The sequence below is a fragment of the Notolepis coatsorum genome (assembly GCF_963971535.1).
Source record: "Notolepis coatsorum genome assembly, chromosome: 19".
NCBI classification, from domain to species: domain Eukaryota; kingdom Metazoa; phylum Chordata; class Actinopteri; order Aulopiformes; family Paralepididae; genus Notolepis; species Notolepis coatsorum.
The window spans coordinates 92,070,027-92,191,839 of record NC_140183.1 but is presented as its reverse complement, the minus strand read 5'-3'; the positions used below and the strand labels follow the sequence as shown (position 1 = coordinate 92,191,839).

At 44.9% G+C, this 121,813-nt stretch overlaps 1 protein-coding gene across 2 annotated transcripts; it reads left to right on the top strand.

Moving 5' to 3' along the window:
- Nucleotides 1–19,839: 19,839 nt before the first annotated feature.
- On the top strand, nucleotides 19,840–77,695 carry usp5 (ubiquitin specific peptidase 5 (isopeptidase T)). 2 transcript variants are annotated; one of them, XM_084336033.1, is made up of 20 exons: nucleotides 19,840–20,079; nucleotides 20,708–20,836; nucleotides 21,015–21,072; nucleotides 21,705–21,832; nucleotides 22,211–22,356; nucleotides 27,033–27,217; nucleotides 27,714–27,808; nucleotides 35,463–35,656; nucleotides 37,612–37,683; nucleotides 38,389–38,479; nucleotides 38,703–38,828; nucleotides 39,625–39,778; nucleotides 54,484–54,655; nucleotides 54,758–54,846; nucleotides 57,029–57,157; nucleotides 67,408–67,551; nucleotides 67,884–68,026; nucleotides 68,604–68,754; nucleotides 74,550–74,634; nucleotides 76,610–77,695. In XM_084336033.1, exons 1-20 carry the CDS (start codon nucleotides 19,972–19,974, stop codon nucleotides 76,701–76,703), a joined length of 2,493 nt encoding a protein of 830 aa, XP_084192159.1. In that variant the 5' UTR covers nucleotides 19,840–19,971; the 3' UTR covers nucleotides 76,704–77,695. The 2 variants fall into 2 exon arrangements, with proteins under 2 accessions (XP_084192159.1, XP_084192158.1); XM_084336032.1 differs by having other exon boundaries at nucleotides 57,029–57,214.
- Nucleotides 77,696–121,813: the final 44,118 nt, after the last annotated feature.

Sequence of the window (121,813 nt, the reverse complement as noted above, 5' to 3'; positions counted from 1 at the left end):
AGGCCTACAGCTTACTTTGTAGTAGGTGACTTGCAGGAAGTTGTAAGGGTTTCGGGAGCTAAACTCATATTCTATGTCGGTAGAGACGGGGAGCTGTCCTGCAGGTGAGAACACCCGTCCCACACAGAACCTCAGACACTCAGCCCGCTTCTGCACCCAGTCCATCGTCCACAGGTCCCATAAACTCCCCTCTTCAGAGTCTGACAATGCACAGAGAGAAGAGAAAGTGAGAGAAATATTATAGTACATAATAAGTTCATACAATGGGTCATCAAGACTTAAGTCTACTCTCTGCCGTAGGCTGCGGTGGAAGACTTACACAGAAATAGAAGTAGAAATACCCAGATAAAATAGTAGAAGTTCTCCATTCAAAATTCTACATAAGTAAAAGTGCATAAGTACTTAAGTATCTCAAGTAAAAGTATGCATTATTCTATGTGATGTTTGTGTATTCCATTCAACCCTCAAACCATCACCCTGTAAAGGTTATGTTAAAGTGGTACGTGGTCCAGTTATGCTTATCTGATTATGTCCTCTTGAAGTTGGCAGGCTTCAACGGCTTCAAGTACATGTATGTCATATATGTTACGATGAATTGAAAATGGGGGACCCTGATGTAAACAAGACGAAAGTCTTTCTCAGGTCTGCATCCTCTTAACAATTGTATGTATTGAGCTGTACTGTATTGTACCCATTCTGCAATCTGTTAATAAAGTTTTCAATCAATCAATCACATCATCTTCATGGGTGGGTGGGTGGGTCTCACACACACACACACACACACACACACACACACACACACACACACACACACACACACACACACACACACACACACACACACACACACACACACACACACACACACACACACCACACACACACACACACACACACACACACACACACACACACACACACACACACACACACACACACACACACACACACACACACACACACACACACACACACACACACACACACACACACACACACACACACACACACACACACACACACACACACACACACACACACACACACACACACACACACACACACACACACACACACACACACACACACACACACACACACATTCTCTCCACTTGCATACCAATTTTAGAAAGCTTGTCTCTCCCTGCTGATAAGCAGTCGTCATGACACTGCCTTCGGGTCCGAAACAGTGCATCCTTGGTTGCGATAGACTTCTCGAGCAACTCCGCTGCCTTCTCCCATTCCTCGCTGAAGTATGCACGGACTCCCGTGTAATATAACACATCATAAGCCGGTAACAGTCCCGAAACAGATGATATGCCAGTGCCCGCTGCAGGCGAGGTCAAGTTAAATAATAATAGAATAAATAAATGCAACGCCACGTATACGGTGAAATTATTTGAGTGCAGCGCCATGGTCCCAACAACAGCTACTACCCAGAGAAGGGAAGGGGGTGGAAGAGGAGGGGCGCAGGACGCGTGAATATTAAAGGCAACCAACTTGTGTTCAGCTTTTCTCTGATTGGCCACGACCCCACGCCGCTAGCCCGCCCCCTTTTGCCGCGAGCGCCAATACTATCCACCTGCAGAACCACGTCTCCAGCAGGCTGAGGACCCGCAGGCTGAGGACGCTCGCTTCCATTGGCTGATTTGGGTCACGTGATTTGGAGCGGTGGAAAGGAACCAAAAAATAATAATAATAAACACTGAACAGACGTAGACAAAATGGGGGCATCTTTGGACACCCCTGCGGCTTGTCCTTTGTGTAGTTATGCATATCGGGACCCGATCACGTTGAAGTGCAAGCATCGTTTCTGCAAGTTTCTGGAGTGACTTCGCGACCGGTCCGTTTTATTGTCCCGAGTGGCGGTGCAACACCTCGTACAAGATTGATTGATTGATTGATTGATTGATTGATTGATTGATTGATTGATTGATTGAAAAGTTTATTAACAGATTGCAGAATGGGTACAGTACAGTACAGCTCAATACATACAATTGTTAAGGGGATGCAGACCAGAGAAAGACTGATGAATGAATTGAAAATGGGGGACCCTGTAAACAAGACGAAAGTATTTCTCTGGGCTGCATCCCCTTAACAATTGTGTATTGAGCTGTACTGTACTGTACCCATTGATTGATTGATTGAAAAGTTTATTAACAGATTGCAGAATGGGTACAGTACAGTACAGCTCAACAATACACAGACCAGAGAAAGACTTTCGTCTTGTTTACATCAGGGTCCCCCATTTTCAATTCATCATAACATATATGACATACACGACATACAGATAGACAGTACTGCTACATCTATACATTTATGACATACCAGATTTGCAAATACAGTACTGTTTGTGCTACAAAAAGTGTCCAGAAAAAGAGTGTATATACATACATACTTCCTTAACTGTCTCAGGTGGTAGAGGCGCTGCTTCACCTTCTTTACGACTGAGTCTAATAATAATAATAATAATTTAGGACCTGCTCAGAGGTCATCAATCGGCACACATGCAATGCATGCATGCAATTCGTATCTGCGATTAACCCATCCCATCGTCCTTCCCCCCCAAGGGCAGCCGGGAGCAGACGGGCGTCAACGTGAGCCGCGCCAGGGGACCAATCCAAGTGCTCCTGTCCGTCTTCGTCAAGGACGCCACAGCGTTAGCGATCTGTTGTTGTGCATGTTTTTCCATTGGGTTTATCTTATCGGGGGGGAAACCCTTGCGAGCACATGCAAACATGCAAACTCCACACAGAAAGGCCTGGGAGATACCCCACCTGGGTAACTGGCATCATGGAAACCTGGTCCCCAAGCGGGAATCGAACCCTGGACCTTCTTGCTGTGAGGCGACAGTGTTAACCACTACACCACCATGCCGCTATCGTCTATGTGTGTTGTCCATGTCAGGTCCTCTGAGATGTGGACCCCCAGGTACTTGAAGCTGCTCACCCTGTCCACGGTAGCCCCGTTTATAACATTACATCTCTAATATATTGTATAACATTACATCTCTAACATACTGTAGTATTATAACATTACATGTCTAATATATTATATAACATTACATCTCTACCTACTGTAGTAGTTTAAGTAACAGGACATGTCTAACTCATCTCTGATCGCCTGTCTTCCTCTTGTATAGCTGGGCATATCTCCACTGTTGTTCCATGAGGTCTACCTGCCAAAGAAGGACGACGGGGTAAAGACCGTGTCCCGCCGCCTGGACGACCAGAAGGGACACGGAGGCAGAGAGGACGGGGTAAAGACTGTGTCCCGCTGCCTGGACGACCAGAAGGGACACGGAGGCAGAGAGGACGGGGTAAAGACCGTGTCCCACCGCCTGGACGACCAGAAGGGACACGGAGGCAGAGAGGACGGGGTAAAGACCGTGTCCCGCCGCCTGGACGACCAGAAGGGACACGGAGGCAGAGAGGACGGGGTAAAGACCGTGTCCCGCCGCCTGGACGACCAGAAGGGACACGGAGGCAGAGAGGACGGGGTAAAGACAGTGTCCCGCCGCCTGGACGACCAGAAGGGACACGGAGGCAGAGAGGACGGGGTAAAGACCGTGTCCCGCCGCCTGGACGACCAGAAGGGACACGGAGGCAGAGAGGACGGGGTGAAGACCGTGTCCCGCCGCCTGGACGACCAGAAGGGACACGGAGGCAGAGAGGACGGGGTAAAGACCGTGTCCCGCCGCCTGGACGACCAGAAGGGACACGGAGGCAGAGAGGACGGGGTAAAGACCGTGTCCCGCCGCCTGGACGACCAGAAGGGACACGGAGGCAGAGAGGACGGGGTAAAGACCGTGTCCCACCGCCTGGACGACCAGAAGGGACACGGAGGCAGAGAGGACGGGGTAAAGACCGTGTCCCGCCGCCTGGACGACCAGAAGGGACACAGAGGCAGAGAGGACGGGGTAAAGACCGTGTCCCACCGCCTGGACGACCAGAAGGGACACGGAGGCAGAGAGGACGGGGTAAAGACCGTGTCCCACCGCCTGGACGACCAGAAGGGACACAGAGGCAGAGAGGACGGGGTGAAGACCGTGTCCCGCCGCCTGGGCGACCAGAACGGACACAGAGGCAGAGAGGACGTCTCCCTCCCCTGTCCCCGACTCTGTGTCCTGGACCGAGAGGAGACCGGGTTCGGGTTCCACCTGGGCTGTGTTCAGGATGAGCCCGGGACATTCATTAGCCAGGTACTCCATACTATAGGGATGCACCGATCCGACTCTTTCAGTCCCGATACTGATACCGATATACCTGGGCTTTGGGTATCGGCCGATACCGAGTACCGATCCGATACCCATTGTTCAATTAATAAACTGTATGCCTCACTGTGTGGAAGAGACTGGGATCATTCTTTTGTGCAAGGCAACATCAGGCTTGACATAGATATAAATGTACTGAATTGTTATTTATTATTAAATTAAATATAAACATATAAAAAACAATAAAAATATATATATTTAAAGTGTCTCCGATACCCGATCTAGCTATTTTCGGGGCCGATATCCGATATCAATATCGGATCGGTGCATCCCTACTCCATACTGTTATACTGGATCTATAATGGATGCCTTTTATATAGTGATGCACCGATGTGAAAATTGTGGCCGATACCGATAACCGATATTAATATTGCTGTTCTGGCCGATACCGATATTTACCGATGTCGATATCTCTGTATAGAAAACACTTTTTTATGATAATCAAATAAAGAGCTATTTTCCAAAACGCATAATTTTTTTACTTTTGTAACTTATTTTCAGAAATGACTGATATTTTGAAACTATTTAAGGCCAAAACATGTAAGAAGTGTGTCGACGATATATCGGCCGATATATCGTGCATCACTACTTTTATACCAAGAATGATCTAACGTCATAATGAATATATACATTAAATCGTAAATGGTGCATTTATATAGCAGCTTTTATCCAAAGCGCTTTACAATTTTTGTTCCTCCACATTCACACACCGACGGCAGAGGCGACCACGCAAGGTGCCAACCTGCTCATCGGGAGCAGTTAGGGGTTAAGCGTCTTGCTCTTGTTTTTTTATTTTAAACAATATTTGTATTGGGTTTTACAGTACACAAGTCAGGTTTTCATTGCCATCAATTATTTGACTTGACAAAGGCCACAGGCCGAAACGTTGTGTTATAGTATATTAAACTTGGGAACACGGCAGACGGTGTGCTGACTTTTTTTTCCACAACTTTACATATCTATTTGAGTCGAGCACCCGTGAATATACTTGGGATGTGTGTGAGTCTTTTCTATTACGTTTACTACTATGCACTCAACACTGCAGCACCCAAGTTTCAGCACTGTTTGATGAACATTGTTACTCAGCTGTAAGAGTTGTACCCTTCCTTCCTGCTGACTTGGATAAAAACGTTCAGCTAAATGACTAAATGTCAATGAGCGGTGTATATATTTTCTGTTAGGATCTCTGTTTAAAGTACTGTATATTTGCATATCTTGTGTGTCAAATGTAACAGTACTATATACCTGTATGTCATGTATGTCATGATATATATCTCCTGTATATCTGTATGTCGTTTATGTCATAAATGTCACTATGAATTGAAAATGGGGGACCCTGATGTAAACAAGGCGAAAGTCTTTCTCTGGTCTGCATCCCCTTAACAATTGTGTGTATTGAGCCGTACTGTATTGTACCCATTCTGCAACCTGTTAATAACATTTTCAATCAATCAATCAATCAATCAATCAATCAATCAATCAATCAATCAATCAGCTCTGAGTGCAGCTCTGTGTTCCGTCCACCAGGTGGTGCCAGCGGGCTCGGGCCAGACGTGGTGGAGGTGAACGGACGCAACGTGGAGAGGGAGTTCTTCGAGGAGGTGGTGGCGATGATGAAGAGGAGCGTGTCGCCCCTCAGACTCCTGGTGGTGGAGGGGGGCGGCTACGACGCGCTGACGAAGAGCGGGCTTCCGGTCACCGCACGTCTCGTCCTCTACAGGGGGGGAGGGGGGTGGATACTGGGGGGGAGGGGGGTGTACGCATTAAACCCATGTCGATTCGCCATATGATTGGTTTATTAAACTGTTCTTAGGCTTTTATGTAGCCTATTAGTAAGATTAAGAATACATCATGTGTTGTGTTTATTTTGACCTTTCCGTTTATAAAATAAAAGTTTTGCCATACGCCCCGTTTTTGTATTCATCAATGTATCAATATCTGGAATTACTCCTATTTCCTATTAGTTGGCTATTTATATATTATATGGTTATTGTAAGGAAGTTATTGTATCTTATTTCTCAGGCTACACACATTGATATGAGCTATAACCAAACCTTTATGCAAGCCTAGCTTAATACAGGAAGTATCAGTAGGCCTACCGACCATAAAGCAATAGTCTCAATGGGTTTCAGAATAACCAGGGAGTGATACGGGAGTCCCTAAACAGTTGGTTGTTGATATAATAGTCTATCCACCGACACGTTTGTTTAGGCTTCGATGTTCTTTCATGATAGGATATAATAGCTTACGTCTTCCATTGATCTCGGGAGGAAATTGGTCGTTCATGCCAAAGGTGGTGTTCTTTAACTCCCTGCCCCTACTCTTGACAAGCTCCTTCTGCTGGTGATGCTCAAAACGAGCCACTATTGCCCGTGGTCTGTCCCCTGAGGGTTTTCCCATTCTGTGTACTCTAGAGAATGTGATGTTCTGAACAGTGTCCCTAGGCAGTCTTAGCTGGTCTGACATAAACTCCCTTATGACTGTTTCACAGTCTTTGCTCTCCTTATCTGCTATCCCTGTAAAAACCAGATTGTCTTGCATAGACCTACACTGTACATCCAGAAGAGATTCCTTCAACTTCCTGTTGTCTATCTCAATTATGTCTACTTTGTTTCCCATGTATTCCACCTTTCCTTTCAGCTCAGCATTATCCTTGACCAGCTCATCAATTTGTCTCTGACTGAACTCCAAGCTTTCTTTGAGGCTCTTAATTTCCTGCATCATCAAGTCCAACATATCCAGTTTATCAAGTCTCTTATTGATGGCCTGTAATGTTAGATTCATGTCAACCTCTCTTATTGTCAGCGCTTCCTCCAATGAAGCTTCCTCTGCATCTTCAATGTCAGAACGTGATCTTTTACTCAGTTTGGGCTTAATACAGTCTGTAATATTCTGTGACTTTATATATAATACAATATATACATACATGAACAACACATTTAACACTGTACATAACAGAATATTTTAAATAAAGTGCATGATGAGTGTTACAAAGGATCAGATTAAACCGAATATATATATTTATTGATTGATATATATTGCATAATATTTGTATATCGTTTGATATCCCTTGTATATTCCTTGTACATATACACGGAATATCCCTTTAGCCTAGTACAGACCATAATATTTCATTCTCCTATTGGACAGCGGTCCACAGGCGCCAAGGCCATGCCTCCAGAGTCAGGTTCAAAGCCACCGTCAAGACATGTCTGTACATGCCCGGCCTTGCCCAAGAATACGAGACAGAAATGAGGTTGGCACTAGATTGTTCGCTGTGCATATAAATATGGCGCAGGTGAATACAGAAGCACTTAGAGAAACTTAGTGTTGTTACCCAATAAGTTGAAGCCTCACCCACGATACGACGTGCGGTGAAGTATGGCCTGTTTGGCCCCAAATAGAGCATTGAGACCGCGTGCGAATTAATAACTGAATTGTCAGAGTTTGGCGCTATACCGTCGAGTGCGACATATTTCTATTAAGTCAGTAATAGTCTATTTGTGTATAGTGTATCGTGCGGCTAAAGTTCTACAGTGACCAGCATCACCAACGCTTCCTCGTATCAGCTAGAGAGCTTATCCAGGCTGGGCTGCTTTCATGGCGCTTTCACCCGAGGAGCCCTAGACGAGAACCGTGTGGACATGTACACTGGATTAATCTACCCGACGACTACATAGCCCTTTGCGGCTGGATTATATTTGCTTTTGGTCCTGTGATTAATGGAGCGGAGAATCGCCGACGCCTACACGTGTGTGGGATTTACCCTGTGAGGAGCCACGTCGAGTCTGCGCCTCAGAGAGCCTGAGGCAGGCTAGCTTTCTTCCCTGTGGATCTACAGGCTACGGAGAACAGCTGTATTCGTCTGTGGATCAAGATCTTATTGCACCGTCTCCCGTACTCGGAGTCTCCTTATCATCGTTGACCCAGGCTCTACTACCGACAGATCCTCTACCCCTGCTGGCTTACAACCGGGGGGACCCTTCCAGTATCTCCCGCTATATATTACTAGTGTACCATAGATATAATTCCCTAAGATTCAGGTTGTATAATTACCTCCTGCGTAACCAGAGAATGGACATTCATTATTGATTTGCCTACGCACATTCCTTTGCCTTATAAGCGCATCCAAAGTAAAATAGAGAAGTATATTATGTACCTTTTGCTGCAATAAATACTTAATTACAACTTTGTGTGGAACCGATTCATTGTGGGAAGTGTTCATCATATATATATATATATATATCATGTACTGTATGGCCAGTAATTAAAGTACATAAGACGGTAGTGGTTTAATGATACCATACTTATCAATACAGTCAGGGAATTGTACCCCTCAGTTACAATTGGTCCTTCGAGCCGGAGGGTAACTAGTGTAATATTAATATAGTGGTATTAATATTGACATGGCCAATGATGAACACTCCACAAAACGGTTCTCCTAAAGTAGATTGCCCGCAGCGTAGACGGCAGACACCTCAGTACTTAGAGGATTACGTTGCCAATATACTACCTAGCTTTCTACAGACGGTAAACGCGGAAAAAGTAGATAGTAAAATTATGTCCGACCCTATCGACCAGGCTACCCCGCCAATAGAGGCCCTAGTGGGTTCTAACGTAACTGACCAAGCTCACGCTAGGGACCAGGAGGGACCCGACATGACTTTACCCCCCGCCAAGACCGAAGAAGTAGTCCCCGGAGAGCTCCAGGATAAAGACAGCCCTCCAGGGATGGAACTCGACCCGCTACAAGAAGAGGCGAGCACCCCGGAGATGGATCTCCAGGACTCGCCACAGGAGAACAGATCTCCAACGAGTACTGCCAGGAGCGGATCACCTCAACCATGCAGCGTCTTCCCCCAGCGAGGCGGACAAGATGCTGGCACAGGCATTCCTCGCCAGCCTGGCAGCCTCAACAGAGCGCGATCGACTCCAAGCACAGCCGCTTAGTGAGCGCGAACATTCTTCCATGGAAAGAGAACGCCTTCAAGCGCAGCAACGGAGCGACGAAGATCGTATACGTCTAGAGATTAGACGCCTTCAGACGGAAGAGAATATAGTAAGGGACCGGGCCGAAGCCCAGCGCGCCGCCGCCGAAGCCCAGCGCGCCGCTGCCGGTGCCCAAAGAGAAGCAGAGCGCGACCTCGCTCTCACCAAGCGCGAAGCCGAGCGCGACCGATTACAAGCGCAGATAATGGAGCAGCTGATCACCAGGGCAACACCCCCTCCCTCCGCACGGGGTTCCAGGGCCTCGTCAAGACAAGGGTCAAGGGCACCCTCCCCTACCCGATCAAGCGACCCTGAGCCCGACCACCAGAGAGAGCCTATACCCCCCTCCGAACCCCTTCCCCGACCGGTCCAAGTGAGACCCAGCTACAAGGAAGAAACGGTCTACACCGCGGAGAGGCTAAATAGACGACTACAGGATCTAGAGGACCTGCCAGAGGAAGAAGAAGAGGGAGAGGAGGAGAGTCAAGCCCGACAGCAGCACAGTACTCCACAGGACCAGGAGGTCCAGTACAGCCCAGGCTCTACCCCCGCGGCTCTGCGCTACAGACCCCCGACTCAATTCACGGGTGAGCTTGACGCACGACCAGCCCCAAGGAACAGCACCTGGATACGCGGGCCATGGTACCCAGCAGGTACCAGCCCACCAAGAGGCGTAAGAGGAGACTCGCCTAGGAGGCCTCTCTTCCAACGCTCACCGATGTGCCAGCCATCCATGGCATCATACATTGGCACACCGATGTTTCCGGACTTCACCCACGAGAACAGAGCACAGTACACGGAGCTACGAATGTGCTTAGAGACAATGATGTCCGATGTAGCTGATGAACCGTACAAGTATGCTATCCTACTGAAGCACCTCAAGGTGCCCCGAGCGCACAATATAGCGCTGGCCTATGCCACCTCTACTACCCCATACACAGTAGGGATGTGCATCTCCTGACTGAGGCCGATGCGATGCGCATCTCGATACGGTGCCAACGATACGATACATTAACGATACATTTGAAGGACCGGGCGATGCGATACGATTCACCCCCTGTTGAGATACGATACGATACGATTCGATACGATTTGATTCAACATAATGCGATTCGGGGCGATACGATGCGATTCAACACGATGCAAAATAATGATACAATTTTATGGTATGACAGAGGATTTGGTTGTATTCCTTATATGCAGCTTATATTATTATTAAAAATAAAATAATCTACTGTAAGACAATTTATATAAAAACTCTTGGGTGCCTAAGAAGACTTTTGCATAAACTGTCTTTTCTATCCACTTTAGCTAAAAACACACACACAATGTACTACTGTGAGACAATAATAATCATACACAAAGGGATAATGGCTTATAGCAGACTTAAATGATTTTATAATATTTCAGATAATGAAATTAAATGTTTATCATCAACTATCCAATTAGTATTTATATTGTAACGTTTGGCCACGTTAAATCATTGAACAGAGAGAGAGAGAGAGGGAGAGGGAGAGAGGGAGAGGGAGAGAGAGAGAGGGAGAGAGAGAGAGAGAGAGAGAGAGAGAGAGAGAGAGAGCCCGTCTGAGTCGCGTAGTTGATGATGTCACACACTAGGCTAGGATCGGATGTCAACAGAACACACGGAGCCTGGATAGCCTGCTGCATGAAGCGATATAAAGAAACCAATAGCCAATAAATGTGAAGTTATCTTTGAACCTGTTGTCAAGCGTCTTCAATATACCCCCCCCCCCCCCCCCTCCTCACTAATGGAACTGGTGTTGCGTTAGTTAGTTAGTTAGACACTGTAGTTTAGTTTAGCGTTAGCTGAACGGCTAACTGGCGTTAGCCAGAGGAAGCCCAATTCTATTCATGTCCTCGACTTCCACTGTTTGTTGTTGTTAACTGTGACGCGGCTCTCGCCTTCTGTATTAGTAGTATAGTATCAGCTGTGTGCAGTCACAGTGCACTGCTGACAGAAGTGGATGAGAGGAAATTATATTAATGCATCGGTTTTGACAGACGCAAAGACGCTACAACAAGATGCATCGCGAGTTCAACCTGAGTTCTAGCCGGTGCGCACGTATTCCACCGGTGCACGCGCATCGTGAACGTGTATGCCGGCGCACCGATGCAAATCGATGAATCGTCACATCACTAATACACAGCGGCTCTAGCAGCACTCGACCAAAGATATGGACGCATATGGGACTACGTAATACAAGAGATAAGGCATATTGACCGCCTACCCCCAGCCACAGACAATCACTCACTAGATGACCTGTCTATCAAGGTACAATCCCTGGTAGGGATGCTGGGGGCGCAAAGAGAAAAGGGTATGCACGAACTGTACGCAAACTCTAATGTCGAGAGGATTTTAGAGAAGCTTCCGCCCGCCCGACAAGAGCGCTTCAGGCGGCAAAGAGACCACCGTGATCCTAACGGTCCCGAGCCATCCCTCCTAGACCTAGCCGACTTCCTGGCGAGAGAAGTCAACAGCCTACGGTTGGATACGTTCATGCGGAGCACACCAAGCTCCAGAGAGGGACCTAGGAGAGCAAACGATGGCCGCAGATTGGTGACCGTCATGCACCAATCAGAATCAGTACCGAGCAGCAAGAACCACAGTACCCCCTCGATGAAAGAGAAGTGGAAGATGGTGTGCATGTACTGCGAAAAGGAACACTGGTTGTCACAATGTGACACGTTCAAGAAGATGACCGCCGACGAGGTGAGTCAATGGATAAAGTCCAACCGACGCTGTTACCGATGTGCACGCAGTCACATGGCAGCCGATTGCCGCTTAAAGAAGAGGTGTAGTCGGTGTGACGGAGCCCACCTAGATGTCCTACACGACAGTAACAGAAGAAAGCCTGCACCCTCAAGCAGCACAAAGGCAAGTGTTATGTACATTGACCCCGCCCGCAGCGGGGGCGCCCGGGTGCTCTTAAAGGTGGTCCGCGTAACACTGAGTTACCAAGATAAGGTCATGGACACTTATGCCGTCCTTGACGACGGGTCAGAGAAGACCCTTCTCCTCGCGTCCGCTGCGGCCCAGCTGGGGCTGCGGGGGAGCGAAAACCAGATGACGATTCGGACAATAAGAAGAGATCTAAAGACGATAAAGGGCGAGAATGTCTCCTTCACTATCGCAGCAAGCGGGCAGCCAGAGAGACGGTATAGGATTACTAACGCTTTCACCAGCCAAGAAATAGGCCTGTCGCAGTACACCTACCCCATCGCCAAGCTGATGGATAAATATGTGCACCTGCGTCAACTACCTATACCGCTCATAGACGGTGCCACCCCGACCCTGCTGATAGGCTCCGACCATGCAGACCTCATCGTCCCGATAGACCGGGTCCACACAGGGCCCAGAGGCTGTCCTGCAGCAGTCGAGACCCGCCTAGGATGGAAATTACAAGGCCCCCTCGCTAAGTCTCTTAACCGAACAGCAGCCACTAACTGCCTCCACTCCAGAGTCACAGAAGAAGACACCACCCTCCTACAGCATGTCGAGAGGCTATGGACACTAGAGACAATGCCCTTTAAGAACGAAAAGAAAGACATTTGTTCCAAGGAAGACATTTACGCTATAGCCCTCCTCGAGCAGGGGACAAAGAGAGTCAAAGTCAACGGAGTGATGAGATACGCAACTCCACTCCTGAGGCGAGAGGGTATGCCTACCTTCCACGCCCCAAAAGAAGCGACGGAGCGGTATCTATTGAACACAGAGCGGCGCCTAGCCAGAGACCCCGCTCAAGAGACGGTGTACCGCGCTGAGATTAACAAGCTAATCACAGCGGGACACATAAAGAAAATTGACATTAAAGAGGCCGATCAGACGACCGAATCATGGTACGTGCCGCACCACAAAGTCCACCACAACGGCAAGGATCGTATTGTGTTCAACTGCAGCTACCATATCGGATCACAAAATCTGAATAAAGAGCTCTTGCCCGGCCCAACACTCGGCCCCTCTCTACTAGGCGTGTTACTACGTTTCCGCCAAGACAAGGTGGCCATCAGCGGCGACATCAAAGGGATGTTCCTGCAGGTGAGACTAGTGGAGGAGGACAAGCCCCTGCTGCGGTTCCTATGGAGAGAGAGGATCGGGGATGAGCAACCAGCCATCTATCAATGGGAAGTCCTCCCTTTCGGAACCACATGCAGCCCATGCTGTGCTACGTTTGCACTGCAAAAGCATGTCGCAGAGGATCCAGCAGCTGATGAAGAGGTCCGACAAAGTGTAGGAAATAGTTTCTACGTGGACAACTGTCTGCAAAGCGTCTCGACGCCAGAAGAAGCCGAGGCCCTTCTACTCAAGCTCCGCGCCTCCCTGATCAAAGGCGGCTTTGATCTCAGGCAGTGGGCCAGCAGCGACCCGCAAGTATTGCGCAGCCTCTCCCCCGAGGACAAGGCAGCAAGCAGCGAGACCTGGATGGCGACCATCCCAGGAGAAGCCCAAGAAATGACATTAGGACTAGTCTGGCGCTTCAAAACAGACTCGCTCCATTATAAACACACACCCCTGACCAAGGAGCAGGGAAGGTTGACTGCACTACCGACCACCAGACGGAGTGTATACAGAACACTCGCCAGACAATATGACCCGTTGGGATGTATTCTACCTTACACCACCAGGGCAAAGATGATTGTAAGAGCGTTATGGGACAAGGACCAGGGCTGGGACGACCCCATACCCGAGCACCTTGCATCCACATGGAGAGAGTGGGAGACGGAACTCAGCTCACTCCCAGGTGTCAACATACGCCGCAGCTACTTCCCACCCACAGTGAGGCCGGAGACGTGCCAGATGGACCTGCACGTCTTCAGCGACGCCTCCGAAGTAGCCTACGGTTCAGTGGCCTACTTGCGTGCCCGAGAGGAGGGAGGAGAAATACATACTGCTTTCATCCTGGCTCGCTCAAGAATAGCCCCACGAAAGCAACAATCTATCCCGCGTCTAGAGCTCTGCGCAGCCCTAGCAGGAGCGCAACTCGCCACGTTAATCCAACGTGAACTCACCATTCCGGTGCAAAGAACAATCTTGTGGTCAGACTCCATGACCGTACTCACATGGATCCGGTCTGATTCGTGCAGATACAAGGTCTTCGTGGGAGTCAGAGTCACAGAGATTCAAGATCTAACAGAAGTAGCAAGCTGGAGGTATGTGGACACAAAACACAACCCAGCTGACGTCATCACCCGGGGAATGTCCCTGGATGACCTCACCCGTCACAACCTATACAGTGACGGGCCAGAGTTCCTCAAGCTCCCGGAAGAAGAGTGGCCTACACCCACCCCACGGGAAGCGAGTAAAGAGGAGGCCGAAAACAAGAAATCTATGTTCTGTGGATTGAACACACTCGTCTCCACAGACCCTGACATAGACGATTGCCTCACCCTAGAGAGTGCGCAGCTAAAGACATTCCTGTGGCACCACCCAGAGGTTCAGCTCACTACTGACATTACTGCAGCTGACTACGAAGAAGCAGAACTTCTTCTACTACAACGAGCCCAGAGAGACTCGTTTCCCGATGAGCTAGACTGTCTACAGGGAGCAAAGCCCGTCCCAGCAGACAGCAGACTGCTCCACCTAGCCCCCGAGAGCGACGCCCATGGTCTCATCAGAGTGGGTGGTCGTCTGCGGAGAGCTCCAGACTTACCGGATGACGCCAAGTACCCGATAGTCTTAAACAGCCGACACAAGGTCACAGAGCTGATCATAAAGAAATACGACGAGGATGTGCATCACGCCGGGGCAGAGAGAGTCTTCGCGGAGATCAGACGTCGTTATTGGATACTGCAAGGGAGAGAAGCAGTGCGGCGCTTCCAGCGAACCTGTCTAGACTGTCGTAAGTGGCGAGCGCAGCCCAGTATACCCCGGATGGCTGACCTACCTCCCTGTCGCCTCCGACTCGGCGACAAGCCTTTTCACTCCACCGGTATGGACTGTTTCGGCCCGCTGTATATAAAGAAAGGAAGAGGAACCGAGAAGCGGTGGGGTATTGTATTCAAATGCATGACCACCCGAGCGATGCATATAGAACTCCTTCCAACCATGAGCACAGACTCATTCCTTATGGCCTTCCGAAGATTCACATCGCGGAAAGGCAAACCGTCTATACTATTGTCTGATCACGGGACAAACTTCAAAGGCGGAGAAAGAGAGCTGAGAGAGAGCTTCCAAGCTATGGGCCCAGAACTTAAGACCCACCTCGCTCCATCCCAGATTGACTTCCAGTTTAATCCCCCGAATGCACCTCACTTCGGTGGAACTTGGGAACGAGAAGTACGTTCAATAAAGACAGCCCTGTACGCCGTGCTTGGGGCCCAGACCGTGGCTGAAGAAGTCCTAATGACAGTCCTCACGGAGATCGAGGGAGTATTGAACTCAAAGCCCCTCGGTTACGTCTCAAGTGATGTAGCAGATGTCGACCCAGTCACCCCCAACACACTCTTGATGGGGCGGCTGGACCCCGCGCTACCACAGACAATGTACAGGCCTGAAGAAGCGAACGGCCGAAGAATGTGGAGGTACAGTCAAGTATTGGCTGACAAGTTTTGGAACAGCTTCCTACTCCACTATCTACCGTCTCTACAGACCCGCCAGAAATGGGTGAAAGAGAGAGACAATTTGACAGAAGGGACAGTCGTCATGATTATCGACCAGTCACTACCCCGAGCTATGTGGCCGGCTGGCCGCGTAAGCAAAGTGATCACCGGTGCCGACGGAAAGGTCCGAGCAGCCGAAGTGCTCGTCCAAGGACGGATCTACACCCGACCCGTGGCGAGGCTAATAGAACTGCCAAGGCTCCCCGATACTATCGATGACGACCATGACCCCATGACTTTGTGAACTGCCCGACCCCTCACAACAGACATTGAGTAGTGGACAGTGCGGTTAATCTGTCTCTACTTAGCTAATTAGGTGGGACTAATTAGGAGGCGGCTGTTACAAAGGATCAGATTAAACCGAATATATATATTTATTGATTGATATATATTGCATAATATTTGTATATCGTTTGATATCCCTTGTATATTCCTTGTACATATACACGGAATATCCCTTTAGCCTAGTACAGACCATAATATTTCATTCTCCTATTGGACAGCGGTCCACAGGCGCCAAGGCCATGCCTCCAGAGTCAGGTTCAAAGCCACCGTCAAGACATGTCTGTACATGCCCGGCCTTGCCCAAGAATACGAGACAGAAATGAGGTTGGCACTAGATTGTTCGCCGTGCATATAAATATGGCGCAGGTGAATACAGAAGCACTTAGAGAAACTTAGTGTTGTTACCCAATAAGTTGAAGCCTCACCCACGATACGACGTGCGGTGAAGTATGGCCTGTTTGGCCCCAAATAGAGCATTGAGACCGCGTGCGAATTAATAACTGAATTGTCAGAGTTTGGCGCTATACCGTCGAGTGCGACATATTTCTATTAAGTCAGTAATAGTCTATTTGTGTATAGTGTATCGTGCGGTTAAAGTTCTACAGTGACCAGCATCACCAACGCTTCCTCGTATCAGCTAGAGAGCTTATCCAGGCTGGGCTGCTTTCATGGCGCTTTCACCCGAGGAGCCCTAGACGAGAACCGTGTGGACATGTACACTGGATTAATCTACCCGACGACTACATAGCCCTTTGCGGCTGGATTATATTTGCTTTTGGTCCTGTGATTAATGGAGCGGAGAATCGCCGACGCCTACACGTGTGTGGGATTTACCCTGTGAGGAGCCACGTCGAGTCTGCGCCTCAGAGAGCCTGAGGCAGGCTAGCTTTCTTCCCTGTGGATCTACAGGCTACGGAGAACAGCTGTATTCGTCTGTGGATCAAGATCTTATTGCACCGTCTCCCGTACTCGGAGTCTCCTTATCATCGTTGACCCAGGCTCTACTACCGACAGATCCTCTACCCCTGCTGGCTTACAACCGGGGGGACCCTTCCAGTATCTCCCGCTATATATTACTAGTGTACCATAGATATAATTCCCTAAGATTCAGGTTGTATAATTACCTCCTGCGTAACCAGAGAATGGACATTCATTATTGATTTGCCTACGCACATTCCTTTGCCTTATAAGCGCATCCAAAGTAAAATAGAGAAGTATATTATGTACCTTTTGCTGCAATAAATACTTAATTACAACTTTGTGTGGAACCGATTCATTGTGGGAAGTGTTCATCATATATATATATCATGTACTGTATGGCCAGTAATTAAAGTACATAAGACGGTAGTGGTTTAATGATACCATACTTATCAATACAGTCAGGGAATTGTACCCCTCAGTTACAATGAGTGGTAACAGTGATTATCAAGTCCAGGTAAGTGCATGGTGCACGTGAGGGGACAGTCAATGAGCGTTTAACAGTCTGACTGCTTGGGGGAAAAAGCTGTTCTTAAATCTTGAACTCTTGGCATGTATGGACCGGTATCTCCTCCCTGGGGGAAGGAGCTGAAAGAGGTGATGTGCTGGGTGAGACTGGTCCTTGATTTCAAGTCAAGTCAAGAGTTTTAATTGTCACGGCATACAGGTATACAATGAAATGCGGGGTGATGATACACTTGGAGCGGTGGAGGCAGCAGGAGGTGAAGACGGAGGTGATGTTTGGTAGAGGAGTCCCGACGATCCTGCCTGCCGCCTTCACCACCCTCTGTAGAGCCTCTTGCTCTGCCTTTGTGCAGCTGGAGAACCACACAGACACACCGTAGGTCAGCACACTCTCTATAGTTACTGTCTGTACAATACTGCTGTAGGCCTATAATACTTATGTAAATAAGTAAGGTAATTGAAATATATCTGCAGTACAGCTCAATACACACAATTGTTAAGGGGATGCAGACCAGCGAAAGACTTCCGTCTTGTTTACATCAGGGTCCCCCATTTTCAATTCATCATAAATGTACAGTTCCCTCCCCCTTGTATATATTTACTGTATGTCACAAATGTAACAGTACTGCATGGTCTGCATCCCCTTAACAATTGTGTGTATTGCGCTGTACTGCATTCTGCAATCTGTTAATAAAGTTTTCAATCAATCAATCAATCAATCCGGGCCTGTGACGTCACTGTACCCATTCTGCAATCTGTTAATAAAGTTTTCAATCAATCAATTAATCAATCAATCAATCAATCAATCAATCCGGGCCTGTGACGTCACTGTACCCATTCTGCAATCTGTTAATAAAGTTTTCAATCAATCAATTAATCAATCAATCAATCAATCCGGGCCTGTGACGTCACTGTACCCATTCTGCAATCTGTTAATAAAGTTTTCAATCAATCAATCAATCAATCAATCAATCAATCAAACAAACAATCAATCAACCAATCGGTCACTGTACCCATTCTACAATCTATCAATCAATCAATCAATCAATCAATCAATCAATCAATCCGGGCCTGTGACGTCACTGTACCCATTCTGCAATCTGTTAATAAAGTTTTCAATCAATCAATCAATCAATCAATCCAGGCCTGTGACGTCACTGTACCCATTCTGCAATCTGTTAATAAAGTTTTCAATCAATCAATCAATCAATCAATCAATCCGGGCCTGTGACGTCACTGAACCCATTCTGCAATCTGTTAATAAAGTTTTCAATCAATCAATCAATCAATCAATCAATCAAACAATCAATCAATCAATCGGTCACTGTACCCATTCTACAATCTGTTAATAAAGTTTTCAATCAATCAATCAGGGCCTGTGGCGGTCACGTGTAGCCATTCGCCTATTGCTTAATAACAGCGGAGCAGTGCTGCCGTTGCTTCCGCGTTTTCCCTGATTGGCTGCGACACGCCCCGCGGCAGGCGCGGCAACCGCAGAGCGGAGCGGAGCGGCAGAGCTTGCGGAATTATGTAACCGCCCTAATCCGCCATGATTTTCATTCGGCGCTCAGCTCACCTGGCAGCCTAGCGGTCCTGCGGTCCTGCGGTCCGTTGTTGACGAGTTCGAATCCCATGAAAAAAAATTTTTAACGTGATTTTTTTTTTTAACGTGTATTCTTTCGCCGGTTAAGGTTAGGCATGGTTAAGGTTAAGGTTAAGGTTAGGCATTGTTTCGGAGTTGGTTAAGGTTAGAACGGTTAAGTTTAGGCGCTGTTAAGGAGCTGGTTAAGGTTAGAGTTTGTCTTAGAGACAGCCTATTTCCGCACTGCCGCTCTCCCGCGTTGCCGCGGTCACATGGTCAAATTGTCACATTCTTGCACTGCTCCGCTGTTAAAAAGCAACACGCTACCCATTCTGCAATCTGTTAATAAAGTTTTCAATCAATCAATCAATCAATCCCGCAGTGCAACGTGACCCAAATCAGCCAATGCCCGCAGTGCAACACTCCAATTCAGCCATTGGGTGGGACAGTCACGTGACGTGACCCAAATCAGCCAATGGAAGCGAGCGTCCTCAGCCTGCGGATCCTCAGCCTGCTGGAGACGTGGTTCTGCAGGTGGAAGCATCTCGTCTGGCCTGGGCTTGCGGCGCTGCAGATATACCCTAATCCGTGGGCCGCGCGTCGACACCACGCAGGCGCAGCGAGCATCAGTGTCTCACTCACAGCCAGGCAGACCGACACTAGAGGAGGAGGCTGCCCGACACCGCGCACACTATCCTGAGCCCGGGAAGAAGCACATTCTGGGGTCCAAACTCAGAGGAACAAGTGTCTCACTGAAAGGCGGAACTAGTTAGTAAGAGACATGGCGGAGGTTAGCGAGGTTTTGATGTCAGTTTTGTCCACAATTCGGGTTCCTAGGCCCGGGGACCGTGTCCACAAAGACGAATGCGCCTTGTCATTTGCCTCTCCGGTGAGCTAACGTTCATCATCACCCCTCTCTCACATCTTACTAACGTCAGCTAGCAGTCTGTGGGCTTTACTTTTATTATTTTATTATGTCTTCGTGCTTGATTGTGTCTAGTGCAACGTTATAGCCGCCACCTGTGTCATTTCACTTGAACTTATTATTAGCAAGCTTGACGTTCCTTCCATACAGTCTCAACTAACGTTAGCAAACTAGCTAGCTATGGTAGCTAAGCTACACGTTGTTGATGCTGCTAGCTAGCTAGCTTTTTTAGCCGGCTGTCAAAATGGCTAGTTAGCTGCCAGTGAGTGACTTCTGATTTACTTAATTTTTCAGTTCAACACTTCACTACAAGCATGGCAGAATATTTTCACAATCGACGTGGGTATGTGTTAGCTAACGTTAACATTAATATCAATGTTTTAGCGAAGTGGCAATCAACTTTAGCTGGCTAACTTGGCTAGACAGCCAGTTGGCTTGTAATTGATACCATTTGTCATGATGACTGTGTTGTTGTGCCTCTGCCTCCAGCTGTACAGCAGCACATGACTTTGTTTCTCAAGTCTGATGAGGATGATGGGTGCAGCCAGGTATGCAACAGCGTTTCACACGACTTTATATCATTGATCCCCAGGAAAGCGAAGGAGGCCTGTATGTGTGCATGAACAGTTTCCTGGGTTTTGGCAGTCGGTATGTGGAGAGGCACCATACCCGGAGCGGTCAGCGGGCTTATCTGCACATCACCCGGACTCGCAAGACTCAGGTGATCATTCAGTGACGGTACCTTTAGTCCCTTCTCAATGTCCCCAGGTGTAATAGTGCACTTTTCACTCCCCCGCATAGACTTTCATCTAAATAAATCTGCACACAAACCACCATGTCAATCATTTCCCATGCCTGAGAAACTCTCTCACCATTGTTTGTTTGTTTTTTCCCCTCAGAAGGAAGATGATAATAATTGCGACCCGCCTAAGAAAAAGCCCACTAGACTGGCCATAGGTGAGTGGTATTGACCTATCTTATATCCTGCTCTCTTTTCATGATCCTACAATCACAAGGGTACTACGACTATGCGTGCACCTCATGGTACCAAAGCACTTCAAAGGCGCTAAAAACAAAATATACAAATATCACAAAACAAACTGGTCAGACTACTGCTTGACCTTACTCCTAAAACCCACCTCACCCCTGCTGCCCACTTTGACAACCCTAGGATGGCTTAGAGTAGATGACAGAGTACAGCAACTTGCACTGGGCCTGGTCTACAAGATACACTACACCACTCAGGTACCCATGTACATGTCAAAATACTTCCCAAAGGTCAGTGAATACCACGACCACACCACCAGAGGGAGCTCCACAAATCATGTTAAACAAGGGACTAAACACGTTTAGCAATTATGCCACATCAATGTGGAACGCCCTACCCCTGCTGTAAAGGAATGTGAATCACTACCCACTTTCAAAACCACTCAAAGAGCACAGCGGCAACAGTTGTGATTGGAGGATCAAGAAAAGAGGGAGGGTTTGAGATAAGATGGCAGGGTTTGAGAGGCACAGATACAGAGTGCTAGTCCGTTTGGAACCTTGACGACGTCTCTCCTAACTCGCACGCCTGCTCCTTCTCTTAGGTATTGCGGGAGGCTTCGACGTGGAACAAGTGCAGTATGATGAGGATGTGAAGGTTGTCCTGTTGCCCGACAGACAGGAAGTGACCTACGATGATCTCACCACCATGCCTGATGTTGTGAGAGAGCGGGTAAGACACTTTGTTCCCTTGGCATGCTCCTTGGCAAGCGTTGAATTACTTCTATCCTTTCAGGGGAGGCCATAGGAAACTGATAATGTAGCCTTTTGATATTATTACCATTTACCAGACATCAAGTATCAAGATGCCAATCAAAATTGTAAAGCGCTTTGGATAAAAGTGCTATATAAAATGCACCATTTATATTGTCTTTGTGACATTGGTGCAGTAAGCCATAGATGGACTATACACAATTATTTACCATCTCGGGTATTGGGTAAGAGTTTAGTATGGCAATGCAATGGTAGAATAGAGGTAGGCATGCAACCCTAGCTGTCAGAGTTGAGTTTATTTCAAATGTGTTCATAGTATCATCCTCTGTTCCTCCAGGTGTCTCTGTCCATGGCAGGGTTGATGTCGGCAGACTCTGTGTCTCACGCTATGCAAGTGCAACAGTGGGACGGAGAGTTGAGACAGGAGTCCCGGCATGCGGTCGAACTCAAACAGCTCGATAACGGTCTCAAGATCCCACCCAGGTGAGTGATTAAAAACACAACAGGCCCTTCTGTATATATGGGTTGGTTCTTCAATGAAAGAAAACATGATGAAAACGATGTAGTCCTTGAGGAGGAGGAGTATAAACCATGGAAAAAAAAAAAAGAAAAAAAAAATTGCACATTTAAACCGCTCCTTTAGGTTGAATTTATTCATGCTCTGGTGTTTTTCAGTCATGTAGCCATTGATTACAAAGGCAGCATGGCTGAAATACTGGTGCAGGAATAAGTTAGCAGTATTTCTTCTTTTAGCGGTGTGGCTTTCAACAGAAGAACTGTCCAGTCAAAGACCTTCTGTGCCTTCCCTAATAAGATTGGTTTCCTGTTTGTCAACACGCTTTATCAAATGAGCCAATCGGCAATAACCGCTGTAACACACACAATCAAGCTGCTCTTGAGTTGGTGCGCTAGAAATACTAGAATACTAGAAAGTATAATGGGGCTCTATGGAGAAACCATAGCACCCCCCTGCCTAAAGTTCTTTTCAAATGAAAATGACGATGTAATTTTGCTAAATCGGTATGGCTGCAAGTATGATACTTCCTCCAGTTGCATAGACCATGAGCATGGGTTGATTCACGTCAACATTGCTATTAGCTAGACTACAAAGTGTGATGATACTCACTGTAGTCTGCCCCATTGTTCCGATTGGAATTATGTTTTCTTTTTGATACGTGCACACGTATCAGGAAACCGATCTATGTTGTATTGTGAATGTGAGTCCCAGTGTGTCTGTATTACGCAGGGTAAATAATGGGCCCAGTTGCACATAAAATGTCTCAGGACAGTACTGGACACACGGTGATGGCCTAGGGACCATGAGGAGCAACATGCCAGTGTAGACTCTATTACATTTACATTAGCTGACGCTTTTATCCAAAGCGACTTACAAGTCCTGTACAACAAGTCAGCAGGAAGGGTACAGCTCTGGCACCTAAGGGTGAGTAAGATCAGGGCTCTACAGTGCGACCATATTGCTCGCATATGCCCCTAGAAATATGTGTGTGAATCGGAAAAATCAATTACACGGTGTGCGAGTGAAGATTACAGCCTCAGTCGTCCTTTTTTTCCCTCCGCTGATAAATCGTTAAACTACAAGTCCCACATTGCACTCAAGCCAACGGTCCAATCACAGTAGAGTGACGTGACTGGTTTCTTTTTTTTAAACTTACCCCCCCCCCCCTAGAAACCGGGCTCCCCCGCATCCCAGGTCCGTCCCACGCGGGGTCCAGCACTCAGCGACACGGGCATCTTGAATCTGATTGGGCCCGACCCATTAGAGGGCCCCCCCCCCCACCGAGCCAAGCCCGCTACCTCCCATGCCACCAAGCCCCACGCACAACCAACCCACAACCCACGGGATCCCACTCTCCCGGGTCAAACCGCATAAACGCTGACCCCCCCCCCCCCTGAGTTGAGCCCATTGGCGCCCCCCATATCTTAGGCCGCTGCGCCTGTAGCCGGGCCCCCATCGACACGGGTCCCTTGAATCAATTGGGCCAGGCCCAGTAGAGGAAAGGATAGGGGACTCCCCCCCCCCCCCCCCCACCGAGCCAAGCCCGCTATTCCCCATGCCCCCGAGAGCCCCACCCCACGCCCATCGGCCCCCCAACACACAGGGCCCCGCCGGGCTAAAACCCAGCCTCTCTGATCCCCCTGTGAGAGACCCCTCCCTCCCGCCCTCCACCCCGAGAGACGTGACTGGTTTCATGGGAAAGAAAGCAAATGACCAATCAGAAGCTCTCATTTAGCTTGTTTACTTCCTGAAAGTCCCCTATTGCGATATGCGTGAGTTTCCCGAGACATGTAACTTATTCTAGTCTTACCAATAGCAATAGATTTTAGAACACCTAGATTTAGCGATAGCAATAGTAATATAACGTTAATGCAACAAAACGAATGCCTTGCTTTGTTAATCATAACGTTGATGCAGTAGCGTCGGGGCTCCAGACTAACTTTTTTCACCACCGTCTCAGAACCGTCCCCAAATACAATTTTAACCGTCCCAAAGTGAATGTAACCGTCCCAAAAATCAAATGTTGTTTCTTTACTTTGGTTTTGTTGTCTATAGTTGTTATTGCCATAAGAAACACCATTCAGAGAAGGGGAGAATAAATTGATTTAGTCAAAAGGCTCCCAGGTGGAAAGATTTCACAAGAATAATTATGATTAAAAATAAATAAATAAATATATATATAAAAAAAAGTGTTTAACAAGGTGCTAGTATAGGGATATTTGGTCACGGTGCTGTTATAGTCAACCAATTGGAGCCATGTTGATTATTCCTTCCATAGGAAAATATATTTAAATGTATTTGTATTTTATTTTATTTCGTTTTATTTTTTTTTGTTATTACAAATGTGTGTGTTTATGGTTGAAAATGTTAAGAGATAAATAAAGATCAAATCAAATCTAACTGAATAAGTTATCACTCTTCTAACAAGAAAGAAAAACTTAGTTTAGCTTTAAACTATATAATGTCATTGCGTCCAGAGATTCCACCTTTGATAACTAAAGTAATGACACTTGACTAGTAATGAAACATGTCCCTTAGATCGCGCTGTCCTCGTGGTCAACGAATCCCAATAGTATGCAGCTGCAGAGCCGCAGAGCCAGGGGCTCTTTCAGGTCCGGTCACAGGCCCGCTCAACAGCGCCCCCCACCCAACGGCTGAATTGCCAATGGCTGAATTGGAGTATTGCACAGTGCAATACTCCAATTCAGCCGTTGGTTGGGGGGCGCTGTTGAGCGGGCCTGTGACCGGACCTGAAAGAGCCCCTGGCTCTGCGGCTCTGCAGCTGCATGCTATTCGCAAATCCATCATGAGCCAGCTCCCGCTGCAGCAGTCGTTATCAGAACACTACACACATATCATAATGTTTACAGCAAACTGTAGTTGATCACCAGGTATGTTTTATTAACATAGAATAATTCATATATATATATATGCGCGCACTGACAGTCGGCTAATTGACATTTACTGTGAAAAACGTGTAGTTTGATTTGATAGTTTATTTGATAGGGACAGCACATGTTAATGAACATCAAGTACAAAATGTAAACATGCAGGGTTGTAGCAAGAGCTAATTTACACCAGGAGACAACTGTTAGTCTGCAACACTACTATCACCGACATCTAAGAAGGGAGATCCCCCCTTGAATGGCCCTTCTAAGGTTTCTCTCCTCCACACTGCCTGTGGAGCTTTTTTCCCTATTGTTAGGTTTTAGTGAGTTTTTCCTTACCTTATGTCTGGGAGTGCTTGCATTCTTTCATTTATTTGCATTTATTTTAAATTTGTTGGACCTTATGGTGTTCTTGTTCTGTTCTTGACTTATTGTTATGTTTTCTTCTTAACTTGTTTAAAGAAGACCTGTACGGCCCATGGGGACATTAACGTGTGTTGTCAGGCCTTATAAATAAATTTGATTTGATTTAGACAGCAAACCTCTTTCAATAAATAAATAGCCTGCTTAGGGTAAAAGCATTGTGACAATCAATGATAAAAACAACAATAAAAACAAACAAGTTACATAAACTAAATCAGATTAAAAATGATCTTCTGGTTTGCCTTAAGATGCAGTTTAAGATGGGTCTTGAACATGGAGTATGTGGGGCACTCTAATCACAACTGGTAGGCTATTCCAGTAGTTACCACCCAGAGAACACAGTTTTAGCAAAGGTAGTATACCGAAAAGGCACCTTACAGTCTCCTCTACTGATGGCCCTGGTGGTAATGCCAGTGTCTCCTTTTTGTTCAATGTCACTGGCTTTAAAAAAATATATAATTTTTTTTGATTATCTTTTTCCCCTTCCTTCTTTTTCTGATTTTTCTCCCATCCCACCCTTCCTGGTTGTTGCGCACTTTCCCCTACTGTTGGTCCGAGAGGCCGGAGACTGTCGCATGCTTTCCTCCGACGCATGTGCAGCCAGCCGGCAGCCAGCCTGGCCGTGCAGATTCTCACTGGGAGAGTGTAACGTGTGGGAGGCCGCACTACCTCTCTCCAGATCCTACCCTCACTGAGCAGGCGCCCCGACCGAACTGTAGGTGTCGCTGTCCACAACGCCCAGGACCCACCCGCCAGCTTTCCCACCCTCTAATACTGCCAATTGTATTAGTGTGAACGGCCAGCCAAGCTGGTGACAACACCGGGAGCTGGATTCGAACACGCGAACCCAGCATCTCCGGCGTTGGTGACGAACGCAATCTCCGCTACGCCACCTGACCACCTGTTACTGGCTTTTTTATTAGGCCTAGTTGTTGGCTACAACTTTGCCACAGTAGGCATTAATCACTTAATAGTTCAAATGTCTGTCCCATTCCCGTTTGCACACGCAGATACACACATGCACACAGTGGGCCAGTGACTTTGGTGGTATGTGCTATTGCACAGATGTGTCCCGTTCCCGTTTGCACATGCACGCACAGTACAAATATACATTTATTTAAAAAAAGAAAAAAAGAAACTTACTTGAAATATTTTCACTGTGCTCCTAAATATTTTATATTATTATATTGTGTGCTCCTTGGGAAAAAGGTTAGCGTAGAGCCCTGGTAAGATTGTTATGTACAGTCCTTATTCAGGGTGTACATCGCTGTGAAGAACATCTCTCTCGCTCTCTCATATATAAATGTTACACCTGTTGTCGTCTATTGTAGTGGCTGGCGTTGTGAGGTGTGTGACCTACAGGAGAACATCTGGATGAACTTGACGGACGGCAAAGTGCTGTGTGGCCGGAGATATTTTGACGGCTCTGGGGGAAACAACCACGCTCTGCTCTACTTCCAGCAGACGGGACACCCGCTGGCTGTCAAACTGGGCACCATCACCCCTGACGGAGCAGGTGAGAACCAGGGACTGGCTACCACTGTGATCCAAAGGTCTAAATGTCAGGAGACGGACATAGACGTTAAGGCAACTGATTATCTATTTGTTGATTTGATCTAGAAATCTGTGGAAATTTATCGTGTCATACACTATTGTCCCTCTTCAAATGACTGTTGTCATGCAGGAAGCCCTGTTCAAATCTATTGCCAATTAAAGACCAAAGCACTGAATATTATTGTGATGCCAGACATTTTCTTATAATTTCCTAGGAAATTACTCTGTAAAACATTGAATTGAAATTAATTGGGGGGGGGGGAACTTAACTATGAGCTGATGTCTTGGTGGACTAAAGCCAGTGTAATAGTTCAGTGGACTGTGTATATACAGTGTTTTGCTCTGAACCCTTACGTCTTAGTGCCCCCTGTTAGCAAAGTGAAGCCATGCCTGTTAATAATAAGGGAGTTTAATAAAAGCGTGTGCCATTGACCATTGACTCCCTGTTGTGTGTCCAGATGTTTACTCCTATGACGAGGATGACATGGTCCTGGACCCCAAGCTGCCGGAGCACCTGGCTCACTTCGGCATTGACATGATGACCATGGAGAAGGTAGGACCCCCCCCCCCCCCGCCATGTGACCTCTGTTGTTTTAGTGAGAGGAGACCCGTCGTGTTGGCTATCTTCTAATTGACCTACCTCAAATCCCACCTCAACTGTTCTATAGACAAACGGAAAGCAACAGTTTTGAAATAGAGGATCAATAAAACAGGGCAGGGATTGAGATTGAGGTCAATTGTTTGTAGACATCTGTATTGACAAGTACTATTTGGGTCTGGGATGCAAAGGTATATGTTTTTTTGCAATACCAACATCAACTTATTTGAATAGAATCCCACTTGTGGATAAGATGAGACTATTTTTGAATGATGTAACACCATGGAAGTTGCATTACAAGAGATAATCCACTACACATCTGATCACATTTTGATTTGTACCAGACAACCAAATGGTATACTGCCAAAATTAAGAAAAATATTGTGATATATTATTTGCAATATCGCCTACAGTAGCCCTAGTATCGTACAACATGCCCAAAGCTTTTTCCTAGCTGGTTGTGTTTCTTGGAGAGAAAAGTGCTGCCCGGCCCATTTGCTGTAGCGTGCGTACGTACGTCGTACGTGTGTGACAAAATGGCTCAGAGATATTGAATTGTGCCCGGTTGGCAGACCTCCAGACATCAAAGTGCTGCCATTGATTCCGTGTTACGGCAGAGGGCTCCGAGATCATGCTGCAGTGTGAGAGAGCCAGTTAAGCTCTTATGAAAACCCATATGGTTTCATCACACATATTTCACTGGTGCCTCTCCCCCTCGACTTGTTGCCCCTGTTTATCACATCCACCCCTCCCCCACCTGTTTATCACATCCACCCCTCCCCCACCTGTTTATCACATCCACCCCTCCCCCACCTGTTTATCACATCCACCCCTCCCCCACCACATCTCTGAATCATTTCCTGCCACACCTGTTCTCTTCTCCAACTCCCTGATTCATTTCATGGCCACCTGTTTTTCTGCTGCCTCTCCTTCGCACGGCTTTCACAAAACATTTTTAATTATATATATATATTAGGGATGCCCCGATCATGTTTTTTTGCCACCGATACCGATCACCGATCATCTATGAGCCATATCGGCCGATACTGATACCGATCGTTTTTGGTTTTATAAAAAAAAAAAAAAAATTATATAAAATATATATATTATGTAAGGGATAATGTAAAGCTACGAGGTCATTGTCGCAAAATAATTGACCGACACGGAGTTTAGAAACTAGTGAAGGTCAATTATTTTGCGACAATGACAGAGTATAGCTATACATTATCCTGCTTATTACATGGCTAACTTACTAACAATATACCTAATTCATTTTACACCATCGACAAGACGAGATCAAATGCAGACGCAGTTCTGTTCCGTCGCTCCGCTGTCATCGCCGGCAGCTTCGCCAGCAGCCGGCAGGTGTGTCTGATTGGCTGCACTGATGCAGTGTGTGTCAGTGGGCTTGATTGCTACAGCTACGCACAGCGGTCATTATTGCTCGGCAGAGGTCCGTTATCGAGTAATAACGGACCTCTGACGAGCGCTATTGACCAATCACAGTCAAGCATTTCGGCGAATGTTAAAACGCCATGTAATAAATAATTATACTTGTAGGTGTATTATCTGTGAGACATCGCCACCACGCAACAAGTCAAAATGCTCGCTATCTGCAAACAGCTCCACTGTCTGTGTGTATACTCTGCTTTGGTCAAATCACATTCAGCATGCCCTCAGCTAGCCCCTTTCGTGACTGCGATGCAAGCCAGGGGCTCTTATAAGACATTGATATCAGGAGCTATCTGTAGCTACTGCTAGCCGGCTAGATAATGTTAAGACAACGCCTCAGTGAACTATTTAGTTTACTGGGACATTTCATTTAAACAGTGAGCTAACGTGAGCTACCTAGCTAACGGAGGTATCATGCACTACTAGACTACAGGGCTGTACGCTAAGCTTTTTCACTAGGGGCACACTTGCCCCTAAATGAGAAATTTAGGGGCAAAGAATATTTTTTAGGGGCAAATTTTTAAATAACTATTTTACCATTATAGTAGGGCTGGGCGATATGGCCTCTAAATGATATCGCGATATTTTTTGGCCATATCACGATACACGATATATATCGCAATATTTTGACATTTCCTCTAAAGCACTTAAAAATGCTTGATTTAACCCTTTGATGCATACAGTCACGTAGGGCTGGGCGATATGACGATATTATATAAATATCGGGTACAGTTCATTAACGATACACTTTTTCAACGTATCGTGGATATCGTGATGTTTTGCCCAAGAGGATTGTGTCGCGTCAATCTGTCCACACGTTACTCGTTCATATCTCAGCCCGTGCTGAGATATGCCCATTCCGCGGTCTGTTAATAAAGTTTTCAATCAGACAGATGTATGGAAAGGCTTTTATTATAACATTCGTTGTAGTAAAATCATTATGCCTCATTTAGTCATCCTGTTGAGCACTGGTCTCTTACTCGACGGCCGCGGGGAGCTAACGATAGTAGCTTTGTTGACGTTGTTCAGCCACAGGACATTCAGGAAGTAAAAAACTAGGAGCTTGCCGATTGGTGCTAAGAACAGCAGGGCGGGTGCAAGCGCTGTGACGTAATTGGCAGACTCGACTGTCAATCAAAATTATATGTTTCCGTCAGAATGAATGAGTGAAGACTTTGTTAAAGGGTTGCAGAATGGGTACAATACAGTACAGGAGGATGAAGACCAGAAAAAGACTTTCGACTTTTTTACATAAGGGTCCTCCATTTTCAATTCATCAAAACATTTAGAGACATACATATATACAGTAGTTTCATTAAAATGCTATTGATTGATTGATTTAAAACTTTATTAACATATTGCAGAATGGGTACAGTACAGCTCAATACATACAATTGTTAAGGGGATGCAGACCAGAGAAAGACTTTAGTCTTGTTTACATCAGGGTCCCCCATTTTCAATTCATCATATTTCATATCTAAATCATATAATATCTCATTGCTAAATATATGCAATATATAATCTAATAATCTAAATCTAATATATAATATAAAAATGCTAAATGCATGGGTATTTTATTTTGTCTTTAATGTTAGCTTGCAAAATCAAATACTGTCTTGGTAAGCCTCATAATGAATTGTTTGGGGTAAAAAAGAAAAACATCGTGATGTGTATCGTGTATCGCCGAAAGGTCAGAAAATATCGTGATATCATATTTAGGCCATATCGCCCAGCCCTACAGTCACGCCAATATGATGATTATAATAAGTCCCTGCAACATATGTTTGCATTATTAAACCATGAAGATGCTTTAAAAAATAATTTAATGAAAATGTACTAAGAGTAGTCTACTGACACACTAATAAAAAATGTATTTACATCTAAGACCATTTATATAAAAACTTTTGGGTGCCTTTTTTCGCACAGTACTGTGTTTTCTATCCACTTTAGCCAAACACACACACACACATATATATATATATATATATATATATATATATATATATATATATATATATATATATATACACACACACTACTGTGAGAAAATAATAATCACACACACAAAGGGATAATGGCTTATAGCAGACTTAATAATTTTAGAATATTTCAGATAATGAAATTAAATGTTTATCATCAACTATCCAGTTAGTATTTATACTGTCTGTAACGTTTGGCTACTTTAAATCATTGAATGTAGAGAGAGCTGTACTGTATTGTACCCATTCTGCAATCTGTTAATAAAGTTTTCAATCAATCAGAGCGAGAGAGAGAGAGGGGGCGAGAACGAATGAGAGAGCCAGCCCCCCCCCCCCCGGGTTTTGTTCTAGGTTCGCGTTTTGATCGTCTAAGCTGCCGTAGGTGATGACGTCACACTCTAATGTAAACAGGAAGCGTTTAACAGACGGAGATGGAAAGTGGATGATATACAGTAACAGAAACGAATAACCAATAAATATGAAGTTATGTTTAAACTTCTGTTGTCAAGCGTTGTCAATATAACCCACCCCCTTTCCTCCCGAATGGAACTAGTGTTGTGGAGTCCGCTTTTACTGGTGTCCAGGGTTAGCAGCAGCTAACGCAGTGAGCTGTGGTGTTCCACAAGGAAGCATACTAGGACCGCTACTCTTCCTAATTTATGCAAATGACATGTCGTCAGCCTGTGACTGCAACTTGTTCCTGTTTGCGGACGACTCAGCCCTGCTGGTCTCTGACAAGAACAAATTGCAGGTTGAAAAAACCCTCAGCACGGAACTAGGCAAAATCTGCATATGGCTCGCTGATAACAAACTATCATTACACATGGGCAAAACAGAGTCCATTCTCTTCGGTTCAAATAACAAACTCAGCAAGACCGACGGATTCTCAGTTACAGTGGGTGACAATATTGTCACAAGGAAAGACGAAATTACCTACCTGGGTTCCATCCTAGAGGCAAATCTTTCCTGTGACAAAATGGCATCCAATGTAATAAAAAAAGTCAACCAACGAACTAGATTCTTGTACCGGATCTCCTCTCTGGTAAACAAGAATACCCTGAAGACTCTGGCAGGAGCACTCATTCAAGGGTACTATGACTATGCGTGCACCTCATGGTACCAAAGCACCTCAAAGGCGCTTAAAACAAAATTACAAACATCACAAAACAAACTGGTCAGACTACTACTTGACCTGAACCCCAGAACCCACCTCACCCCTGCCCACTTTGCCAACCTAGGATGGCTTAGAGTAGACGACAGAGTACAGCAACTTGCAATGGGCCTGGTCTACAAGATACACTATACGACCGGGGTGCCCATGTACATGTCAAAATACTTCCCAAAGGTCAGTGAATACCACAACCACTACACCAGAGGAAGCTCAACAAATCATGTTAAACCCAGATTCGGCTCAAACAAGGGACTAAACACGTTTCGCAATTATGCCACAACAATGTGGAACGCCCTACCCAAAGCTGTAAAGGAATGTGAATCCCTGCCCACATTCAAAACCGCTCTTAAAGAGCACCTACGGGAGGCTGCAATTCGAAACTGGCCACCGTAAATGCCCAAAACCCCCACCACCTCCTAATAGACAGTCTCCTCACCACCGCATGTATATATTCCCTCCCCGCCGTATGTATATTTCCCTCCCACCCACCCACCCCCTCCTAATGTACAGTTCCCTCCCCATCATATGTATATACTCTGTCAGGATCTAGGGGTAACAGTACTGTATATTTGAATACCGTTATGTCACAAATGTATCAGTACTAAATACCTATATGTCCCTATGCCATAAATGTCATGTATGTTGTGTATGTCATAAATGTCTATATGAATTGAAAATGGGGGACCCTGATGGAAACAAGACAAACGTCTTTCTCAGGTCTGCATCCCCTTAACAATTGTATGTATTGAGCCGTACTGTATTGTACCCATTCTGCAATCTGTTAAATAAAGTTTTCATTCATTCATTCAGCTTAGCATAATCCTAATGGATACCGTGGATAGCAGCTAACGTTAGCCCATTGCTCGTGTCAATCAAATTGCATGTTATTAAAGGTCCGCGCTGGTCTGTCTAATGAAATTACAACCGCAACATTATGCCCTGGTTGTAGGCTAATGTTTTATCCAATTTGTATGGATTAATTTAGGAGTGAAATGCGAATGAAGGGTTGCAATCACTACTCGCAAGCTTGCCCCCAGATGATATTTTCCACTTGCACCGGCCAGATTAGGGGGCAATTTGCGACGAGATGCTCGCAGTGTACAGCCCTGGACTATTGCTGGAGCATTTGTTGATATCAGGCGCTATCAGTAGCTAGCCGGCTAGATACCGTTAGACAATGCCTCATGTATTAACCCTTTAATCGACAAGGATGAGTTAACACGTCATTCTCCGCCATGCGTAATCTGCCAATGACGCCGTAACACGTCATTGAGATCAATATTTCAAAAATCTGTGATGGCAATCATATTTCACCCGCGGAGACTTGAGATCTCCTGTTGATCTCCTCTCAACTCTCCAACGGTTCAAGACCGCCATCTGGTGGCCGATCAGCGGATCGCCCAAACAGCAAACCGGAAACGGAAAGTGGTGCTCATCCAAATTCGGTCCGGCCGAATTCGGATGATTCGGCTCCATCTCGACACACTGGATAATCAATCGCTCGCCCTAACTCAATAAACAATGTTTTTTGGACGTATATAGTATTATACAACCTGGAAATGGTTCATCTAGATCAACATCCCATAATAGCAAACTCTCTACTCCATGGTGATCATCGCCCAACGGCCCGAGGAGACTGGGGTAAGTTTCAGCGTTTATTATTACCGTGTTCAATACAAACTGCTCTGATGATCATATCACCCACACTACATGAATCATCTAACGTTGGCCACGGAATTATAAACGACCCCCCCCCCCCCCATCCGGTCAACATCAGATGATGAGTAGTAACTTCTAGAAGCACGTACATTTGAAATCTTTTATCTGGCGCCGATCACTATCAAACTGTATTTGATCATCAATATAATGCATTTATGGCTATAAATCACGTTCTGCAGAATGCTGCAGAAAACGTTAAAACATATTTATACTTTAGACCATATTTTAGTATGAATATATGAATGAAAAAGTAGAACGTTGCTACATCCTAAACGATAGATATTTGACGTTGAATGGGCCATAGTAATGTCAATTTAGCAATACAATTTAAAAAGTTATAGCCCTGCAAAGAAGGGGAACATCTCCATAGACTTTCAACAGTGGCAGATAGGGTATATGATCAGAATAATGCCTGGCAGATAAAGGGTTAAACTAAAAGTGAACTGTTAGTCGTTATGCCAATTCCCAACCCCCTTCCTGGTTGTTGCGCACCCCCCCCGGCCCCCCCCTACTGTTGGTCCGGGAGGCCGGAGACTGTTGCATGTTTTCCTCCGACGCATGTGCAGCCAGCCGGCAGCCAGCCTGGTAGCGCAGATTCTCACCGGGAGAGTGTAACGTGTGGAAGGTCGCACTACCTCTCTCCAGATCCTACCCTTGCTGTGCAGGCGCCCCGACCGAACTGTAGGGGTCGCTGTCCACAACGCCCAGGACCCACCCACGGCTTCCCTCCCCCTAACTCAGCCAAACGAGTTAGTATAGCGATCAGCCCGAGCCAAGGCAATGCTGACTCTCCGGGAGTCGAGACCGCAGCCTCTTGCATTGGTGACGAGCATAATCTCCTCTACGCCACCTGACCGCCGTAAAAGTGAATAGTTGACTGGGTCATTTTGTTTAAACAGTAACGTTAGCTAGGTAGCTACCGTTAGCTCACAGAGGTTGCATGCACTAGACTAGAGCAGACTATTGCCGGAGGCAATAAGAGCCTCTGTTGACACGGGTCTGGGAGGGGCAGGAGGAGGGGGAGGGGCAGTGTGCTGGAGCTCTGTGTGCCTGAGAGAGAAGTCAGCGAGTGATAACTCTGCTTAGAATTGGATCATGTTTTTCGATCAGTTTTCACGATCGGCGAAAATAAAGCATTATCGGAATTCACCGATCTCATATTTATACTGAATATCGGCCGATACCGATCGCTGGCCGATCGATCGGGGCATCCTTAATATATATATATATATATATATATATATTTATTTTCTCCACCAACTGCGTCCAAACCCTTCCTCCCACTCAGACGGAGCGAAGCATGACTGAGCTGGAGATTGCGATGAACCAGCGGGTGGGCGAGTGGGAGGTGATCCAGGAGTCCGGGACCACCCTGCGGCCCCTGGCTGGACAAGGCCTGACCGGCATGAAGAACCTGGGCAACAGCTGCTACCTCAACTCGGTCATGCAAGTGCTCTTCACTGTGCCTGACTTCCAGAGCAAGTCCGTACCCTCCTTCTCCTCATCTCTCCTCATTTTTCCTTCTAATCTCTCCTCCTTTTTCCTTCTCCTCATCTCCTCCTTTCTCCTTCTCATCATCTCTCTTCCTCCTCATTTTTCCTTCTCATCTCCTCCTTTCTCCTTCTCATCATCTCTCCTTTTTCCTTCTCATCTCTCCTCATTTATCCTTATCTCCTCCCTTTTCCTTCTCATCTCCTCATTTTTCCTTCTCTTTCCTTCTCATCTCCTCCCTTTTGCTTCTCATCATAATCTCTCCTCCTTTCTCCTCATCATCTCCTCTCTCCTTATCTCTCCTCTTTTCTCCATTCTACAGCAGCTCTTGCCTCATCTCCCACTCCATATTTTTTTATCTAGATTAATCTATCTGCAATCCTGGAGTTCATCTAGATTAAAATGGCTCATTTGAAGTCTGCCGAAGGCATTCAAAATATTTGTGTTCTACCTAGGGATGGGTATCGTTAGGATTTTATCGATACTACTACTCTTATCGATACTGCTTAACGGTTCGGTACTTTATCGACATTTTTTTATTTGATTTGATTTGAAGTCTTTATTTCGAACATGCAATGAATACAACAAACAATAACAAAAAAGAAAAAAACAACTCAATCTGCATGTTCGAAAAGGAGTAGGAAGAAGTATACACTTATTTAATCCTACCCCTTTTCCACTACTCAAATGAGTGTACTATTTTAAACATAAAAAAGAAAAGAAAAGAAAAAAAAAATATATATATATATATATGCAAAACAAAAAACAAAAACTATATATGTATAAAATAAAATAGAAACAAAATTAAAATGTAAACACCTGTGAATATCAAGTCCCTTCTTCATCCCTGTACCTTGTGAACATAATTTCCTTATACATTGCTTTATTATGTATAACTTTATAAATAAATATTATTTCCTCAACAGCAGCAACAATGTTCTTTTATATAACTTTATAAATAAATTATAAATAAATATAATGAATAAATATTATTTCTTCAGCAATAGCAGCAACAATGTTTTAAATGTCTGAATTATAGACTTTTTATAATAAACAACAAATGTAAGATAAAAAAAAAACTATATACACTGAATGATTAGTTGTTACCTAAAGCCCTTGGACTCCACTGTAGAGAAGGGGTGCAGGCCTTTGACAACAAACTGGGTCACAGCCCTGTGACACTCGTTCCCCCTATCCTCTGTCATCCTTCCTAGCTGCTAGGGTGAAGGGACTTTGTGCTTGGCTGGGACTGGTGGTGGTAGAGGGAGGAGGGGTGGGCTGGGACATGGTGGCTGCAGCCTCAGCCTGACTAATGACGATCTATAAAAAGTTGTCATCTTTCAAATATATTTGTAGCTAAACAATTAGCTAAGCAATTATATTTTATTTATTAGCCTATTCGTAATAATTCGTTATTAGCCTAGCTAACTCCATATCTTGGCTTACCTGCAGTGGATGGAGATGGAAAACAGCGCATTTCTGCAGACTAATGTTATGTTTTGACGACAGATGTTTTGACAAATTGCTTGTATTGCCACCCTTACTTGCAAATGTTTTATTCCACTTGTGACTTTCGTAAAGTGTACCCAGACTTTCGCTTTGTTCTCTCCGCCATGATGAGCGCAGAGCTCGGTCTATGTCCTGCACGCTTCAACACGGAGCCACGGACAGGCCCCTCCCTTAAGTACCCGTATGTGTATTTTGTGTGAGTGTGTGTGTGGCTCGCTTCTCGTGCAGACGGAGAGGAGAGGAGACCCAACTTTGAGAATAGATTAACGGTGTCAATTATTTTATCGCGCGATAACAGTCCGCCGTTAACGGCCCAGCTCTAATATATATTTAAACTGTAAAACAAGTTGTTTAAACAGTGGTAGAGATGTATTGATGAGAGTACGATGCTGAATGCAAAGACACTTGTTCTGAAGCTTTCCGTCCCTACCGGCTAGGTACGTGTCCACCATTGACAAGATCTTTGATGAAGCCCCAAGCGACCCCACCCAGGACTTCAAGACCCAAGTGTGAGTGTCTTCTGGAGACATCCCAGTGATTACGTGATAGAACTAAGACCTGGGCCTGTTCCCTAACTAGCCGCTTCACCAGTAGAGGGTGCTGTCTGCTCATGTGTAACTAGCCGCTTCACCAGTAGAGGGTGCTCATGTGTAGGCAAGCGGTGACGAAGCAGAAAATCCAAGGCAAGCATTAGATTGGATGAAGGGGTGGAAATGGAAAATCTCCTCTCATACAGCAACAATTTGTACTGCATAATACAAATACACATCCCACGCACACTCTCTCTCATATATATATATATTACACACACACTTTGTCCTTTCCATGTCTTTTCAGAAAGTGGTACAAGGTTGCAGAGCAGGCGACGGTCTATACACATCACACACAGTCCCTCTGGCATCTTTCATGCATCATTTCACCATGTTGTCTCGCTGTCCTCGCTATCTAACTCAAAATGGCACATTCTCTGGAGTTGTTGCGTACAAGAGAGCCCACTTAATTTCAGTGCCACATTCCTGAGGGAGCTCTCTTGTTACTGTGCACTTCACTAGTAGTACTCCCACTAGAAACATGAAAGTGCAATCTTAGTTGGAATCTTACATTTTGAGTATCTGACGTAGAAATTCAGTCTGCAACAATTGGCTCTATACAGTTTCTAAATAAATAAAAATTGCATTCCATTATTGTGATTTGTGATTGTGTTTACCACACAGAGCGAAGCTGGGCTACGGTCTGTTGTCTGGAGAGTATTCCAAACCAGCTCCACCAGACCCTGGAGATGAAGGCAGTACATCTGAACCCAGGGTAGGAGGGCATTTTACAGCATTTTACAGTTGCTTCTTTGTATACCTAATATTAGCCTTCAGTGTTGACAGATCCCAATGGAACTCTCGAAGCCTGTCCTCTTTTCTTTATCCTCCAATCATAACTGTTGCTTTCCTCTGACAAACGAGGGAAGCAACAGTTGTGATTGGAGGATCAAGAAAATAGGGCAGGGCCTGAGATTGGTCAATTACTCTGTTTCCAGGGAGACCAAGTTGGCATAGCGCCGCGCATGTTCAAAGCACTTGTTGGGCGGGGCCACACGGAGTTCTCCACCAATCGGCAGCAGGACGCTCAGGAGTTTTTATTGCACTTCATTAACATGGTGGAGGTAAAGTTAATGTTTATTCTGTCACTTTACACTTTTACTGTACACTTACTGTATATTTCTGTATATTTTATATTCGAATGTATATACATAACATAGGAAATGTATATCCCGGACCGTATTTTATTTATTCTATTCTTAGTCTTATTTTTATTCTTATTCGTGACTTTTGTTTTTGTCTACCTAAATGTTTACTGTGAGAGGGCGGCTGGGTGGCGCAGCGGACTAAGCGCTCGTCACCAACACGAGAGACACTGGTATCGAATCCGGCTGTCAGCGTTGCCTCCGGCTTGGCCGGCCGTCATACTGACACAATTGGCAGAGTGAGCGGGAGGGAAGCCGGTGGGTGGTAATCTGGTCGTTGTAAACAGCGACTCCTACAGGTCGGTCAGGGCGCCTGCACAGCGAGGGAGGGAGATGGTGAGGGTAGTGTGACCTCCCACACATTACACCTCACCAATGAGAGTCCGCGCTGGCAGGTGAAAAGATGCTGCTGGCTGTCTCCTATGTCTCGGAGGAATCATCTGATAGACTTCAGGGCTCCCTAGACCGACCAGTGGGGGGCACATCCGAGCAACGACCAGGAAGGGGAGGGGGGAATTGGCATAACGACTAAATTGGGATGGGAGAAAAAACACAAACAGGAGGCGAAAAAGTGGATAAAAAAAAAAGTTTACTGTGAGCGATTTGTAGTGCCAAACTTCCCTCTGGATGAACAAAGTATTTCTATCTATTCTATTCTTTGCAAAAAAAAAAGTGCTTTCCTCCTCCCTCATCCTGTGGTCTCTCTCCCACACAGAGGAACTGTCGTTCGGGGCCCAACCCGTCCGAAGCCTTCCGGTTTCTGGTGGAGGAGAGGATCATGTGTCAACAGTCACAGAAAGCCAAGTATACGCAGAGGGTGGATTACATCCTCCAGCTGCCTGTGCCCATGGACCAGGCCACCAATACAGGTGAGGAGGGTGGGGACTTATCTACCATGAAGGCTGTCACTTTCTCTGCTCGTCGTGGCCAAAGATATTTGAGGCAAGAAAGTAAGACTGTAATCGGGTGTATTGTGATTCACAGTAAATGCAAGATTGTATGATGCATCAAGTCCTTTCCTTGACAAGAATGGCTACTACACCCACGCTACACAATGATCATGGCAGAGAGATGTTACACCCACGCTACACAATGATCATGGCAGAGGGATGTGTGGGATATTTGTGGATATCCTGATGAAGAATGTGCTCAGTCAACCGAGGATTGGATAATAACAAGGGTTTATTAACCAAACAGATAGATTACATAGAGAGAATGGCTGAGGGGCTCTCCCCAGGTAGTCAGCTGAAGTGACCCAGGTAAAAGACCCAGATAGATCTCAAGAGGAGATCTATATAGTTAACAGGAGGGGGTGTGGTCCCATTTGATAGGTCAGATGGGGGGGAGGGGGTACAGGTTTGGGGACACAGGGGAGGGGGGTGATTCCACAGAGAGGGGGGGGGGGGCACAGGTAAGGGGATACAGGGGAGGGGGATATCTTATTCCACAGAGAGGGGGGGGGGCATAGGTAAGGGGATACAGGGGAGGGGGATATATTTACATGAGGACAATATATTATACCACAATACTCACTTTTCTTTCTTATAATGTGGGTGAGATTAATGTATAATATGCCAGGATTGTTTGGAACAGGTAAAAGTGGGGACCGATGTAATCCATCGGTTATCAGAAAATAGAAAATAATTAAAATAATGAAAATGTTGGCCAATGTGTTCTGTTGGTTGGCCTAATAGTTTAAAATAGTATTATTTACATACTTGATTCATGACATGATCGACTGGACTGCGGTCTGTGTTATTTTGATATCAGAGATGTGGGAATAGATATCACCATTTTCTTTTATTAATCGCTCAAAATATCTATATCAATGAGTGGTCCTCAACTCTGATATCAAACAACAATTAACATAATCATTAGAAGCTATAGCTGTGCAAATATCTTGGCATACCTTCAGTCGTTCATGTCGTGATTCAGGGGAGCTAATGTGATGGTTGTGCATACAGGCATAGTAATACAACTATTACATACATGTGAGCACTGTCTCTGTGTGGTCAGAGTGCACAGGGTGAAAAACAAAATCGTGTGCATAATTATTAGGAATAGGATTTGCACATAAGGCTAATGTGTACAAAAACATTTTAACAACCGTTAACCTGGTGGTTAATAAAACTAACATGATTAAATTACTTAGGATCCAGTTGTATTTAACCTGAGTTTGAGTGTCACTTTCATCTGTGATTGCCTCAGTTTTGTTGGTCTTTACTTAGAATCAGGCAATTTTCTCCATTTCTTCTCTATAAATGAGGAGATAAAACGTCTTATGCATCGCTTCTGTATGTAATTCTAGTGCATATACTATCAATGGTTCACCATACAGGTGCAAAACAACGTTACATGTCCTCTTCTATGAAAGAATAAAACAACTGATTCTTTCTTGTCTGACAATACAATTTTGTAACCTAAGGAATTCAAATGTGATGTAATACAGTAACCAAACTTGGTGTCTTGGAACAACCCAACTGGTTCTGCCCTGTTTAACAATAGCATTTTGCAATGTGACTCTCTGATCATTTCTCATTGCTATTATAAAATTGGTTAATGCAATCTTACTGATTGTATTTCATCATATTCTTAGTCCATAATTTTCCAGATACATATGAACTCTGTGAAACAGTTCTTGTTTGTGAATCTGACAGTTGCTGTGTCGTGTTGATCATCTGTTCTCGGTCTGTTGTGTGGCAGGGCCAAACAGTAACACAGTAAAAATTAAATACATACATAACAATGTGGACAATGTGTGTTCAGAAGTCTCTTGGTCTACAGGTCTCTGATGATGTCTCTTCTTGACGATGCAGTCGGGAACATTCACTGGTCGTCGTTCATTCAGAGGGGGCCTACAGGAGGTCGCCGTCCGCTCCCTGTGTACCTTGTCAAGGGTCACCGGTAGCAGTCAACTATAGTGGTCTTTTCCTGCAGCCTATGTTGTTCTCCACCACCATCACATGTCTGCCACTGTGCTCACGCTTGGCCCCTATCAGGCCTAGAGACATGGTGGTCAGGGCGTTCTTGAACGTGGTGGTTGGTCCCCCCCGTTCCTCGTCATCGCGGTACTAGAGGGGCGAGGGGGCGGCCGTTTTTGAATGTGTTGTGCTGGTTTCGCTGTCCTCTTCTCGTCATTGCGGTACCACATGATGGAGGGCGAGGGCCCGCCGGTGTAGTGGCTAGTCAGTAGGACGCTCTCTCTCACACGGATGACAATCTTGTCATGGGAATCCACCTTGATGGTCGGGGACTTCAGTTCCCGTTTGCAGGTGATGGGTTTGCTTCTTCAGGTGGCGCTTGCGAACGAAACTCTTCCGGCACATGTTGCATTTGTACGGCTTCTCTCCCGAGTGGACCCCCCTCTGGTGCTCCTTCAAGTTAGCCGCGGTTGCAAAGCACTTCGCACACTGTGTGCATCGATGGGGCTTGTCCCCTACTACCCCCACGGCGTGGGTCTTCTGGTGTTGCTTGGGGCTGGAGGATGTGGTGAAGCCTTTACTGCACTGGCCACAGGTGTACGGCTTCTCGCGTGTGTGGAGCTTCTGGTGCTTCTTCAGATGCCTCCTGCGTACAAAGCTCTTCCTACACTGGGTGCACTTGTACGGCTTGTCATCCGAGTACATCTTCATGTGTTCTCTGAGAGAGATGGCCGCCGCGAAGCTCTTGCTACACTCGGAGCACTGATGGGGCTTCTCCGGCATCTGGTGAGACTTGAGGTTGAAGGCGTCGATGACGCCCTTGCCGACCATCTCGACCCCGGTGGGGGCGTACGCCTTTTCTTTCGTGTGGATTTTCATGTGCTGCTTGAGGCTGGCCTCCACGGCGAAGCTCTCGCCACAGTGGACACAGATGTACGGGTTGATGTCCTTGTGGATCTCAAAGTGCTGGTGGAGGTCGGCGATGCTGCCAAAGATCTCGCCGCACTCGCTGCACTCCAGGCCGTGGGTCTCGTGGATCACCATCCCGCTGTCCGACTCCACGATCAGCTCCCCGCCGTGGTCCAACAGAGCCACGTTAGACTCCGTCTTGATCTTGGTCTGTCGTGGTCTGCAGTGCCGGGGTGGAGGCCGTCAAAAGGTTGATCTCCTCTTCGTCAGTGTCTCCTTGGTCAGTCTCCTTCGTGGTCCCCTGCTCCACTTTCTTGGGGATGTCTGTGGGTTGGGTTGGATGGTTCTCCCACGGTTGTTGTCGTCGCCTCTGGTTGTGTCCGCAGCTCCTTGGTTCAGGTCACGCGTCGTCTCACTCGTCCTGTCCTCTCACCAATTCGTGATCTGAGGGTGATAAACACTGCCTTAGAAAACTCCTCACATAAATGATTCAACGCCTTTCTGCTAAAGTGGAAAATCATTTTGGGATTAATTCAATTAATTGTAAATAAAATCACTTAATTGACAATAGGAAATGCAAACCAATTGCATTAGCAGTGATTCCTTACGTCAAGAAGGTCACATTCACTACAATTTTATCAGATCTTGTGTCTAACTAGATCTTACAGCATTAGGCTTTAAATAAAATTTGTAAATGAATGGCCAAAGTCTTGAATCAGATAAAATAGCTCCTTGTCTTCATATTCTGATGGTCTTAAATTGAAGTTGATCTTACCTCAGGCCGCGTACGATGGTGTGCTTCTTCAAGATACTTACCTCGCCATGACTTCTCGGTTGTTCTTCACATCTCAGTGTGGCTCATCATAGCATAGCATGGGGAAAAAACATAAAATCTAGGTAGCATGCATTTGTCCTAATAAACTAATCTACACTGTAGCACTCAACACTAATAAAACTAACCTACACTGTGGCACTCAACACTTTGATGAACATTGTTACTCAGCTGATAGAGTTGTGCTCTTTTTGATGTCCTGTCATACAGTGTCAGCTAAATGATCAATGTACGTGTATACCTTGTACATTTAGATAATTGTGTTTCAATTTTGGTGGTTGATAATTTTGCAGTCGTGGAAAGTACTTGAAATTTGCAAGGAGTTAGTGGTTAAGCAGAGAATAGAAGGAGGGGGATAGTATGTTAAATTGTTTTCATCATTGATCTTTCATCTCAGGCACTTCTACTTTGTTTGGTTTTATTCAGAAGTATCTGTTTGGTTTTATTCAGAATTCATATCTCTAATTCGTGTGCCTCTTGAAAAGAGATGATGAAAACAACTGGTTAGTTATTGTTAGTATGGGAATTAGGTAGACTTTCATGACTGCAACATCATCATTTGTGTCTGATTTCATGTTTAACTAAGTGGTTCTCTGTTGGTCCACCAAGTCTGTGGTCAGAGTGTAGGCATACCCTGTGGGTTTCAAGTGCCCATCCAATGGTGTCTGCTATCGTCGTCTCTAGGTGTGGTCAGAGTCCTCTCTAGGCATTTGCATTGTTTTGTCTCCCAAGTGCCCACTCTGAAGAAATTTACATGTGGGTATTTGGATGCAGATTTGTTCCAAATGGTCAATCGATTGTCTCTCAGCTCTGCACTGTCTCTCGGTTGACATGCAAATTGTTGGATTTTCTGTCTTTTGTGATACAATTTGGGTGTAGTCATTCACTGTTTTGCATCTCGCCTCAGAGCCAGATCTGTAAATACAAACACATGTTAATTTTCCACTCTTTTCTAAGACCTGGGTTTGACTGTCTGTGTGCTCAACAAACATTAGCTAGATCTCATCCATCCCGTTCTTGGATGTAATGATAGTGTTATCATTTATCAATCATATCGCATATGTACTCATATGAATGTGGACCCACACATTTTGAATCATGTTTAAAAATGTCTTACAATGGAAAGGGCTAGTTATCTTTCATTGGTTCTTTAGATAAACACATTAACTCAAGTGAATATAACCTAAACATCTTACTTTTAAACATAATCTATGTTGTTTGTGTTCCAAGTTTTCAACATTGAAAGCTTATAAAGCCTAATCTAACGCTGTTTATGTGGACTACAAGGTACGCCCACAGATGTATTATAATTCTGAAACAGACATTGTAATTAGCTTTATGTGACTTATAATGTGTAAATTAAAGCAACATAAACACTCAAGTGATCTGAGATAGTTGTAATTTGCTGTAACTGAGATGATAGTTGTGTATATGAACAGTTTCTACGTCAAATGACTCCCTTTTCTTGACTCCTTTTGTATCACAAAAAGTACTGAATTTGCAAATCTGGTATTGAAAATGGGGGACCCTGATGTAAACAAATCTGGTATTGAAAAATGGGGGACCCTGATGTAAACAAGACTAAAGTCTCTCTCTGGTCTGCATCCCCTTAACAATTGTGTGTTGAGCTGTGCTGTATTGTACCCATTCTGCAATCTGTTAATAAAGTTTTCAATCAATCAATCAAAGCATCTATATTTATGATTTTTATACTCACCGGGGAAAGCTGTTTTGTTGACGTTGGATCCGTTACGTGTCGTCAGCAACCCGCATCTCTACACTCTTCTGCATCTCGCCACAGCAACTCAACACTTTCCAATAGCAGCGCGCACATACATATACAAATAAAACATATGCTACACGTGGATTTCATATACCCTCGCCCTCGGGCATATTAAACTTTACGTTCGCCTATGGATAGGCTCACAACAAAACCATAACTCCACGGCGCGCATAGCGTGACGTCATCGCTCCAAGCGACGTTCGTGCGTTCCCATTCGCCTCGGAAATAACGCTTTGCAATCCTGCAGTACTAGTTCCGCGAGCTCTCAATAGCCTGGAATTTACCTAAAACCAGCGTTTTGTAACCGAATGAACGTCACTTGTGCATAGTGAAACGTAAACAAATAGAAACGATAAAACTATAATTTCCAACCGGACGTTACATGTCGCGCGAGTTGTACCCCAATGTTATTCCCATAATGTTAACTCGTCTCTCAATGCTCGGCGCGATATCAGTCGGCATACTGTGCACGTACAAACGAGACTTTAAACAGACAAACAAACATTAATACATATAAGTTAACGTGTGTGTATATCTGACTGTATTGGATCGCTGTACGTTTAGTCGGCCAACATCTGTTGCGACAAGGCATTTATCCCTTGATTTAACTACACATCGTTATTAAAGTCATAACGACCGAACCTGACTTCGAAATTTACCAGCGATATATTAGATTATATATACCTTTTAATCACACTCACGGTCCCTTCGACCTGCGACTCGTTAAATGTACATTCACGTACTCCCGAGACAGGTCATCTTCCCGCTATCTGTATAATCAATTGGAATTCAATCCAAATACATCGTTTTCAGGAATGGAAGATATTGTGGGTTTAGTTTGAGGTTGAAACAATGAATATTATGACGCTACTCTGGTAATTAATAGGTTCCAATAGAGTAGCGTTTTCCATGGATATCACATCATAATAAGCCCACGCTTCTTGCCTTGTTGCCTATATTTTAGCCTGCATCAGCTAGACTTGGGTTAGCAAACCAACAACCGATTATTTTGTGCCCTAACTTTCGGTTTGGCAACAGCCAAATCCGGGAATAGCACAGACAACCCATCCTTTCAGAACATCTGTCCAGATAAGGACCCAGGTACACGCGTTTCCCCGGTACGATTCTCAATACAGATCAGATATATTAATGCACATTATTCTCACTCAGCCATGATCTCAATATTTGACAACATTCTGTAATATTCACCTGGCACAGAGAAAAGCGGGAAAGTTTTAATTCCTTCCATACATTTTTGGTCGACCATCCTATTATACTCACTTTTCTCTGTATAGCTGAAAACAATACAGCACGCCGGGAGGACGCAAAAAGTCCGTCACAAGTTCGTAGACGCCAATTGTGGGATATTTGTGGATATCCTGATGAAGAATGTCTCAGTCAACCGAGGCTTGGATAATAACAAGGTTTATTAACCAAACAGATAGAATACATAGAGAGAATGGCTGAGGCTCTCGCCCCAGGTGATCAGCTGAAATTACCCAGGTAAGACCTTGATTGTGGTCGGGAAGAGCCCTTTATAGTTCAACAAAGGGGGTGTGTCCCATTTGATAGGTCAGATGGGGGGGAGGGGGTACAGGTTTGGGGACACAGGGGAGGGGGGTGATTCCACAGAGAGGGGGGGGGGGGCACAGGTAAGGGGATACAGGGGAGGGGGATATCTTATTCCACAGAGAGGGGGGGGGGGCATAGGTAAGGGGATACAGGGGAGGGGGATATATTTACATGAGGACAATATATTATACCACAGATGCTACACCCACGCTACACAATGATCATGGCAGAGGGATGCTACACCCACGCTACACAATGATCATGGCAGAGGGATGCTACACCCACGCTACACAATGATCATGGCAGAGAGATGCTACACCCACGCTACACAATGATCATGGCAGAGAGATGCTACACCCACGCTACACAATGATCATGGCAGAGAGATGTTACACCCACGCTACACAATGATCATGGCAGAGAGATGCTACACCCACGCTACACAATGATCATGGCAGAGAGATGCTACACCCACGCTACACAATGATCATGGCAGAGAGATGCTACACCCACGCTACACAATGATCATGGCAGAGGGATGCTACACCCACGCTACACAATGATCATGGCAGAGAGATGCTACACCCACGCTACACAATGATCATGGCAGAGAGATGCTACACCCACGCTACACAATGATCATGGCAGAGAGATGCTACACCCACGCTACACAATGATCATGGCAGAGAGATGCTACACCCACGCTACACAATGATCATGGCAGAGAGATGCTACACCCACGCTACACAATGATCATGGCAGAGAGATGCTACACCCACGCTACACAATGATCATGGCAGAGAGATGCTACACCCACGCTACACAATGATCATGGCAGAGAGATGCTACACCCACGCTACACAATGATCATGGCAGAGAGATGCTACACAATGATCATGTCACTCTGAGAGATGCTACACTATGATCATGGCACTCGGAGAGATGCTACACTATGATCATGGCACTCAGAGAGAGGCTACACTATGATCATGTCACTCAGAGAGATGCTACACTATGATCATGTCACTCAGAGAGATGCTACACTATGATCATGTCACTCAGAGAGAGGCTACACTATGATCATGTCACTCAGAGAGAGGCTACACTATGATCATGGCACTCAGAGAGATGCTACACTATGATCATGTCACTCAGAGAGATGCTACACTATGATCATGGCACTCAGAGAGATGCTACACTATGATCATGTCACTCAGAGAGAGGCTACACTATGATCATGTCACTCAGAGAGATGCTACACTATGATCATGTCACTCAGAGAGATGCTACACTATGATCATGGCACTCAGAGAGATGCTACACTATGATCATGTCACTCAGAGAGATGCTACACTATGATCATGGCACTCAGAGAGATGCTACACTATGATCATGGCACTCTGAGAGATGCTACACTATGATCATGGCACTCAGAGAGATGCTACACTATGATCATGGCACTCAGAGAGAGGCTACACTATGATCATGGCACTCAGAGAGAGGCTACACTATGATCATGTCACTCAGAGAGATGCTACACTATGATCATGGCACTCAGAGAGATGCTACACTATGATCATGCACTCAGAGAGATGCTACACTATGATCATGTCACTCTGAGAGAGGCTACACTATGATCATGGCACTCAGAGAGAGGCTACACTATGATCATGGCACTCAGAGAGATGCTACACTATGATCATGTCACTCTGAGAGAGGCTACACTATGATCATGTCACTCAAGAGAGATGCTACACTATGATCATGGCACTCAGAGAGAGGCTACACTATGATCATGTCACTCAGAGAGATGCTACACTATGATCATGGCACTCAGAGAGATGCTACACTATGATCATGCACTCAGAGAGATGCTACACTATGATCATGTCACTCTGAGAGAGGCTACACTATGATCATGGCACTCAGAGAGATGCTACACTATGATCATGGCACTCAGAGAGATGCTACACTATGATCATGTCACTCAGAGAGATGCTACACTATGATCATGGCACTCAGAGAGATGCTACACTATGATCATGGCACTCAGAGAGAGGCTACACTATGATCATGTCACTCTGAGAGAGGCTACACTATGATCATGGCACTCAGAGAGAGGCTACACTATGATCATGGCACTCAGAGAGTTACATGCTACACCCACGCTACACAATTACTCTGTAAACCCGCCCACCAGTCTTGAGTCTTTAGGAGGATATGGAGCAGACTCTGGAGACTCATTATTAAAATGACTAGCGGCTCATCTGACAACATGCCTTTTAAAGTAGCTTGTATTTTCCCAGACAAAAAAACACTGCAGCTATCGCAGTAAAAACTGGCTTTTCTTCTCCTTTTTTAATTGGAATCAGATGTCTTTATTGTCAAGTAAGTTTGCACATACAATTTGTCTTGGTCTTTTGGTGCATCAACATTAAAAAGTAAAATTAAATGGAATATATAAACAAAATTTGATTAAAAAATACAATAGAATATAATTTAGGACAGGGCTACATTAACACATTGAGTGCCACGGACGCGTTTTGTCGTTAGTTCATGCCGACCTTTGAGTGCCCCGACGCTATATAGCGTTTGCTTGTCATTTTTTTTATTGGCGATTTGAATTTATATTTCAGGTTAGTGTTGCAGACTCTGAGCTCAATTGGGAAGGTACCGCCCCCTATCGTCTCTCCCTGTGTAACTGCACCCCATTACTTTACACTGACGAAGGGGGGGTTGGCCAGTTTCCTCATTTTACTTTTCCCTCAAGCTAACTGAAGAATTCATTGTGCTCGCCGGCCCGGAAAACGCGTGGATTATGTATTTACAGTACCCAACACTGTAATCAATAAGCATGATCGATATTTGAAATGGCGATCAGGAATTGGAATAATCTTTTTGGATGATCTCAGGTAGGGCTGGGCCATATGGAAAAAAATCATATCGCGATAACGATATGATAATGTTATCATATTTCTCGATATCGATAATTATCGAATTGTTATAAGTATTATTATTATTATTTTTTTTTTTTTTTACGACAGATGTATGTTTATTTTGCAGCAATTCTTTGTCATTGCCGCCATCTTTAGTGTTACATCCCCTCACACTCCAGTTCTCAGGCTGCAGCTGGTTTAAAAGCGAAAGTAAACCGGCTTCTCTGCTGGCTGTGGCTCCAGGGGAGTTGAACAGTTCTGGCTCTGCTAGTTTATTTTCGATATTTTGGCGCTTTTTTGGTGGACAAACCACCGCACATGTGCATCGTGACTGGAGTCTAGTTCTGCTAGCACACATAGCCTACTGTGTACAGACGGTTTCAAACTGTATTTTAAATTAGAAAGCAAACAAAATAAATGGACAAGAGAAAAAAAAATCTCAATTTGGTCAGTATTGTCATTTGGACAAGCAAAGCCATTACTTTAAGTTGCAGGCAAGAAAGACAAGTCTGTCCACTCTCTGGTTTTAAAACTGCCCTGTTGCAGGTCAAAAAAAAAAGATTTTTCGATTTTTTTTAAAATTTCGATATTCAATATCGATTATTAAAATATATCGCGATATTTATCGTTATATCGCCCAGCCCTAATCTCAGGTAAGGAATTTATTTTACCAGTCTTAGGATAATCAGAGCTATTTTCACAGAGATATAAGCAGGGAACAAAATAACTGGGCGCCCATCGCCAAATGCGTGTAGATTTACCGTCTGGCGTCTAACAATAATAGTCTGCCCGCCAGCTGGCGTGTAATTCATATCGATACTGTAACTGAGGGGTACAATTCCCTGACTGTATTGTTAGATATGGTATTTAATACCACTACCTCTTGTACTTTAACTTCTGGCCATCCAGTACATGATATAAGTATGATGAACACTTTCCCACCTGATGAAACGAATCCACACAAATGTACAAATCGAAGGTTTAATATAGCAAAAGGTATATACAACGTTCACTTGTTTACATTTATGATTTGAAATATGCACTTGTATGGCAAATGAGTATTCGTAGGTAAATCAACATTGAATGTCCAATCTCTGGTTACGCAGGGAGTAAGTATACAACCTGGATATTTAGGAAACTATAGCGATGGTACTTAAATGATTATAGCTGGATACACTAAGGGGGGGGGGGGTCCCGCTGGTTGTAAGACAGTAGGAGAGGGGGGGGTTAGAGAAGCCGCTGGCGGTATCCCATCTGGCCGACGGTTTCTTGGGAGAATTCAAAGTCTTGAACACGGTGCCCACGGAACCTCGGTCCGCAGACGAATACAGCTGGACCCTCTGTGGACGGTAGCTGCCGGTCCACAACGGAGAGACGTGAGGCGACCTCACTGGTGTAGAGCGCCGTCTCACCTGGAGTCCTCTCCGGGGGGTAGTTCCAACACTCCGCAGTGTTGGCCTTTATCCATGGAATAATCAAAGCACCCAAAGCATAATCCAAGCCGTGGAAGGCTCGCCGTCGTCCGGGTAGAGTAATCCAATATACAGGTCCAGTCGCCCTGGCCCGGAGCTCCTCGGATGCAAGCACCACTAGGGGTCTGCCCAGCCTGGTTAAGCGTCCAGATAACGTCAGGAACGATGGGGGTACTGATAACTTTAGAACTCTAACCGAACGATGCACCATACATAAATAGACTATTATTAGCTTAATAGAATACGTCCAACTCGACGGTATAGTGCCAAACTATGACTATTCAACTATTAATCTACACGATATCTCAATGCCTATTCTGAGGCCAAGTAGGCCTTACTACACCACACGTGCGTCGTGGGGAGGCTTCGCGTCTGTCACTCTGTTGGAGGGTAAAGAACTGGACTAAAAGAAAGTTCTACTTTACTTGCGCCATATATATATGCGCTATGAACAAATAGTACCATTCGTATTTCGCCCGACATATTCCTGCGCGGAACCGGGGCTTGCCACGACATGTTGGGCGGCACGATTGAACTTGGACCTAGGGGTATGGCAACCTAGCGCCAGGTTCTCGTCCAATGGTAGAATGAAACTATTATGGGCTGTTTAGTAGACTAAAGGGATATTCAGTGCATATTGTACAAGGAATATACAGGGGATATCAAACGATATACAAATACAATTAAATATATATATATAAATAAATATATATATTCGGTTTAATCTGATCCTTCACAACAGATACTCTTATTTTGAAAATCCTGTGCGGGTCTCATTGCCGCCCCCAAGCGCAGCTCCAGTCATAATATCTGGGCTCCGGCAGCTAGCAACGTTCAGGTTCATATGATACTCTTATTTTGAAAAACCCTTAGCAACTCCGCGAGTCATATGATGATATCCGCCCAAGTGTTGTTTCTTGAAAACAGAGCAGCGTTATAAACAGAGCAGTGTTAACACAGCAGTGCGCCTACAGACGCGAAATAAGTCTGTGATTTTTTTTTTCTTCTCACGAGTCCAATGCAGCTACATGCTTTGCGCCGTCGCCATTCCTTTATGCCCACATCGCCCGAAATTAACGTTTATGTACCAATCACTACAACGTTAACGTCAGCTAACAAGCTAATCCTGATGATCAGACGAGGCAGAGCCACAGTGAACAGCACTGAGGAAATGGGGGGGGGGGGGCACTCTCCCCTTCCCTGTGTGTGTGTGTGTGCGTGCGTTTGGAAAGACGACTGAGTCACTAGTCAGGACTCAGGACAGGAGTATATTATAGTAAACTGAGGATGGACAGATAATGTTGATATTCAAATATAAAAATTTTTGAGAGGAGTGGAAGTTTGAAGACGGACTACAATATGATGCGGGGGTGGTGAGTTGAAACAGTGTGTGTGTGTGTCGACCCCACTTCTATGTTTCAATAAATTATTTGCATTTAAAACTATTAACGCTGACTCATTCCTTCAGTCCACTCAAAATTATGCTAATATTCCTTATGTTGTTTGTGATATGATATTAATTGAAAATAGCATATGAGAGTATTATATGTAATAATAACACATCTGCCCGGCTGGTACTTTTAAAAATCTACCAGGTAAGTCAAAAAGTTAAGTTTGTTCCCTGGATATAAGCGTTTGCCCTATGCGTGTGTGTGTGTGTCTGTTTCTCTCAGGAAATGAGAGAATCGATATTTCAGCCTGCCTCTATAGCGTGCATAAGTACACATATACTATCGATAATCTAGCGTTTATTTTAAAACTATTCATAAATAGGCCGAAAAATTACAACGTGTTTGTGTATTCCAGAATATTCCAGTAAATGCCTTTTATCACGGAATCTATATATTTTCCTTAAACGAGGGCTTTTCAAAATGCTATAAAACGGAAATTAACCGATTTATTTAAAAAAAAAAAAATCCGTTTCGACAATGTTGACTGCAAACAAGTCATTGATAAGCGACAGGCAGATTAGACACATAGCCATAATTTAAGACAGAGATTATGCGTTCACAACGCTATCATTGAAGTGGGTGCTGGCATTTAACCATGCTTTCCCATGTCAATGGCCGGCACTGAAAGTGTTAATGTAATTTCATGTCAAATGGCAATAAGTCTAGGCTATAAGGCCTACAGTTTGTGAGAAACAAGCGGGAGCAACTATGACCAAATGTCATACAGAATGAATTATTCACTGTGATGGAAACAATGCCTGAAAAGCAGCAGAATGTCAGATTTAAAAAATACTGTTACTAAGCACTCGCTGCAGAGACTCTGGGATCGAATCCAGCTGTCAGCGCCGCGGTACCTCTGGCTTGGTCAGTCGTCCCTACTAGTACTAACACAATTGGCAGTGTTAGCGGGTGGGAAGCCGGTGTGGTATGTGTCCTGGTCGTTGTAAACTGCGACTCCTACTGGCCGGTCGGGGCGCCTCTTCAGCAGGGAGGGGATCTGGGGGAAATAGCGTGAACCTCGGGTGAAAAGAAGCGGCTGGAGGGGAGCTCCAGTAGCTCACCGCATATCTCGGCGCTATTTCTGCGTCGGGGAAAACCGTGCTGAGTCACGGATCTGGGGGACTCGAGTTCGATTCCCGGACCCGCCGTCATTTCCCAGAATGTCTTCCCCTGATCTATATCCCGTTTCCCCCTATATCTGTCGGTCATGCTTGACCAGAAAAGCGATAAACGCTAAAAAATAAAGTAAAAAAAAAAAAAAACGGCTGGCTCCCCAATCCGACAGTGGGGCAATGCGCGCAACGACCAGGAAGGGAATTGGCGACTAAATTGGGGTCGGTGAAAAATACAGAAAGCCCCCCAATAAAAGAAAAAAGAAAAAACACTGTTACTATCTAATATCTACTCACCCCTATCCCCATGTCCGTTGAATCTATGTCAGTTTTGCGTCCTTGTACCGTGAGTGAGCACAGCTCTATCTCATAGTCAACGGGGAGTTCCAAAATGGGCATAACCCGTCAAGCTTCTCAAAACTAGTCAGTGAATCCTGACCCAGCTCTTAAAACATGAAATGTCTGGTTGAATCCTTCCACCACCAGTCAGTAAATCTGTATTACAAGGAGTTGGAACAGGGATTATTTCCATTTGTTAAAAACAACCCTTTCATCCTTTGTTTCCTTCTCGGTCCTCCTTCAACAGAGGAGCTGCAGGAGGCGGAGCGCCGGCGCGAGGAGGCGGACTCATCAGCAGGCCCTGCCCCTACGGTGCGCGCCCAGATCCCCTTCACGGCGTGCATGGCCGCCCTCAGCGAACCGGAGACCCTCACAGACTTCTGGAGCTCTGCTGTACAGGCCAAGACCACTGCTACCAAGTAGGGGGAAACACGCATATCATACACACACTGGAAGTGATCTTTCTCTCCAGAGTGAATTGTAAGAAGCGTATGTTAACCTCAGGATCTGTCTCTTGTCAGAACCACCCGATTTGCCTCTTTCCCCGACCACCTCGTCATCCAGATCAAGAAGTTTACTTTTGGCCTCGACTGGGTCCCCAAGAAACTAGGTAAGTAGATGTTTACTCTTGGCCTCGACCAACGTATGCAGCATGGATGACATCAGGGATTTTGGAATGGACTCAATGAAAATGGATGGGGGGGGGGAAAATATTCCAGTCCACATTTTCCAGTCCACTGATGCAGCCGGGGTTACCAGAGTTCATTCTGGAGACTCTGAGCGCGGCAAGCATGAGTTCTACTGTATACACGTTAGATCTATACACTTATCGATTTTCTCGAATGGTGATCAGGAATTGGAATATACCAGTTGGATACCATCTGATGTCAGGTAAGGAATCTATGTGTTATCAGTGTTAGGATAATCAGACTCGTTTTGATGAAGATATAAGCTTTTTTCTGATGTGTGCTCCAGCGGTTTCACTGTAAAATCCATGAGGAAATGAAAACGGCTATCAGTGCGCGCCTCGAATGGGCATGCGTGTACGTATAATATTGATCATCTAGCGTTTATTTGAAAACGATTCATAAATAGGCCGACAAATATCAACGTTCTGGAATATTCCAGTAAAAGACGATTATCACAGAATGGCCCAGAATGGGCTGTTTTTTTTACCTCAAAACGGGTGCTTTTCAAAATGCTCTCAAACGGAAATGAAGCGATAAAAGACCAATCTGCCTTGACAGCACTGACTGGAAAATGATTTTTTGATAAGCGACGGGCAGATTAGACACATAGCCATAATTTAAAACATAGATTAGGCGATATTAACGTTAACATTAGCGCCGATGGTGGCATTCATGCACTAAGTCGTGCGCCCCCTGGTGGCACTGAAAGTGTTAAGTGCCATGTACCTCGTCACCAATAGTCCTCAAGTCCTCAAACTTGTTGATGAATCAAAGCTTTGCCAAATCCAGTCTAGAGAGATGCAAAGTCAAAGTCATTGATGTGGCTACATTGGTGTGTCCTGATACTGATTGAGTATTGTTGTTGTTGTGCAGGTAGACAGATCTGCCCCCCCCTAAAGTTACCTTGATTGTAGGGGTGTAACGGTACACGGAAGCCACGGTTCGGTACGTACCTCGGTATTGGGGTCACGGTTTGGTACGAGTTCGGTACAACAGATTTTTTTATGATTATTATTAATATAATTTTTTTTTTTTTTTTTTTACATTTTTACTATATTTTTTTATTTATACATTATATTTATGATAATTATTATTAAATATAATAATTGTCTATAGGCTTGCCATGGTAATTAGTGATACTGGTGTCATTCTGTGTTCAGGCATCCACTTGCCTAGTGCCCCTTTAAACTTATCCTTGCTAAGTTTCACTTTCACTTCCAGAGAGAATTTAACTTCACGACCAGACTGAATACTAGAGAACAGATGATTATTACAACAATGGCAGAGGATTATTTGGATTTAAACACAGTGGAGCTCAGATGATCTGTCCAGAAAAGTATGTTGCTTCTTTTTATTTGATTGTGCCTTTGAGTCCGGCGGGGGAGAATGTTGATGTGTTTGTTGGCGCGTGTGTTTCTTTCCATTGGTTTCATTTGGTTAACGTTATTGGGCGCACAAGAAAACGAAAGAAAATTGTAATGACCCTGCAGCTGTTCCAATGTAAATGTGCCTTTCTCCTCCGTGCACTTTTGCCGCTCTGAAGTCTGACTCGGTGTGCCCGGCCACGCGCGCTGTTCTCGCACGGACCTCGCGAGTGCCTGCATGTGGGTGTGTTTGCGCTGTGGGGCGTATTCGTCGCATGGGTGCGCGTACCGCACCGTGACGGCCGTACAGTAAATCCGCGGGACGAATACACGTACCGTTACACCCCTACTTGATTGGGCCGCCCTCGTGGCGCACCACGTTAGTGCATCACACACCTACGCGGTCGTCCTGGGTTCGCTTCCCACTCCCGGTGACTCCCATTTGTCGCATGTCTTCCCCGCCTCTTCTCCCGTTCATCCTCTCCTCATCTGTCGGTCATGTCTGACCAGGAAAAAAAATCAATGAATGCTAAAAAAATAAATCTTAAATTTACCTTGATTAAAGAAATGTCGTCTTTGTCGTCTCCTTCGCTTATCCTCCGGGTTTAGACACTCACGGCTACAGGGTGGCAATCTTATATAGTGCAGCAAAAAGAAGAGAAAATACTAATGCAATAGTTCATGGATGATGGTTAAGGTCTGAACAATCCCATTTACTGATATGCTTTGTTCCGTGCAGACGTGAGCATCGATGTTCCCGACACGCTGGACCTGAGCGCGCTCCGTGGCACCGGCCAGCAGCCAGGGGAGGAGCTTCTACCGGAGGTGGCCCCACCCCCACTCATGACCCCTGATGTGGAGGTCAAAGGTATCCTGGGTTTCCACGGCAACGAGGAGGACGACTCTCTCTACTCCCCACTGCTGTGTCAGTCTGTCTGTTGTTTCTGCTCTCCCCCTCCCCTCTCCTCCTTGTTGTTCGTTCTCCATTTTCCGTTTCTTCTTTTCTGTTGTCGTGTTTTTTGTGTTTTGCATGTTACTTTGTGCCGACACCTTAGAAGCTCATTTGAGTTTACATTCAAACCTATGGTAGGCACACCTACGTTCTCAGTCTTTATGTGACTGAGTACTTTCAGATATTATTATTATTATTTTTTTATCAATTTTTAATTTTTTTTTCTATTTTTCTCCCATCCCAATTTTGTATTATCCAATTCTACCCTCCCCTGTCTCGAACGTTGTTAGACCATGCCTCCCACTGGTCGGCTGCAATGTGGACCAAGCCTTGCATCACGTGTTCCCTCCGGTACACGAGGAGGCAGCTGTCGCGTCTTTTCACCTGTACAGCGCGATCTCTCAGCGGCGAGGAGTAACGCGTGGGAGGCTCACGCTGCCCCCGTTGCTTCCTGATTCTGCTGTACAGGCGCACCAACCGACCTGTAGGAGTCGCTGTCCACAACGTCCGATCCCCACCCACCAGCTTTCCCAGCCCCTAATACTGCCAATTGTATTAGTATGAACGACCAGCCAAGCCGGAAGCAACGCCGAGAGCTGGGCTCAAACCCAGCATCTCCTGCGTTAGTGGCAAGCGCCTTGCCCACTGCGCCACTTAGCCGCCTTATTATTATTATTTTTCTTAATTTTTTTTTTATTTTTTTTCCTCCATTTTCCTCCGATTTTCTCCCATCCCAATGTTAGTCGTATGCCAATTCCCAGTCCCCTTCCTGGTCGCTGCGCACTTACCCCCCACAGTCAGATCATCTGGGAGAGTGGAGGCTATCACGTGCTTCCTCCGACACACGTCCAGCCAATCAACCGCTTCTTTTCACCTGGCAGCGCGGATCCTCCCTGAGAGGGCGTAGCGTGTGGGAGGATCACACTATCCCACTCAGGTCCTATCCGCGCTTAGCAGGCGCCCCGACCGAACTGTAGGAGTCGCTGTTTACAACGACCCGGACCCACCCCGCCAGCTTCTCCCACCCTCTAATACAGCCAATTGTATTAGTGTGAACGGCCAGCCAAGCTGGTGACAACCCCGGAGCTGTGAGCTGGATTCGAACAGGCGAATCCAGCTCACAGCTCTGGGGTTGGTGACGAACGCAATCTCCGCTACGCCAACTAACCGCCTATTTTATTTTTCATTTAATTCAGTTACCTGTGACTCTTCATTATATTCATTTATTTCTTTTATTATTTATTTTTAGATCAAATAAACCTCCCACAGAGTACATCCCAAGTAATTCAACCCCATTGTCTTCTTCTCAACACTCTTTCACAGGGTGTCCGCGGATCCTTAAAGTCTTAAATTAGTTTATCAATAATTAAGGCCTTAGTTCAGGGGTCTCAAACTCAATTTACCTGGGGGCCGCTGGAGGTAGAGTCTGGGTGAGGCTGGGCCGCATCAAATATTCCACAAAAAAGTATTCCACAAAAAAAGGGTTTCAAGTATTAAAAAAAAAATTACAACTGAACCAATCTTTAGTAATAACATTTTATTCAGAACATGAACGGAACATGAACGGTTCTTCAGAACATGAACGGTTCTTCAGAACATATAGGCTTCTCTTGCCTACTCCTTGGTGCCAGAGACCTGGCAGCGCTTCCTCTTACACAGCTGAGCCACATTTGGCTTGAGGGAGGAAGCAATTGAGACCCTCAGTATGGCTTGAAGATGCTCATCAGTCAGTTTGGACCTGTACTTTGACTTATTAAAGTTCATGGTGGAGAAGAGCTTTTCACACAGATATGTGCTCCCAAAAAGGCACATGGTCCGCTTGAACATCCTGGAAAGCTCAGGGAAGGTGGGGGGCAATTCTCTCAAAAATTGTCCAAGCTTGTCTACTTGTCCACTCACCTCCTTGAACTTGGCTTTGAGGTCAGAATTGCACTGCATGTCAATGAGCTCCATACGAAGCACAGGAGGGGCATCTTGCACATCGAAGGAGAAGGGGTCAGCAAACATTTGAAAAGTGGCTCTGTGTGTCTTGAAGTCTGCAAACCGGCGATCAAATTCCTCCTGTAGCTTAACAATGGCATCAGCATACGCACCACTGAATGGTGTGCCCACATCCACGAGTGCCTTGCATGTTGGGAAATGGCAGAGGTCTGTCTTAGAGAGCTGGGCTTTCCATAGCATAAGTTTTGTGAAGAAGGCTCTGACGTTGTCATAGGCAGCACTGACAAGCTGCCCCGGGCCTTGTAATTTCTTGTTCAGTACATTCAGCTCCTGTGTGATGTCAACAAGAAAAGCTAAGTCCATGAGCCATTTGGGATCACTTAGCACAGGAACAGCCATCCCATCCTTCTCCATGAAGGCTTTCACTTCTGCTCTCAACTCAAAAAACCTCTTCAAAACATTTCCCCTGCTGAGCCAACGTACCTCGGTGAAGTAGATCACATCTTCATATGCTGACTCTATTTCCTCCAAAAAGGCACGAAACTGGCGGTGCTTTAAGCCCCTGGATCTAATATGGTTGATGCATTTCACAACGACAGACATCACATTGTCAAACTTCAGGCATTTGCTGCAAAGGGCCTGCTGGTGGATAATGCAGTGCAGAGCAATGGCCTCCTCCACACCCTCCTCTCCCAGTTTTCTTTGAACCAGTGCCACCAGTCCATTTTTCCTCCCCGTCATTGATGGCGCTCTGTCGGTTGTTATTCCAGCAAACCTGATTGATTGAAAAATGTATTAACAGATTGCAGAATGGATACAATACAGTACGGCTCAATATACACAATTGTTAAGGGGATGCAGACCAGAGAGACTTTCGTCTTGTTTACATCAGGGTCCCCCATTTTCAATTCATTGTGACATTTATGACATACACTACACAACATACAGATATACAGATATATATGACATTTATGACATACAGATATACAATACTGTTACATTTGTGACATACAAGATATGCAAATATACAGTACAGTACAAAGCAGGATTATCTAATTTTGTCCTCAAGGAGCAGCTTTATGAAGCCTGGGCCTTTGTGTGGAAGCACACACTGCACTCTCTCTCTCTATCTCTCTCTTTATCATGTGCACACACACACACGCACACTCTCTCTATCTCTCTCTTTATCATGTGCACACACACTCTATCCCTCTCTCTGTATCATGTGCACACACACACACACACACACACAGCTGCTTTACATAAATACCACTTCCCTCTCTTGATCTTTAAACAGAGATCCTTACAGAAAATATATACATACGAGGGGGAGGATAATGTACATTGGGAAGCGGTGGGGGGGGGGGGGGGGGGGTGTTTGGACATTTACCTCTTCCATGGTAAACCGGCATCCACAATGGCATCACACAGCTGGCGGAATATTTCCTGAGCGGTGGTCTGCCCGTGCATTGGAATCATTGTGAGCAACTCCTCTGTCACTTCAAAACGGTCGTCAACACCGCGGACATACATTGCAAGCTGCGCAGTGTCCGTTATATCTGTGCTCTCATCAAGAGCGACTGAATATGCGCAAAAATGTTTGCCTTTCTCACGCAGTTGGTCGTAGATGTCGCCTGACAGCTCAGAAATGCGCTCTGCCACGGTGTTGGCTGAAAGGCTGATGTTTCCCAACTGACTCTTCTTTTCCGGACAGACTATACCTGCAGCCTGTAACATACACTTTTTTATAAACTCTCCTTCTTTGAACGGCTTCCCCGCCTTAGCAATCATTTCACTGACCACGTAGCTGGCTTTGACTGCCGCATCACTCTCCTTGCTTGCTTGTGTAAAAAAACCTTGTTGCCTCGTAAAACAAGATTTAAGATTTGCGATCCGGTCCTCTCTCGCATCTCCTTGGTATTTGTTATACTCCTCAGCATGTCGAGTGATGTAATGCCGCCTGAGGTTATAGTCTTTCGGCACCGCAACTTTTTCTTTGCAAACAAGGCACGTTGGGGGGCCCCGGTGCTCAATAAATAAATATAGCGTCTCCCACTTATCCTGAAATTGCCTGTGCTCGTCGCCAATCGTTCGCTTCACGGCAGGTTTTGATAAAGACATGACTATTAGAAATAATAATAGTCAAGTCAAGAATAGAACAATTATTAGAAACTTTGTGTCACGTTTGAAGCAAGTCACTAACGTTGCTGTCAGCTGTTATGTACCATGCGCTACGGTAGCCTACAAGTGATAAAATAAATAAAACATCACACTCGCGCCACCAGGAAATAGGTGCGCGCGGGCCGCACTACCACTAAACTTTGATGTGAAGTAGGGGGCCGCACAATATCATTCCGCGGGCCGCAAATGGCCCGCGGGCCGCGAGTTTGAGACCCCTGCCTTAGTTTGTCTTAAAATGTCTTAAATCCATCTTTCAAAGGTCTTAAAAATGCCATAAAAAGGAAAGATAAAATGCCATGTCATCTTGTTTTATTATGAAATCTGGGGAAAAACGGTTAACGGGAGATAAAGTCCGGACTTTTTATTGACCGTGTTGTAGCGTCACGCAGACCGGAATGGGGCGGAACCAACACCGATCCTTATGTTGGCCGGGAACTATTTCACCAACGGAGTCTAGCTAACGTTAGCAAGGCGAAGCGGAAGCGATAACGCTAACGTTACGTTTAGTTTAGTTTAGCATTTGCACTCGTTAATATGGGAAAGTGCCAATTTAACGAGAACTGGCTCAACAATCTACTGTTTGCACCATGGTTGGTCCCAGTCAAAGACCATTACGAGGCCCGTTGCAAAAAAAATAAGCAGTCTAGTCGCACATGATGAGCGCTAAGCGTACCTCTGCAAAAACCCGCCTGCAAACTACTATTTCGCATTTATTTTCGGCCCCTGCCTCCACATCAGCTGCGCCATCTCAGGTAGGACTATAACATCTGCACCAACAGAAGTCCGGATAACATTCGGCTCCACGCCAACGCTTGAAGCTGAGGTACTGTGGGTTCTGACCACTCTCAAAGAACCAGTCCTACAATGGCAATGAGGGACTAGGAGAGGTATTCCGTGCTATGTTCCCTGACTCGGAAATCGCTAAGACATTAACATGCGGCAAAGACAAAACATCCTACATAGCCAGGTTTGGATTGGCCTCTTACATCCAAAATAATCTATTCACGGATGTAAACAAGGACACGTTTGTGTTGATGTTCGATGAGAGCTTCACCCACTATGTATTTTTTCCTCCCACCCACCCCCTCCTAATGTACAGTCTCCTCCCATCATATGTATATATATGTTAGGATCTATGGGTAACAGTACTGTATATTTGCATATCGTATGTCACAAATGTAACAGTACAGTACTAAATACCTGTATGTCCCTATGCCATAAATGTCATGTATGTGTATGTCATAAATGTCACTATGAATTGAAAATGGGGGACCCTGATGTAAACAAGACGAAAGTCTTTCTCTGGTCTGCATCCCCTTAACAATTGTGTGTATTGAGCCGTACTGTACCAATTCTGAAATCTGTTAAAAGTTTTCATTCATTCAACCAAAAACAAAACAACTGGATGAATTAATGAAAAACTTTATTTAACAGATTGCAGAATACAGTACGGCTCAATACACACAATTGTTGAGGGGATGCAGACCAGAGAAAGACATTTGTCTTGTTTACATCAGAGTCCCCCATTTTCAATTCATAGTGACATTTATGACATACACAACATACATGACATCATGACATTTATGGCATAGGGACATACATGACATACAGGCAGTGTTGTGCTAGTTACTGAAAAATAGTAACTCAGTTACTTTACTAGTTACTTCATTTCAAAGTAACTTTGTTACTGTACTAGTTACTTACACCCAAAAGTAATGAGTTACTGTGAAAAGTAACTATTTAGTTATTTAAAAAATAAAATAAAAAAAAAAGATTGCTCCCGAGTCCCATGCCCCAGATGGTACTCAAAATCGGTTGATCAACTTGACAGTTTCCATTCACATCACCGAACTCTGCTAAGCAATGTGGTCTAGATACAAACACAAATCTGACACAAACAATGTTGTCCCGAGTTGATATAATAAGAAGAAGTGCGCCGGTTGAAGGAACAGCCTTGATGTCGCCGGAGCGTTTCATTATAACCATTATAATTCAAGGGTACTACGACTATGCGTGCACCTCATGGTACCAAAGCACCTCAAAGGCGCTTAAAACAAAATTACAAACATCACAAAACAAACTGGTCAGACTACTACTTGACCTGAACCCCAGAACCCACCTCACCCCTGCCCACTTTGACAACCTAGGATGGCTTAGAGTAGACGACAGAGTACAGCAACTTGCAATGGGCCTGGTCTACAAGATACACTATACGACCGGGGTACCCATGTACATGTCAAAATACTTCCCAAAGGTCAGTGAATACCACAACCACTACACCAGAGGAAGCTCAACAAATCATGTAAAACCCAGATTCGGCTCAAACAAGGGACTAAACACATTTCGCAATTATGCCACAACAATGTGGAACGCCCTACCCAAAGCTAGGGGTAACAGTACTGTATATTTGAATACCGTTTATGTCACAAATGTATCAGTACTAAATACCTATATGTCCCTATGCCATAAATGTCATGTATGTTGTGTATGTCATAAATGTCTATATGAATTGAAAATGGGGGACCCTGATGGAAACGAGACAAACGTCTTTCTCAGGTCTGCATCCCCTTAACAATTGTATGTATTGAGCCGTACTGTATTGTACCCATTCTGCAATCTGTTAAATAAAGTTTTCATTCATTCATTCATTCACCATCTTGCAAGTTGCAACGTTGTTTAAGATATCAATCAAAGCATTGCAACGTTAGAATAGTTAGGATATCAATTGTGCATGAAAGGACTATATTTATATTGTTTGATTAGTATTATGAGATTCCCTGGCAGATTTCGTACAGTCAAAATCCGTTGATCAACTTGAGTTTCAGTGAACACCAGACCACGTGAGCGGATCGGCGCGGCCGAGAAATCCGCTCTTCGCTCTTTAAAGCTTGGTCCGCTCCGCTAATCACTCATGTTGACCCCGCCCCCAAGTCGCTCTCCGCTCGCTCCCCGCTCACCTTGAATCGAGCGCTCCCCGCGCCAGATCGCTCGGCAGTTTTTTTTCTTCTTTTTTTGGAGCATGGTGTAAATGAGCTCAAACTACAACAGTCTACACCCCCTGGGCCCCTTAACAATTGTTTGTATTGAGCCGCATTGTAATTGTAGCCATTCTGCAATGTTAAATAACGTTGTTTATCCATTCACTATCTCTATTAAGCGATGATAGGCTAGCCGAGCCACAATGCTATGGTCGCTGCCATTAACGTTAGCATGTAAGCTAACGTCAACAACAATGGCGTCGATACTTTTTCTAACTGGACTGAGTGTGGGCGTCTCTACAGTGACAAAGCCTGAACGAACAGCCTATCACAGGTTCACCCTTCTCATTGGTTGAAAATGGCCTTCATGTTTGTACATCGCCATCTGTTGCTTTGGCATTGTACTGCATGTATATATTACATCAGTGTTAAACCACTGTGAGCGGCCTGGAGTGGATTGGAGCGGAGGAGAACTCTCGCTCCGGACGTCGCGCCGACTCATTTTAAAACCCACTCCTCGCTCACGTCAAAACCGGCCGCTCCGCGCCCCGCGCCGCTCACACTCCGATCCGCTCACATGCACTGGTGAACACATTGCACTCACAAGTCTGCGGTGGTCGAGATGTAGTAACGTTACGTTAGTCCAGTTGACTCCAGCAGCGCCTCAAACATGTTCTTTATCTCGTTTCCATGTTGTATATTAATTATCTCTCCAAGTAGTTGCTAAATGGTTTGTTAGTTTGTTACTGCGTTCTTTTTATGTAGATTCATAGCGAGCGTTTGTTTTGTTTACAATAGAGAGGGTCTATTTCTTTCCGTAGCCGCATTTCTGGTCTACGCGGGTGGCGAGTGGATTTGGATGAGTGACAGTCCTCGTAGTTAACGTTAGACTCCAGTATCTTTGAGCCAAAACACAAATGACATAACTAAAACTTTCTTTTCTTTTCGCTCGACAAAAGAGAAATACGCGAGTGCTCTGCCTGGGCGCTGCCCCAGGCAGACAGGATATGAGGATAATAATAATAATAATAATAATAATCACTACAGCTCGCTATCAATCTACGCCGTATATAACGCAAATAACGCAGTGACGAACCATTCAGTAACGTAAGTAGCATTACTGAATTTCAAAAGTAATGCGTTAGAGTACTAGTTGCGGCAAAAAGTAACTTCGTTTCTGTAACGCGTTACTTTGTAACGCATTAGTCCCAACACTGCATACAGGTATATAGTACTGTTACATTTGTGACATACGATATGCAAATATACAGTACTGTTACCTAGAGATCCTAACAGAAAATATATACATATGACGGGAAGGAGACTGTACATTAGGGGGGGGGGGGGTTGGACATTTACGGTGCCCAGTTTCTAATTGCAGCCTCCCGTAGGTGCTCTTTAAGAGCGGTTTTGAATGTGGGCAGGGGTAAAGTGGGTTTTAGGAGTGAGATTAAGCAGTAGTCTGACCAGTTTGTTTTATGATGTTTGTAATCTTGTTTTTAGTGCCTTTTGAGGTGCTTTGGTACCCTGAGGTGCAGGCATAGTCGTAGTACCCTTGAATGAGTGCTCCTGTTAGAGTTTTCAGGGTATTCTTGTTTACCAGAGAGGAGATCCAGCACAAGAATCTTGTTTGTTGGTTGACTTTTTTGATACCCTGCGGAGGGTGGTAATAGTTATGTGTTCTGACGGGTATCAGTCCTATGGTAATAGTTATGTGTTCTGACAGGTATCAGTCCTATGGTAATAGTTATGTGTTCTGACAGGACAGGTATCAGTCCTATGGTAATAGTTATGTGTTCTGACAGGTATCAGTCCTATGGTAATAGTTATGTGTTCTGACAGGTATCAGTCCTATGGTAATAGTTATGTGTTCTGACAGGTATCAGTCCTATGGTAATAGTTATGTCTTCTGACGGGTATCAGTCCTATGGTAAATAGTTATGTGTTCTGACAGGACAGGTATCAGTCCTATGGTAATAGTTATGTGTTCTGACAGGTATCAGTCCTATGGTAATAGTTATGTGTTCTGACAGGTATCAGTCCTATGGTAATAGTTATGTGTTCTGACAGGTATCAGTCCTATGGTAGTATGTGTTCTGACAGGTATCAGTCCTATGGTAATAGTTATGTGTTCTGACAGGTATCAGTCCTATGGTAATAGTTATGTGTTCTGACAGGTATCAGTCCTATGGTAATAGTTATGTGTTCTGACAGGTATCAGTCCTATGGTAGTATGTGTTCTGACAGGTATCAGTCCTATGGTAATAGTCATGTGTTCTGACAGGTATCAGTCCTATGGTAGTATGTGTTCTGACAGGTATCAGTCCTATGGTAGTATGTGTTCTGACAGGTATCAGTCCTATGGTAGTATGTGTTCTGACAGGTATCAGTCCTATGGTAGTATGTGTTCTGACAGGTATCAGTCCTATGGTAGTATGTGTTCTGACAGGTATCAGTCCTATGGTAATATGTGTTCTGACAGGTATCAGTCCTATGGTAGTATGTGTTCTGACAGGTATCAGTCCTATGGTAATAGTCATGTGTTCTGACAGGTATCAGTCCTATGGTAGTATGTGTTCTGACAGGTATCAGTCCTATGGTAGTATGTGTTCTGACAGGTATCAGTCCTATGGTAGTATGTGTTCTGACAGGTATCAGTCCTATGGTAGTATGTGTTCTGACAGGTATCAGTCCTATGGTAGTATGTGTTCTGACAGGTATCAGTCCTATGGTAGTATGTGTTCTGACTGAAATGTGGCTGTTGCACTTGCTGCTTGGCCCCTGGTATATTTTGTATAGCTATATTTGCTATTTATGTTTGTCACCCCTTTGTTGAAATTCATCCAATCCAGTTACTCCTTTAAGTTCAAGATTTAAGTTTCCAAGTTATGTTTTAATAAACATCTTTGCACCAATGTGTCCCTAAACTTAAACTAATTGGTGTCGTTGCATGATTTTTGCCATTTTGTTATTGTGAAATTGGTATTAAATTTAATTCGGAGTGGCATTAAAAAGTCTTAAAGCTTAAATCTGACTGGGCTAAACCTGCAGATACCCTGCTTTCAGCTCCAGTCCTGGATGACTCCACTGTGTCCCAGTTATGTGAGATGGGATTCCCACTGGAGGCCTGCAGGAAGGCTGTGTACTACACTGGGAACACTGGAATTGATGCTGCCATGAACTGGGTCATGGGCCACATGGATGACCCTGGTGGGTAGAACTGTGGGTGGGGTTTGAGACAAAAAAAACATATATATACCGGTATATAAAAAGAATAACCCTAACTAACCTTACTGTCATGCACTTGTTCTAATATACTAACCTACACTGTAGCACTCAACACTTTGATGAACATTGTTACTCAGCTGATAGAGTTGTGCCCTTCCTGATGACTTGTCGTACAGAACTTGTAAGCCGCTTTGGATAAAAGCGTCAGCTAAATGACTAAATGTAAGATAGGTCATTTCAATTTGATCAATGAATGAGGTGATTAATTTCAATGTGTTAAATCTCGGTCTACATAATCTCTGTTTGGCTCCCAGACTTCTCCGCTCCCCTTGTGTTGCCGGGCTGTAGCTCCGCCCCTGGAACCACACCCACAGAGAGCCTCTCTGAGGAGCACCTGGCAACCATCGTCTCCATGGGCTTCAGCCGAGACCAGGCCTCCAAAGCACTCAGAGCCACGGTAAGAAACTGATCCATTTAAAGTTACTCTCGTGTGCTTTTGTACAACAAATTTTTTTGTCAACAAATTTCATTTAGCCATTATGGAAATGTGATGTGTTGTCCAGACTCTCAAACATACCATACTATAATGAACCATTTTGTCCCAGCTCCCTTAGTCACTGTTGCTATGTCCAAAGGACTTGCAAAGGTGAGCTCTGCTACTGTCCGCCACTATGAATAAATGATCACAAGAAATTGACCTATTTCCCTTTTTTAAATCCAGTTGTCTTCCAGACGCTATGCATAGCAGGTCCATTATTGCAGGTTCTCCTAACACCTTATTTTATTTTACACAACATCAAACAAATGCTCTCAATTCCTTGTTTAAAGTGGTGTTACTGGTGTTCCAAAAGTAGCTCCTAAAGACTGGTAGATTAAAACCGATTGATGTGTCGGTATGTCAAGAAAAGGTTAGAAAATGTTAATTGTCTCATCGTGATTGGATCACTCAAAAAGGTCAAAGCTACCTTTCCATATCTTTATTCTAGCAAACACTTGACTAAACGGTTCGTCTGTCGTGTGTGTGTGTGTGCCAGAGTAATGTCCTGGAGCGGGCAGTCGACTGGATCTTCTCCCACCTGGATGACCTGGAGTCCATGGAGGTGTCTGAGGGAGGCCGCTCGGCCGGGGAGAGTGAGGGGAGCAGGGAGCCCCCGCCTGGGCCCCGTGTCAGAGACGGAGCAGGCAGTGAGTCCCAGAGGGAGGGGAGAGGACACCGTAGGAGGAGTAGCCCTGATGAAACATAGTCAATTCATTCGTTTAGTCTTAGTTGACCAACTCTCAGAGACCTGCAGGGCCTTTGCATTTTCAAAGGGGTGCCTTGACCTCTCACCTCAAGATATCTGAATGGAAATGGGTTCTATGGCTACCCACAAGTCTCCCGTTTACAGACTTTATGTGCCTATTCTAAAAATTGTGTATTTTAATATTTCATTGTATTTTTTATTTATTTTTTTACTTGACCGTACTGTATAAAATGACCTATTGTGACCGCTAGGATAATCACAGCCTCATGAAATTTGATTCCGATGAACTTTCAGTTTTATTGTGACATCACATTGTTACTTTCTACAAGCACATCGCTCCTGGCTCCTCGATCTTGCAGCAGTGACATCAATACACAGGATAGAATTAGGGTAATAAAGAAATATCTCTAAATTACAATAGTTACAGTAGATTTAGTGCATGCAAAGTGACAACAACAATGATGAATAGCCATAGATTATAATAGTCACACTAAGGGTGTGTAGTGTGTGCAAAGTGGCACCAGAAACAGATAGTTATAATATAATAGTCACAGTACAGGTGTAGTTTGTGCAAAGTGGCAGCAGAACAGATAGTTATAATATAATAGTCACAGTACAGGTGTAGTTTGTGCAAAGTGGCAGCAGAACAGATAGTTATAATATAATAGTCACAGTACAGGTGTAGTTTGTGCAAAGTGGCAGCAGAACAGATAGTTATAATATAATAGTCACAGTACAGGTGTAGTTTGTGCAAAGTGGCAGCAGAACAGATAGTTATAATATAATAGTCACAGTACAGGTGTAGTTTGTGCAAAGTGGCAGCAGAACAGATAGTTATAATCAGGCATTAAAGCATTCCGTCTCCAGACGGATTTCCGTCAATTTGATTGGGGAGATCCGTCAATTTGATTCGCAGTCTGATGGAATTGGCTACCTGGTATAATATGATTTGTAGATGCATACAATCAGAGGCGCCAAATATTATGAAAAAGGGATTTTTTTTTCTATCGCGCCGCGCCAAGCAGAGGCATCACTCAGCGACTCGAGAGACAGGATTACGCTTCTCGCTCCGTGGTTGCAGCTGGAGGCTATTGGAGTGACATGTGCGAGGTCTGAGAGGTCTCCTCCCCACCGTATGTATCTTTTTTCTACCACCCCCTCCTAATGTACAGTCTCCTCCCCATCATATGTATATAATCTATGTTAGGATCTATGGGTAACATTACTGTATATTTGCATATCGTATATGTCACAAATGTAACAGTACTACATACCTGTAGTATGTCATGTATGTCCCTATGCCATAAATGTCATGATGTCATGTATGTTGTGTATGCCATAAATGTCACTATGAATTGAAAATGGGGGACCCTGATGATGTAAACAAGACAAACGTCTTTCTCTGGTCTGCATCCCCTTAACAATTGTGTCAATTGAGCCATACTGTATTGTACCCATTCTGCAATCTGTTAAATATTGATTGATTGAACATTTTATTAACAGAATTGCAAAATGGGTACAGTACGGCTCAATACACACAATTGTTAAGGGGATGCAGACCAGAGAAATACCTTTGTCTGGTTTACATCAGGGTCCCCCATTTTCAATTCATCATAACATATATGACACACATGACATACAGATAGACAATACTGCTACATCTATACATTTATGACATACCAGATTTACAAATACAGTATTGTTAGTGATACAAAAATAGTCTAACGTATATACATTTGATGAAGAAACTGTACATTGGAGGAGGTTGGGTAGGTGGGCTGGGGGGACTGTACATTGGAGGTGGTTGGGTAGGCGGGGTGGGTGGGGGGGGGGGGGGGTAACTGTACATTGGATTATCGACGAAACCTTACTTGGTCCCAAGAAGAGGGTCTTGTGTATTAAATAAAGTTTTCATTCATTCATTCACTCTGAATCTGGTAAATCCAGTAGCAATACACACAATTGTTAAGGGGATGCAGACCAGAGAAAGATGTTTGTCTTGTTTACATCATTAGGGTCCCCCATTTTCAATTCATAGTGACATTTATGACATACACAACATACATGACATAGGGACATACATGACTTACAGGTATATAGTACTGTTACATTTGTCACATACGATATGCAAATATACAGTACTGTTACCCAGAGATGCTAACAGTAAATATATACATATGATAAGGAGGAGACTGTACATTAGGAGGGGGTGGGTGGGTGGTAAAAAAATATATACAAACGGTGGGGAGGAGACTGTCCATTGTTGTTGTGGCATAATTGCAAAACATGTTTAGTCCCTTGTTTGTATGATAACAAGCCGTTTAGTTCATGGTTCAAAGTAATGGGAAAAGGCTCGCCATCAATCAGAAGCTAGCCACAAGACTTGCATTCACGCTCTCCAGCACACAGCCTCCCTGCCTGGCACAACAACCACAACAGTAGGGTCTATAGTCACAGTCAGGACAGTAGGCTCTACAAGTAGGCTCCCTTAAAACGGTAACGCTATTAAAAAAAAAATACAGTGGAGGTTAAAATAAGAATATGACTTGGCCTGAAAAAAAGTTCAGTCAGGAGAATTTGTTTTGCTTTAATCCCTGTATAATATAATAGTCACAGTACAGGTGTAGTGTGTGCAAAGTGGCAGCAGAAACACAATGAACGTTTTTAAATTGGAATGCATTAATCACAGTATTGTGGCTCTGTACAGTGAGTGAGTAGTGGGCAGACGGGCACATTAATCACAGTATTGTGGCTCTGTACAGTGAGTGAGTAGTGGGCAGACGGCACATTAATCACAGTATTGTGGCTCTGTACAGTGAGTGAGTAGTGGGCAGACGGCACATTAATCACAGTATTGTGGCTCTGTACAGTGAGTGAGTAGTGGGCAGACGGGCAGTAGGCTGTTAGGTTATTACTGCCTGGAGAAAACAACCAGGTCATCATACACATCCAGCATAATGTTCTCAGCCCTTATACACTCTAAATGTTCAAAACTATTTATTACAGATGACACACGGTGCTAAACTGCATCTCAAATTAATCTTCAGGTTCCCAGCTTTCAGATGATGCATACTTCTTTTTTTTTATCCACTTTTTCTCCCATTTTCTATATATTCTCCCATCCCAATTTCGTATCATCCAATTCAACCCTCCCCTGTCACGGACGCTGTTTCTTGCCTCCCACAAGCCGGCTGCAATGTGGACTAAGTCATACATAGCACAAGTCCCCTCCGGTACTTGAGGTAACAGCAGTCTCATCTTTTCACCTGCGCAGCTCGATCTCTCAGTGGCGAGGAGTAACACGTGGGAGGCTCACGCTGCCCCCGACACTTCCTGATTCTACTGCGCAGGCGCACCAACCGACCTGTAGGAGTCGCTGCCCACAACGCCCGATCCCCACCCATCAGTTTCCCACCCCCTAATACGGCCAATGTGTATTAGTATGAACGACCAGCTAAACTGAAAGCAATGTGGAGCGCAAGCCCAGCGTCTCCGTCATTCGTGGCGAGCGCCTTGCCCACTACGCCACGTAGCCGCCCAGATGATGCATACTTCTATGTGGCATCTACTGCTGATCTGCTGTCTCCCCCTAAATATATTCTGCCCCCCCCCCCCCCTAAAAAGGACAAAAATGGGTCTCTTAACTCATTCAGCGCCAGAGAGCGCTGTGTTTACCGTTACTGTTGAAAGGCCAGCGCTTTAAAGTATACGAATACGTGGCGGTGTTTGCAGGGCTAAAACTATATTATAGTTATGGATATAATAATATTGCCCATTTGACATCGACTATCTATCGTTCAATTTGTGAATCGTGTCAATTTTTTTCATCCATACATTCCTGTTTTATACCGTGGTGAATATAAGTATAGTTTTAGAGTAATCCTGTCTAATCCCAGAAAACGACACTATGCAGCAATACGTGCATTTCACTAAAAACCGTGCCGTTTCTCGCCTGTATACGCTACTATTTCGAAATCAACTCTATATTATCGGTATTATGTTTCATCATGAATGCATGAAAGGGTGGGGGGGGGGGGGGGGGTTTATGCTTTGATCGTCACCAACGGAATACATTAAACAGTACATTACACACATACCCTCCGATCGCAATGAAGGAATTATTGGAACAACGCAAGATTGATATCATATAGCCCTTACCTTGACTAGGATGTAACCCAAAAAGAATATTCCAATTATCTGATCACCAAGTATTGATGTCGATCGTGTCCATAACATAATCCACCAAAGAACATGAATCGGGAGTGTTTGATTCTTATAAATCCATGCGTTGTAAGCGCTCGCCATGCCCGACTAGGAAAAGTCCGCCCGGACCTATTTCATCAACGCACACCCGAATACAGAGCGTTTTAAAGGATGTGCAATTCAGGCGGCGGTATTGGACTTTTGCGATCTCGGACCCATTCTCAATGATAACACAGGATCCCTGGATGGATAATGAAGGGAAATATCGAATAAAAGAAATAACGACCTAAACCAGAGAAATCTCTGGTCTGGTGCCCAACCGCTGGCGAGTTAACCCGACTTATCTCGGGTTTGGCCTCCATTGTGTTAGATCCTGATCAATCTGGCCAGTACCACGTCTTCGTCTGTTTGGCTCTCCATCCAATTCCTCTGCGGTGTGTCATTTTAATGGTCCTGACGTCTCCGACACTGGCTGATATAATCCTTATCTTTCCCTGTTAGTACTATCCGCAAACCATAATAATTCTCCACCTCCGTAAGAATTCGACACTCCGACACAGCGTAATACCTTATGAGGAAAAGCGTTGTTTATTTGATAAACAGAAACCTCAGCTCAGATGTTAACAGATTGTATTGTCCTTGAAGAGTCTATTCTAATGATCTTTCGGTGTGTTCAGTCTATCTAATGATCTTTCAGTCCAGTCTATTGTCCCTCTGTCTCTCAGTCCAACAGTGGTCAGGCCTGTTCGTTAGCCAAGACCATCCTCGTGGTAGCCGAAGCTAATGATGAGGTGGCATTCTCCCCCCCCCCCCCCCCCCTCTGTGATAAGAGGAGAGAGTCTCTTGGTCCCTTCCCTCCTGTGGGATTTGTTTCTTTGGTCTGCCTCACACCCGGAAACACTGTTCGACTTATAGATCTTCGTCGTAGCAACGACGGCCCACCCCTTTCTGGTTGTCATGTGCCGCGCTGTCATGACAACTGCTAAATAACCTTTACACACATCAAAACGCAGTTACTGTCAACCTCCATCGCGCTCTGCCTCTGTGGCCCCTTATCTTTGTTTTGTCTTCAATCTGAATTCAAAGCAAACACCCTCGCTGGCAGTGTGCTTGTGAAACCTCTTCTCCACCGTCAATATCATCCCGTTATGATAATGATATTACCCTCTTAAAGCGTCTCTTTATATCAGTTTTATAAACCAAATATACATTGAAAAAACCACCATTTTCTCTCAATTGTGTTAAAAGTGAATCGATTAGTTGATTTTAAGTTTTTTCCAAACTGAATTGAGTGATTTCCTCAAACATAATGAGCACATCTCTGATTAAGTACAAGACATAAAGAGGTGCCTTTGCATTATTACACATGGGGAAACAACATTTTTACAGATTTATCTATTGACTTATCTCAAGCCCACCCTCTTTTCTTGATCCTCTAATCGATTAGTCAACGAAATCCTTGACTATTAGTCAACGATATGTTAACTTTCTACAGTTAATTGACTGGTTCCTCCTTCCCTTCCTTCTGCCCAGAGTACGAGCTGTTTGCGTTCATCAGTCACATGGGGACAAGCACAATGTGCGGCCACTACGTCTGCCACATCAAGAAGGACCAACAGTAAGTACTTCTCACTCTAGCATCTCATGAATCTTTTACCAGTTGAAAGAGTCCCCTAATTGAACATTTTAAGTTATCAACAAGTATATAATTTACAAGTATTTACACAGAATCCCTTTGAAGGATAGGGACTACATCTTAGTTTTCAGCTATACATTATAAACTAGCCATCGCATACCGCCACGTCATATCGATTGCATAGTTAATCAATCAAAATCAAAACAGAAAATAGTTGGGCAACAGAAATCTATCCAGATCTAGTTATTTTACTAGAGCAGTATGAGCCAGTGGTTCAGTGGGGACCTCTAATAGTGCTGATAGTAGATACCAAGGGTTGGGTTTGTCAGTGGAACGTATTTTCTTTCTAACCACTATAATTTATTCTAACCACGTAATTTCTACCAGTTATATATATCTCATCTTCAAAAAAATATTTTGGTTATGTATTTTCTTTTACTTTTATTTAACTCTTTGTGTTAATAAATAAATACAAATACAATAAAGATATATATTCAAATATTTGATTTCATATTATAACATAAGACATACCATAACACAATAATAAATAATGTAAGGAATAAATAAAATGGAATATATATATATATATATATATATATATATATATATATATATATATATAATAATTAACAGATCATCAACAGACGATAACAATAACATTTAAGGTCACAAGACAAAGAACAGGGACAAATTAAAATAATATATATATATAATTATAAACATATATAAAAATAAAAATAATGAACCATCACTAGAGCTAAAAGACACAACTTCCCCTAAACCCGGCACCCCCCACCCCTCTCGGGACCAACCACCCCGATCCCGCTCTGTTGCTAGATCATTGACTTTACCTTCTCGGCTGCATACCAGTTATATTTATGTCCTCAGAGGTGACAGTGGCTCAGCAGGGGTGCTGCAGTGTTGAGAGGTGACAGTGGCTCAACAGGGGGTGCTGCAGTGTTGAGAGGTGACAGTGGCTCAACAGGGGTGCTGCAGTGTTCAGAGGTGACAGTGGCTCAACAGGGGTGCTGCAGTGTTCAGAGGTGACAGTGGCTCAACAGGGGTGCTGCAGTGTTCAGAGGTGACAGTGGCTCAACAGGGGTGCTGCAGTGTTGAGAGGTGACAGTGGCTCAACAGGGGTGCTGCAGTGTTGAGAGGTGACAGTGGCTCAACAGGGGTGCTGCAGTGTTCAGAGGTGACAGTGGCTCAACAGGGGGTGCTGCAGTGTTCAGAGGTGACAGTGGCTCAACAGGGGTGCTGCAGTGTTGAGAGGTGACAGTGGCTCAACAGGGGTGCTGCAGTGTTCAGAGGTGACAGTGGCTCAACAGGGGTGCTGCAGTGTTCAGAGGTGACAGTGGCTCAACAGGGGTGCTGCAGTGTTGAGAGGTGACAGTGGCTCAACAGGGGTGCTGCAGTGTTGAGAGGTGACAGTGGCTCAACAGGGGTGCTGCAGTAGATACATATTAGTTTAGTAGGTAGTAATATAGGCAAGGAAGATTATTTTGTGGAAGAGTGCATGATAGTAGAAGACGGTAAGATGGTTAGTCGTTTTTGTAGTTTGATTGAATTAAACATTTAGACAGAACAGGTCACGAATTAGAATAATAAAACGAATCAAATCAAGTTGCCTAGGATAAGAGTAGAGTAAAATACAGCTCAATACAAACAACTGCTAAGAGGATGAAGACTAGAAAAATACTTTCATCTTGTTTACATAACGGTCCTCCATTTTCAATTCATCAAGACATTTATGACATACAAGACATACAAATATATGGTACTGTGTAAGAAAGAGAGAACATCATAATTTTTTAGGTAGGGATTTGCATTCCTTTACGGCTGTGGGTAGGGGGTTTCACATTATTGTGGCATAATTGCAAAACGTGTTTAGTCCCTTGTTTGAGCCGAATCTGGGTTGAACGTGATTTGTTGTCCTCATCTCTCTCTCCCTCCTCAGGTGGGTCATCTTCAATGATCAGAAGGTGTGTGCCTCAGAGAAGCCCCCCAAGGACCTGGGATATCTCTACTTCTACCGGAGGGTGTCTGAATGAGTGGAAGGCGAGTCGCGGCTTTTTCCAGATAAGGTGGCGAGTGTGGACGCTAACGCAAACACACACACACACACACACACACACACACACGCAAACACACACACACACAAACACACACACACACACACGCAAACACACACACACACACACGCAAACACACACACACACACACACGCAAACACACACACACACACGCAAACACACACACACACACGCAAACACACACACACACACACACGCAAACACACACACACACACGCAAACACACACACACACGCAAACACACACACACACACGCAAACACACACACACACACACACACACACACACACACACACACACACGCAAACACACACACACACAAACACACACACACAAACAAACACGACATGCATAATTGCACCCCACCACGCTACTAAGAATCCGCTCTTGACATCAGCTCCTGACATGCTTCTGAACTGATCATTTAGGTTGTAAATACATCAGTTGGTGCAGATGTACAGTTTGAGGTGTTGTGATGGGGAGGGAACGGTTCCTTTTTGTTCACTTAAATACACCAAGTTGGTGGGCGTTTGGTTGTGGTAGCCTGTTGGTATATTCACTCCTTAGTATGTGTTTGTCCCCCCCCCACTATTACAGTCCATGGTTATTACTGCCCCCTCCCCATTGAGACCAGCTGTTTACACATCAGCCCCTTATTGGACAGCGGCAGGTGTGACCTCATCACAGCCGTGTGCCACCTCCCTCCTCCTCCTCCTCCACCTGTTTCTGATGAGGAAGTTAATAACAGTTTGACATCTGCAATACAAACAAAGTCACTAAATGAAATTGAAACTGTTCAAATGTGTATTGAAAATGAAATAAAGAAATTCAAATACAAAACCAAACCGGTTGTTCTTTAAAGTGCGGTGAGGGTGATATCTGGGTGATTTTATTTTGCAAAAAATCCTTTGTTACTTCTGCTCTGACAAATAAAGACTCGTCTTTCTGCCTTTCTGCCTTCAGTGTGATTGTGTTCCATCGTCACAAACATCATGTTGTGAAAACATTTCCAGAAGCTACAGAAAGTTGGTCTATTTAGACCGAGGACCGAAATAAAATGGGCTTCTTTTACTTGCCTCAGTCTGCACGGGTGGTATTTTAAAGCGCCTCCAGGTGCTGGATCTGACATTGGGGGAGTTTTGAATGAATTCAAGCTAAATTGAACCTTGTGGAACCCCCTTTTCTAAAGTAATTGGATTAGAGACGGAGTCACCAAGCCTAACACTGTACAATCAAGGAGATAGCTCCTGAACCAAGCAACTACATTTTGACTGAAACCCACCCTCAGGAGAGTATTAAATAATGTGATGATCCGGGCGGCTACGTGGCGTAGTGGGCAAGGCGCTCGCCACGAATGCGGAGACGCTGGGCTCGCCTGTTCGAGCCCAGCGCTCCACATTGCTTTCAGTTTAGCTGGTCGTCCGTACTAATACACATTGGCCGTATTAGGGGGTGGGAAACTGATGGGTGGGGATCGGGCGTTGTGGACAGCGACTCCTACAGGTCGGTTGGTGCGCCTGCGCAGTAGAATCAGGAAGTGTCAGGGGCAGCGTGAGCCTCCCACGCATTACTCCTCGCCACTGAGAGATCGAGCTGCGCAGGTGAAAAGATGCAACTGCTGTTACCTCAAGTACCGGAGGGGACTTGTGCTATGTATGACTTAGTCCACATTGCAGCCGGCTTGTGGGAGGCAAGAAACAGCGTCCGTGACAGGGGAGGGTTGAATTGGATGATACGAAATTGGGATGGGAGAAAATATAGAAAATGGGAGAAAAAAAATAATGTGATGATCCACAGTATCGAAAGCCTTAGTCAGATCGAACAAGGCAACACAAAAATACTTATCTTCAGTAGCAACCCTGATGTTATATAGGACTTCTAAGCACGCAGTCACAGTACTATGCTTGGTTCTAAAACCACAGACTGCATTTGCACAGACTTAGATCTTTCCAAGGTGCAGGGTTTTGTGAGATCTCTTCCGCCCTCTGCACCCGCCTCGTCCTTGTAGTGTTGTCTGCTGAGAACAATGAAGCATTGAGAGGATGAAGAAAGACATTGAGCTGCTTGAATAGCAGCCACTCTGCATTTATCCTCAATCTCAGGTAAGCTTTCAAACTGGATTGCTTGATAACATTTTTATTTTGTAAGCTACATCACATGGATTTCATTCTACCATTGGAAAACATTTTCTCTTTGAGATATGGCAACATAATGGTCAAATCGCAGTCTAAAAAAAGTGATGCAGCCTTTTCAAGGAGAATAAAATATATTATTTCAGGTTTGCCGACTCTTACACTGGAATCAGTGAAGTTTCCATCTCTTGTCTAGAAATGCATTTGAAACTGCCCGTGTTCAAGTTTAGGTAGATGCCTGAATTATCCAAAATTTAGAAGAGAGAACACATGCTGAATCCTTAAGATAAGGAACCATAAAAGGCTGATTTACATTATCGTAAGAATGCTTTCAAACCTAGCGTGAGTTATCTAAGATGGTATGTTGGAGTGTTGTGTTCAGAATCGGAAAGGTCTGGGGGCGACTGAGTGGCGTAGCGGAGATTGCGCTCGTCATTAATGCAAGAGACTCCGGTCTCGACTCCTCTCCAGCGTGAGCCTCCCGCACGTTACTCCTCGCCACTGAGTCCGCGCTGTCTGGTGAAAAGATGCGACAGGCTGCCTCGTGTACCGGAGGGGACACGTGATGCAAGGCTTCTATCCTCACTACAGCCGACGAGTGGGAGGCATAGTCTAGCAACGTTCAAGACGGGAGGGGAGAATTGGCAATATGAAATCGGGATGGGAGAAAAAATAGAAAAATAAGGAGATTAAATAAGTGGATTAAAAAAAAGAATCGGAAAGGTCTTCATTGCCGAGTCATTTTCACATACAAGGAATTTGCTTTGGTCGTTTTCGGTGCGACATTAACGGACAGACAATAATGGACGGATAATAAAATAAAATGTAATATGAACTAAATTAAATAGAACAATAGAATAATAATTAGTAAAAAATTAAAGTATTAAATTGGCCAGGGCTGTACACTGGTCACGTATACACTAATGATGACTAGGGATGATATTGGAACATGCACAAAATCTTTATGATTTTGTATTGAAAGTAACAATACTTTATTTTACTAAAATCTAGCTAATATAAGAGCACTTGTTCTTATATATTTGAGTCATATTTCAATCATATTCCATTTTCATGTGATACATTTATAGAAATGATTTTATACTCAGTCAAGGAGGGGAACTTCCATAAGGACGACAATATTGCACTCATAACAGTCCTCCTTAAAAAAGACAAAGACCCCACCGAGTGCGGTAGTTATAGACCCTTAAGTCTCCTCGGAACCGATATCAAACTGTACTCTTAAGGTATTAGCCATCAGACTTCAAAAGCATATGACGTCTTTAGTTCATCCGGATCAAACTGGCTTCATAAGAGGCCGCTTGATCACTGATAACATAATACGATTACTACACGTACTAGATGCCAGCAAGGACGACACCACACCTAAGGCGATGCTGTCCCTGGATGCAATGAAAGCTTTTGACAGGTTGGAATGGTCGTATCTATGGGCAGTATTAGAAAGGATGGGGTTAGGAAAAGGATTCATTGATATGATTCTTTTTTTGATCCACTTTTTCTCCCATTTTTTATTTTTCTCTCATCCCAATTTTTCATATCGTCCAATTGAACCCTCCCCTGTCTTCGAACGTTGTTTCTTGCCTCCCACAAGCCGGCTGCAATGTGGACTAAGTCATACATAGCACGAGTCCCCTCCGATCCTCGAGGTAACAGCCGTCGCATCTTTTCACCTGCGCGGCTCGATCTTTCAGCGTCGAGGGTCTGGGCTTTGGAGGGGCCCCGCCCCCGTCGCTTCTTGATTCTACTGCGCAGGCGCACCAACCGACCTGTAGGAGTCGCTGTCCACAACGCCCGATCCCCACCCTTCAGTTTCCCTCCCCGTAATACGGCCAATGTGTATTACTGTGGACGACCAGCTAAACTGAAAGCAATGTGGAGAGCGGGGCTCGAACAGGAAGCATCCTATTCGAGCCCAGTCTCCAGCATTCGTTGCGAGCGCCTTGCCCACTGCGCCACGTAGCCGCCCCGGATTCATTGATATGATTAAAGTATTATACAAAGATCCATCGGCCATGATTACAACAGGTATAATCACCTCCGAAATCTTTCCGGTATCGCGCTCCTCTAGACAGGGTTGCCCTCTTAGTCCCGGACTATTCGATTTATCATTGGAGCCTTTAGCACAATATATAAGACAATCCCAATCCATAGAACCAATCGTAATCAAGGGCACAACATAAAATTTGTTTATATGCGGACGACGTAATACTGTTCATGCAAAACCCCAACACTGCAATGCCTAATCTTCTCAAGTTGATTGAGGACTTTGGAGATTTATCGGGATTTAAGATAAATTGGCCGAAGTCGGCTTTCCTTCCACTTAACGCCCCTGCAAAAAAAATATAACCCTCCCAGAAGAGATACCGATGGTTAAACACTTTAGATGTTTGGGAGTTGAAGTATTCCCTACCATAAGCCAAACGGTGAAGCACAATTACATAAAAATCCAAAATAAAATCAAATACGACTTTGACAGGTGGTCAAAACTTAAAAACTCAGTACAGGCACGGTATCAATAGTTAAGATGGACGTCCTACCTAGAATCAACTTCTTCAGCTCAATGCTACCGTTACCCCCTCCAGATGGTTACTGGAAAATATTACACTCCGCATACAAATTTATTTGGAATAACAAACCACCACGTATAAAAAGATCCACCGCACAGAGAAACAAAGCCGACGGTGGTATGGCATTTCCAGATTTTTTCCACTATTTTAAGGCGTACACTTTAAGACCACTGACAACATGGTTTGATCCCCAAGCATCAGTATCCTGGAGAAATTTAGAAGAAAATATAGTAGCACCACATAGACTGCAGGACATAGTATACACCAAATTATCAATTAAGCAATGCGAATGGAAATTTGGCCCCATTATTACTCATGCGATCCGGATATGGCGTGAAACACAAAAAAAATATTCTAACCCACATAAATGGCATAATCATACTCCCTTATTCAATAACAATGCACTCCTGATTGGAAAACGACCTATAAGATTCCCTATATGGGAAAAGCAGGGCATACACACAGGAGATGTTTTCAACAAACAGGGTTTTTGTAGTTATGAGGAAATACACAAATGTAATCTCACCGGTTCCACATTATTTTTACGCACAGTTATTGTTATGTTTGAAGGCTCACTGTGTTCCATTAAGGATAACAATTGTACACCACAGATACCACAAATTCTTCTATGAAAGAGACATCTAGAGGTTTTGTATCAGATTTTTATCATCAATTACTAACGTCCTCGTATGAAACCCTCCACCTAGACTCGGTCTGGAGGAGGGATATACCAGACCTGGAAAAAGATTTTGATTGGCAAGAAGCCTGGGCAAATGTTCGACTTGCATCACGGAACCCGGACCATCAACAAATCAATCTTAACTATATTCATAGGACATACTTGACTCCTATAAGACTGAACAGAATGGGTCTTAAACAAGACTCCAAATGCTCCTTATGTACAAATGGGGACGAGGGTACATTTATGCACATGTACTGGGACTGCCCACCAGTTAAGATATTCTGGAAAGAAGTGACCCAGCAATTATCAAATCTCTTGGATCTGGATATACCTGTACACCCCTCTGTATTACTGCTGAATGATGTTTTTGAGTGTGCAGTACATCCACAGCTAAAGAGATTGGTTTTATCTGGTATCACAGCGGCTAAAAAGCTGATAGCATCACGATGGTTTCAACCGGAAAAAATGTGCCGGAAGGTCTGGATTCTTACATATCTCGATGTGATTTATCTAGAAATATCCACAGCAAGAATTTTGGGTCTCAGTGAATCCAAAATTACAATGTGGTCAGAAGTGGTGGAGAGAATAAAAACTAGCATATAATTGTAGTGCCTGGTTAGGAGCGAATGATAATGGATGGATTATCCAAGGGGGGGCCCGGGGGGGGGGGGGAGCGAGCGAGAGCATATGTGTGTAGGGTATTAGATAGTAGGTATTAGGTGTATATCTTGTATGACATTTATTTAAAAATGGTGGTTTAACTGGATGTGCACTGTTAATTAATGCTTGTATATCTAATTTTATGTTGTCATGTTTGTTTATTTGTTTGTTTAAAAAATAATTAAAAAAAAAATACAAAAAAAAATTGTATAGAAATGGTTTTGTGGATTATTTTATTTAGCCATGAAAGAATAGATCCAACTTGTAGATTCAAAATAGCAATTAGCGCAATTATTGAAGTAAATTCTTGTGAGTTAGTGTATATAACCCTCGTAATTCTGTATACATTTAATGTACAGCTCACTGGCTCACATCATTTTAATTCTAAAAAACACAAATTTTGTCAAGATAAATGTTATTTCCAGCTCATACACGTTAAATGTTGTCAATTTGATTATAAAACCTCTGGATACTTTCTGGATACATTTAATTTAAGCCTTAGTCTACTTAGTGATGGGCCTGTCAAACATTTTACTTATTTCCCTCAATGTTCATATCCGATGAAAAAAAAAACTGCATACATACCAAGATTAATTATTACGTTAAATGCAGTTACTTTTGTTATTTGATGCGTCCTCAATAGAAAATCTAGAATAAATCCACGTGTTTTATTTTATTGCATTATTCAACTATTGAATTATTTTAACTAAAAACACTAATTCAATTTTGATCTCACCTACCAGTTGTTTTGAAAAATGTTCCAGATTTACAAAAACCTGCTAAGTTTTATATGCTATTAGACAGGCAGAGAGGGAGGAAGTAGCAATGTGGTCGGGGAACCACATGCTTTGTAAGCATTTCATCTCAAACAGAAGCTCTGTGTTGTACAGTGTTATCTGGGTAACGCTGTACTGTATAATCAAATTGTAGGCTATTCTCTTAAACCATAAAGCTGCAGTAATCTGTTCTATTGCTATTTCTCAGACTTACGTTATCTTCTTGGAACCCAAATATGAAGGCCATCTTGTGGTTTGTGTTTGGTGAGTAAATTAATTACAGTATCATTATGAAATACAATGGGAAATTAGTACCGGTAAATTAATGTAAATGTAAGTGAATATATTGTCATGTTCAGGGCTGCCCAAAGTAGGTCCTGGAAGTCCTCCACAATATTCTTTTTAGCCCTCGAAAAGGTTCCAGAGAGTGCCAAGATATATTCTATTTAGTCTGTTTTGATGCAATTTCATTGTATTTCAAGGGTGCTTTTGGGACATATAAAACCATGATGACATAAGACCACAACAAAACATTTGGGCACTGCTGTGCCTCTCATGTCTGTCTACCTTATAGGTACACGCCGACATTATGGAACATGCGCTTATCGTTTTCTTCAGAATCAGACAAGAAGATAGATACCAATTTCCTCTCTGCATTCAGTAGAAAGCTATCCGGCTGCAAGCTAGCTTAGGGTGACCATATTGATTTCCAAAAAGAGGACATGCTGGCCCCAGCCTCGAGATACTTAATGATACTTTGCACAATCGAAGCGGGCATGGCCACCTTCATTTCACTATGTCTTGTGTACTGTACTGTATGTGATTAATAAACCTCTTGAATCTTGAATCTCTACTCAAAGTTTACTCAAAGATGCCTTTATTGTTTTAACATATTGGAAACATGCACCCAGAAAAGCGGCCTTTTTTTTATACTTGAACTTGAGGACTGTATACTTTTTTTGCAAAGCTTATCTTTATACTTTATGCTTATAGCACATGCATAAGCCTGGTCTCTTTTGAAAGATAACATTCTGAAGTTTCGTACACAATAAAGAAAAATCACCTTTAGTGCTAATGAGTAACATAGGGCTGAACATGAGTTGAACTTGTGTACTCACGTTTTTGTGTAGTATAGTTGCAATATTCCAAAATAATATATATATTTTTTGTATAAGCTGGAAAACACCGTAAATCCATAGCCTGAAGGGACATGGGCCTGAAGGGACATGAACGTGTGTTGTTGGGCCTTACAAATACATTTGATTTTGATTTGATTATCAATAAGGTAGGATATCTGGAACACACAAACACACTATTTTTTAAATCACATGCCATGAAACTCTGGGACCTGGCTGAATCATGTTTAAAGCATGAAACAATTCACTCCCGGGTAACATCCAAAAATGCTGTTATAGAGAGGGGGGTTACAATTTAGAGGAGAGTCTAACTTCAAGAAACAGGCTGTTCATTCAACAATGTATGTATATTTCAGTTTGTGGAGTGAATATGAGTTGCATAGGATAATAGAGTGTGAAGGTATACTGAATACTGTCTATCTGTATGTCATGTACCGGTATGTCATATATGTTATGATGAATTGAAAATGGGGGACCCTGATGTAAACAAGACAAACGTCTTTCTCTGGTCTGCATCCCCTTAACAATTGTGTGTATTGAGCCGTACTGTATTGTACCCATTCTGCAATCTGTTACTTTCTATGCCACTCACAAGTTTTCTCGGAATTATTAATATGTAGTTGAAAGCCACTCACGAGATTTCTCAGATATATATATATTTTTTTTTGCGATCTGAAATCATATTGCATCACGCAAGCCTACCCTAGTCTACCTGAGCGCCGCCGGCGATCAGATGTGGAAAAAAGCGCCCCCTATCGTCTCCCAGATGACATAAGGGATTTTGGAATGGACTCAATGAAAATGGATGGGGAAAAAAATCCTGTACTCCACATTTTCCAGTCCACTGATGCAGCCGGGGTTATCAGAGTTCATTCTGGATCCTCTGAGCCCGGCGGAATCATGTGTACTACTGTATCACGTTGGATCTATACACTTATCGATTTTTTCGAATGGTGATCAGGAATTGGAATATACCAGTTGGATACCATCTGATGTCAGGTAAGGAATCTATGTTATCAGTGTTAGGATAATCAGACTCGTTTTGATGAAGATATAAGCTGTTTTGTGAAATGGGCTCTATCGGTTTCACTGTAAAAATCCAAGAGGAAATGAACACGGCTATTATCCGTGCGCGGCTCGAATGTGCGTGCGTGCACGTATAATATTGATCATCTAGCGTTTATTTGAAAACGATGGTCCAGAATGGACTGTTTTTTACCTCAAAACGGGTGCTTTTCAAAATGCTCTCAAACGGAAATGAAGCGATAAAAGACCAATCTGCCTTGACAGCACTGACTGGAAAAGGATTCTTTGATAAGCGACGGGCAGATTAGACACATAGCCATAATTTAAAACATAGATTAGGCGATATTAAGCGTAACATTGGCGCCGATGGTGGCATTCAAGAGCTAACTCTGGCGCCACCTCGTGGCACTGAAAGTGTTAATAAAGTTTTCAATCAATCAAGGGGGTAGGAATACATATGTTTACACTTCATTCTATACTCCTGCTTGTTTGTTTTTTAATCTGTTTATTACTTGTTTTTTATTATTATTTATTTTCAATTTATGTTCGAAATAAATAAACGCATTCATTCAAGATATTGTGAGAGCAAAAGTATAGTTAATTTACTCCCTCGAGTCTGGCCCCGCGCGGATCTCGCAGCTGTGCCCGCACAGTGCAATACTCCAATTCAGCCATTGGGTGGGTGGCGCTGCTGAGCGGCCCTCACAGCGCGGCCGTCAGCGCGCGTCCCTGAGAGCGCCGCTGGCTCTGCGGCTCTGCAGCTGCATGCTTCTCCGAGAGTCCGGGGTGATAATCTGGCGCGCCATGTAAAAAGTTGCACGCCTGACATATCGGCATGTAACTCGAGAACCGAGGCACGGATTTTGGCGATTCAGATGGCATTAGAACGGCAACGAATAGCGCTTTAATTCGGTAATTTATATGTTCAGCGAATAATGCAGTCCCGAGCCTTCAGATGCTCGCAAAGGGCTGTGAAACTGAAACTGAAACGGAAAAACAATGAAACCCCGGACATTTCCATGAATTTATAAACCCCCCCCGACGCCCCGGACAGGGCGTGAAAAGAGGACATGTCCGGGCAAAAGAGGACGTTTGGTCACCATAAACTAGCTTAGCTTAGCACAAATGAATGGAAATGGATACAGACCAGCTAGCCTTGGCCAAAAATACCTCTCCCAGAGTTTTAAGCTAGGCTAGTGGTCCGTATCCACTTCCATTAATTTGTGCTAAGCTAGGCTAGTTTGCAGCCGGATAGCTTTCTACTGAACGCAGAGAGAAAATTGGTATCTGTCTTCCTGTCTGACTCTGGAGAAGACGTTAAGCACATTTACCATAATGTTGGCATGTTCCTTTAATAATAATTGAATATTGTATGTATATGTGATCGTCTCTCCTTAGCACTGTGTGCAGTATCAGCTGCACTGCCAGGTATGATGATCCATGGGAAACTAGGAATGACTACCAAGATTAAGTGTGGGGTCAATTCCAATAACAAGGACATGGAATGGATGTACAATGATAAATTGATTGTCAGAATCGATGGGAAGAGTGGCGCACAGCGAAAAGGTAGACCAGAGCGACTGATGTCATTGTAGATCATAAAGTAATAATGAGAAAAAACTGCTGACACAATGTGGCACCCTACATTGTGGTATAATTACATCTGAAGTTGATTTAACCTAACCTGTATTTTCATTGTTAGGTACCGACCCCATAATTCAAAGGTCAAAGGTGAAGGGGGATGTTCTGGAGATCACTAACCTGAAGGAATCAGATAAAGGAATATACAGCTGCACAGTGGCTGGTGATGTGCATCGCCACACACTTTACATGGTCTCAGGTACTCTTTTTTTTTTTTAAACAATCTGATTTGTCACATACTGGGAGTCCTTTAAATCCATCCAAATACTTGCGCTGATGTTTTGGTTTTATTTTTAGCATGCTAGTGGAAGTCATTGGGGAAGCATGAATATTGCTTCGGACAGAATGTAGAATCCGCATATTCTTTTAATTTTATATTTAAGCAGTTGATTGCTATTGCACATGTCAGTGGTTGATATCCCTCTTCCTATATATAAACTTACTTGGCATAACTTCCTATTTGATTCACAATAACAAAACGGGCATAACCAGAAACACTATAATGAGGAGACAGAGCACTCCGGGAGTTTTGAATAGAGACATCTGTAACATTAAAGAAACTAGTTGCTTGCTACAAAACATATTCAGAGAAAATAATTAAATATGTGATTTTATGTAGAGTAAAATGATAATCTACTGGATTTGGAGGTGAAATTAGTTTTAAAGATGTTTAAAATGAATAACGATCTCTGTAAAATGAGTGGTTATCATGGTAACTAAGGACTCTGTGACGGAAACCACTGGAAGACACTAGAAGTTGTGATTGGCCAAGGCATTTCTAAAAAGTCAAACCCTGCATGGAGGTGAATATAAATCAGTAGACAAGTAATTCTGGATCAAATAAATTCTGGGTTGTACCTTTAAGATATTTACAGCTCACTTTTCCTGACAAGAATCATGTCACCAAAGTTACTGTATAAGTGTCCTCCAACTATCTCTCTGTTTTTCACCATCTCCTTGATTCCTCCCTGCCCCCCCCCCCTCTCTCTCTCTCTCTCTCTCTCTCTCTCTCTCTCTCTCTCTCTCTCTCTCTCTCTCTCTCTCACTCCTAGTCTCAGTCACCCCTTCCACCGCTCTCCGCCAGGGGAGCGAGGCTACCCTCCAGTGTAAGGTGAAAGCTCTAGACCCTGTGCCCACAGCGGAGTGGCAGAGGCCAGATGGAAGACGAGGAGGGTCTGGGGCAGTCCGCCTCAACCCTGTGGCCAGCTCAGACGCAGGGACCTGGGTGTGCCAGATCCGCCACTATGGGCTCACGATCCACACTGAGACTGTGGATGTCAAAGTGGAAGGTAGGTCATGGGGCCATAAAATTGAAGTTGAAGTTGTACCTTTATTAATCGCCATGGGGAAATTCATTGTTGCATTTAACCCAGGGGGGGGGGTGACAGTGGTTCAGGAGGTAGAGCAGTCGTCTGGTAAGCTGGAGGTTCCTGGTTCGATTCCCGCTCCTCCCGGGCAGCGTGTCGAAGTGTCCTTGAGCAAGACACTTAACCCCCAATTGCTCCAGATGTGCAGGTTGGCATCTTGCATGGTTGCCTCCGCCGTTGGTGTGTGAATGTGTGAGTGAATGGGTCAAATGTGAGGATTTTTTTTTTAAAGCGCTTTGGATAAAAGCGCTATATAAATGCAGCCATTTACCATTTATTTATCCCATCCTAACTATTTAGGAGCCGTGGGCAGCCACACATTGTACACCGACTCCAGTTGTAATGCCAGTGCCTTGGTTAAGGGCAATGGCAGGAAACCTAAGTTGCACGTCTTTGAAAAGAGAAAAACACAATTTGAAATTAAAAAGACAAAAAGAAAACATGAAATGGCCAATTTGAAAATGGAATGCCATCTGGCAAACGTGAGTGGTTGGCCTTGCCTAACTAGTGGTTCACAATAGGTGCCCAATCTAGCTCCTCTGGCACTTCTGGTTCCTGCACTGGTTAAAATGCTGACTCGGTGACTCACCCAGTCACGCAGATCATTGGACTGAAGGCTGGTCCTCCTGGTCAAGCAATCATTTGCATATTGAATAATTCATGATCAATCTATGAGCAAATATATACACACCACTGAGTGAATATCAAAATGAAAGTGATGTCTGTTATCTGGTGTCTGTTCCTTTTAAGCGCTTTTGACTGAACCACCATCCACCCCCCGATCCGAGCCTGACCCATCGCCAGACTCCAAGTCGTCAGTGATCCCCGGGCCTAACTGTTCTAACTGTATGTATAACTGGGTTATTACTCCCACTCCATTCTCAGTTGGGTTCCCCATGTGTGTTCCATGGGCCTAAACCTAACGACTGAATATATCTTCACTGAACCGAGTCAACATTATTACATTATTGCTTCCTACCATGGTCTGGTATTGTGGTTCCGTCAGGTCCCAGCCGGCCCCGGCCCAGTGTGGGGCCCAGTCTGTGGACATGGGGGGCGATAGGGGCGGGCTGCCTGGCTCTGGTCCTGCTGGTAGTCTCTGCCGTCCTCCTGCACCAGAGGAGCAGAAGAGTGAAGGTAGGAGGCGGCTTCACACACTGACCTACCATGCTATACTTGCGGGTGGACAGAACAAGTGATTCAAGAACTAAATGAATGAAAAGACTAAATGGACGGTGGTTATTCTCCCACAGAGAAGAATCTGGAAGCTGAAGACCGTGAGACAGCCATTGACGGCCAACCAGTATTGCCAGTGTAACCGGTAAATGTTCTCTACTAAGCTTATATCAAAGAATAGTCCCTCCGTTCACTTTGTGATCATCTCCATTCACTTCTTATCAATGTCCCTTTGACCTTCATAGTGTCTGCGCTTATTTTCAAGTAATTGCGTGATAATTAGTGTAACGTCTCCTCTGCTTTTTACTCTTTTATCTCAGCCAAACAGCCACTGCAGCTCCTCCACAAGGACGACAGAGGGAGAAGCCATCAGCCCCCCGACAGTAGAGCAGATGGGGCGACATGAGAGAGAGAGAGAGAGAGAGAGAGAGAGAGAGAGAGAGAGAGAGAGAGAGAGAGAGAGAGAGAGAGAGAGAGAGAGAGAGAGAGAGAGAGAGAGAGAGAGAGAGAGAGAGAGAGAGAGAGAGAGAGAGAGAGAGAGAGATCAAATGTTGCTGATGATAATACAAATCTAAATGTTAATGATGTGTGTACTTCGTTTTTCTGTTCATGTGTCTGCAAAAGGCGAATCAAATTGAACCACGTGGCAATAAAACCGTTTACACAGCGTGTCGACATGTTAAGCCTATTGTGTCATTATTTACACCATTTTAAATGGTGTAAAAATGGTGAATATGTGTTGGATGCTTCATGCTTATATGATGTTTTGGTTTGTATTTAATGGAGATTTGTGTTTATCTCTGCTCGTTGTACTTTGTAAATTATATGATACTTTTTATACTGGACATGTATTGTAATGAAATCTGATCCTATTTCTTTCTGTCAATAAAAGTTTATGTTTACCAACATTTTGCCTCTTCACTGTAATATTGAGCCGCCTTTCTTTACTCCGAAAGCATTATGAGACAGGAGGTAACCAGTGCGGTTATAGGCAGACAGGTGCTGCTAACATTGCAGAGCTGCATGTACTGTAACACAATAAACAAGTGTGAGAATGCCGATCACCAGTGGCCTATATTCAGTCATACTTCATTCAGTCAACGTACTGTATTATAGTAGAAGGTAGAAATTGCACACAACTGTATGTTGCTCTCAAAGAATAATTATATTTTTCTGCCTTACAACTGTAGTATAATCCTATAGAATCCTACAATAATCTAAGGTTATTGTACAGTACAATGAGATTGCTATCTGGAAGGAGGAGAAAGGATCATAAGTGATAGAATTGTTGGTCTCCTCATCTGACTTAAGCAGATGAGAAATAAACGTGTAAGCCAGACAACCAAAACTCTATTTCAACTCAACTGATTTATTTGTCCCAGGGCCAAGAGTGAATAAAAGGTTGCCTTTCACATACAAGGATTATCAGAAAACATTAACATGTCTGCTTTGTACAAAGAATCAACACGGTTTGCATCTCAAACCCCAACAGGTAGGTACATACAACAGTCATTTGTTAACATAATTTGAACATAGAGAAAATATTGTAAGCCCTTTTTCCATATAAGTAAGCCTGGTTTCTAAGCTAAGTTACATTCTATTCTAACCAAACATAATGGTTCCATCCAGCTTACTTACATCAAAAGCAGCACAGTCTCTCTGGTGGGGAGGGGTGGAGCCGCAGACCTGGGGTTTCTGCGGCTCCTGAACTACCAATATGTTTGCTCTTATATACTATAGCTTCCCTCCAATCATAACATTTCTAAAAGTACATTTTGGTCCAATCCTGTGGTTTTCTGTGGGTGGTCCTCTGTGGGGGCTGGCTGCCCCCACCTCCTCGATCTCCTGTGTGGGTTGGTGTCAATGGCCCCCGTCGGTGTGATCTTTTGCTGAGTACAGCGGGGTTCTGCTAGTGGCCCCCGTCGGTGTGGTTGTAATCTGGTCACAGTAGGTGTGACCTTTGTCTGTTATCTGCTGCAACTGTCTCTAGTATCGTTCCTCATTTAGCCCTGCAGCCCATTCTGCTGCTAAACCGTATACAAGGCATAATGTTATGGTTTCCTAATTATTCACACATTTTAGTTATGGAATTCAAAGTCAATATTACCACACAACCTTTCGAGCAATCACAGGCCTACAAATACTGTAATCAGGAGATTCAGGTGTTCCTTTTGTGTGTGTGTTAGCCAGATAATTGAAAATCTATTAAAATATTCCCTGGAATTAAGATGATTCTATGTGATTAAAGCAACAGTACTGAGGCAACTTCTTCTAATGTTATACCATTGAATTAAACATGGTTAAATTCCTTTTTCTGTTCTGCCGTGTGTGTAATGAGTCATTCTGTTATGGTTTGACACCGACCCCAATCGCACAACACAAGACAGGTATGAGAGTAAGCCAAGAACAGGGCATTTATTGAATACAAACAAAAAGCGGCACTGTCCCTTTAAGGGAGAACACAAAAATACTGGAAAACAAGAATTAGGGAAAATTGGCACTGTGCCTTTAAGAGGCGAGCAGGCTGGAGATGAGCGCGCCGGCTCGGAGAGCGCGCCGGCTCGGAGAGACGCATCCTCCCGTAGAGGATTAGGAAGCGATGCGCGTCTGGAGTAGTAGCGCGCCGGCTAGACGTCTGGAGTGGGGCGCGTCGGCTTGAAGAGCGCGCATCCCCCCGTAGGATAGGGAGCGATGTGCGTCTGGAGTAGTAGCGCGCCAGCTAGACGTCTGGAGTGGGGCGCGTCGGCTTGAAGAGCGCGCATCCCCCCGTAGGATAGGGAGCGATGTGCGTCTGGAGTAGTAGCGCGCCAGCTAGACGTCTGGAGTGGGGCGCGTCGGCTTGAAGAGCGCGCATCCCCCCGTAGGATAGGGAGCGATGTGCGTCTGGAGTAGTAGCGCGCCAGCTAGACGTCTGGAGTGGGGCGCGTCGGCTTGAAGAGCGCGCATCCCCCCGTAGGATAGGGAGCGATGTGCGTCTGGAGTAGTAGCGCGCCAGCTAGACGTCTGGAGTGGGGCGCGTCGGCTTGAAGAGCGCGCATCCCCCCGTAGGATAGGGAGCGATGTGCGTCTGGAGTAGTAGCGCGCCAGCTAGACGTCTGGAGTGGGACACAGGAAAACCTCCCGTAGAGAATTAGAGAGCGCACCGGCTGTGTCCCACTCCAGGCAAACGGCGACAGGTGGCGATGGCTGGCACCTCGTCTCACGCCGGAGACGAACCAGCATACAGATACAGATAAGATAAGGATAAGGAATAGAGAATAAAGAACGACCCGACGAGGACTGAAGGGGAAGTCCAGGTATTTAAAGCCCTCTGGGGCGCTAATTAGAACACACATCAGGTGCGTGATGGTAATTGATACTTGACTTAGAAGTGTGTGTTCGGCACGGACCAATCAACACATAATCCTCACAGTACCTTAAAGGAACGGAGCGAGGCAGGGAATGCAATAAATCAACAACGCGAGGGTGGGGGCTGGTGAGGTGAGGAGACAGGGAATTAAAGGTCCAGGGAACAGGCGAACCTCACAGTACCCCCCCCTCCACGGGAGCCACCGGGCGACCCAAAAATACAGACAGAGGGGCAGGGGACATGACAAGGCAACAAACAAAAAAAAACTGGGCCATGCTAGCAGGGAAGCTACACCAAAAGTGGGGCTAGCAGAGGGACAGGGTAGCTGCCAGGGCACTGCTAGCTACAGGGCCTATGCTAGCTGTACTGCTACATTAACATAGAGGCTGCGCTAGCCGCCAGAGCTAGGCTAGCAGACAGGGCTGGACCAGCATGAGAGAACAAGCTAGCTGGAAGGACAGTCCTAGCTGTGGGGAAAACTGACCTTGCTAGCTGAAGGGGCAGTCCTAGCAGTGGGGAAAACTGACCTTGCTAGCTGAAAGGGCAGTCCTAGCAGCGGGGAAACTGACCTTGCTAGCTGAAGGGGCAGTCCTAGCAGTGGGAGAAAACTGACCTTGCTAGCTGAAGGGGCAGTCCTAGCAGTGGGGAAACTGACCTTGCTAGCTGAAGGGGCAGTCCTAGCAGTGGGGAAAACTGACCTTGCTAGCTGAAAGGGCAGTCCTAGCAGCGGGGAAGACTGACCTTGCTAGCTGAAGGGGCAGTCCTAGCAGTGGGGAAAACTGACCTTGCTAGCTGAAGGGGCAGTCCTAGCAGTGGGGAAACTGACCTTGCTAGCTGAAGGGGCAGTCCTAGCAGTGGGAGAAACTGACCTTGCTAGCTGAAGGGGCAGTCCTAGCAGTGGGGAAACTGACCTTGCTAGCTGAAGGGGCAGTCCTAGCAGCGGGGAGACTGACCTTGCTAGCTGAAGGGGCAGTCCTAGCAGTGGGGAAACTGACCTTGCTAGCTGAAGGGGCAGTCCTAGCAGTGGGAGAAACTGACCTTGCTAGCTGAAGGGGCAGTCCTAGCAGTGGGAAAGCTACACAAAAAGTGGAGGCCATGCAGAGGAACCGGGTTAGCTGCCTGGGCATGGCTAGCTACAGGGCCTATGCTAGCTGCAAGGGCTGCATTAACATAGAGGCTGTGCTAGCAGCCGGGGCTAAGCTAGCAGACTGGGGCCATGCCGGTAGTAGAGGCCTGGCAAGCTGCAGGGGAGCTAACGAGGCTAACAGGGAAGCTAACAAGGGAGACTAACAGGCTAACAGGGGAGCTAACAGGGAAGCTAACAGGGGAGTCAACAGGGGAACTAACAAAGGCTAACAGGGGAGCTAACAGGCTAACAGGGGAGCTAACAGGGGAGCTAACAAAGAAGCCAACAGGGGAGACTAACAGGCTAACAGGGGAGCTAACAAAGGACAAACTCAACATACACTGTCTGTGCTGGCTGGGGTCGTCGACCGGTCGGGTCGTACTGTTATGGTTTGACACCGACCCCAATCGCACAACACAAGACAGGTATGAGAGTAAGCCAAGAACAGGGCATTTATTGAATACAAACAAAAAGCGGCACTGTCCCTTTAAGGGAGAACACAAAAATACTGGAAAACAAGAATTAGGGAAAATTGGCACTGTGCCTTTAAGAGGCGAGCAGGCTAAGGGGCTAAGGCTAAAGGACAGGGCCAGGGCAAAGGACAGGGCAGGAACAGGGGCACTGGAGAGGGGAACAGGGACAGAGGCCCGGGGAGGCGGGCTGGAGACAGGGACAGAGAAAACAGGGTTAAGGCCTTGGACAGGGCGAGGGCCAGAGCTGCTTACAGGGATGGAGTAGGATTCAGACGACGGAGGCCTGGCAAGGAGATCCTCCTTGGAAGCGAAGAGACGCATCCTCCCGTAGAGGATTAGGAAGCGATGCGTGTCTGGAGTGGGAACGCGTCTGGAGTAGGAGCGCGTCTGGAGTAGTAGCGCGTCTGGAGTAGTAGCGCGCCGGCTAGAAGAGCGCGCCGGCTCGGGGGTCTGGAGTGGAGCGCGTCTGGGGTAGGAGCGCGTCTGGAGTAGTAGCGCGCCGGCTAGAAGAGCGCGCCGGCTCGGGGGTCTGGAGTGGAGCGCGTCTGGAGATGAGCGCGCCGGCTCGGAGAGCGCGCCAGCTCGGAGAGACGCATCCTCCCGTAGAGGATTAGGAAGCAATGCGCGTCTGGAGTAGTAGCGCGCCGGCTAGACGTCTGGAGTGGGGCGCGTCGGCTTGAAGAGCGCGCATCCCCCCGTAGGATAGGGAGCGATGTGCGTCTGGAGTAGTAGCGCGCCAGCTAGACGTCTGGAGTGGGGCGCGTCGGCTTGAAGAGCGCGCATCCCCCCGTAGGATAGGGAGCGATGTGCGTCTGGAGTAGTAGCGCGCCAGCTAGACGTCTGGAGTGGGGCGCGTCGGCTTGAAGAGCGCGCATCCCCCCGTAGGATAGGGAGCGATGTGCGTCTGGAGTAGTAGCGCGCCAGCTAGACGTCTGGAGTGGGGCGCGTCGGCTTGAAGAGCGCGCATCCCCCCGTAGGATAGGGAGCGATGTGCGTCTGGAGTAGTAGCGCGCCAGCTAGACGTCTGGAGTGGGGCGCGTCGGCTTGAAGAGCACGCATCCCCCCGTAGGATAGGGAGCGATGTGCGTCTGGAGTAGTAGCGCGCCAGCTAGACGTCTGGAGTGGGACACAGGAAAACCTCCCGTAGAGAATTAGAGAGCGCACCGGCTGTGTCCCACTCCAGGCAAACGGCGACAGGTGGCGATGGCTGGCACCTCGTCTCACGCCGGAGACGAACCAGCATACAGATACAGATAAGATAAGGATAAGGAATAGAGAATAAAGAACGACCCGACGAGGACTGAAGGGGAAGTCCAGGTATTTAAAGCCCTCTGGGGCGCTAATTAGAACACACATCAGGTGCGTGATGGTAATTGATACTTGACTTAGAAGTGTGTGTTCGGCACGGACCAATCAACACAGAATCCTCACAGTACCTTAAAGGAACGGAGCGAGGCAGGGAATGCAATAAATCAACAATGCGAGGGTGGGGGCTGGTGAGGTGAGGAGACAGGGAATTAAAGGTCCAGGGAACAGGCGAACCTCACACATTCTACAGAAACGCACACTTTTCTGTCCCCAGCCTTTGCAGAAAGCATACACTTTAAACAGACGTTGTAGTCACATTTAATTTATATATTTGAATAATGTAAAATGTTCTTTGAACAATTATACCTATTTGAGGCAAGAATTGGGCAATATTTGTTTTTAATCAATTATATGAAATTCCAAGTACAAGAAAAGTGCTTGTCCCCAATGTCATGTATTGAGGTTTAGGGGCATATTTAGAGTTTACAAATATATTTCTCTCCCATTTTAAATGCAAGAATGTATACACCACTATCACATGTATGAAGTAAGTGGCTAACATAAAAAAATTAAATACCAACTAAATATTATAAATAATATAATGGAAATAGCTGTCCCCTGGTGTCATGTCACTGGTGTTACCGCTTAACAAAAATCCCTATTCTGAAAAAATCCAAAGACTTGTGACATCACTTCCTACGTCCTACTCCCTGAAGAATTGTGAAGAAAGGTACATTGTCAGTCTGCTGTCTTTTTTCAAATGTTGGAAATGTTCTCATTTATCTCATAATTTCATACAAGACATTTAGCTAGAGTCACTGGTATGGCCTATTTTTTAACACTTTCTATGCCACTCACGAGTTTTCTCGGAATTATTAATATCTTGTTGAAAGCCACTCACGAGATTTCTCTGAATTTTTATTTATTTTTTTGCGATCTGAAATCATATTGCATCATGCAAGCCTACCCTAGTCTACCCGAGTGCCGCTGGCGATCAGATGTGGAAAAAAGCGTCCCCTATCGTCTCCCAGATGACATAAGGGATTTTGGAATGGACTCAATGAAAATGGATGGGGAAAAAAATCCTGTACTCCACATTTTCCAGTCCACTGATGCAGCCGGGGTTATCAGAGTTCATTCTGGAGCCTCTGAGCCCCGCGGAATCATGTGTTCTACTGTATCACGTTGGATCTATACAAGATTTTTTCAAATGGTGATCAGGAATTGGAATATACCAGTTGGATACCATCTGATGTCAGGTAAGGAATCTATGTTATCAGTGTTAGGATAATCAGACTCATTTTGATGAAGATATAAGCTGTTTTGTGAAATGGGCTCTTTCGGTTTCACTGTAAAAATCCAAGAGGAAATGAACACGGCGATTATCCGTGCGCGGCTCGAATGTGCGTGCGTGCACGTATAATATTGATCATCTAGCGTTTATTTGAAAACGATTCATAAATAGGCAGACAAATATCAACGTTCTGGAATATTCCAGTAAAAGACGATTATCATTTTTACCTTAAAACGGGTGCTTTTCAAAATGCTCTCAAACGAAAATGAAGCGATAAAAAACCAATCTGCCTTGACAGCACTGACTGGAAAAGGATTCTTTGATAAGCGACGGGCAGATTAGACACATAATTTAAAACATAGATTAGGCGATATCAACGATAACATTAAAGTGGATGGTGGCATTCAAGCGCTAACTCTGGCACCACCTGGTGGCACTGAAAGTGTTAAGAAGATATCAATAATCAATACAAATTGATTAAATTACATATTTTAGTGAGTTTAGCATGATTAGCAACATGTGGTTTGAGACTGTAGCTGCCATTTTGTAAAATACAGATTTCATGAAAATGGTCACTGGTGTTCTGTATCGTATTAGCTCTCGCTCGGCGTCACTCTCTGCACTGTCCTCGTACACGTGCACACGCACTGAATAAAGACCACAATGTACCTTTAATCCCAATATTTGTCTGACCACACCCCTATCAGTTTACCCATATAAGCAGGGGTGGGGCCACCCACTCGCCTCCTTCTCGCTTTCACCACAAGGAAGTGCCTCGGTAGATCCCCACACTTGAAGTGATGTGATGGTAGGAGAAGAGTTGGAAAGCAAGGATACGTTGACATCATCTTTATTTTCTCTCTCACTATTTTCGAGAAAATACGGCGATATTGTCTTCGTACTGGAGTGTCTGGAAGATGATGATCATTCTAAAAATCCTCCACCGGTTTTCGTATTGGGAGTTCGCGCCGCTACATGCTTTTCCAACTGCAGTCCTTGCTGTGTGCTGGTTGCGGTAAAGGCACAGCTGGGCTGTAGGACGCGCCGCTGTTGTGAGAAGCGGTGGGTTCCTGGTTTTGGTGAGTTATGTTTTGCTGGCAGGCTCCACTTGTCTGTTAGTGCTATGGGGGCTAATTGACAATGTTTATGAAAACCGGCCCCAGGCTAGGGTCCTTTGTTCAGCCTCTTAGGCGACAGAAGACCTTGGTCTGAAGCCCATTATAGTTTTAACTAGTGGGCCGCGACCATTAACACTGGTGATCCCTGTGTTTTCTGGACGAGTGGATATCTCTCTGTCACCGTGTAGCCCCTTCTTTCATATCCAAATGAGAGTATTCCTTCACGAGGAGATATGGGCATAGATGTTCGATAGCGGAAGATCTATGTTCAAGTCAGCTACACAGGCCAGTTTGGGTGTTGTGCTGGCTCCGTCGGGTGTTGGTAAAATCACCGTTGTAAAGCTGTGTTGACATCTTGTTTCTCTTTTCTCTTAAAAAGTGAGGAGGGTTTCAGAACGGCGGCCTGTCTGGGTGAGTGTTATATCATTGTGTACAAGTTCAGGTGATAGCTGCGGCGTTAGCCTGCTGTGATCACTGCGTGGCCTACCTAGGTTGGGCCTACTGTTAGCCAGTCAGCTGTTAGCTGCGGCGCTAGCCTGCTGTGATCACTAGGAAACGTTAGCTTGTTGCTATCGGCCAAGGCCCAGCGCGGGGTAGCTCCGGCTCCTCGCGCGCCGCCGCAAGCTCCCCTCTGGTCGCGTGCGCCGTTCGCTCGGCGTCTCGCGGGCAGGGGCAGTAGCGACCGACGGTTGGAGCGGCCGTTAGCTTAATGCTACTCTGTTGAACGTGCTTTGATTATAACATGTTTTAAACACTCTTGACTACGACGTCATCTTTGACAGGATGTTCGTCGAACCTGCCCTGGGCCAGGACGGCAAAGCCTGCGTCAACAAAGGGGACCGTAGCGACGGGTTGGAGCGGCGACGCTGCCCAGATCGAACAACACAGGACGGCTGTGTTTTCTACGGTGTCTTGAGACTGCACTTCGTTGATCTACGCTCCAGACCTTATACACGTCTTCTGGCTTTACCTTCTAAATGTTTTGTAAATAACGATGTTTTCCAAAAACGTGTGTTGCTGCAATACATTTAGGATACGACGCGAGTTATGTGTGAATGGTCTTGTCACTGGTAATTAGCTTCTCCGTGCAAATCGGGTTGTTGTTACAGATGTGAAAATGATCTGGTTGTTGTGTGAGAAACATCATGTGTGTTTATATGTACCGTGTACTCACAACTAAGGGGGTTAACTAACCTATGAAGCTATGCTTAGTGACAAATGAGTAAAGAATGGTTCTTTTCTCAGCCTGTAATGACAATAAACAGTGTGTTCACATATTAACAGGTTTTCCTGTTTTAACTGGCCGTATTAAGGGTAAAGTAGGAGGATTGTGTTTTTCCCCCCGGTTCCCTGGGGACTTCTTCATCCTCCTATCAGAGTGGACATGTTGTTGCACTACATTGTGTCAATGTGTGGTAGGGATACGATGTAACCCTTAGCTTGATTGCTGAGGTTGTGCTAAATCTGCTGGAGAACCTTTATTTTCCTAAAAGAAAAGATTGTTGGTCGCTTCGTGTGTGCTTAGCAAGGCCTGTGGCCGATACTAATCGAGAATTATGTATTCTCTCATTATGAAAAACGGCGTTCCTCTGTAGAGTGTTTTTGCCATTTTTTGTAGGTGATGATGGGTTGTGTGTGTCATGTGACATACAACTGGGTTGGACTGGCCACAGAAGCACATGTGTAAGTTTGGACCGGGGCTCTTAGAGAGCCCTCTCTATTCTGTGTTTTTTCCTTGTGTGAAGCTGTCAAACGCTTCATAGAGCTGACTTCATAGAGCTGACTACTATACTTTCTTTTTGTCATTACATCGTATCATGGGTGTGGGGTCGTAAAGGGGTGAACTGGTAACCTTTCCTCTCCCCCTTTTTTCTGTTGGTCAGGGGTACACCCCCTGTCCTTCAAGGTTCCTGTCACGTTGCGGTTCGGCACGTTACGGGGTGAGGGGGGGGGGGGGGGGGGGGGGGAGTTTCCTGGTCCCACGGCCTGGAATATTGGGCGTGTGCACCGCAGAAATTCCCCCGCCATAGAGTACGTCACCGTGCGCGTCTCTGTTGGTAGGACTTCCGTGTGCTGTTCAGGTCCATGTGATGGATCTGTTTTCGGGGGGTGGTCAGGGCTCCTCCTCACCAAGCGCCTATTCGGGCCTTCTGTGAGTTCGGACTCCTCCTTCCATGTGAGGGAGCCTCCTTCAGAGTACAGAGCCTCCTCCTCAGATTGTCAAGGTGAGTGGACCCTCTAGAAGGTGTCCTATTCTATTGTGTATGTATTCGATTAAATTCGATTATTGAGTGTGTATGGGTTCAGTGCCTCTTCCCCGGAGAGCCCTAAAACCAATTTTTTATATGGCTCAAGGTGCAATATATTCTTTTCAATCTGTACAGCTCGCGTGGGAAGTCTCTCTGGGGATTCTCGTCTCCTTCCTATGGGAGGGTGGTGGGATGTAAAAATGTGAATTTTTTTTACCCCCGGCTGTGTAGACTGGGATACATACTGTTGGTGCTTCCTTCTTTTCTATTAAAAAAGAGTTGGAGTTAGGAAGTGTCACACCCCTCTTGTCGTTCCCCTGAGTGCCTTGGGGATTCAATGACAGGTCCAAATAGCCTGTTCATTGATGTGGGTGTGTCCCGACGCACGTATAGTGCTAGCTCGCTGTAAACAGGCGACTGACTGGCACGCCTTGGTTGCTTGAGGTTAAAACGGCGTTTTTATAAAGCAACTGGGATGGAGGTTTTTCCTCTTCCGACGACCACATCCCACGACCTGGGTTGGTTATCGACGGATTCTCGTTCATGTCTGGGAATGGCGGTTCGCCCGAACATCTGGGTGGCGCCTTCTTTTCATGTTAAGATCAACACGCATATCTGCCCTTTCTCCTGGAGTAGGCATGTCGGCGTGGTTAGGGCACAGGACTGGTTCTGGTCACGCTGGTCCGGATCAGTTGCACCCGTTGTCCGCCGAGGATGCAGATCTGCTGTTCTGGTACCCTGAGGGACTTGGGCTTTTTTCAGGGGGAAAAATGGCAGGTCGGTCCGGGTGTCACAGGGTTAAGCGCTATGGAGACCCTGGTTGGGTAAATTTTTTACTCAGCACTGTCGTAATGGCTTACGGCCATGCCGACCTGTACACGCTCGATCTCGTCGGATCTCGGCCGCTACACAGGTTGGTCCTGGTTAGTACTTGGTTGGGAGACCGCCTGGGAATACCTAGTACGGTGTGCTTGGGGCTGGTTCTCCATTTTTTTTCGCTCTTCTCTCACGCATGGCGAAGAGGGGCCTGTTGGGGTGGTCTTTGACCTCCTCTGGTGACCCTGTGCTTCCCGTATCGCCAGGCCCGGTCCGAAGTAATGTTTCGTCGACCCGTAGGCCTGGGTTAACCCTTTTTGAAAACTGGAACACTTGTACTGCGGTATAGCCGGTGTATACTCGCAGGTGTGTTTTGGAGTTTTTTCTTGAGGGGTTATAGGAACAACCGCCGCATTGGGTAACACCAAGGTGGTTGATTCCCTGGTGTGTTGGAGCAGTGTCAACTCCCGGGTTCACCGGTTGAGGGTGCCCCTGCACGTTCATGACGTCTGCCAATCGTGTCAGCCTTCTCTGCCTCAACCCCTCTGGGTGGGGGTTTTTGAATGGAGGCTTGGTCATGCAACAACGCCAGCATACGCCCCTTCCGCCGGGGCGGCTGTGTTCAGCTGTCCCCTCTGGCGCCTGTCTCGTCCGCAGTCTCCAGGCTAGGGTTAACAGCCTGTTGCCTGGTTTTTCCCCGGTGCGCTGCCTGCGTCCGTTGGTTAACCTTTTTTGTGTGCTTACGGCCATGCTGACTGCCTGTTCTGCAGGGTCAGTGTGCCAGGCGGTGTACTATTGGGGGGACAGGGCCCGCTCGGCTGAGGGGCCTTTGTCCGAATACGCTGGCGATGTGGGGGGCGGGGTCACTAAGTGCCCACCTGGTGGGGTCTTGATGCTGGCATCATGGACTTCTCCGGGCCCCCGTTCCAGGGGGTCCAGTCCCTTTGGTGGGTCTGGGTCTTCCTTCGCGCTCCGCTGCTACGGCCTTGCCACGGGGTTGGGTTTGCCCTTGACCCCGTGATTCTGGGGGCAGTAACGAGGTTGTTTCCTCCGTTCGTTCCCGGGTGGCATGCGGGTTGTGCGTGTGTGTAGTCGTGGGGTCAAGCCACGGCTGCTCACCCTGTGCGTTGAGTTGCTTGAGTGCCTCTTCGCACGGTCGGGTCCGTCGCCCTCCCGTGAAGCCCCCAATAGGGGGGGTGCCCTCCATTAGGGTGGGTCGGGGGGGCTCGGCCCTCCCTGTTCTGATGGTTGTGGGGGGCTTTCAGCGGGGTGTATTTGTCGGCCGATGGCTCTCGCTCGGCCTCCCTTGTGCAGAGAGTGACGCCGAGCGAGAGCTAATACGATACAGAACGTTAGGTTATGACTATAACCAAGTTCTGTTAGTATAGCGACGCTCGGCGTCCGACGCCACTGCAGCCCTTGATCTCGCCTTGTGGTGAAAGCTTGGGAAGGAGGCGAGTGGGTGGCCCCACCCCTGCTTATATGGGTAAGCTGATAGGGGTGTGGTCAGACAAATATTGGGATTAAAGGTACATTGTGGTCTTTATTCAGTGCGTGTGCACGTGTGCGAGGACAGTGCAGAGAGTGATGCCGAGCGTCGCTATACTAACAGAACTTGGTTATAGTCATAACCTAACGTTACCATCACTGGTGTTACTGCTCTTCAATTAACACCAGTGACGACCAGTAACACCAGTGACTATCTTGTGTAAATAAGCTTTAGTAAAAGCTTTTAAAGAAGTTGTTATGCATACAATATAACTCATTAGTACCCATTTCATGATCACAACTAAATATAAATCTAAATTATATATATAATATATATATAAAATAAATATATAAATAACTAAAGTTATTTGACTTAATGTCAGTGATACTATTTGGTTTTGTACTAAATACACCATCTCAAATAAGTAATTGATATTGAATAAAACAATCTTTAGTGTTCTTTGTGTCACTGGTGTTTTATTGTGTCACTGGTGTTACTGTGTTTTTTTTGGGTCATATGAAATCAAAAGTGTCACATTTGACTTGTAAATTATTTTATATCAATTGACCTTTGCTTCATTCAAGAGTTAGGATGTTAAGGATACTATCATTAAATTTGTATGACTGTCCTTCAAATATTGTTATTATTATAGCAAAGATATGATGGTGTTAATAAGCAAATGTCACACAATCACACTTCACAAACCTGATTAAAATAAATAAATACATAATCTCCAAATTTTTTGCATTATCATTATCCTACTGTGCCTCTGACTATATGTGCAGAATATATTGTGAAAAAAACATTTCTAAAAATACTTTAATATTGTTAAAGGCATGAGGTAACACCAGAGACAACAAGATGGCACAAGCATTCTTTAAGTCAAAGTAAATATATATTTTTTAATCATTAAGCTCTCATTTATGTGGATTCATGAAGTCAAAGAGTTAACCAATATTGTAACTTAAGTTTAAATGTAGGAAAATTAACTACATTTTAAGACATGTTGCTATTCCAAAAGTGTGCGTTTCTGTAGAATGACTCTAATATATAAAATATATAGCCTAATATATTTATGTACCGTTGAAGTGGATGCCATATGTTATTTGGCAATCTGCCTGTTTGTTCCTGGTGACAGTTAATTTTTCCATAGGAGAAGTATACATTTTTTGGCAAAATAGTCTGCATTTATTATTATTTAATAGATAGACACATGGGGATAACTCAAATTTCAGCTCCATGACAGATTTAGTAAGTAAGTCTTCAGGGTATTTTTATTTACCAGAGTATCAGATCAGGTGTACAAAACATCTAAGCAAATTAATAAAGGGAAGGTTTTATAAAAAGAAAGAAAGAAAGAAAGCTTCAGAATCGCTTTAAGTGACACTGTTAACTGATGCATTACAAACTACGGTACCTCCCCATCTTTCCGCGGCGTCAGAGAGACATCCTGCTGCCCTTCCTAGTCAACACAAGTGACCACTAGATGCCTGAGAAAGAGGAACGACAGAGAGTGCGCGTCGATGGAGACCCTGTGTAGGAGAGAGTGAGGGAGGACGCAGGGGCGTAGCTGGGGGGGGGTAGCTTAGGATGATTCCAAGGGCCCAGCACTGGCCCAATTTTTTTATTTTTTTTTAACTAGACATCACTCAGGTGTATTATTGATGCTCTCATTGATACTATGTTTGTTTCTGAAGTGTGTGTGTGTGTGTGTGTGTGTTTTTAAATGTATATATATATATATATTTTTTTTTTAATCAAATTATTATTATTTCTTTTAGTATTTATAAGCTCCGACGTCATCGGTACTGCTATCGGTACTCGAGAAATTATGGAGTTTTTTTTTTTGAGGAATTTAAACGTCGCAAACTAATCTTGTTGGCCGTTTTCTATCTCTCCTCCCTCGGTCTCTCTCTGCCTGCGCGAGCCGGCTGTGCTCTTACACACACTCACACACACACACACACTCACTCACACACACACACAGCTCTGCTCTCGACAGCACCCGTGTGTGTGTGTGTGTGTGTGTGTGTGTGTGTGTGTGTGTGTGTGTGTGTGTGTGTGTGTGTGTGTGTGTGTGTGCGTGTGTGAGATATATAGAGAGAGAGGGGGGGCTTTGGTAGACTATTGCATTGGTCCATTCATTGAAGATGAACGCAATGCGACATCCTTTACTAGGCTCACCCACCAACAGTGCAGGTGCTGAACTGCTGATCCGAATGTATAGGTAAAAACCATATTATGCGTTTTCATCAATAAAAAAATGGCACAAAAAAATTCCGCTCGCGCTCGCATTCACTGGGGGCCTACAAATACATTCTTTCATGGGCCCCAAAATCTGGAGCAGTGAGAGGAAGCGAGGAACATCACCCCCCCCCCCCCCCCCCCCCCCTTTCTCGCCTCTGGCCTACGCTATCTGTCTTTCTCTTTCAGTAATGAGCAAAGCCCTCGCTGGGTGTCTGACTAATGAGGGACTCCTCACTTTCAGGTGTTTTCTTATTTTCTACCAAAATAGAAGCACCAAAAGAAAAATACCGCCCCCCCTCCCCCAGGTCGTTGTGTTCCCTGAGATGAGAAAAATAGCATCAAATTCACACAGGCTGCTCATTTGTCAGTGATGCATTTTCTTTTTCTGTGCAGATATTTTGATCAGTGCTCAATTATATTAGGCATAGGCCTACTGTCAAAATCATCAACATATTTACATCAAAAGCAGGAGTACAGAGTTCAAGATATTCTACACACAGGTGGCCATTATACACATACAGGTGTGCCTGTCAAGAGCAACAACAACAACAACACTGTCAATCACACCATTCTGATTGACAAACTAAAAGCAATTGGTTTTGATAGTTTATCAGTGAGCTGGATACAATCCTACCTGGAGGGGAGAGAACAGATGGTGGAGGTAAACGGTACCCTACCCCCCCCCCCCCTCACAGTGAGCTGTGGTGTTCCACAAGGAAGCATACTAGGACCACTACTGTTCCTAATTTATGCAAATGACATGTCATCAGCTTGTGACTGCAACTTGTTCCTGTTTGCGGACGACTCAGCCCTGCTGGTCTCTGACAAGAACATGTTACAGGTTGAAAAAACCCTCAGCTCGGAACTAGGCAAAATCTGCATATGGCTCGCCGACAACAAACTATCATTACACATGGGCAAAACAGAGTCCATTCTCTTCGGTTCAAATAACAAACTCAGCAAGACCGACGGCTTCTCAGTTACAGTGGGTGACAATATTGTCACAAGGAAAGATGAAATTACCTACCTGGGTTCCATCCTAGAGGCTAATCTTTCCAATGTAATAAAAAAAGTCAATCAACGAACTCGATTCTTGTACCGGATCTCCTCCCTGGTAAACAAGAATACCCTGAAGACTCTGGCAGGAGCACTCATTCAAGGGTACTACGACTATGCTTGCACCTCATGGTACCAAAGCACCTCAAAGGCACTAAAAACCAAATTACAAACATCTCAAAACAAACTAGTCAGACTACTGCTTGACCTGACTCCTAGAACCCACCTCACCCCTGCACACTTTGCCAACCTAGGATGGCTTAGAGTAGACGACAGAGTACAGCAACTTGCAATGGGCCTGGTCTACAAGATACACTACACGACCAAGGTACCCATGTACATGTCAAAATACTTCCCAAAGGTCAGTGAATACCACGATCACAACACCAGAGGGAGCTCCACAAATCATGTAAAACCCAGATACGGCTCAAACAAGGGACTAAACACGTTTCGCAATTATGCCACAACAATGTGGAACGCCCAACCCAAAGCTGTAAAGGAATGTGAATCACTACCCACTTTCAAAAACACTCTCAAAGAACACCTACGGGAGACTGCAATTCAAAACTGGCCCCTACAAATGTCCTAACCCAGTTGTACAATAAAGACCAAGCATGGCTTTGTCAGTATTCCAATGTACCCAACCCCCCCCCCCCCCCACCTCCAATGTACAGCCCCACCCAACCCCACCCCACCTACCCAACATCCTCCAATGAACAGTTTCTATGTCAAATGTAGGTCAGTATTCCAATGTACAGTGTGTCCCCCCCCCCTCCAATGTACAGCCCCACCCCACCTACCCAACCTCCCCCAATGCACAGTTTCTATGTCAAATGTATATACACTCTTTTTCTGGATTTTTTTAGTATCACAAACAGTACTGTATTTGAAAATCTGGTATGTCATAAATGTATAGATGTAGCAGTACTGTCTATCTGTATGTCGTGTGTGTCATATGATGAATTGAAAATGGAGGACCCTGATGGAAACAAGACGAAAGTCTTTCTCTGGTCTGCATCCTCTTAACAATTGTATGTATTGAGCTGTACTGTACTGTACCCATTCTGCAATCTGTTAATAAACTTTTCAATCAATCAATCAATCAACAAAATGGTTCATTTCACAAGACCAGAGGAAGCGGATGTATAGGCTTCGGGCCCTTCATCACGGCAGAACAGAGCTGAGCAGAAAGAGGTGAAACCTCAGAGAGACAGATGAGAGGAGAGTGAGATGTTTGTTTGGTCTTTGTTGTGGTTCACATCTCCAAACCACCTGAGCAGTGTACGTCTCTCTACTGTTCAGCTGCCAAGGCTGAACCTCGTGGCTCGCAGGAGCGACCCTAAGGCCTGAACCTGAGGCCTGCTGTTGTCCTTCATTGTTTTTTTTTTGTAGAATCACTTCATTAACTCCTGGGATGCATGGAAAGAAAAGTACAGTAAATGCTTCTCTGATTAATGCCTAAAGGACTGAAATGCTTAAACGTCGTACAAGACACTGTTTTTAATCAAGTGAACTTCAAACTGGTGCATCCCTTAAAGGGGAACAACACCCAACATTTTTTATTGCAGTATGTTATTTCCATGGCCTAAGAAATATTGTTCACAAATAATGATCCTTCTGGCGGGAGTCAGATCATGTGATGGTTTTGTTTTGATCTGACTATAAAACGGATGGGGCCACCCACAGAAGAGATTACTCAATGTTGACAGAGTCACCTATGGGGCGACAATAAGTTGGTCATGACGACAAGGTCTTCTCACTTTATTTTTTTGTCTTGATGCTTGGCGTCATTGACCTCTCCGGGCCCCCTTTTTCCAGGGGATCCAGTCCCTTCAGTGGGTCTGGGTCTTCCTTCGCGCTCCGCTGCTACGGCCTTGCCACAGGGTTGAGTTTGCTCTTGACCCCGTGATTTTGGGGGCAGTAACAAGGGTTGTTCCTTCCGTTCGTTCCCTGGTGGCATGCGGGTTGTGCGTGTGCGTAGTCGTGGGGTCAAGCCACGGTTTGCTCACCCTGTGCGTTGAGTTGCTCGAGTTTCTCTTCGCACGGTCGGATCCATCTCCCTCCCGTCCTCCAATAGGGAGGGTATCCTCCATTAGGGAGGGTCGGGGGGCTCGGTCCTCTCCGGTCTGATGGTTGTGGGGGGCCTCAGCGGGGTACATTTGTCGAGCTTCTGGCTCCCGCTCAGCTCCTGTTGTGCAGAATGACGCTGAGCGGAGCCAGTATGATATAGAACGTAAGGTTATGTATATAACCAAGTTCTATGAATACTGGTGACGCTCAGCGTCAGGACGCCACTGCGGCCCTTGACCTCGCCTTGTGGTGAAAGTGAAGAAGGAGGCGAGTAGGTGACCACACACCTGCTTATGAAGGTAAGCGGATAGGGGTGTGGCCAGACGGATGCTGGTATGTAAAGGTACATTGTGGATTTTTATTCAGTGCTGTGCACGAAGTGAGGTTAGTGCAGATGACGCTGAGCGGAGCCAGTATGATATAGAACTGCGACCTCAGTATAAACATCTTTTTCAAGTTCAAGTTCAAGTTCTTTAATAGTTGTCATACAGAAGTACAGAATACTTTCATACAAAATGCTTCTTACTGTTACGCTCCAGAGACTGTGCTAGACAAGATAGTATCAAATAACATAATAACATAATATAGCATGAATTTAGAAGAAGAAAAATGAGGTCACAGTGTTCGGTATAGACATATGTACAATGTTCTGAGTTACCATATAATATACAATACACAATACTATGCAGTGTACTAATGTACAGTACTATCTAGTGCAAAGCAGAAATGGGATGAGGTACAATTTTAGGTACAATTTACAGTAAGGTGTACGAGTTGTAGTGCAATCCTTCATCCATAAATATAAAGTGTGGGGAGTGGGTGCTACAGTGTGTTTGTTTAAAGTGGGTGTGTGCTATAAAGTGTGTGGAGTGGGTGCTACAGTGTGTTTGTTTAAAGTGAGTGTGTGCATGTGGATGTGTGTGCTATGTGCGTTTGGTGGTTGTTGTTGTGTAGTGTTCATTCATTGTTCGTTTAGCAGCCTGATGGCCTGGGGATAGAAGCTTCTTCTGAGTCTTTCTGTGCTCGCCTTGAGACTCCGGTATCGCTTGCCTGACCGCAGCAGTTCAAAGAGGCAGTTGTTCGGGTGACTGGAGTCTTTAATGATTCTCTTAGCCTTGCCCTTGCAACGCTTGTAGTAAATGTTCTGGAGGGTGGGGAGCCCCCCTCCAATTGTGCGTTCGGCTGAACGTGTCACTCTTTGTAGTCTGCTTCGGTCTTGTGCAGTGCTATTCCCAAACCAGGAGGTGATGTTGCCGGTCAAGATGCTCTCTATTGTACATGAGTAGAAGTTCTTAAGGATCTTCTGGCTGACTTGGAACTTCCTTAGGCGCCTGAGGAAGTAGAGGCGTTGTCGTGCCTTCTTCACAACACTGTCAATGTGTGTGGTCCATGTCAAGTCCTTCATGTATTGTTCCAATTTTCTTTCATGAATATCATTATTAGACTTCCGGTTTAGCTCAACCATGGAGTGAGTCGCATGTGCCAATAGCTCCTTTCCCGTTTTTTTTATTTAGTTTTAAAACTAAGCCTATTTTTATACCACCAATGCGTTTAATCCTTGACGTATATGTCAACTGATATTTTCAACTAACTATATTGACAGAAAGAATCAAGATGGGACCAAAGAAAGATAAACAGGGTCCTAAATCAGCCGAAAACGACCCGACTGAGAGTTCGGGTATCGTGCGTAGAAGAGCAGGAGAAATCGAGACAAAAGAAGAAGCTGCCACTTCATCCACCACCACCGCAACCTCCGCAGATATAGAATCTGCGTCAGAATCTCAGAATATCTTTATTGCTAAGCTAATAAAGACCTTAACCGATAAGGTGGACGCTAACACAGAAGCTATCAAAGCCAACATCGAGGAGCTAAAGGCAGCGATTGGTAAACAAATCGAACGCACTGCAGCAGAGACTCGATCGGATTGACGAGGCCATAGGTGGAAACAACAAGAATATAAAGGATAAGATTGAGGAGAACTACGGGGAATTAAAGGATAAAATATTCAAACTCGAGTATCAAACCCGCAAACTGAATATTCGTATTGTGGGACTCGATGAATCAGTGAGATGCACACAACCCGAAGAGTTTGCGGCAGTATTACATAAAATTTTGGGAACAGATATCCTTCCTATAAAACCTGAAGTGGATCAGTGTTACAGAATTGGGTCCCGAAACCAAAACAACAACAACGGCAAACCTAGGGTGGTTATGGCTATCCTACGACAGGTTAGAATAAAAGAAACGATTATTTAGGGAGACGCGCAAGGTGAAAGGCAGTCTGAAATACAAAGGGATTCCAGTGTACTTCTTTGAGGATTATTGCCGGGGTGTTGTGGCTCTACGAGCCCGCTACAAGACAGTGATGTCTCAACTTTTTGAGAATAGGTTCAAGCCCACACTGTTGTATCCTGCAAAGCTTCGCATCACCGATAGACAGGGACAGAGGGTCCAATTCTCCTCGCCTGATGAAGCCAAGGATTACATGGATGCACAATTTAGAGGATAGTCTATATACAGTCTTTTTCTAGAGCTCTTCGTTAAGCTTAAACACCATATAGTATTACTTTAATGGTTCGCTGTATCTGGGCCAGATAGACCTGCAAGTCATTGTATTGGGCCTGTGGTTACCCCGTTGGATTCTTACTGTTGTTGACATATTGGAATATTCTGGATCACTAACAACGTTCTGGGACATACTGGAATATTCTGGAACTTTCAAAAAACGGCATATTGGAATATTCTGGAACTTTAAAATCGCTGATCGCTGTGACGATGAGAGCAGACGGGTAACACACGTGCGGTAGAGCTCTTGGTCAAATGAGTGAAAAAACGGATAAATAGAGACCCGAAAAGTGATTAAAAATAAAAGATGCACACGAGAAGTAAGGAAGAGACAACGATTGTGAAGGAAAGAGAAATGGAGAACACACGAGAAGAGGAGAATTTGAAGAAACAGAGCCCCCGAAGCGAAGCCGAGAAGGGACAGGCGGAAGAAGGGGGAGGTCCCGCTGAGGCAGACACGGGAATGCCAGGATGGGCCGTGGTCATGCAGGCCGGGATATTGGAGACCATAACAGCGATGATAAAACTGAACACGGACACGATAAGGAACGATATTGGGAAGTTACGGGAGGAATTGAGGAAGGAACAGGAGGACTTCAGAGGTGAAATGAATACAGAACTCAAAAGGGTGGATGAGAAGATGGCGGAACAGGACAGAAACGTAACAGAGTTACAGACTAGAACGGCGCAAACGGAGGAATGGAACACAGAGATACACGAGGTGTTAACGTGTGCGATTCAAAAACAAGAACAGATGGAGACAAAGATATCGGACATGGAGTCAAGTCAAGTCAAGAGTTTTAATTGTCACGGCATACAGGTATACAATGAAATGCGGGTGGTCTTGCCCGCAACGATGTGCAATACAGTGGTACATATAATAGAATCAAAAGAAGAAAACAACATTGTGCAGTAACAGGTAACAGGTAACATGGAGTGACATCTCGGTATCTGTACATAGTTATTTACAGAGCATATGGGACATGCTAGTTAGCTTTGGTAGTGCAATACACTGTTCCTGTTATTCTAATTTAAAGTGTCCTTTCCTTTGGCCATAAGTGTGCGTGTGTGCGACATGAGTGTGTGCCCGCTCATGTTAAAGTGTTAAGTGGCTGCTCGTGTGTGAGCGTGCACAGTGTGCGTGTCGTGTGTGTGTTTATGTGTGCTTGTGTGTGGACAGTTCAATGTTCTGAGCACTCAATGTTCATTGTTCATGGCTCTGATGGCCTGGGGGAAGAAGCTGAGCCTAAGCCGCTCTGTCCTAGTAGCTGGGGTTCGCAGGCGTCTGCCTGACCTCAGCAGCCGAAACAGGCTGTTATTGGGGTGGTGAGGGTCTTTCATTATCCTGCAGGCTCTGGATTTGCACCTCTTGTTGTATAGAACCTGCAGGGGGGGTAGTGCAATACCCGTGGTACGCTCGGCTGAGCGCACCACTCTCTGTAGGGCCTTCTTGTCCTGTGCCGTGTTGTTTCCATACCAGGCAGTGATGTTTCCGGTCAGGATGCTCTCTACCGCTCCTGAGTAGAAGGACTGGAGTATCTTTCCCGATACTCTGAACTTCCTTAACTGTCTCAGGTGGTAGAGACGCTGTTTCGCCTTCTTTACTACTGTGTCTATGTGTGTTGACCATGTCAGGTCCTCTGAGATGTGGACCCCCAGGTACTTGAAGCTGCTCACCCTGTCCACGGTAGCCCCGTTAATCATCAGTGGTGTGTGCGTCTCCTGCTGTCCTCTCCTATAATCCACGATCAGCTCCTTGGTTTTACCAATGTTCAGGAGCAGGCTGTTGTCCTGGCACCAGCGTTCCAGTACCTCAACCTCCTCCCGGTAGGCCTTCTCGTCGTTGTCCGAGATCAGCCCCACCACCACCGTGTCATCTGCGAACTTCACTATGGAGTTGGAGCTGAACTTGGCCACACAGTCGTGTGTGTAGAGTGAGTACAGCAGGGGGCTCAGAACACAGCCCTGGGGGGACCCGATGCTCAGGGTGATGGTGTTGGAGGTCTGACCCCCCACCCTGACCGCCTGGGGTCTTTCGCTCAGAAAGTCCAGTACCCAGGCGCTCAGGGCGGAGCTCAGACCTAGCTCGATCAGCTTGTCCACCAGTCTGGTGGGGACTATGGTGTTGAACGCTGAGCTGTAGTCAATGAACAACAGTCTCACATAGCCCCCCTTCTGACGGTCAAGGTGCGAGAGGGTGCTGTGCAGTACCTGGGAGACCGCGTCGTCGGTGGACCTGTTTGTCCTGTATGCAAATTGCATAGGGTCCATATCACTGGGGAGGGAGGCACAAATGTGGTCCTTGACCAGCCTCTCGAAACATTTCATGACCACAGAGGTGAGTGCCACCGGTCTGTAGTCATTTGGACATGTTGGGGAGGGTTTCTTCGGCACAGGGATGATGGTAGACATCTTGAAGCAGGCAGGGACCACTGACTCCGCCAGTGATTGATTAAATATGGCGGTGAACACAGGGGCCAGCTGGTTGGCACAGGTCTTGAGTATGCGTCCTGTTATGCCATCTGGGCCAGCAGCCTTCCTGGTGTTCACCTGCATAAATGCTCTTCTCACACTGTGTTCCGACAACGAGAGAGCGTCCCCGCCCCCCCGCGGTTGCCCCCCCCCCTCCACAACAGCCGGCGCGCCAGTGACGTCACTAGCCGGAGATCCAGCAGCGCCACTGTCTACACCAAACCGAGCGTAGAAGATGTTGAGCTTGTCCGCGAGGGAGGCGTCGTCGCTCCCCATTGAGGGGGCGCTGACTTTATAGTCAGTTATTGTCTTCAGTCCCTGCCATAATCCTCTTGTGTCGTTTTGTGCCATTTGTGTCTCCAGTTTATCAGCATATGTCCTCTTAGCAAGTTTGACAGCCTTGCATAGAGTATAGACTGAAGCCTTATACTCCTCCATGTTTCCTGACTCTCTACCCAGGTTGTAGGCAATGGTACGAGAGTTCAGAGCTGCTCTAATAGTGCTATCCACCCACGGTTTCTGGTTTGGGAAAATCCGCACCGTTTTTCTGGGGACAATACCATCGGCTATTGTTGTAATGTAGCACACCACTGTGTCTGCGAGCTCGCTGACGTCACTGGCGCTTCCTTTGATGGAGGGGAGGTCACGGAGAAATAACATCAGAATATGGGGATTGAAAGAAGGAGTCGAAGGGGAATCGGTGATCCAATATGTGGAAAAGCTTATCAAGGAACAACTGGAGGAGACGGGACTGGAAAAAATGGAGATACAGAGGGCCCACAGGGCGTTGGCTCCGAGACCGAAACCGGACAGACCTCCGAGGGCGGTGATTATTAACTTTATGAGATTTGAGATTAAGGAATTGATACTCAGAACCGCGTGGACCAAGAAGATAGAAATCGAGGGGAAAAGACTGTCGTTTGATCACGATTACTCGACAGCGGTAGCAATAACACGCAGGTCCTACGCGGGACTGAAGAGAATTCTGAAAGAAAACGGAATGAAATTCCAATCACCCATGACCTCGCTAAGGATTCACTGGAAGGAAAGGGACGGTGACGTACGCGACGGCGCGGGAGGCGGCGGAGGAGATGAGGCGACGGGGGATGCAGATGGCGGAGGACGGAGAAGGAAGGGGACAGGAGGGCCAGACGCTGAGCCTGCAGCAGAGATTGGAGAAAGCACGCAGATGGACCAGAGTAGGAGATCAAAACCCGGGAGAGGAGGGAGGAGAGAGGAGAAGGACGAGGTGAGACATGACAGACCGAAGGCGGAGACGGACGAGGAGGCCAGAGACGGAGAAGGAGGGGAGAGGAGGCGGGAGGAGACGAACGGATGAGTACACGCACAAGAGATTGAAAAAACTATCCAAATAGAGACAAAATATAGAAACTGAAATAACATATACATAAACACACATTCCCAGGTAGAGGCAGGATATAGGAACGAACATAACGTATACATGGACACATAATACACATGCTGATGGAGGAAATAAATGGAAATATAATTAGGTATGATAGACGGAACACAGAACATATTGAAACAAATACATAGACACACGCTGCGAGTAACACAGTTGGAAGGGATTAAGGGGATAAATGGACATCACATAGAAAATAGAGGGGAGGAAAAGAAAGTAAGAAGGGGTACACAGAAGACACCACACACGGGTTTGGGAGGAAGGAGGGATATTGGAACATATGAGCCACATTGAGAGGGACCTAGGAAATGGGGGTCTTTGATCAGAATGAAGGACAGAGCGCTTTTGACCAGGAGCTCGACAGCAATAAAAACAGTAAGAAGGCTGGACAAATATGACGAGCGTTGGGGGTAAAGGTTTCAAACCCCCAAGCCGTCAGGAGGAGGCCTCTCACTAGGAGAGCAATTACTCCTCACCCACCAGCAGGGGACAGGGGGGGACACAGGGACCCCCCGAACGCCTTGGGAGCACTTTATGTAAAGTTTATGTTTTTTATTTATGTTAATCATTATATGTATTCGGTGAAGAGAGCGGAGGCTACAACCGGAGGGGGGAATGAATGTGACATGGGGGGGACTGACAGACGAAAGAAGAAGAAAGATGACAATGGTTAAAGGTATAAAAATGATGTCGTTAAACGTTAATGGAATGAATAATACGATAAAGAGGGGCAAAGTGATGTTGAAATGTAAAAGAAATTTGATGGAAGTGATTTTTCTGCAGGAGACACATTTGGTAGCACAGGATCATGAGAAACTGAAGAGATTTGGATATGAAAATGCATACAATAGTTCCTTTAAAGGGAACCTGAGGAGAGGAGTAATCACGTTAATCAAAAACACAGTCAAATTTGAATTGATCAAGGAAGTAAGAGACAAGGAGGGAAGGTTTGTTCTGGTGAAGGGAAAAATGGAGGGTCAAATGATTACGTTAGTGAATGTTTATGCACCCCCAGAGAGTGAGAGGGATTTATATGAGACCATTTTTGATATGATAGTGATGGAACTAGAAGGGATATTGATATGCGCAGGAGATTTTAATGTAGTACTGAATCACGACCTAGACACCACGAGTACTAGAAAAGGACGGGCACCAATCAGTAGATATATGAATATTCAGATGACGGAAATGGGAATTACAGATGTTTGGAGGGGGATGCACGCCATGGACAGGGAATACACACATTACTCACACCCGCACGTGACATATGCGAGAATAGACTACTTTTTGATGACGACGGGGGACAGTTACAGGGTACGGGAGAGCAGAATAGGAGTAGCGGACATATCGGATCACAGTGCCATATATCTGACAGTAGATCTAGAAGGGAGACGGAGGAACACGATCTGGAGACTAAATGTGGGAATATTAAATAACAAGGGGGTGGTGAGTCAGATCAAGGAGGAGATAGCCAGGTATAAGGAAGAAAATGACAACGGGGCGGTAGACCCGGACATTCTATGGGACACACTGAAGGTGGTGATAAGGGGGAAATTGATAGAGAAGACAGCAATGCTGAAGAAGGCCAGAACGGAGACATATCACAATCTGATAGGGAAGCTGAAGAAGCTAGAGGGGAGACACCAGATATCAAAAGAACAGGAAACGCTCGGAGAAATCAAAGAAGTAAAGGCCAGGATAAATAGGGAATTATTGACGGAAATAGAAAAGAAAGCGAGGTTCATGAAACAAACGTACTATGAAGGGGGACCAAAAGCGACCAGACTGTTGGCTAGGAGAATTAGGACGCAACAGAAGTTGAACACGATACACACAATAAGGGATACAAAGACTAATGAAATATTGAGGGACCCAGCTGAAATAGAGAGGACATTTAGAGAATACTATGAGAAACTATACACACAGCCAAAAGCAGCGGGAGAAAAGGAAATAGAAGCATATCTGGAGAAGCTAGAGTTACCATCGATAGGGAAAGAACAGAATGAAGAATTAAATAAAATAATTACGGAACGAGAACTGGAAGAGGCAATTAGTAGAGCTAAAAACAACAAATCTCCGGGGAGCGACGGATTCCCATCGGAATTCTACAAGACATTTAGAACAGAATTAGCACCCATGTTAGGGGCGGCGTTCAGACACACGATGGAAGAGGGCAAAATGCCCCCCTCGTGGAAGGAAGCCATAATCACCACGATACCGAAGGAAGGGAAGGATAGAGAATTATGTAGTAGTTTCAGACCCGTGTCCATACTCAACGTGGATTACAAGATGTATACATCGATAATATCAAAGAGATTTGAGACGTTTATGCCAGACATTATAGATGAAGATCAAACTGGATTTATTAAAGGGAGACAGACACAGGACAACGTGAGAAAGACATTACACATAGTAGAGGAGATACAAAAACAAGGTGGTAGCGCGGTACTGATTAGCCTGGATGCAGAAAAAGCATTCGACAATGTGAGCTGGACATTTTTTTTTTTAAACTTTGACCAGTCAGCTGGTTCTTTTAGCGTTTATCGCTTTTTCTGGTCAAGCATGACCGACAGAAACAGGTTGAATGGGGTATAGATGGGGGGAAAGACACTCTGAGAAAATACGGCAAGTCCGGGAGTCGAACTCGTGTACCCCAGATCCGTGACGCGCACGGTTGTCCCCGACGCCGAAATAGCGTTCGAGGTACGCGGTGAGCTACTGGAGCTCCCCTAGCTGGACATTTTTATACAGAACATTGATGAGGTTCGGACTGAATGGGAGGGCAATGAAGATGATCAAGGCACTATATCAAGAACCGACAGCGAGGGTTAAGGTGAATGGCAGCCTGACGGATAGAATCAGATTAGAGAGGGCTACCAGACAGGGATGTTGTCTCTCACCAACGCTCTTCGCCGTTTTCATAGAACCACTGGCACAACTGATCAGACAGACCGAGGACATCAAGGGAGTAAGGATAAAGGGAACGGAATATAAACTAGGCCTATTTGCGGATGAGGTGATAGTATACATGAGACAACCAGACAAGAGCTTCCCGGCACTGATGGATCTACTGAAGGAATATGGCCACTACTCAGGATACAAACTAAACGTGACAAAGACACAGACCTTAGCATGGAACTATACCCCAATGACGGAAATTAGGGAACAGTACGGGATAAGATGGGACATGGACAAGATTAAATACTTAGGGGTGAACATCACGAGAGGGGTGGGGAAACTGTTTGAGGCGAACTATACACAGATAAATCAGAACATCAAGAGAGACTTAGAGAGATGGACAGTAATGCCCTTGGACTTCAATTCAAGAATAGAGGTCATTAAAATGAACATACTATCAAGGTTACTGTACCTGTTCCAATCACTACCGATACAAATACCACAGAATCAATTCAGGGAGTGGGACAGACTGATATCGAGGTTCATATGGGCGGGGAGAAGACCACGGGTCAGATATAAAACACTACAACTACCAAAGGAAGAGGGAGGGATGGCAGTACCCAGCCTACAAGATTACTATTATGCAGCACAACTGAGAGCAGTGACATGCTGGTGTAACGACAAGTATGAGGCAAGATGGAAAGACATTGAAAAAGAAGGGGAGGGATACAAGGTACAAGCTCTGGTGGGAGATAGGGAACTATTCAAAGAGAAAGAGGGACTGTTAGATCCAATCACCAAATGCACCTTGACCATATGGAACAGAGTAGTAAAAACACACAAATTGGAGAAGCAGACAGGGGTTCTGAGATGGATAGCACATGACAAGAGATTCAAACCAGGGAGGTTGGACCATGGATTCAGAAGGTGGGAGAGGGGGGGGGGCAACAGCGATATGCAAATTGATAGAGAAGGGGGAAATGCAAACATTACAAAAATTAAAGGAGAAATTTGGACTAGAAAACAGGGACCACTTCAGATATCTACAGATTAGAGATTACTATAATAAAGAAATAAGAGGGGACAAGGACGAAGAACAGAATGGAATAATTAGGATGATAGTAAGGGCATACGAAGGAGGGAAAGGAAGGGTAATATCAGCACTGTACCGGGCTATAATGACCAGCAAGGGACACACGACCGATTACATAAGGGAGAAATGGGAGAGAGAACTAGAGATAGGAATAACAGGGAAGGAATGGGGTAACATATGCGAGGTACAACATTCAACAACAGGATCGAGGATATGGAAAGAGTTTGGATAGAAAAACATAATCAGATTCTTTATAACCCCAGAGCTGAAGGGAAAATATGCACCAACACAAAGAGCATGCTGGAGGATGTGTGGGAAGGAGGGGGCAAATCACACGCACATATTCTGGGGATGTCAGAAGCTGAAGGGGTATTGGGAGGAGATAGGGGAGGCAATGAACAGAATATTAGGATACGGGTTACCACAAACGGGACTGGTGCTTTACTTAGGAGACCTGACACACGAGGGAATACAAGGGGGGGACAAATATTTAATAAAGATAATGTTGATAACGGCCAGAAAAGCAATAACAAGACTGTGGTACAAAGAAGACCCACCGACAATAGCACAATGGGTAGGAATAGTAGGGGAGCTACAGGATATGGAGAGGATAACACACATGCTGAGGTTACAGGAAGAGAAATTTGGAGAAAGATGGGGAAAGTGGGAGGATTACAAGGGGAACGAAAACGACATCACAGAGGAAGAACCAAATGCAACACAAGAGGGCGAAGGGTAAAGGAGGAAAGAGGTTCAAGGAGGGTCTCTGAACCCATGTCACAAAATGCTGCTTTAGTTAGCTTTTTTATTTAAATTTTTGTTTAGGGTATGACAACTGTTTTATGTTTTTCCATTTTATTATTTATGTTTGTGGAATTTCTGCTCAAGTCAGTATTTTTTATTTTGTTTTTGAGTATTACATTTTTTCTTTATTGTTTATGTCTGTTTAATAGTGTTGTTGATGTTATTGTATATGTTGTGTTGTATGTCTATAAATGTTTAATAAAAATGTAAGTTTAAAAAAAAAAATCGCTCTGTGACATATGGAATGTTCTGGATCTCTAACAACAATCTATGACTATATACACTGCTTAGATCACCTACGGAAGAACAACAGTCCACAACGGAACATCGCCCACCCCTGGCTTGGGAGACAAACTGCATATACGTATTTAAAAACGTATTTTTATTATCTTGCAATAGCTCCATACTTTTCCATTTTATTTCATTTAGGTGTTTGAACTTGGCAAAGATCTTTCAAGAATTAAGTAAATGTTCTCTACTCTTTGTGTTATCTATTTTAGTTCAATACCTCTCTATTATTCTTCGGGTTGTTTTAACTTACACAAAATCATACAAGGCTTAAGTGAATATACTAGGATATTTGAGGCATATTTTTATTTTTATTTTTCATATCTCCTTTTTATTTAACAGTAGAGTGGCCAAGCCACGGTTGACATTCTACTAATGGTAGAATTAAGAGTTTTAGATCCTATGGCAATTTGCATAGGAAAGTTAAGGATGAAGCGCTCGGTTTGGGCAGACTTAAAGGGAGGGAGGGAAATAGGAGTAGGGGGAATAGGGGTTTATATGTATTCGTTTTCTATATGTTGGTTATCAAGTCAAGAGTTTTATTTGTCACGGCATACAAGTATACAATGAAATGCTATCATGCTCATGCTCGGCTCATAACAGGACCTCAATTGGATATATATCTATTATGAATCACTACTTTAGTCGAATTACACACAGGAATACTGCAACATGTTTAGATTATGGCTAGTTTGAATATAATGATTTGGAATACTGGGGGTCTAAACATACAACATAAACGCAAAAGCGTGCTCACATTGATGAAAAGCAAACAGGTTGATGTGGTTCTTTTAAGCGAAACGCACCTTGTATTGAATGACAATGTAAAGCTAGCGGATAAAATATATCAAAACATTAGCTACTCATCTTTTGGAACTAGATCTCGTGGTGTAGCTATAGTCGTAAAACGTAATCTGAATATTAAATTATTGGACGTATGGTCTGATGCAAACGGCCGAATAACCATTGCTAAAATAGACTACAGTAACAGGAAAATCGCTTTGGTAGCGGCTTACGCTCCTAATCTTTACGACGCTAACTTCTACGCTACACTCACTAGAGCAGGGGTCGGGAACCTATGGCTCGCAAGCCATATATGGCTCTTCTGGTGACAGCATATGGCTCCCAGAATATTTTGAGTAATTTTTTTTTTTTTTTTTTTTTTTTTTTTTAATACTTGTGATATTTCTTAATAATACTGTGTCATTTAAAAGTAAACAGAAATTAGTTTTGAAGATACAGCTAATAGTATCTGTAGCTGAAGATATAGCGAGCAGAGCTGGCGAGGGAACACAAGTGGACAGAAATTAAAAATCTTCAACCTGAAGACCAGCTGATTCTTAAAACTTGGAACGAGCTTCCTGTGACATACCACACAATGCAGCGTGAGTATTGCCGTATATTGACCATGTTTGGCTCTACATATGCATGTGGGCAGTCATTCTTGCATATGAGGAACATTAAGACCAACCTACGCTCACGTTTAACTGATGGAAGCCTCAACGCCTGCATGAAGCTCAACCTCACCACGTATGAACCAGATTACAAGGCCATCAGCAAAACCATGCAGCACCAGAAGTCGCATTAAAAGTAAGACATATTTAATTCATTATACGTTAAAAATACTATATGGCTCTCAATGAAATATATTTAGAAATATTTGGCTTTTATGGCTCTCCCAGTCAAAAAGGTTCCTGACCCCTGCACTAGAGCAATGCTTGATCTCCCTGAGTATTCATTTATAACTG

Excerpts from the sequence above, each read along its gene's own strand:
- usp5 (XM_084336032.1), top strand. The coding sequence starts at position 19,972 with ATGGCGGAGGTTAGCGAGGTTTTGATGTCAGTTTTGTCCACAATTCGG. Across the intron at positions 68,027-68,603 it reads CCAAAGCACTCAGAGCCACG|AGTAATGTCCTGGAGCGGGC; the intron begins GTAAGAAACTGA and ends TGTGTGTGCCAG. Across the intron at positions 68,755-74,549 it reads TGTCAGAGACGGAGCAGGCA|AGTACGAGCTGTTTGCGTTC; the intron begins GTGAGTCCCAGA and ends CCTTCTGCCCAG.